The 144,179-nt window shown below is 37.1% G+C and overlaps 2 protein-coding genes across 2 annotated transcripts in view; one reads left to right on the forward strand and one right to left on the reverse strand.

Moving 5' to 3' along the window:
* The first annotated feature begins 1,002 nt into the window (after window positions 1-1,002).
* On the forward strand, window positions 1,003-90,777 carry LOC128640703 (very-long-chain enoyl-CoA reductase-like). Its single transcript, XM_053693131.1, has 15 exons — window positions 1,003-1,060; window positions 14,431-14,478; window positions 15,838-15,932; window positions 47,414-47,464; window positions 49,786-49,837; window positions 53,947-53,991; window positions 54,111-54,214; window positions 55,373-55,488; window positions 55,571-55,676; window positions 65,266-65,338; window positions 65,423-65,466; window positions 72,312-72,369; window positions 87,895-87,983; window positions 90,512-90,557; window positions 90,650-90,777. Exons 1-15 carry the CDS (start codon window positions 1,003-1,005, stop codon window positions 90,775-90,777), a joined length of 1,113 nt encoding a protein of 370 aa, XP_053549106.1.
* Window positions 90,778-111,945: 21,168 nt separating this feature from the next.
* Window positions 111,946-144,179, reverse strand: part of ABCA4 (ATP binding cassette subfamily A member 4) — a 382,609-nt gene continuing 350,375 nt past the window's right edge. The window contains exons 42-51 of the mRNA XM_053693132.1: window positions 141,880-142,009; window positions 140,799-140,919; window positions 138,023-138,085; window positions 135,783-135,889; window positions 133,220-133,361; window positions 130,817-130,951; window positions 129,938-130,041; window positions 122,098-122,190; window positions 119,380-119,629; window positions 111,946-112,068 (exon numbers count right to left, since the gene is read on the reverse strand). Coding sequence (XP_053549107.1) covers window positions 111,946-112,068; window positions 119,380-119,629; window positions 122,098-122,190; window positions 129,938-130,041; window positions 130,817-130,951; window positions 133,220-133,361; window positions 135,783-135,889; window positions 138,023-138,085; window positions 140,799-140,919; window positions 141,880-142,009 — 1,268 coding nt within the window. The remainder of the gene's footprint in view (window positions 112,069-119,379; window positions 119,630-122,097; window positions 122,191-129,937; window positions 130,042-130,816; window positions 130,952-133,219; window positions 133,362-135,782; window positions 135,890-138,022; window positions 138,086-140,798; window positions 140,920-141,879; window positions 142,010-144,179) is intronic.

The raw sequence follows: 144,179 nt of genomic DNA on the forward strand, positions 1-144,179 counted from the left end.
AGGGCGAAAAAAATTATTGTAGAAATGGCCCACCAGCCTTTGCTATATCTGCAAAGTGAGAAAATAAGACATGGGAATTTGTCTAATAGCTGCATAACAGCTTGGACTCTTTCCTTACAAGGCTAGCCTTTAGAAATTCGCTACAAACAAAATAAAAAGAACCCAGTCACACAGGGGCTTGCTGAGCTCCATGACTATACTGCTAAGGTTCATGGGGAAGAGTTATTAGAAGATGATTTCCTGGAGGAACAATTACTTTCCCCATATAAAATATATAATGTCAAACATTACCTTGGGTATATGTTGATGATTGCTCTTACCATGTCACCATTGATAATGAGCGCAGATTGGTCGCTGGTATTGGTATAACTTGGGCAAAGGGATTCCCAAATATTTCTGTAGGTTTCAACATTGGATCCAGTCAAGTTGCAGAACTAACTGCTGTTCTTAAAACCATTAAAATGGCTATTGAACAAGGTATTCATGAATTTGTGATCATTACTGACTCAAATTATGTGCATGACAGTTTTGTTGAATACATGCCAACTTGGAAAAGAAATGGCATGCAGAAAACTAACAACAAACCAGTCAAGCATGGCAAATTATTCTTCGAGATTGATTATCTAGTGGTGTCCAATGGGTTAATCATACACTGGAAAAAGACCAAGGGTCATTCCAGGGTTCTAGGTCCTGATAAGGAAGGAAATGATCTTGCAGATTCATTAGCCAAACAAGGAGCCATAACTGGAGAACTCCTTAATATCGATCACTTAATGGGTACAATTCAGGTAGAAGCCATTACCAGAAACCAGGCCAAACAACAGAATGAGCCTAACTTGGTACAATGGAGTCAGGATTATCCTAGTGAGGAACAAACGCACCTGCACAACGGAGCGCAACATGGATCCCAGTGTCAGTGTGAGTGGGTAATCTTCATAAGGCACAGATGGAGAGAGGGTATAGGGATCATATCCCAATAGGATTCTTCGATGAAAGATATAGATGGCAGCCACTTCTCCCAGTGCGTCTGCAAAACGCAGTCATGTAGAATATATCCAGGGTATGGGAAAATAAACAGCGCTCCAGGTCCATAAAAAATTAAAAAATATTTATTAATTTGTATTAAAAACATACAAAGTTAAAAGCGGTCATGCACAGAAAAAGTGCAAAAAACAGGTAGATGAACAGGTGGATCAGCAAACGTTTTGTGCGCTTGCGCACTTGGTCACTGCTTGATTATTCACCTGTTCATGATGCAATTTATAGCCCATTTTCTTAAAGAGATATATCATCAAATATTTCAAAACCTGTGATTGCCTATACTTAAAGGAACCTTTAAGGAACTTATCTACGTACTTAACTCATGTCAATGTAGTGTCAGTGACTTCTATTAGGAGATTTTAATCTAAATTAGTGTTTATGTAAATTAAAATATATTCTCTGCCTGCCAAATATATACATAGCATAGAGCCAAATAACTTTTACCTATGTGTTCTAACTACCAACTTTATATATGTTAAACAAATAGGTAAAAGTTATTTGGCTCTATGCTATGTATATATTTGGCAGGCAGAGAATATATTTTAATTTACATAAACACTAATTTAGATTAATATCTCCTAATAGAAGTCACTGACACTACATTGACATGAGTTAAGTATGTAGATAAGTTCCTTAAAGTAGGCAATCACAGGTTTTGAAATATTTGAAGATATATCTCTTTAAGAAAATGGGCTATAAATTGCATCATGAACAGGTGAATAATCAAGCAGTGACCAAGTGCGCTTTTAACTTTGTATGTTTTTTAATACAAATTAATAAATATTTTTGAATTTTTTATGGACCTGGAGCACTGTTTCTTTTCCCATACCCTGGATATTTATCCTAGTGAGGACCTGATCACTAGTCAAAAAGAAGACCCCATTGTAGCTATCTTCTATAAACACATAGAAGATCCTGAAAGCAACCCCATCTCAAAAGAGGACGGGTATTGGCAAGGAAAATCTTAATGAAATCCAAATCACAATTCAAGTTACAGGATGGTATGTTAATTAGAACCTCCAAAACTGGCATCCAGCAATGGGTGGTACCCACCAAGTTCAGAGGTCTCATGCTTCAACATGCCCATGATGCTCCCTCATCTGGTCATCGTAGCGCCAAATTAACGTATGAAATATTGTGTGACTACGCCTTCTGGCCACATATGTTGAAGGATGTTCAAACCTACTGTCAAGGTTGTTTAATCTGTCCACAATTCCAACCCACTGCGCCAACACATAGAGCGCCATTGCAGAAAAGGAGGATGGTAATGCCATGGTCAGATATCCAAATTGATTTTATTGGTCCAGTAACTAGGTCATCTAGAGGTAACAAATACATGTTAACAGTGACATACCTATTCACTAAATGGGTAGAGTGCATCAGTAAACCTAACAATAGTGCTGAAACATGCGCAGCATTGATCATCAACCATGTGTTTTCCAGATTTGGTTTACCCAAGAGAATCGAATTCGATTGGGGAACCCACTTCACTAGCGAAGTGATGACTAAAATGTGGAAAATACTAGGGGTCAAAAGAAAGCTCCATATTGCATATAGAGCTGCCTCAAGTGGTGATGTAGAGCGTTACAACCAATCCATTGTGAAAATCCTCAAAATGTTTATGAGTGAAACGGGTAAAGACTGGGATGTAAAATTACCTCTAGTCCTAATGGCATTAAGAGCAACTCCAATTAGTGCTACCAAGATGTCACCTTTTGAATTGATGACTGGTAGAAGAATGGTTCTACCTCAGCATCTACTGTACCGTACATCAGACCAGAACTTGATAAATGCTGCCAATACACATCGATATGTGGACAACTTAAGAAAGCACCTGCAATATGCCTTTGCATTTGCTCAAAGGAACATAGAAAAGTCCACAACTGCCACTAAAACCTATCATGATCTCAAAACGTCCAAAAAGGAATATGAAATAAATGATAACGTTTATCTTTATAATTTTGGAAGAGATCAGGTTATGGACAAAATATCTCCAGTAGCCTATAAAATTAGGATACCTAAAAATGCTACTTTTATGGATAAATGGGTCCATATTAATCAGTTGCGAGCGTGGCATCCTAGATCCCAACTACAAGTCATAGAGGGAGAATGAAATATCATATCCCCAAATACATTAGACATATTGTAGTTTAAATATGCCTAGCTAATGAGAATAAGGGCTCAAAAATAACGAACTCTCTTCATGGAAGGCTGACTATGATGCATACTGTCAATATACTCACCAAGTACCACTGACTATTCAACCTACCACTGACCTATTCAAATACATGTGTCCTATATCTTTTTAAAATTGGAAGGGGGAATTATGTCAGGGTACCTGTGAAGTAACCTTAAATAAACTACAGATGTATTATGGAATCTAATATTTCATTTTTTCGCTAAAATCTAATTTGACATGAATTGTGTGAGCTGTAGCCATGGCAGACCAACCCCCACTTCTTCTTTGTTACACAGGAAAGAACAAAAGGTTTAGACCTTTGTATAAGATAAGGCCAGTGGGCCACTTCAAAGTAAATATTAGCATTTTGAAACCCTCAGATGTGTATGTCCATATATGGAGTGTCCTGCCCAAAATGGATAATAGATTTACAGAACCCCCTCACTGCTCAATACAGAGAGAGCCTAAATGTCTGTAAAAAACCCTTTGGTGGAAGATATGCATCACTAAAGCCAGGAATATAGTAATTAGCACAGACCTGTTAATTACCCCTGAGCCAAGCAGAAACACATATTGTATTGTAAATTAAATTCATTTTTAAAATACAAACTTGTGTAATTTTCAATCTTGTATAAAAATGTATAATTCCATGGATCTGAGAAATGCATTTCAGGTTTGTAATAAATGTAATGGATAACATATTCTTATATTTTTCAGGCATCTAATAAGTACATATATAATTGTTGTTTTAAATAATATCATATGTTTTATACATTCAGCAAGAGATATACAGATATGAACTATTTATATGGGATAGTAATAAATATGAAACCACATCTGATTGCTGATCTCAAGGTATGTATGTGATATTAAGATGATAACTGGGATATTAATTAGATCCATGCAAAAAGTATTAAAATCCTTTTAAATACCCATATATTTTAAATGTATAAGAATTACTTTGTATTATGAGAAATATATAATATCTAGTCTTGAAAAATATACAGTATATGAATCTATATTAAACTGGAGCAGCATTGGTGGTAAAACTGCATTTCTGGGTGTCTGCTGCCACCTATAGATCAGAGATGGTATCACAGCCAAGGGATAAATGGCTACTCAGGGAGGCGTCTCCCAAATAACCAAGAGATGTTCAGCTCAAGGGGCCTATCACAAGTCAAGCTTCCGTGGGGCGTTTCCAATTTCACCAATGATTAGAATAAAAAAGGGTGGGGTATATCAGGTGATATAACCCCAGGCAAGAGAGAAAAAAAGGGGCCTCTGCTGCTGAATTTTGACTGACAAACTGTTGCCTTGGAAGCCAGTCTCTGTAAAGCAAAGCTGGGCCTAATTTTTATACATCTTGCAAAATTACCTCTTTTAATTTATGAGGTGAAATTGGACTTATTGGAGAAAACTGAAACATTAATTTGGTTATTTTGGGTAAAGTATACGCGATTGATATATATATATATATATATATATATATATATATATATATATATATATAATATTTTAATCAAAGGTATTTGGTAATTACAATTAAATTGCAGTTAGTAATTTTTAAAGGGCACAATTTGTATTTTACGCTCATGTTCATAGACCTATGTAGTTTAACTAGTCATATTTAGTGCTAAGTAATTCATATTTGCAACTATATATATATTTTAGAACTTGCCTTAATTGTAGCTAAAATAAGATTTATTTCAGCTCAGATAACTTGGCATAGAAATTGGCTGTTAAAGTATCTTGTTATATTGTTTAACTAGGCACGGTGAAAGTTAGCAATCCATACTCTGGTATTTCATTGTGGTATTTTATTGCAACTCATTGTGAATAAGGTATATTTTTATGATCTTTGTATAGAATATTGTAACAATTTAAGCTTGTATAGTTTGATTCATAATCTGGTTTCTATAAATATATTTCAATGTGTCTATAACTTTAACTTATCGTAAAGAACTTAGGAATAAATATTGATTTTAATTGTTTCATATATGCATTTTAATTGGGGGTTAATTTAAAGAATAATTATTAAATAAATTTTATTATAACCCTAGTATATACTAACATGTGAAATGAGAGTGTGGCAGTTTAGGGGTTGATAATGTAGTGGGGTGCTTTGCGATGTGGGGGATTTGGCAAATTAGGGGTTAATAGTAGTGCAACTGTTTCCTTTGGCCAAACTCTTTACACAAACTTTCTGGTCGCATAAAAAAGTTTGAACGTTAAATGCGATTTCATTTGAGAGATTGCATTTACTTTCAACTTGCAGTATGAGCAGACATTGCCGCTAAACACCACACATAGAAAATATGGGGAGCGTAAATTACCGTAAATTTACATAAATAAATTTGCGGTAGTTTAAATAGCATACCACTTGTAATATGGATTCGAGCATAAAGAACACCGCAAATGTGTGATCACGTTTTTGGACCTCAAGCTAATTATAGCACTCCACTCATAATCAAGCCCATGATGGTCAAAAGTGAAATGTGCATGAGTGCATTTGAATTTTAAAAAGAAACATTTTTGCAATATAGATGTATCACCAAAAATGTTTCAGTTATCAGTCTTTCAATTGCACTCATAAGCCATTGTAATAGGACCCTTTTTTAGATGCAATAACAATATGAAGTATCCATTCCAATGAAGTATTTTTATCTCATTTTACTTTCATATTGTTTTGAATTATATTTAAAGTAACCCCTTTTTCTACCTCATAAGCAATAGGCTACACTTTAAATTGGAAATCAATATTTAAACAGATCTACTTCATTGTGAAATATGTACGTCTAGGAAAGGTAAATACATTCAGAAAAAGAAACGCACAACCAGGAACAAATAGCCCAGTAGCTTGTTCTATACTGGGAGCATCCTCTTTTAGCCCAATTGTGCTTTTCACAGATGAGTACTTTCCTGAAGTAATCAGTCTCATCCCACCTAGCAAGGTTGGTTCAGCCCCAAAATACCTCTGAATGAGTAACGGGTCGTTTCGGGCCCTCTGTAGACCTTGTCAGCATGGTGCAACCAAGTCTAGGAAATTTAACATTTTCTCAATGGAATTTTAAGGCATAGTCATATTTTATCAATAACTTGAAGCTGGGACTAAACTTCTAAATGTGTATAAGCATTTACGGTCTAATATGCTATTTATGTAATAGAGTTTTAGACTAGGGAGCCAATTTATCACGGCCCGAATAGGGCCGTATACCCCAGGTTCTGTGCTCCTTAACTCGTACGCCTCCTCTGAGGCGACGGACAGCAATCCGCATGATCAAATACGATCTGGTTGATTGACATCCCCTGCTAGCGGCCGATTGCCGACTCTGCAGGGGGCATCATTGCACAAGCAGTTCACCAGAACTGCTTGTGCAATGATAAATGCCGACAGCTAATTAGGTTTTCACTATAGTGCTGCAGAATCTGTTGGCGCTCTACAAATAACTGGTAATCGGCAAGATTATAAGTTGTGTAATGAACCAGGTGCATAGTGCTGCCATTACAAATTGCTTAAAAACCTTCTTTTGTTGTACGATATGGTGCTATAAGCTTCATACTGCATAAAACCCAAGGCCTGGCTTGACATGCTCATTTTCCCCCATAGACATTAATGGACAGAAAGTGTTAGAAAAAAAACTAACACCTGCGATTGCGGAATGGTGATCGCGTAACGCAATCCCCATTGATGTCTATGGGGGAAAGAAAGTTACATTAAAAACTAACACCCTAACATAAACCCCTAGTTTAAATACCCCTAATCCACCGCCACCGACATCAGCAACACTTAATAAAGTAATTAACCCCTAAACCGCCACACCAATACTAAATAAAGTAATTAGCCCCTAAACCGCCACCCCCGCATCACTAACACCTAAATAGACCGATAAACCCCTAAACCACCCCCCCGACATCGCCGACACTAAATAAACCTATTAACCCCTAAACTGCTGGCCCCCACATCACTACTACTATAATAGACCTATTAACCCCTAAAATGCCAGCCCCCACATCACGAATACTAAACTAAACATATTAACCCCTAATCTAACATTACCAAAAAAACAAACACTAAAATGATGAAAAATAAAAAAACACTAAGAAATTTTTTTCCCGTAATGTTAGGTTATTTTAATCTTGTAATTTTTTTTTTCATAGTGTTAGGTTATTTTAATCTTGTAATTTAAGTTTTTTTATTTGTAGTTTATTTTATTATATTAAAATAGTTATGTTAGGTTTATTTATAGTTTATAGTCAGCTTTCTCGTGGTTCTCTTCCTACCTGTCAAACCATACCTTTGGTGTAGCCTTCTCTGGGGCCTCCTTTGCCCCGTCACCACTTTCTATTGGGGTACCACAAGGCTCTGTCCTCGGTCCCCTTCTCTTCTCAATCTACATGTCATCATTAGGTTCCCTAATAAAGTCCCACGGGTTCCAATATCATTTGTATGCCGATGACACCCAAATCTACTTCACTGCACCAGACATATCCCCTTCCTTGCTATTCTAACCTGTGTCACTAACTGTCTTTCTCACATCTCTTCCTGGATGTCCTCTCACTACCTCAAGCTAAATCTCTCCAAAACTGATCTCCTTATTTTCCCTCCTTCTTCCAAAATCTCCACCCCCAGTCTCTCTATTACTGTCGTCAACTCCATCATTACCCCTACCTTGCATGCCCGATGTCTTGGGGTCACACTTGACTCAGATCTTTCTTTCACTCCTCACATTCAGTCCTTGGCTAAATCCTGCCTCTTCCACCTAAAAAAAATCTCTAAAATTAGACATTTCCTTACACAAGACACAACTAAGATTTTAATCCACTCTCTTATCCTTTCCCGCCTCAAATACTGCAACTCTGTCCTCTCTGGTCTCCCCAGCTGCCACCTAGCTCCTTTACAATACATAATAAATGCCTCTGCCATGCTCATCTTCATTACATGTCTTTCTTCACCTGCTGCCTGCACCTCTCTGTCAATCCCTTCACTGGCTTCCTCTTGCCTCCAGGATTAAACACAAAATTCTCACTCTGACATACAAAGCCCTCAACTGCACTGCTCCCCCCTATATCTCAGACCTTGTCTCCAGATACTCTCCCTCCTGTCCCCTTTGCTCTGTTCATGACCTCCTACTCTACTCCTCTCTTACCGCCTCACACTCCCGCTTACAGGACTTCTCCAGACTGGCTCCCATCTTGTGGAACTCTCTGCCTTGCTCCACAAGACTCTCCCCTAGTTTTGTAAACTTCAAGCGCTCCCTAAAGACTCTACTGTTCAGGGATGCATACAACCTACACTAACCTTTCTTTATACCATTTCCTCTCCTCCATTGCTATCCCCTTGAACTCCCTTAGCATGTAAGCCTAAGAGCCATACTGTTTGTAGATCACCTTCTCTAGAGCTGACTACAATAGTGCGACTCTTGGCAGGGCCCTCTACTCGTCTGATCCCTATAAATGTTTCCTTGTATTCCGCCTATGTTTATAGCGCTGCGGAATCTGTTGGCGCTCTACAAATAACCGATTATAATAAATAGTTTAATCTTAGGGTTTTTTTTATTTTCACAGGTAATTTTTTATTTATTTTAAGAAAGTTATATTGTAAATTTAATTTAAAGTTAGGGGGTGTTAGGTTTAGGGGTTAATAGTTTAATTTAGTGATTTACAATGTGGGGGCCAGCGTTTAGGGGTTAATAGGTTTAGTTTAGTATTAGCGATGTGGGGATCGGCGGTTTAGGGGTTAATAGGTTTATTATAGTAGTAGCAATGTGGGGGTGGCGGTTTAGGGGTTAATAGCTTTATATAGGGTTGGCGATGTGGGTTGGAGGCGGATTAGGGGTTAATAGGTGTAATTTAGTATTTGCGATGCGGGAGGGTGATGGTTTAGGGGTTAATAGGTAGTGTGTTAGTGTCCTTTTAACCTTTTTGTTTTGCAAAATCCATAACTACTGGTCTCAGATCGCGAAATAGATCGCTGAATGGATTGCGGCAGTATAGACTATAATGCAAGTATTTTAGCTGGACCATGCAACCTGTAATACAGGCGCTATGAAAATTCTGCACTTAAAAGTCATTTGATATATATTAAATTATTGTATTACTATAAAGCAAGTACTAGGAATTGTTTGTGTTTGAGTGAGACTCTTTTTGTCTAGCATGTGCCCTTCACAGAGAAAAATGTTCTCATAGTATATTAGTCTGGTCCTGACTGAAAAGTACAGTCCAGCCTCTTGGGGAAGTCTTCCTAAGGGTGATGAAGGGCAACCAGACGTGGACCCATTGCCCAATTTGCCTAGAGAGATATAGCTGCACCTCAATAATAAAATAATAAAACCTTCATAATATTACTTGATTGTTCTCCAGCAGCAAAATTTGTCATCAGCTCAATAAAGGGCTTCACAAAATAAAATCTATAAAATGTATTAAAATAAATTTAGATAGAACTTACATCGCTGGCACCCTCTTATTAAAAATTTCAATGTGTTTCTCAGCGCCATTTATTTTATTACCTGCAACTAGTTTAAAAGCAAAAATAAAGAGTTAGTTACAGCATTTGAGAAAATATATATTCACTTGGCACCCTTCTTTGCACATTAGTGTCTTTGTTTGGAAGCTAGCATGTGTGGCTGTAGGTTAGGGACTAAGCCCCCAATGTGGCACCTGGTCTTATCACCAGGTGTCATATGCTGTAACTAACTCTTCATCTTTAGTTTTCACTTAATAATTATTCAATTGCTACCAAATCACACTTGGGCCATCCCAAAAGATGTCAACAATATATCTCATCTAAAGTAAGATAATCTTTCCAAAACCTAAATATAGATGTACATATGCAAGGGTGCAACATGCCCCCATTGCTTTTTCGAAAATTTGGCAGTAGAAAAAAATAACATTCCTATAAAGCACAAATTTGAAAATTTGATAGGGATCTCACACACTAAGGCCTAGATTTGGAGTTCGGCGGTAAAAGGGCTGTTAACGCTCCGCGGGCTTTTTTCTGGCCGCAGCATAAATTTAACTCTTACAAACATAAGAAAAATATTACAACAATTTTAAACTAATTACACCTACTCTAAGCCCCCTAATAAAATAACAAAGCCCCCCAAAATAAAAAATTCCCTACCCTATTCTAAATTAAAAAAGTTACAAGCTCTTTTACCTTACCAGCCCTGAACAGGGCCCTTTGCGGGGCATGCCCCAAGGATTTCAGCTCTTTTGCCTGTAAAAAAAACATAACATACCCCCCCCCAACATTACAACCCACCACCCACATACCCCTAATCTAACCCAAACCCCCCTTAAATAAACCTAACACTAAGCCCCTGAAGATCTTCCTACCTTGTCTTCACCATACCAGGTTCACCGATCCGTCCTGGCTCCAACATCTTCATCCAACCCAAGCGGGGGTTGGCGATCCATCATCCGGTGCTGAAGAGGTCCAGAAGAGGCTCCAAAGTCCTCCTCCTATCCGGCAAGAAGAGGACATCCGGACCGGCAAACATCTTCTCCAAGCGGCATCTTCGATCTTCTTCCATCCGGTGTGGAGCGGGTCCATCTTGAAGCAGGCGACGCGGATCCATCCTCTTCTTCCGTTGTCTCCCGACGAATGACAGTTCCTTTAAGGGACGTCATCCAAGATGGCGTCCCTCGAATTCCGATTGGCTGATAGGATTCTATCAGCCAATCGGAATTAAGGTAGGAATTTTCTGATTGGCTGATAGAATCAGCCAATCAGAATCAAGTTCAATCCGATTGGCTGATCCAATCAGCCAATCAGATTGAGCTCGCATTCTATTGGCTGTTCCGATCAGCCAATAGAATGCGAGCTCAATCTGATTGGCTGATTGGATCAGCCAATCGGATTGAACTTGATTCTGATTGGCTGATTCCATCAGCCAATCAGAAAATTCCTACCTTAATTCCGATTGGCTGATAGAATCCTATCAGCCAATCGGAATTCGAGGGACGCCATCTTGGATGACGTCCCTTAAAGGAACCGTCATTCGTCGGGAGACAACGGAAGAAGAGGATGGATCCGCGTCGCCTGCTTCAAGATGGACCCGCTCCGCACCGGATGGAAGAAGATTGAAGATGCCGCTTGGAGAAGATGTTTGCCGGTCCGGATGTCCTCTTCTTGCCGGATAGGAGGAAGACTTTGGAGCCTCTTCTGGACCTCTTCAGCACCGGATGATGGATCGCCAACCCCCGCTTGGGTTGGATGAAGATGTTGGAGCCAGGACGGATCGGTGAACCTGGTATGGTGAAGACAAGGTAGGAAGATCTTCAGGGGCTTAGTGTTAGGTTTATTTAAGGGGGGTTTGGGTTAGATTAGGGGTATGTGGGTGGTGGGTTGTAATGTTGGGGGGGGGGTATGGTATTTTTTCTTTTACAGGCAAAAGAGCTGAAATCCTTGGGGCATGCCCCGCAAAGGGCCCTGTTCAGGGCTGGTAAGGTAAAAGAGCTTGTAACTTTTTTAATTTAGAATAGGGTAGGGAATTTTTTATTTTGGGGGGCTTTGTTATTTTATTAGGGGGCTTAGAGTAGGTGTAATTAGTTTAAAATTGTTGTAATATTTTTCTTATGTTTGTAAATATTTTATTATTTTTTGTAACTTAGTTCTTTTTTATTTTTTGTACTTTAGCTAGTTTATTTAATTGTATTTATTTGTAGCAATTGTGTTTAATTAATTTATTGATAGTGTAGTGTTAGGTTAATTGTAGGTAATTGTAGGTAGTTTATTTAATTAATTTATTGATAGGGTAGTGTTAGGTTTAATTATATCTTAGGTTAGGATTTATTTTACAGGTAAATTTGTTATTATTTTAACTATTTTAGCTATTAAATAGTTCTTAACTATTTAATAGCTATTGTACCTAGTTAAAATAAATACCAAGTTGCCTGTAAAATAAATATTAATCCTAAAATAGCTATAATATAATTATAATTTATAGTGTAGCTATATTAGGATTTATTTTACAGGTAAGTATTTAGCTTTAAATAGGAATCATTTATTTAATAAGAGTTAATTTATTTAGTTAGATTAAAATTATATTTAAGTTAGGGGGGTGTTAGTGTTAGGGTTAGACTTAGCTTTAGGGGTTAATCAATTTATTAGAATAGCGGTGAGCTCCGGTCGTCAGATTAGGGGTTAATAATTGAAGTTAGGTGTCGGCGATGTTAGGGAGGGCAGATTAGGGGTTAATACTATTTATGATAGGGTTAGTGAGGCGGGTTAGGGGTTAATAACTTTATTATAGTAGCGCTCAGGTCCGCTCGGCAGATTAGGGGTTAATAAGTGTAGGCAGGTGTCGGCGACGTTGAGGGGGGCAGATTAGGGGTTAATAAATATAATATAGGGGTCGGCGGTGTTAGGGGTAGCAGATTAGGGGTACATAGGGATAACGTAGGTGGCAGCGCTTTGCGGTCGGAAGATTAGGGGTTAATTATTTTAAGTAGCTGGCGGCGACGTTGTGGGGGGCAGGTTAGGGGTTAATAAATGTAATACAGGGGTCGGCGGGGTTAGGGGCAGCAGATTAGGGGTACATAAGTATAACGTAGGTGGCGGTCGGCAGATTAGGGGTTAAAAATTTAAATCGAGTGGCGGCGATGTGGGGGGACCTCGGTTTAGGGGTACATAGGTAGTTTATGGGTGTTAGTGTACTTTAGGGTACAGTAGTTAAGAGCTTTATGAACCGGCGTTAGCCAGAAAGCTCTTAACTCCTGCTATTTTCCGGCGGCTGGAGTTTTGTCGTTAGAGCTCTAACGCTCACTTCAGAAATGACTCTAAATACCGGCGTTAGAAAGATCCCATTGAAAAGATAGGATACGCAAATGGCGTAGGGGGATCTGCGGTATGGAAAAGTCGCGGCTGAAAAGTGAGCGTTAGACCCTTTAATCACTGACTCCAAATACCGGCGGTAGCCTAAAACCAGCGTTAGGAGCCTCTAACGCTGGTTTTGACGGCTACCGCCGAACTCCAAATCTAGGCCTAAGTTTCCTTTATATATTGTATGAATTAAATACAAACTGGGTTTAAAGTGACATAAACCACCTTGAAATTACACAGCTTTTCTATAGCCTTGCAATAAATGAACATACCAACTAAGTTTAAAAATGTTCTGAATACATTAATTACATGTTTGCTGCAGTTGTTTTAAAGGCAAAATGCCCTTATTACTTGCCTTATTTTCAGGAGCCAATCCAGACTTGTTACTCTAGGATAGCCACTGCCATTTTGTAAGCAAAACTATCAGTGGTTTGCAGACTGTTTTAAAATCAACCGAGCTGAGGCCAGTTAACTATGGATATGTGGCTGCATTAGGCTTGTGAAGTCTGCAATTTCAGTTCTCAGAATTGAAACCCCCACGATTTTCAGTGTTAAATTACAGGAAAAGGATTAAAAATAAATAGTATACTTTACATTTTTTTTTTATTATGCATAATTGAACATATAATACTACAATCTGAAATAGTTATGTGTTACTTTAAAGGGACCTAATACCCACATGTTTAAACACTTGAAAGTGATGCAGCATAGCTGTAAAAAGCTGACTAGAAAATATCACCTCAACATCTCTATGTAAAAAAGAAAGCTATTTTACCTCAAAAGTTTCTCAGTAGCCACATCCCATTGTAAAGGACTTCTAAGCAGCAAATCAGTATGTCTGTCCCGGGACAGCTGAATTATTGAGCCTCGTGCACTCTCATGTTATTTCCCTATTCAGTGTAAGGAAATTTACAATGAAATCTCATGAGAGTTAAGTGAAATCTCATGAGATCACAGTAAAAGAGTTCATGACCTCAGCACTGCTGATGCTGATTGGCTGCTGTTCATTTCTTCATTTTTTATTTTTTTTTACCTGCAGCTGGGCAGTAACTGAGTATAACTTTTTACACAGAACTTACTCTGCTGAGCTGAGGAAATTGTGAGGTAAAATATCTTCCTTTTTTACATAGGGATGCTCAGGTGATATTGTCCTGTCAACATTTTACAGTTATACTGCATTAGTTTCAAGTGATTTAGCATATGAGTATTATGTCCCTTTAATGATTTCATTTATATGGAAGGTGTAAAGTGAGAAACATATCATACTGTAGCTAACTTTTGTGGAAGTCCTAACTGATCATGCAGAGTAATGTCTATGTGATGCATTTTTACAGGTAATCAGAATACTGTGCTCAGTTCTCCTAAGTGGTTATACTTTCTCTTGTAGAAACAGGCATCCTGGCACTTCCAAAAAAACACAAGTATGACGAGGAAGGTAAAACTTCACAAAATATTTATTCCTTCCAATTCAAAACATATATGAATACCACAAATGGATAAGAATAAAATATGATGATCAAGTGCTAACTCAGCATGAAACGCGTCTATTGCAGAGAGGCCATGGTCCCCTATCTTATTTTGTTCTTATCCATTTGTGGTATTCATGTTTTGGATCCATATATGTTTTTAATTGGATGAAATAAATATTTTGTGAAGTTTTTCCTTCCTCATCATACTTGTGCTTCTTTGGAAGTGCCAGGACGCCTTTTTCTACATTACATGTTTGGCCTAATCAGTGGCCTTTCCTGGAGCACCTGAAACTACACGTTCCTTCTCTTATCCTATTATGTGCACTGGAAAACACCACGGTAAGAGAGTTTCTTTAAAATCTGTCTTGAACATCCTTTACCTGTTTGTGTATAAATACTTTCTCTTGGTTTTAATCAAGCTACAGTGTTTAATTAGGCCCAGCAGAAAGGGAAAAAGTAGCTAAAATACAAGATAAGTAACAGTTGTTTAAGATTATCTGACTCTAGTATCTGTGATATTATGTAGATCAGGTAGTGCCTTTAGTATCCACGTTCTCCCTAAGTGAACGGAGACAACATACAAGGACAACCCACCCTATACAGGAGCTGTTCATTTAGCAAAACCTGTATGAAAATGTTATTGGGGTCTGCACAAAACTTAAAGGGACACTCAAGTCAAAATTAGAGTTGCATGATTCAGATAGAGCATGCCATTTAAACAACTTTCCAATTTACTTCCATTACCAAAATGTGCACAGTCTTTTTATATTTACACTTTTTGAGTCACCAGCTCCTACTGAGCATGAGCAAGAACTCACCGAATATACGTATATGCATTTGTGATTGGCTGATGGCTGTCACATGATACAGGGGGAGTGGAAAGAGACAGAACTTTGAAATTTGTCAGAAAAAAATCCTCTTCTCATTTGAAGTTCAGTGCTATTGCATTGTCTTTTTAGCTTTCATTTGTTGAATATGCAAATCTACTGTATTTACTGGTGCTTTAATTTCAGGATTTCCATGGAGGACCATATAAATATAGACACTATACACAACAGAGGTGCAGCTGTTTATTTTCTGTCCATCTATTTCATGAACATGTCCTATTCAGGCTCAGCAAAACTGGCTGTGATCCTTGCTATGATAAGCTATTTTATCCTCTTGGGATGGTGAGTACAGCAGTGCTGCTGATGCTCGTCACTTTCTGACACAGAACACAAGGTATCTATATAACCACAATTGTTTTCCTTCTCATCTGCTTTCTCAGGATTCTCTGTACAATTGACTGGCTGCTACCTGGTCGTTTTTTTTTTTTTTTGCTTTAGTGTATAGTCACAGTCTGATATGCATGGCTTGGCGAGGACTTTCCCAGAAAGATCCATGCAGAGCAGTCATGAGCAACAGAATCAGTTTCTTTGAAGTAAGTGGGGAAAGGAGTGTGTGTACGGTTCTGTGTGTAGGTGTGTTTGTGTATACACATGGGTAAATGTGTGTGTCTGTGTGTTTTTGTTTAAATGTGTGCCTGTGTTTGTCTGTATGTCTGTGCCTATGTGTTTGTGTGTATGTCTCTGCCTGTTTGTGTTTAAGTGTGTGCCTGTGTTTGTCTGTATGTCTGTGTCTGTGTGTTTGTGTGTATGTCTCTGCCTATGTGTGTTTAATTGTGTGCCTGTGTTTGTATGTTTGTGCCTGTGTGTGTGTTTGTGTTTATGTCTCTGCCTGTGTGTGTGCTTGTGTGTTTGTGTGTGCCTGTATGTCTGTGCCTATGTGTTTGTGTGTATGTCTCTGCCTATGTGTGTTTAATTGTGTGCCTGTGTTTGTATGTTTGTGCCTGTGTGTGTGTTTGTGTTTATGTCTCTGCCTGTGTGTGTGCTTGTGTGTTTGTGTGTGCCTGTATGTCTGTGCCTATGTGTTTGTGTGTATGTCTCTGCCTATGTGTGTTTAAGTGTGTGCCTGTTTGTGTTTAAGTGTGTGCCCGTGTCTGTGTGTATGTCTCTGCCTCTGTGTGTTTAAGTGTGTGCCTGTTTGTGTTTAAGTGTGTGCCTGTGTCTGTGTGTATGTTGTTCCTGTGTGTGTGTTTCTGTGTACTATTTGTGTACTTTCATGTGTGGGTGTGCCTGCGTGCTTGTGTTTATGTGTGTGCTTGTGTTTCTCTGTGTGCCTATGTGTACTTATGTATTTCTGTGCATATGTATCCAGTTTGGGTGTAAGAGTGTGTGTGTGTGCCTGTGTATTTGTGTTTATGTGTTTGCCTATGTATTTGTGTGTGCCTGCCTGTGTGCATTTCTGTGTAAGTGTTTTCTGTTTGTGTGTGTGGGTGTATGCCTGTGTGTATGTGTGTGCCTGTATGTGTGTTTATGTGTATGTGTATTTGTATTTATGTGTGTGACTGTGTATGTGTGCATATTTTTTAACACTGATTTACTTCTTATCTAGGTTTGTTTATATAATCAACCAGAGCTATTATAATTAATATATTTATTTTAATATAAAATCTATATTATTAATACAACATAGAAATATAAATTTAAGATTTGCTATGTAATCTTCCATTCTAGCACCTATAAATGTCATGATATGCTAAATCCTATAGTTACTTGATTGTCAGCAGTTTTTTCTCTGTGTAATCGAAGCATTTCTGCATTTTATATAAGCACACCAAGAAATATTTTTAATAGATAATAGTACCAAAGTACTAAAGTCAATATTTAACTACATTTGTTGAAGTATATTGAAGAATTCAACTGAAAATAATATATACTATATGTTTTATTTTCACACTATCTCAGCTGTGCAAAGCATTTGATATATACTTAAGTATTTGTTTTAGTGCAGTATGTTAGCTGCAATATACTGGGAGATATTTAGGTTGTGAGTGTGTTAAGTTTCAAAGAAGAATACATCAAATAAAAACTCAAATGCTCACAGGGAACCAGAGGTCTCAGACAATTTGCCTGCTAACACTCTGTAAGTGCTCTGCATGTTCATTGATGCAGAGTGAAAATACAGCTGTGTATTGTACCCTAGCCGAGAATATTTGCAGCTATTTGATTCCTGATGGCTGCACAGCCCTGCATTCCAAGTTTTAATTAGAAGCATTTCTGCAGAACACTTACATTTGTAAAAATAAAAGTTTATTTTAAATCTTATCACTTCTTCACTGAAATGTTATGGTGCTGGCGACCAGCTGAACCTACGGCTGTCAGTTGTGCATTTCAGTGCTTCCTAGTTTCACACACTCATAGGGGGCCGATTTATCAAGCTGCGGCAGACAGGGGTGCATAAACGCGCTCCTGTTCGCCGCAGCTCCCCTCTGACGGGCTGAATTCCCCATGTGGAATTCAGCATTGCACACGAGCGCTATTTTGTGCTCGCGTGCAATTGCGCCCCTGCCTGTGCACAGCCAATCACGTGCGGGCAGAAGCTGTCAATCTCCCCGATCGAACGTGACTAGGGAGATTGAAATTCGCCAATGTACAGGTGGCAAAAGGTTAGAAAAGCAGCGGTCTAATTACCGCTGCTTGTTAAATAAGGACTGCAGGTTCTCTTGTGAGAAGCTGCAGTCGTAGGGGGTCGAAAGGCTTGCAAAACCTTTGATAAATCGAACCCGCTAGTGCTGACGGTGATGCATATCATGAGATCATGGCACTCAGAGATTGCATGGCTGGGACATGAGCATGCGCTTAATTGAAAACTGCATGATCAGTTGGTTGTATGCACAGTAAAGCAGGGATCACTTTTACTAAAAGTATATAGCAAAAACACTTTGAAAATTAGAGGGACAATAAACAAAAGACTTGTGCAGTACTGAATAATTTTTTTCGGATGAATCATTCCGAATAAATATTCTGAAAAATTTGTTTTTCAGAATATTCGTGTGCTGCATTATTCGAATGTAAATTTTTCCTACTCTTCACCTTTGATACTTACCTGTAGCACGCCAGGGAGCCACGCTTATGCTCTTCTTCTTCATAGACTCCCAGGCCGTGCTAATGCTCCTATTAGTGCAACGCTCCAGCGCAATACAGGTACATTAGCACGGCAGATCCCTTCTCCTTTAGTGCAGGTGGGGGCGTGCGCTAATCCAACCCTTCTTGACAGAGTCCAGGGCTTAATTCTCCTATTAGCGTGGCCCTGGACTCTGTGCTGAAGGTCGGATAAGTGCCCCCCCCCCATCTGCGCTAAAGGAGAAGGGATCTGCCGTGCTAATGTACCTGTAGTTCACTGGGGAGCTACACTAATCCTATCTTCTTTAAAGACTCCGGGGCTGTGCTAATACTCCTATTAGCGCAGCTCCCAGCGCTCTACAGGTACATTAGTGCTGCGTATCCATTCTCCTTTAGTGCAGGTTGGGGTGCGCACTAATCCAACCCTTCTTGACAGAGTCCAGGGCTTAATTCTCCTATTAGCGTGGTCCTGAACTCTGTGATGAATGTCAGATTAGTGCCCCCTGCCATACTAAAGTAAAAGGAATCCACCGCACTAAACAAAATATGGAACAAAGTTTCTCACTCATACACCGACACATACACTTTCATACATACATTCGCTCATACAAACATACACACAAACATCTACATACACACACATGCACACACTTACACACATATGCACACATGCACATACACACGCACACACATACATGCACACATACACACACACATGCACAAACATGCACACACATACACACACATGCACATACACACGAACACACATACATGCACACATACACACACACACATACACACATATGCACACATGCACATACACACGCACACACATACATGCACACATACACACACATACACACACACATACACACATATACATGCACACACATGCACACACGCATACACATATATACACACACACATATGCATACACAATGCCAGTGTGTTTCATGATATGAAAATTTACTTTGGTCTTATGATTTTTTAAGCCCGCCCACCACATTTCAATTTTTTTGCCGCGGGGGGGGGGGGGGGGGGTGTCCCTCTTTTGAATTTTGAAATGTTGGGAGGTATGCTGATTCATTTGTAATACCATTAACAAATACAATGTTTGAAGAGCACAAGCCTACACCAAAATACACCACTGAAGAGAACCCATAAATTGTCAGATGTTTCTCATATCATCAAGCTTACTTTTAAACATAATCTCAACATATAAAACTTATTGGCCTAGATTACAAATTGAGCACAACTGATAATGTGAGTCATGTTGTTGGTTAAACTGTTTAACCAAAGCATTTTAATATATTTAGTGCATGTATAGCGCACTCTATACTTTCAGTGGCAAGTGTGAAATGGTAGTAGTGCACTATTAGCACTTGTATAGACAGTAATCAGTTAGGTTTTGTGTTCCCGCACTGATATACTGCTTTTAGTGCTTTATTAAGTATTAAGGAATAGGGACTCCATTAAGGACACTAGTCGTTCCAAAACATTTCCCATTAATTCACGAGGTACCTGTCAATCCACATATGTGGTATATAGCTTAACGTGCAAATGTGGGTGTGTCTATGTAGGGAGGACAAAAAGGAAAGTGAAACGTAGATGTTATGAGCACATTCACAACATAGAACAAGGCCTCAAGACACATAGTGTGTCCGATCACTTTCGAGTGTTTCATAACAAAGACCCCAATAGCCTTAAAATCAGTATCTTAGAAACAGTATCTGTGACTACTAACCCTCATCAAAGATTAACGGAATTGAGAAAAAGAGAAACAAAGTGGATCCAAGCTTTAGATTGTTTGGCCCCAAAAGGGTTAAATATAGATTTGGACCTCCAAGCATTCATGATTTAACTTCGTGAAATAAATAAGATGAAATAATTCCTATAAGGGTAAAATAGATCCATGCAAGTAACAATGATTTTAATTAGAATAAAATAATAATTATTAATTAATTTTTTAAACAATATCCTTTATTATTATTTTTAAATCTTGCCAATCAATGTTTTTAAAAAAAAGCAATTAATAATAATTTTCTTTATATAAATTTTTAGGTTAGCACATATTACCCAAGTATCAGGATTGGTGTTGGTACATCGCTATTACCAGTAATAGGAGGCAATAGAAGGGAGAAGGTATTGTTAATATTGCTTTAAGAAAATGTTAATATCCCTGTAAGAACATTTAGCAAAGTGTATTTTAGGTAGAAGCCTCACAGCCGTTATGTTTAAGCAAGAAATTATAAGTTGGTGTTTATATGTTTCGATTTATTTATGTACCATTCATGTATATGCATTAGGTTTAATAGTAAAATGTATATTAGGCAAACAGTTGTTCTGAATGAAAATAATAGTGTGGAGACCGGCGGCTCCAATCTGACTCACCGTAGCAGAGAGACATGGATTGAGAGTGGGTGTGTCAGATTGGCGCTCGCGATTGGTCCATTTTCCAACCTATGGAAATGTAGCTGGAGTTTTAAGAAGAGGATCCCCGCGAACTAGGACATTAAACCCGGAGTCTTGAGAAAGTCCCGATAAAGAGGACGAAACGCGTAGACTGTATAAAGGGACACTGTTGAAGACATTAATACTTATTGCTTTTACAAGTACTTTTTACTTTTTACTATTAACTATTTGGTTATTAACACCTACACCTAAGCCTGCAGACTTCCCGGAGACGCCATATCTGAATCCAGCGTGGAGGGCTATCAGAGAGATTGCGGTCCAGTGGATTGTTAAACCTAAAGGCTTGAATATTGCTAACTTCTTGTAAGTGCAATTTGTTTTTAGCGCTCGATAAAGTAATAAAACTTTTACCTTGAGTTGCGGTTGCGCTCTGTTCTTTTCTTGTATTAAGTATTATCACTTGCTATTCCAAAACATAGAAGGTGAATATCAAAGAACTTAATCAAACACTCTGCTACTGCAGAATTTGTTTTTACTACATTAACGCTCATCGTTATCAGACATGAATTTTACTGACGGTCCTCATAGAAATCTATTATGTAAGTGAAATTATGCCATTGCGCTATGCAACATGAATAGTGTAGCATGCATTATACTAGTGCTCGCACCCTAAATATTTATATATATCAAAAATATAATAAGAGACAGCACTATCTGGGCTTAAAATATTTGCAGCAGGTGCCATTAACTTCATACTGAATAAAAGGCAACTGCTGCACCTATTTTAGGCCCAGAGAGTGCTGTCTATTATTTGATTATACTTATCCACTATTCAGCTGCCTGGCAAGGGGCCGAAGTTTGTGAGAGTGCACCTACTCCTACTATTATATATATATATATATATATATATATATATATATATATATATATATATATATATATATACTGTATATAAACTGTATCGTAGGCTGGTTAGGTAAAAAATAAAACGGCTCTTTATTTCATCCAAATAATTGTAAAAAGACCACAGGAGGTCCGTAGCAAAAAGTGTCACAACACACACAGCAGTGAGTATTGAATTGCTGACATGTTTCGGCTGTGGGCCGTAATCGTAGCTATCCAATACACCTGCACAAGAAATATTTAAAAGCAGTACTCTCATCTTCTATTGGACAATACATAAATCCAATCAGATGCATCAAATGTGTGGGTGTGTTGTAAAATATACATATATATATATATATATATGGGAAACTCTGAGATCCACTGCACTGTACTCTCTGTTCATAAGATTTATTCGTGTAAATGTTTTAGGTGTCACGCCCGTCCTCAGACCCTGAAAACGTTTACACTAATAAACCTTTACTACTATATATATATATTAGAAAAAAGGAGGGGCACCTGCGCTAAAAACTCTAACACTTTGTGAGAAATAGCTGTTTTGCAACAATAGTAGTAGTAGTGATATATATGCGTGCTGCCACTGATACAGTGTACCCTTGTCACTGTTAAGAATGTGGATAGGAAAGAGGAAATCAAGAGGGCACACAGCTTGGCACTAGAATAGATATTAGCTATTTGTAGAGTAAGTTTGTTACTTTCTAAACAGTGATGTTATAGTAGTGGAATACAGGAAGAGGGCATAAAAAAATAATAAATAATAATAATGTCCTTGGTTTGTTAATGTAAAAAAGTTCAGTATTATACTTTAGAATATTCGACACTTCTTTGTCTGAGGTAAGTGATTTTGTGCTTACCAGAGATAACCTCAATCATATGAGGTAAGTTGTAGACTTGTTTGGGTTAGAGATGTTTCTTTGGCTCTTGTCCGGTCGATTTGGCTTTGTTCTTTACTGAAGGAATCTTTCTTTTGGTGGAACCCTTTGGATCTTTGTTTCCAGGGGACTCCTGGCAGCGGTAAGTTGTTTTGAATGAAAATCCTGGACTCTCTGGTATCGTTTGTTGAAAGGCAATGGAAAATCCTGGACTCTCTTTATCCTCTTGGTGATGAGAATCTGGGTTGTCTCAGGTGTTCATATCGGTTGAGATAGAATGAGAAAAGAAAACAAGAATATAGTGTAATAACATTTAAAAAAAGAGCTCTTTTTATTAGAACTAAGTAAATGTGCTTACATCAAATGCCCTCAATCAGAGTATGAGGTAAGTAATAGACATGGAATAAGTATTTTGATCTCCTGGTCAGTTCTCTGGTTGGCTGTAGTGCAAAGTTTGCCCAATGCAGTATGTGAATCTTTAATGCAGTTCAGCCTGCTAGTGTGAGACTGATAGCTGACCGCTTTGTGTGGTTCTTTTACACAGCTCAATCTGCTGGCTGTATTATGTGGTCAGTAAAACCAATGTATTTTAATGCTATTAGGCTAAAACGCCTGAGTAGTCAGTTGGTGGATTCAAAATGTGCGTATGTGATACCCGCCGATCTGAGGTATGATACACAGCGGGATATGCTCACAGAGGCATATGAGTAATAGTGGGTACAATAGCTCAAAAGTTCTGTTACCCGTTTGTTTAAGTATGATGCCGTGCCGCAATGTAGCAAAAGGATGTCCGCCCACCTTTAGATAATCCTTACGCGTTTCGAAGTGATCAGTCACTTCTTCATCAGTGGTTTTACAATAACAAACCAAGGACATTATTATTATTTATTATTTTTATGCCCTCTTCCTGTATTCCACTACTATAACATCACTGTTTAGAAAGTAACAAACTTACTCTACAAATAGCTAATATCTATTCTAGTGCCAAGCTGTGCGCCCTCTTGATTTCCTCTTTCCTATCCACATACTATATATATATATATATATATATATATATATATATATATATATATATATATATATATATATATACTATATATATATATATATACTATATATATATATATATATATATATATATATATATATATAGATAGATAGATAGATAGATACACATAATATATAAATTACATTATAAATTATATATATTATCCATTGACTTGTAATATGAGCGCAATGGTATTTTGCATGTACACCACCGGTATTAGTGATTCATTCTCCCTGTATTTATCCTCATCCCTTGTCATATAGGCTATCATTTATTTTAGCGTCAATCTAAATTAAAAAAAGTTCTATAAATGTTTTTTTTAATATATATTAGAATCACTCTGTATACTACTTTGCTGTCAACGAAAAACAACTTGGCAGATAATTTATTTGTTTCTTAAAAAGATGTGTTTTCTTAGGTGTGGTATACTATTTGCAATGCTGATTTAAAGGTTTAGCGAGGAGGAATGTGGCAGCAATCCAGTCAATGCATTTTTTAACAAAAATAAATCCTTGTAGAGATGTCACAGAATTGCCAAATTCGTTATACAACAGCTGGCAATCCTGATGCTATAGCTTCAGCTTCAAACAATGTGTCCCTAAGCAATGCAGCGAGCATATCTGTAACGTTCTCAGGCTAGGGCTAAATAATGGTCATAAATAATTGTATTTTGACAAGGGAAATATAAATAAAGTTTTTTTTATTGTAAAGTTTGCTGTGAATAAAATCTGCACAGATTTATGCTTTAAAATCTGCATTATAAAATAATAGTATACACAGGGATTCAGATATATGCAAATAGATTCCAAAGTTCCACATTTTTACAGATTTATGTCTAGTTAATAGCAGTCATGCCCATGTGATTCTAATAGCATTGTCTGGGCAATCCAGGGAATAGGACAGCCAATGAACAAGATTTTGGCATTTCCAGGTGGTGCGTGGGTATTCTAGGAAGGGACATGCAACTTATACACAGAAACTGGGACCTGAAAAGCAAAATAGAAGTGAACATGATGTGTCCGCACCAAAAACACGGCTAGATTACGAGTTTTGCGGTATGAGTGAAAAAGCAGCGTTAAAGGGCCACTAAACCCAAAATCTTTCTTTCATGATTCAGATAGAGAATAGAAATTTAAACAACTTTACAATTTACTTCCATTATTTATTTTGCTTATTTTTTTTAAATATCCTTAGTTGAAGAAAAAGCAATGCACATGGTGAGCCAATCACACAATGCTTCTATGTGCAGAAACCAATTAGCAGCTAGTGAGCATATCTAGATATGCTTTCCATCAAAGAATATCAAGAGAATAAAACAAATTAGATAATATAAGTAAATTAGAAAGATGTTTAAAATTGCATTCTCTTTCTAAATCATAAAAGAAAAAATGTGGCTGGCATGTCCCTTTAAGGCGATGACATTGGGGGCGGCAAATTAGGGGTTAATAAGTGTAATGTAGGTGGCAGCGATGTCGGGGGTGGCACATTAGGGGAGTTTAGACTCGGGGTTTATGTTAAGGTGTTAGGTGTAAACATAACTTTTGTTTCCCCATAGGAATCATGGGGCTGCATTACGGAGCTTTACGCTCCTTTATTGCAGGTGTTAAGCTTTTTTTCAGCCGGCTCTCCCCATTGATGTCTATGGGGAAATTGTGCACGAGCACGTAAAACCAGCTCAAAGCAGCGCTGGTATTGGAGTGCGGTATGGAGCTCAATTTTGCTCAACACTCACTTATTGCCTGCTAACGCCGGGTTTATGAAAACCTGTAATAGCAGTACTATAGGGAGGTGAGTGGTGACAATAACTTGCAAGTTAGCACCGAGCAGCTCTTACCGCAGAACTCGTAATCTAGCCTACAGTGTTTGTATGCAGTATGATCCCCCCAAGGTTGTGTAACGGTGTAAATCTAGGAGAGATATGTATAACAGAAATGGATATTGGTTCATCAAAGTGTATATATATATATATATATATATATATATATATATATATATATATACACATTATATATATATATATATATATATATAAATATATATATATATATATATATACACATACACATACAGTGGGTATTGAAAAGAATCACCCCCTTGAAAATAATCACATTTTGTTTATCCAGTTGTAATTACTTAGTGCAACTTATAACATCCAAGTGAAAGATATAACACCAACATGTCAAGCAAAAATAAAGACAATTCAAAAACAGAATCACTGAGTTGGAAAAAGGATCTCCCCCTCCTAAAATTACTTGTAAACTCAATCAGGTGTAGCTAATACCCTTCTCAACGGCACACACAAAGCCATTTGACCTTTAACTGTGATCAGCTGTGGGCATATTGATTAGCTCAGCATGAAAAGAGCTTTCCTGGAGCATCTCAGTCCCTGGTAGTGCAAATTAAGCAAACAATCAACTATGGGTGGCAAGGCACTGTCAAAAGATCTCTGGGATAAAGTTGTGGACATGCACAAGTCAGGAGATGGATACAAGAAAATATCAACCCAACCCACAGTAACTCTGAAGCAGTTGCAGGAATTTATGACAAAGAGTGGTCATTGTGTGCATGTGACAACAATATCACAAATTCTCCACAAATGTGGCTTGTATGTGAGGGTTGCAAGAAAAAAGCCAGTCGACCTCAAGACAGGCCATATGCAGTCATGACTGAGCTTTGCTATAACACACCTAAAAAATTCTAAAGCCACATGGAAAAAGGTGTTATGGTCAGATGAGACTAAAATTTAATGTTTTCGTCTCAACACCAAACGATATGTTTGGAGTAAATCCAATACAGCTCACCATCCAAATAACACTATACCTACAGTAAAGCATGGAGGTGGTAATATCCTGTTATAGGGGTGTTTCTCTGCAGCAGGCACTGGAGTACTTGTCAGGATAGAAGGAATAATGGATGGGGCAAAATGCCATCAAATTCTTGAGGAAAATCTGCTGCCCTCTGCCAGGAAGTTGTTAATGGGAAGAAGATTTACCTTCCAACATGACAATGACCCAAAGCACACAGCAAAAAGGACCACACAGTGGTTGAAGGAGAAAAAGGTGAATGTCAGAGCCCAGACTTAAACCCCATTGAATATCTGTGGCATGACTTGAAGACTGCAGTCCACAAGCGATCAATGTCAAATGTAACAGAACTGGAGCAGTTCTGCAAAGAAGAGTGGGCATATATTGCACAGTCTAGATGTGCAAAGTTAGTAGAGCCATATCCCAACAGACCAAAGGTTGTAATTAAAGCAAAAGGTGGTTCAACAAAATAATGGCACAAGGGGGTGATCCCTTTTCCAACACAGTGATTCTGTTTTTGAATTGTCTTTATTTTTGTCTGACATGTTGGTGTTATATCTTTCATTTGGATGTTATAAGTTGTGCTGAGCAAATACAACTAGATAAACAAAAACTGTGCCTGGCTTTATTTCAGACTGCAAAGCAACAACATAATTATTTTCAAGGGGGGTGATTCTTTTTAACACTCATTAGCAATATATATGTAGTAGCTTTTGCTTGTGAGGTCTGTAGTGTGCACTTCCAATTCTCAAAATAATAACAAGTATATTGCAGACTTTTTTTTAGTTTTTTTTACTGTGGATAATTAAATATTTACAATCTTATATAGTTTGCAGAAATGTTAACATTCTCTCATAAAGATAGGCTCATTACTCTCTCACTGAGAAAATATGAGCTGTAACTATCAGAAAGTTCCTCCTAATATTCTATAGAATCAAATTCAAAATATTGCCCATTACTTCCAAAGCTCTCAATAATCTCACACTCATCTTAAAAAAAAAATCTGAAAAATTGCTCTCTTTGATCAGCCAATGACCTACAACAAACCTCAATCATCACTCCCTTCCCTAAGACGTCTCTATTGTTGGACCTACCCTGTGGAAGACTCTTTCAGATGGTCTCCAATCTTTCATACCTTCAAACAGTCTTTGAAAACTCATTCAGAGAAATTTACCAACTACCCAACCATGTTCTGTATCATTTACCCCTAAACAACTCTAGTTCCTTGGAGGAGAGCCCTTATTTTTGTATCTATTTGCACTATATTATATACCCTCATGTACTCGCCTTGTAAGGGCTCACCCCGAGTCCTGCAGACTGCTAGATGTGGCTGCCCCTTTAAGAGACCTGATTGGCCTTGAACCCAGACTTTCACCTTCCCAGTCAAGTTCTCTAGCGGCACTCCACTGGGGATCTATGCCTGTCTGCCCAGTGCTGCTATTACCTTGTTTCCTGTAAATCTGGGCTCTGCTTCCCATCTGTAGCCTGCAGCAATCATGTCACACCTGCTACCAATTAGCAAGTTTCAAAGTCAGTGTCTTCAATCTCTGGTTGTGTGCTTTTCCTGCTGGATGTGCTGTGGAAAGTCTCTGACTACCTGGACTTCTCTCCCTGCCTTGTTACACTGTTTGTGAAGCCTACCTGATTCCTGGAAGCCATGCATGCTTACCTGATACCTGTGTATGCTCACTTTGTTCCAGAGACCAACTATACTTACCTGGTACCTGTGTATGCTCACCTTGTTTCAGAGACCAAGCATACTTACCTGGTACCTGTGTATGCTCACCTTGTTCCAGAGACCAAGCATACTTACCTGGTACCTGTATGCTCACCCTGTTTCAAAGACCAAGCATACTTACTTTGTACCCGCGTATGCTTACCTGGTTCCTGACAGCCAAGCATACTTACCTGATATATGTGTATGCTCACCCTGTTCCAGAGACCAAGCATACTTACCTGATATATGTGTGTGCTCACCCTGTTCAAGAGCATCACAAGATTGCCCTTGTGACTTCAGAATTTTTCCTGAAGTACTTAATTATTAAAAAGAATTATGCTAAAATAAATATGATTATAAGCCCATTGGCTAATAAGACTCTCACAGATCTATTGGTTGAAGGTGACATTCCCCAAAAGCATACAAGCAAAAAAAAAATTTTTTCTCAAAGAGGTCTTCAAGAGCATAAGTTAATAATACAAAACAAACAAAAACTGTGACTTTATTAAAAGGGACATGAAACCCCAAAATTTTCTTTCATAAATCAGATAGAGAATACCATTCGAAACAACTTTCCAATTTATGTCTATTATCTAATCTGCTTTGTTCGCTTGGTAACCTTTGTTGAAAAGTATATGTGTTCAGCTAGTTCCAGTTAGTGCATTGCTGCTCCTTCAAAAAAGGATACAGAGAGAATGAAACAAAATAAATATAGTAAATGTGGAAAAAAATAAAAATTGTATGATCTGTCTGAATCGTGAAAGGAAAGACCTTGGGTTTCATTTCCCTTAAAGGGACAATGAACCCAAATTTTTTTCCTTCATGATTCAGATAGAGCATGACATTTTAAGCAACTTTCTAATTTACTCCTATTATCAAATTTTCTTCATTCTCTTGGTATCTTTATTTGAAATGCAAGAATGTAAGTTTAGATGCTGGCCCATTTTTGGTGAACAACCTGGGTTGTTCTTGCTTATTAGTGGATAAATTCATCCACCAATAAAAAAGTGCTGTCCAGAGTTCTGAACTAATAAAAAAGCTCAGATGCCTTCTTTTTCAAATAAAGAAAGCAAGAGTACGAAGAAAAATTGATAATAGGAGAAAATTAGAAAGTTTCTTAAAATTGCATGCTCTATCTGAATCATGAAAGAAAAAAATTAGGTTCAGTGTCCCTTTAAAATTCTCACTTTTGATGAAACAAAGATCCTTTTTTATATATATATATATATATATATATATATATATATATATATATATATATATATATATATATATATATATATATATATATATATATAACTAGTACCATATATTGTGGCCGTATTTGTTCAGGTAGTTGATTTACTTTTGGACAAAATATAAAGAAACTGTTGTTAGAGATACGTTTCTGTTGGGGCTTAATTTAAACTTGCTGAACTAATCTACTTTCTGACAGTAGCATTTGTTGTGTGCTCCGAGATAAACTGGAACAGCAAAGAGTACAGCATTTTGAGTTTAATTCCTGTATAAGCCACTGAATCCTGTGTGTGGTTTTTATATCACAGTGACTCAATCATTCCAAATGCAATTTGGAAATTTTTAGGACCTGTGAAATGTACAAAAGGTTAAACTACCTTTTGGCAACAGAATAAAAAAAAATCTCAAAGGACTAATAATTCAGAGGATTTGGTGTTTGTGACTCAACAGTGGAGATTAAAATCACAGCTTTTATTTGTAGACTTTATTTTGCAACTTGTAAAATAGTACAAACCAATATTGTAGTCAAAGCCAAACAAACACATTAAGTCAATTAATAATAATGTTAATAATATTATTTAATAACTAAATCTGAGACGTATGAGACCCCATATTGGTAATATAGGACTCCCCTCTTTCCAAACTACGGTCTTATACCCCTCCATGTTTTATGGGGAAATAGAGGCTACTAGTGCCCATTCCCTGCGTGGGTGCTTAATTGGGGCAGTCGATTACCATTACCATGGTAATCACCTGATAATTAAAGGGGGAGTAATAATTCCTCATTTAAAATAGAGGAATAAAGGGGTCTTATACCCCCTAATTAAATTAGAGGGGGAGAGGTTCTCCTTTATCCCCACCATTAGAAATTACCTGGTTTTCTGTGGAAACAGCTTTAGCATGGTATTAAACCTGCTACTATAGTTGCAACCAGGCAATAAATGGGTCTTTAAATACAAAATATGATTTTTTTTTTCTCCACAAAAGGAAAATCCTTTTGTCAAAAAAAAACAAAAAAAAATAAATAAAACAAACTAAAAAGGTCTTTTTTTTATATATTTGCTTCTATCAAAAAAAGACCTTTTTAGTTTGTTTTAGTTTTTTTTTTATTTGTTGACAAATGGATTTTCCTTTTGTGGAGAATTTTTTTTAATCATATTTTGTATTTAAAGACCCACTAATTGCCTGGTTGCAACTACGGAAGCAGGTTTACTACCATGCTTAAAGGGCCACTAAACCCAAAATCTTTCTTTCATGATTCAGATAGAGAATAGAAATTTAAACAAAATTACAATTTACTTCCATTATTTATTTTGCTTCATTTTTTAAATATCCTTAGTTGAAGAAAAAGCAATGCACATGGTGAGCCAATCACACAATGCTTCTATGTGCAGCAACCAATCAGCAGCTAGTGAGCATATCTAGATATGCTTTTCATCAAAGAATATCAAGAGAATAAAACAAATTAGATAATATAAGTAAATTAGAAAGATGTTTAAAATTGCATTCTCTTTCTAAATCATAAAAGAAAAAATGTGGGTGGCATGTCCCTTTAAGCTGTTCTCTTATTTTAACTCATTACAGAATTCAGCTGGTAAAGCTCTGCATTTTATACTGGGTGCCGCCATATTGTAGCATATTGTTGCATTCTGTGGCAGAAGCAGTGCACGTTCACAGATCTGCAATGTTACTGGCTTTTTGACAGCTATATCCAGCACTTCAGTTTAGCTCACATAATAGAGTTTTAAAGTTACATAACATTTTTATAAGCTCCAAGATGGTGGCACCCAGTGTGAAGATGTAGAGATTCACTAACTGATATTGGTAAGTGGTTAAAATGGGAAAAAGAATAGCATAGTTTAATGTCCCTTTAATACATGTGAGGCATATCATTATACAACAATAGAATTCGGGAGTTGTGCTGGTTAGCCAATAAGCTTCTAGCCCACAAACCAGTTATGTACTTCCTGTTAGTTTTAAAGTAGAAATAAACAGGTTTTTGCATGAAAAACACATCTTTTAGTCATCTTTAAATTGTGATTGTTTTTTTAAATGCCCCTTTAATGGCTAAATAAGAATTTAAAATGCATTTTTGTGATGCAGATTTTGCATGATTAATATTCCAAGCTCTATACTGCTGTCAATGCACAGCAGCACTTAAAGGGACACTGAACCCAATTTTTTTTTCTATTGTGATTCAGATAGAGCATGCAATTTTAAGCAACTTTCTAATTGACTCCTATTATCAAATTGTCTTCATTCTCTTGGGTTTCTTTATTTGAAATGCAAGAATGTAAGTTTAGATTCCGGCCCATTTTTGGTGAACAAACTGTTTTGTTCTTGCTGATTGGTGGATAAATTCACCCACCAATAAAGTGCTTTCCATGGTCTTTTGCAAATAAAGAAAGCAAGAGAACGAAGAAAATTTGATAATAGGTGTAAATTTAGAAAGTTGCTTAAAATTGCATGCTCTATCTGAATCACGAAAGAAAAAATTTGGGTTCAGTGTCCCTTTAAAGGGATGGAAAAGTGCAAAAAGAGCATTAGAGCATTTTATTATTGCTTGTATGTAATGGTGTTTAACCACTGCAAAGGTTTTAAACACATAGTTAAAGTTAGCTCCAGAGCAGAGAGGTAGGAAATCTAAATATTTTTTCACAAAGGATACCAACATAACAAATTCAGTTTGAAAACAGGAGTGAATTTTAAAGGGACAGTCAAAATTTCATGATTCAGATAGGTTTTGCAATTTTAAAAACTTTCCAATTTACTTTTATCATCAAATTTGCTTTGTTCTCTTGGTATTCTTAGTTGAAACTAAACCTAGGTAGGCTCATATGCTAATTTCTAAGCCCTTGAAGGCTGCGCCTTATCTGAATGCAGCATTTGACAGTTTCTTCACAGCTAGAGGATGTTAGTTCATGTGTGCCATATAGATAACATTGTGCTCACTTCCATGGAGTTACTTATGAGAGGGCACTGATTGGCTAAAATGCAAGTCTGTCAAAAGAACTGAAATGAGTCAGTCTGCAGAAGCTTAGATACAAGGTAATCACAGAGGTAAAAAGTGTATTTCTATAACAGTGTTGGTTATGCAAAACTGGGGAATGGGTAATAAAGGGATTATCTATCTTTTAAAACAATGAAAACACTAGAGTAGACTGTCCCTTTAATATAACATGCTCTATCTGAATCCTGTTTAAATTTAACTTCCCTATTCCTATAAATCTAGAATTATATAAACAAATAATGTTATAATTGTCAGATATTCTTTAGAAAGGCCATTAACCAAATTATGTGATCTAGTTTTTCATATACGGCAAATTGTATAAGCCAGGTATTTAAAGAGATAGACGGGTGCATTTCATTTTAAATAGAAGTAGTTTTGCAATATATTTCCATTACCAAAAATCTTCTACTAAAAACTGACTGTTTTTCAAGGGCATGTGCACATATCCTGTGCGCCAGAATTAAACCTCAGAGAACTGCCTGTAGTGTGTATTGTACATGTGAAGACAATTTGTGTCACACAAACCACTACTGACTCCCTAAGAAGGTGCAGTGACTGAATAATGATGCAGGTCCCTTATAGTTTATGCTGCTGAAAAATAGTTATAACTTTTACTAGGAGCAGTTTTGCTACTGGAACAAATGTCAAAAAATGCTTCTATTTAAAATTTAAATGCACCCATGCACATTTCAATCCTGACCTTTCTATCCCTTTACTTTTCAGAATAAAAAAAATAAAAATAGTAATAATTAGTTTTTTAGCCTCTCTAGGAAGTGTGAGATGAGCATAATTTTTACACAAAAGGTGTTCAATGCTGTATAAAAGGTAATGAAACAACATAAGACAGTGTATATTTTATTAAAATGTATAGTACGCTGACAAACTACACTTAATGCAACACCTCTATTCTGGGATTAGCTGCATGATTTAGTCTTGTGTTCATCTGTTAAATATTCAGTAGTTTCTTGCACCTCCGTTGTGTGGTGGTGGGAGCGTGTCATAAACTGAGAATGAATCATATTGTGCTTCCACACAATAAGGTGTCAGCCAAAAAAAATAATAATAGGGTAAGATTCATTTCAGTCCCAATATTTCCTAAAGCAATTAAATCAGTTGGAAATAGAAGATTCTTAGCAATAATCAAGGTCTCACATTAACATGCAACATTAAAGGGACATGAGAGAGAGAGAGAGAGAGAGAGAGAGAGAGAGAGAGAACGAGAGAACGAGAGAGAGAACAAAGGGTTGTATCTCTTAAATAGGGAGCTGACCAAATCCCTCCCCTTTGGTTAATGCACGCCACCCAGCCCAGTTGTGTTCCAGATAAATATACTTAATAAGCTAGAAAGCTTCACACTGTGTAGACATGACTTGCTGCAGTGTGGAAACTGGTTAGTGTAGGACCAGTCTTTATGGGACACCTTGTAAGTGGTGACTGGCTTAGCAGAATATGATCATATTGTGTGACTAAGATCCCATTTCATTTAAAGGCATTTTTTAAAGCAAATTTTTTTTGCAGCATAAATATAAGTCAATATTATTGCGAGATGTTAATCCCAATTTTATTTGAACTATGTAAGTATATTTAGCAGATAGAAGTATATTTGTTTTTGCAGCACAGATGTAGGCTCATGTTATTGCAAGATGTTTATCCCAATTTTATTAGAAGCTATGTAAGTATATTTGGCAGACAGAAGCATATACAAATATGCCATGAAAGAGTGGACTTAAGTGGTTGGATGTGCACCAATATTTTTTGTTATTTTTTGTTTTTTTTGTGTGTGTATATATATATACAGTATATATATATATATATATATATATATATATATATATATATATATATATATATATATATTTCATTAAAATTATGGGGGGAGATAAAAAACTGAAATTAAAATCCTCCATGTCTCAAAATTATAGCTGTGTTAAAACAGTATTTTGAAGCAAAAAAACTGAGAATTTACATATCTAATTTGCATATCTTACCCAGAATTCTCTTGTTCATTGGTAACATTGTATATGAGGTATTTCTGGGGAAAAGCGAGCGGGGAATCTTGCCTAGATGTGCTAATTTCCTATGCAAATATTTACATTGAGATATATATATATATATTGATTTTGATTAGCTCACCCATGTGTTCAGTTAGAAAACATTACTGCATTGCTGCTCCTTCAACAAATGATACCAAGAGAATGAAAAAAATTAGATAATAGAAGTAAATTAGAAAGTTGTTTAAATTTGTATTCTCTATCTGAAAAATTAACCAGAGATCAGATTTCTGGTTAATTTTCTAAAAGTGCCCTAAAATGCCCTCTAAATAGAAAAGTATAATTTTTTTTGAGGTTCTGATGCCGTCTGTGATAGCATCAGAACGAGGGCACCCATAGGAGCTTATGGAAGCACGCTCTTGTGAGCGCATTGCTTCCTAGCAGTTCGCATTGTAATTAACTTGTAATACAGCGCACGATATTGTGCGCTAGTATTACAAAGTGGAGCCCTAATATCGCTTGCATGCAAGCAATATTTAGCGCTTCACTTGTAATCTGGTCCTTAGTGAATCAAATCCAGCAGCAATATATATATATATATATATATATATATACACATATAAATATATAAATAAATCTGTACACGCATATAAATGTGTATGTGTGTGTATATATGTACAGTGTGGTGTGTGTGTGTGTGTGTGTATATATATATATATATATATATATATATACACACACAGTTGTATGCAAAAGTTTAGGCACCCCTGACAATTTCCATGATTTTCATTTATAAATAATTGCGTGTTTGGATCAGCAATTTAATTTTCTCTTGTAAGGGTGTATCCAGTCCACGGATTCATCCTTTACTTGTGGGATATTCTCCTTCCCTACAGGAAGTGGCAAAGAGAGCACACAGCAGAACTGTCCATATAGCTCCCCCTCTAGCTCCATCCCCCAGTCATTCTCTTTGCCGGCTCTAAGCACTAGGGTCTCTCTCGGGAGGGTAAAGTGAATGTGGTGTTAGAATTGTAGTTTTTATTATCTCAATCAAAAGTTTGTTATTTAAATGGTACCCCCGGTTTGTACTATTTTACTCTCTAGCAAGAAAAGTGATGAAGATTTCTGCTGAGAGGAAAATGATTTTAGCATGTTGTAAACTAAAATCCACTGCTGTTCCCACACAGGACTGAGGAGTACCAGAAAACTTCAGTTGGGGGGAACAGTTTGCAGGGTGAAACTGCAATAAGGTATGTTCAGTCATTTATTTCTAGACAAGACTGAGATAATGCTAGAAGAGACTGACAATATCCCCATGAGGGGAGGGTAAGCTATGTTCAGAGACTTAGTAGAAATTGAAATGCTTACATAACAGGGCTAATTATGCTGGTTGACACTAATTAAGGGCAATTGATTTTTTTTTTAGGAAAATATTGTTTGTAAGGACACTTTGAAAGTCCTTTTGGGTTCTTTCTGGGGTTATTACCCACATGGCTTTTTTTTAGTCACTTTGGAGTGATTTCTTAGGCCTCACAGCTCCGGAGTAGAGTGGGAGAGGCCTAATTTCGCGCCTCAGATGCGCAGTTAGAATTGCATAGAAGTTCATGCTGCTTCACATGGAGGGTCCTGCTGCTGTTTGAGGGCCTAAAGGAAGCTATATTCCCCCAAATCTGGTCCCTAAGGGCAGGTAGGGCCACAGTAGTGCTGTGGCAAGGTGCTGTAGTAATTTTAACTGGGTGTTGGCTTTAGGCTGCTCCGGTTTGGGCATTAAGGGGGTATAATCCGTTTCACTACTTGTGGTGCAATCTTATTAAGGCTTTAGGTACATACTGTGAAAATTTCAAAAGGATTACTGCATTTTTCACTGTTTTGCAAAACTGTGTGCCTTTTTTATCTCTTAAAGGCACAGTAACTTTTTTTCAAATTGTGTTTTTTTATTTGATTAAAGTGATTTCCAAGCCTGCTTGTGTATACTACTAGTCTGTTAAACATGTCTGACACTAAGGAAAATCCTTGTTCAATGTGTTTAGAAGCCATGGTGGAACCCCCTCGTCAGAATGTGTCCCACTTGTACTGATATGTCTATACACTTTAAAGATCATATTGTTACACTTAAGAATGTGGCCCAAGATGATTCTCAGACTGAAGGTAACAAGGGTAGCCCGTCTGCCTCTCCCCAAGTGTCACAAACCAGTTTACGCCCTCGCAAGCGACGCCTAGTACCTCTAGTGCGTCTAATCCTTCTACATTACAAGACTTAGCGGCAGTCATGGATAATTCTCTTGCAGCTTTCTTATCTAAACTGCCCGTGTTACCTGCAAAGCGTGATAGCTCTGTTTTAAGAACAGATTATGAGCATTCTGACGCTTTGGTAGCTGTATCCGATATGCCCTCACAACGCTCTGAAGTGGGAGCGAGGGATTTGATTGTCTGAGGGAGAAGTCTCTGATTCATGAAGGGTTCCTCCTCAGACAGATTCAGATACATTGGCTTTTAAATTTAAGCTAGAACACCTCCGCGTTTGCTCAGGGAGGTATTAGCTACTCTGGAACGACTGCGACCCTTTAGTGGTCCCAGAGAAATTGTGTAAAATGGACAAGTAGCAGGGGTGTGTCCAAGCAGCGTACCTAACAGGACGCATCTACTAATAGCTCTAAAGGATCTTTCTACAATCCGCCGATTCAGGAACATCTAACAACTAAAACATATATACATTTTAATATAAAAGAGTCACGGAAGCAGTGGTGACTATAATATATCACTTGTTTGTTGTTTTAATGATATTGGAGCTGTAGTTTTGGAAGATAAGACCTAAGGCGGGCGGCCTACTAATAGGTAACGACCTCCCCCGGCTCCTCCGGGTATTCAATGCAGGCAGCAGGTTTTCTGCCCTACTGACTTTATCTGTATAATAATGCATTGAGTTACAAGAGGGATACTCATTTTTGGACTCACACAACCTTTCCCCTCGGATACAGAGTACAAAAGGCATACGGCATCTGTTACTGAATAGACAAGATGGCCACTTTGGGAGAAGCAGACGACCAAGACAGCTTTCAAATACGATGGAACAAGCTTGAACTACTGTGCCAGCGATTACTAGACAAGGCTCCGTTTGATAATCTAATGAAGCACTTTGCTCTGATACCTGCTGATACGAATGACAACCAAGAGGAGCTCTCAGTAAATATCTTACCCCGTGAATCGCAGCAGGCCATGCCGGCAGTAAAGATGGCGGAGGACTTGCACGCAGCAACCCCGGAACAGAAGAGCCAAGCTAGACAAGAGACCTTGGAACCACCCTTAGGTCCATTTGGCCCAAGTGGAAGAAGGCACATAATTCAGTAGATGGAGGAAGTTCCAGGGGGGGGGGAACCCCTGGTCGCCGGGGCAGAGCTGAAATCACTGTTCACGTGGGCAGCCATATCGGGCTTAATGGACTTATATCATATACTTCCAGAAGCAGGCCCCAATAACAACGGACATTTTGCAAACGCTAAGTGACCCAGAGATCACACTTGGTGCTTCTTCGCTCTTGTTGAACTATTATACTATTGTCCTGTTTAGAGACTTACATATCGCTACGGAAGTAATACCAAATGGGTAAATAAAACCTTGTAGCATAGTATAACATATATCTCCAGTTGGTAAAAGTTCATACCCAATCTAGTTAAAGTGTTGTATGTATTTAAGCCATTTGTTATTTATAAGGCGTATGTTCACTGCCTGCTGTAAGCAGCAATTTTGACGCATCACAAGGTTCCACGGGGATTGTTTTAAGGTATCAGTATACTAATTTACTATATATATCACAGTAGTGTTGAACTCAGTCTAATGTCCTACTTTAGGGACAACACCGCATACGCCCTCAGTTCGTTATAGAATAAACTAGCTTGGTGACCAGCAGCCGGGGCATTGGGCGAAGTAGGTTGTATCATACACTTCATGAAGGGTTGTGGGCTTCTATGTAAATCATACTGGATAAAATGTATAAGTATGAAGATTGCAAAATGTATTCATGCAATCGACCTGTGGAACACATAAGACCTAAATGTTATGCAAAATATGATGCTGTTATTAAGTTTTTATGCATTTCATCAATCTCAATCGCCAGAATTGAAATACAAGGAGCACTAATTTTCTCTACATACATATGGGACCATGTAGCCACCCTGTAAAAACATAATCCACAGAGTGTGGTCATATTATTCTTTTTCAGATTGATATTAGAGGGTTCAGTCCATGCCATCAATTCTTGAATATGTAACTCTTTGTGTATATGTTATATTTGCTTGTTATTGTCCAATTAGTTTTTTTTTTGTGTTGTTGTTATTCTTATTCTCAACCTGATCCCCTGGACTCTTATTAAGATATCTGAAAAGGCCCAAAAGTGACCTACATCTATGCTTTTAGGGGATGAAAAATGAGGACTATCATAACTTATGTACAAAAGATGATTGCTGTAATGTCTCTTTTCTTTTTCGATATGATTTGTACACATTTCTTTTTCCTCAATAAAAATTTGTAATAAAAAAAAAAAAATGGACAAGTAGCTAGAGGGTCCCTGTTTACACTGATGCGTTTCCGGTCCCTAAGAGGATTGCGGATATCGTTACTAGGGAGTGGGATAGACCAGGCGTCCCCTTTGTCCCCCCTCCTGTTTTTAAGAAAATGTTCCCCATATCTGACCCCATGCGGGACTCGTGGCAGACGGTCCTTAAGGTAGAGGGGGCTGTTTCTTCACTTGCTAAATGCACAACCATACCAATTGAAGACAGTTGTGCTTTTAAAGACCCTATGGATAAAAAATTAGAGGGTTTACATAAGAAATTTTTTGTTCAACAAGGTTTTCTTCTCCAACCTATTGCCTGCATTATTCCTGTAACTACTGCAGCTGCTTTCTGGTTTTAGGCACTGGAAGACTCGCTCCAGACGGAGACCTCATATGAGGAAATTATGGATAGAATTAAGGCTCTAAAGCTAGCTAATTCTTTTATCACTGACGCCGCTTTCCAAATAGCTAAGTTAGCTGCAAAAAATTCAGGTTTTCGCCATTTTTGGCGCGCAGGGCGCTATGGCTAATGTCCTGGTCGGGGCCGATGTGTCGTCTAAATCCAAGCTTTTGAACATCCCTTTCAAAGGAAAGACCCTCTTCTGGCCTGAATTGAAAGAGATTATTTCAGAAATCACCGGGGAAAAAAGGCCATGCTCTCCCTCAGGGACAAGTCCTTTAAGACAAAGAACAAAGCTAATTTTCGTTCCTTTCGTAATTTCAGGAGCGGGCCCGCTTCATCCTCTCCGGCTTAAAAGCAAGAGGGTAACGCTTCACAGCCCAAGGCAACCTTTAAAAACCTTACCAGGGCTGGAATAGGGGGTAGAACAGGCCAAAAAGCCTGCAGCTTGCCACCAAGACAGCATGAAGGGGTAGCCCCCAATCCGGGACCGGATCTAGTAGGGGGCAGACTCTCTCTCTTGCGCTCAGGCCTGGGCAAAAGATGTACACGATCCTTGGGCATTAGAGATTGTATCCCAGGGATATCTTCTAGAATTCAAGGACTCTCCTCCAAGAGGAAGGTTCCACATTTCTCGTCTGTCTACAGATCAGACAAAGAAGAAAGAGGCATTCTTACTCTGTGTAGAAGATCTACATACAATGGGAGTGATCCACCCAGTTCCAATTGCGGAACAAGGGTTGTGTTTTTACTCAAACCTGTTTGTGGGTTCCCAAAAAAGAGGGAACTTTCAGACCCATCCTGGATCTAAAAATTCCTCAGAGTCCCATCATTTCAAAATGGAGACCATTCGGACAATCTTACCAATGATCCAGGAAGGATCATCACCAGTTTCTCAGGTTTGCTTTTTCTGGACAAGCATTACCAGTTTGTGGCTCTTCCCTTCGGCTTAGCCACTGCTCCCAGAATTTTCACAAAGGTGCTAGGGTCCCTCCTGGTGGTTCTAAGACCGCGGGGCATAGCAGTGGCGCCTTACCTAGACGACATCTTAATTCCAGGCGCCGTCTTTTAAAAAGAGCCAAGTCTCACACGGAGATTGTATTGGCCTTTCTGAGGTCTCATGGGTGGAAGGTGAATCATCAAAAAGAGTTCTCTTTCCCCTCTCACAAGGTTTCCCTTCTTAGGGGACTCTAATAGACTAGGTAGAAATGAAAATATTTCTGACGGAGGTCAGAAAATTAAAACTCTTAACTACTTGCCGAGTTCTTCATTTCATTCCCCGGCCATCTGTAGCTCAGTGTATGGAGACAAATCGGATAATGGTAGCAGCAATAGACATAGTCCCCTTTTGCTCGGATACACCTCAAACCACTGCAACTATGCATGCTCAAACAGTGGAATGGGGATTATGCAGATTTGTCTCCTCAAATTCAGTTGGACCAGGAGACCAGAGATTCTCTTCTCTGGTGGTTGTCTCGGGATCACCTGTCTCAAGGAATATGTTTCCACAGGCCAGAGTGGATCATTGTAGTGACCCGACGCCAGGCTGTTAGGCTGGGTGTGCGGTCTGGGACTCCCTGAAAGCTCAGGGCTTATGGTCTCGGGAAGAAACTCTTCTCCCGATAAACATTTTGGAACTGAGGGCGATATTCAACGCTCTTCAGGCATGGCCTCAACTAGCTGCGGTCAAATTCATCAGATTTCAGTCGGACAACATCACGACTGTAGCTTACTTCAATCATCAGGGGGGAACAAAGAGTTTCCTAGCGATGACGGAAAGTAACCAAAATAATCAGGTGGGCGGAGGATCACTCCTGCCATCTCTCAGAAATTCACATCCCAGGAGTAGACAACTGGGAGGCGGATTTTCTAAGGTCGTCAGACTTTTCACCTGGGGGGGGTGGGAACTCCACCCGGAGGTATTTGCCCAGCTGACTCAGCTATGGGGCACTCTAGAGTTGGATCTGATGGCATCCCGTCAGAACATCAAACTTCCTCTCTACGGGTCCAGGTCCCGGGATCCCAAGTGCGGGTATTGATAGATGCTCTAGCAGCGCCTTGGTCCTTCAATCTGGCTTATGTCTTTCCACCGTTTCCTCTTCTCCTTGTCTGGTCACCAGAATCAAGCAGGAGAAGGCTTCGGTGATTCTGATAGCGCCTGCGTGGCCACGCAGGACTTGGGTATGCAGACCTAGTGGACATGTCATCTGTCCCACCATGGACACTGCCAATGAGGCAGGATCTTCTAATACAGGGTCCGTTCAAGCATCCAAATCTAATTTCTCTGCGTCTGACTGCTTGGAGATTGAACGCTTAATTCTATCAAAGTGTGGTTTCTCTGAGTCAGTTATAGATACTCTGATTCCAGGCTAGAAAGGCCTGTCACCAGGAAAATCTACCATAAGATATGGCGGGAAATATCTTTGTTGGTGTGAATCCAAGGGTTACTCATGGGAGTAAAATTAGGGTTCCCAGGATATTGTCTTGTCCTCCAAGAAGGATTGGAGAAAGGGATTGTCAGCTAGTTCCTTATAAAGGACAGATATCTGCTCTGTCTATCCTTTTACACTTGCGTCTGCAGAGGGTACCAGACGTTCAAAGCCGTTTACTCAGGCTTTAGTCAGAATCAAGCCTGTTTATAAACCCGTGGCTCCGCCATGGAGTCTAAATCTAGTAATTTCAGGTTCTTCAGGGGTTCCGTTTGAACCTTTACATTCCATAGATATAAAGTTGTGTATCTTGGAGAAGTTTTGTTTTTGGTAGCTATCTCTTCTGCTCGGAGAGTCTCAGAATTATCTGCCGTTAACAGTGTGATTCACCTTACCTGGTTTCCACCGCAGATAAGGTAGTTTTGCGTACCAAACCTGGTTTTCTTCCTAAAGTTGTTTCTAACAAGAATATTAACCAGGAAATAGTTGTTCCTTCTTTGTGTCCTAATCCTTCTTCGAAGGAAGTAACGTCTGTTACACAATCTAGATGTAGTCGTGCTTTAAAGTTCTATTTACAAGGCAACTAAGGATTTCAGACAAACATCTTCCCTGTTTGTTATCTATTCTGGTAAGAGGAGAGGTCAGAAAGCGACTGCTACCTCTCTTTCCTTTTGGCTGAAAAGCATCATCCGTTTGGCCTATGAGACTGCTGGCCAGCAGCCTCCTGAAACTATTACTGCTCATTCTACCAGAGCAGTGGGCTTCCACATGGGCTTTTAAAAATGAAGCTTCTGTGAACAGATTTGTAAGGCAGCGACTTGGTCTTCACTGCAACTTTTTCCAAATTTTCCAAATTCGATACTTTTGCTTCTTCGGGAGGCTATTTTTGGGGAAGAAAGTTAGCAAGCAGTGGTGCCTTCCGTTTAAGGTACCTGTCTTGTTCCCTCAGTTTCATCCGTGTCCTAAAGATTTGGTATTGGTATCCCACAAGTAAAGGATGAATCCGTGGACTGAATACACCTTACAAGAGAAAACAGAATTTATGCTTACCTGATAAATTACTTTCTCTTGTGGTGTATCCAGTCCACGGCCCGCCCTGGCAATTGAGTCAGGTAAAAATTTTTTTTGTTTAAACTACAGTCACCACTGCACCCTATGGTTTCTCCTTTTTCTTCCTAACCTTTGGTCGAATGACTGGGGGGTGGAGCTAGAGGGGGGAGCTAAAATGGACAGCTCTGCTGTGTGCTCTCTTTTGCCACTTCATGTAGGGAAGGAGAATATCCCCCAAGTAAAGGTTGAATCCGTGGACTGGATACACCACAAGAGAAAGTAATTTATCAGGTTAAGCATAAATTCAGTTTTTATCTATCAAATAAATGAAGTACACAGTAATATTTCAGTAGTGAAATGAGGTTAATTGGATTAACAGAAAATGTGCAATATACATCCAAACGAAATTAGACAGGTGCATAAATTTGGGCACCCCAACAGAAATATTGCATCAATATTTAATTTAGTAGAGCCTCCTTTAGCAGAAATAACAGCCTCTAGACACTTCCTATAGCCTGTAATGAGTGTCTGGATTCTGGATGAAGGTATTTTGGACTATTCCTCCTTGCAAAACATCTCCAGTTCAGTTAGGTTTGATGGTTGCCGAGCATGGGCAGCCCGCTTCAAATCACCGCACAGATTTTCAATGATATTTAGGTCTGGGGACTGAGATAGCCATTCCAGAACATTGTACTTGTTCCTCTGCATAAATGCCAGAGTAGATTTTGAGCAGTGTTTTGGTTCGTCTTGTTGAAATATCCAGCCCATTCAACTTTGTGACTGATTCCTCAACATTATTCTCAAGTATCTGCTGATATTGAGTGGAATCCATGCGACCCTCAACTTTAACAAGATTCCCAATACTGGCACTGGCCACACAGCCCCATAACATGATGGATCATCCACCAAATTTTACTGTGGGTAGCAAGTGTTTGTCTTGGAACGCTGTGTTCTTTTGCCGCCATGCATAACGCCCCTTGTTATGACCAAATAACTCTATCTATGTTTCATCAGTCCACAGCACCTTCTTCCAAAATGAAGCTGGCTTGTCCAAATGTCTGTTTGCATACCTCAAGCGACTCTGTTTGTGGCGTGTGTGCAGAAAAGGCTTCTTCTGCATCACTCTCCCATACAGATTCTTCTTGTGCAAAGTGCAGTGAATTGTTAAATGATGCACAGTGACACCATCTGCTGCAAGATGATGTTGTAGGTCTTTGTAGGTGGTCTGTGGGCTGTTTTTGATCATTCTCACCATCCTTTGCCTTTGCCTCTTCGATATTTTACTTGGCCTGACACTTCTGGGCTAAACAAGAACTGTGCATGTGATCTTCCATTTCCTCACTATGTTCCTCACAGTAGACACTGACAGCTTAAATCTCTGCAATAGCTTTTTGTAGCCTTCCCCTAAACCATAATGTTGAACAATCTTTGTTTTCAGGTAATTTGAGAGTTGTTTTGAGGCCCCCATGTTGCCACTTTTCAGAGGAGAGTCAAAGAGAACAACAACTTGCAATTGGCCACCTTAAATACCTTTTCTCATGATTGGATGTATCTGTCTATGAAGTTCAAGGCTTAATGGGCTTACCAAACCAATTGTGTGTTCCAATTAATCAGTGCTAGGTAGTTACAGGTATTCAAATCAACAAAATGACAAGGGTGCCCAAATGTATGCACCTGTCGTTTTGATGCATATTGCACATGTTCTGTTAATCCAATAAACCTCATGTCACTACTGAAATATTACTGTGTCCTTCAGTTATTTGATAGATCAAAATTAAATTGCTGATCCAAACACCCAATTATTTATAAATGAAAATCATGGAAATTGTCAGGGGTGCCTAAACTTTTGCATACAACTGTGTGTGTATATATATATATATATATATATATATATATATATATATATATATATATATATATATATATATATATACACACACACACAAAAACATCTTTAGCAATGTATATGTATGTATCTCTATGTTAAAGCCCTTTGCATACCTTTTTCTTTCTAACACGTGAGACCTCATATCTTTTAGCCATTTTAATGCAATTTTTTTAAAATAATCTTTATTAGACAGTGTTAATGTGAGTGTAACTGTATTGTACAATCTATTTTTGATATTTTTTGTGCCTCTTTTTTGTCTTGCATAATAGTTGACCATAGCTCTCAAGTAACGCTAACCCAATGCATGTTAAATTTGATTGCGGTCAAGTGAACATGTTTACTTTCAACTTGTAATATGGATACTACTTTGTATGCGCTCAAAGGGCCTCAATATACCCCATATCACTTGAACAGAACATTTAGCGCGCCACTAGTAATCTAGCACATAGAATTTAAAAAATATAATCTATTTTTACAATCACCCAGTTGTCCCATTTATTTTGTTTCTTGTAATGTGTTTTGTTTTCTTTTAATGTGGCCACTAATTTGAAAGAGGGGCATTGCTTTATGTGTGTGTTGTATGCTATCTTTAGCGGATAGGGGCTCCTTTACAGCTACCCCACTCCTCATAAAGAAAATACATGGAGTCAGATCTTGCAATTTTTATGGCAATTGGCTTGCCTACAAATGAGAGGGGTATGAGACACCTGATTGGAAAGAGGGATTTCCCCCTTTTTTTCAAAATGGGGTCTCATACCACTTTTTTATTTTTTTGTGTGGGATAGGGGCTCTTAAAGTGCCCCCGCACCATCATCAACACTGCTTGGGGATGTAATTTTGGCAAGTAACTACCATCACAATAATGAGACAAGACATCTAGATTTTTCTTCTGAGTGTGAAATTGGCTTTAAGGATCTATATTGACCTTTATGAATGGCCATTCCAAAGCAATGGAATGTGAGCAACATTACCATTTTATATCTGGTAACAATCTGTTTCAGCAGAGTAATGCCCTTGCTAAATGGTCAAAAGATACAAACAAACGCATTACGTATTTCACAATTCACTGTCAATTCTGAAACAAAATCAATGTGTCCAATTTATTTTCTTGTATTTTTAAACAGGCTGACTATATCCATTATTTTGATTTGCTAAAATATATTAACTTCTTTGCTAATTTGTTAATCCACATCCATGCTAACAGTAATGTAACATTTCCAAGGATGTTAGCACTTTTCGCCATGGTAGTATTGATTTTCTAACAAAAAGTAACGTGCAAGAAATTATAGGTTTGCAGTAAAAGGTACAGAGTAACATTAATATTGCAAGGCTTGAAGTCTGGATTGACAAGTATCTTCTACCTAAAGTGTTCAATATGCAATACCCCATAGTTAAATAAACATACATCGCAAAATAGGTTGTTTTTTTATTTTTTTCCTGCAGTTTTGTTTCTGAAAATTGTTAGCTTTTCCAGTGACCTCAGAGAGGCTGAAGTACATCCTGCAGATTTCTGATCCCTGCTAATTAGAGATTGCTTGATCGGTGCAAAAGCTCATATATATATATATATATATATATATATTTCTAATTTACTCCTATTATAAATTTTTCTTCGTTCTCTTGCTATCTTTATTTGAAAAAGAAGGCATCTAAGCTATTTTTTGGTTTAGAAAACTGGACAGCACTTGTTTATTGGTCGGTTAAATTAATACACCAATCTGCAAGAACAACCCAGGTTGTTCACCAAAAATGGGCCGGCATCTAAACTTACATACTTGCTTTTCAAATAAAGATACCAAGAGAAATGAAGAAAGTTTGATAATAGGAGTAAATTAGAAAGTTGCTTAAAATTGCATGCTCTATCTGAATCACGAAAGAAAAAAAATGGGTTCAGTGTCTCTTTTAACACAGTAGAACTGCATAATCAGCAAGTGCATAGTAACCCAAAAGTTCAAAAGAACTATAATCTGAATTTCAAACAAGCAATAGATTCTCTGACAAATTTCAAAGTTTGTTTCCATTTCCTGCTCCTGTATCATGTGACAGCCATCAGCCAATCACAGACTCATATACGTATACACTGTGAATTCTTGCACATGCTCAGTAGGAGCTGGTGCCTCAGAAGGTGTGCATATAAAAAGACAGAACATGTGTCAGTCTTATTTTTCTAATCCCAATCCAAATTCTTAACATTTAGCAACAGATTATGGGGCCATTTTTTTACTTATTGAATTCAACCGCTAAAAACACTTGATCAACCAACATTTTTTGACTTATCATTGCGTACCCCAAAAGGTTTTTAAATGTAACATTGGTTTTGTCAATGGGCAAAACACACTGAAATTACTGCCCACCATATTGAATGACGTTGATCAATTAATGTATTCAGAAAGTGTGCATACGCTACTGGTATGTTAATTTATTGCAAAATAAAAGACGAGTCTTGTAAGTGCAAGATTTTTCATTTTCTTTTAATCTATTTTGCTGCTGCTACCTGTATGATTAGATATTAGTTTATTAGTTTTTGATGTTGGAAGATAAGACAAACTGCTCCATTTATTTAACATTGTACATTGCTGACCCAGTTAAATCACAATATTGCCAAATATTTAATACATGAATAATACGAAGGGTTTATATTACAGGTGGAAATTCTAGATGGCAAAACAAAGCAACAGTTGTGTTTTCTTGACAAGGTAAGTTATAAGTAATTGCACTGAAAAAGTTTATTTGTTTAAGAAATGTATTTTTACAATGTTCCTCTTGTGACCTGGTGTACTCAGATTTTGGGCTAGATTATGAGTGGAGAGCTAAATTTAACGCTCCCGCTCAAGTGTAAATTTTGCTTGATGGAAGCTTTTTGTGCGCAGGGTAGCACTCATATTACAAGTTCAAAGTAAAAGGCTTGCGCGCGAGTGAACCCTGATGCGTGCAAACGAAAGTAAAAAAACACCTATAGCTCCCATGGTAACTCGACAGGAGTTATGTAAAGCTCACATTCTAATGTTCTTCACATACAGTATAATGCAATATTTATTATATATATACTTATTTGTATAGACAGGGGTGGAAAATATCCCTGGGGTTTACTAGTCAGGGGTTAAAAAATACTAGCCCAGAGGGAGAAGTTACTAGTCCACTCAATGTTAAAGATAGGAAAAAGTCACTTTAGTTGTTCGGATCTAGTGGACCACTGGAAATTTTAAGCCCTGGATATAGATATCTAATTTACATATATATACAATATATATACATATATACAAACACGGTAGGGGACTGAACTCTTATACCGGACCGTGTTTTGTATATGTCTGGGGTGATTACATAAGCCTGTGCACCCTTCACTTGTTCCCAGTTTGTTGGATTGAGAGCGTGCATTGTGTGGCTGTTTTGGGGTCCCAGGTTTTTGGAAGGGACCTTGTTGTTATACCTGGGCTTGTACCATTTGGCCAAGTGCGGTAACTAACCCTTCCATTTTTGCTTTTAATCTTAGCTGAGAGCTTGTAAGTGAGTGCTGGACTTTCTCTGTGTGTTGTATTAATTTGTTTTGTAATTTTCCCTATGGTTCTTGCACCCAGACCTGTCTGGGGTTAACTGCCTGTGACTCTGGGGACAGCACAGCTTCCTGTGAGTGCCAGTGAGCACCCAGGGCTGAGCATGTTGCAGGGTCATGGGATGTGTACCAGGTCCGGTATGAGAATGCAGTCCCCTTCCGTGTTTTGTATATGTCTGGGTGATTACATAAGCCTGTGCACCCTTCACTTGTTCCCAGTTTGTTGGATTGAGAGCTTGCATTTTGTGGCTGTTTTAGGGCCCCAGGTTCTTGGAAGGGACCTTGTTAGGGTACCTGGGCTTGTCCCATTTGGCCAAATGCGGTAACTAACCCTTCCATTTTTGCTTTTAATCTTATCTTAATCTTATCTTATTATTGTAATCTTATCTTAATCTTATCTTAGCGCTGCGGAATCTGTTGGCGCTCTACAAAAAAACGATAATAATAATTATCTGAGAGCTTGTAGGTGAGTGCTGGACTTTCTCTGTGTGTTATATATAATATATAATAAAAATCACATTATTTTATATGTGAAGAACATAGGAATGTAAAATATATGTAACGTTATCAGGGTTCACAATTTAGGTATAACGCGTTGTTGGGGTTAGCACACATAAATAATAGATAACTTCAATGCTATTGGAATATTAAATATAAAACATTAAAAAATATTAATTATAATTATTTAAAATTGTTATACATATGTGTGTACATAATGAGATTTCAACAGCTCAGTTTGTATGATTAACTCACCTGTATTGAAGCAAGACCTGTTCATTGTAGCTTGTATCTTTTGACTAGACGTGAAAAAAATGTACAGTTTTTTGTAAGTGCCTACAATAAATAAAATTAGACTTGTGCACGCGGGAAAAATTTGGTTCGGTTCGGATGTTTTCGAATTTCGGTTCGGATCGATTCGAATTCGGAAAAATTTGAATTCGTTTCGGATTCGTTTCGGATTCATTCGGCTGGATTCGGTTCGATTCGGAAATTTGGAATTTCGGTATGTGTTAGGTGGGATGTGCTGTGTATTAGACTAGTATTATGTACTGTATATTAGGTGTAACCCATAGCAGAGTGATATAACCTAATATACTGTACAATACTAGTGTAATCCATGGCCATCCGAATGTAACGAATAAATCCGAACTAATTCGGATTTATTCGGTACTATCGTAATTCGGAAATTCAAATCGATCCGAATCTCCGAATTTTATCAAATTCGTCCGAATTTCGATTCGGAACGAATCAAACCGCACATGTCTAAATAAAACTTTATTGCTTTTAAAAAGAAAAATATTCCACTCAAAACGTACATTTTTCACAGTCATTCTTTCTTCAATAAATCTGAGTGCCGCTAATATTTGTGCTGTCTAAAAAGTAATATTGATATAAAGAATGGGATATTTGACTACCTCATCTGTATAAATTACATTTCCATTCTGTATTTCCTTTTTTATGTAGGTGGAACCCAATCTCACAATCAGTGATGTTAAACTGATGTTTCATAAATGTTGTAAGTATTGTTTTTTTTTTTTTGTTTTTTTGTTTTTTATAGAGACAAAGGTTGACAATCCCTAAGATACAAATATAAGAGCAGGCTCAATTTGTGGGTGGAAGTCTGCTATAAGGCATTTATTAAAGGGACAGTTCAGCCAAAATTGGAATATGCATGGATGCATGGGTGCATTTCAGTTTTGAATAGAAGCATTTTTGTAATATACACGTATTAGCAAAAATGCTTCTAATAAAAGCTATAGCTGTTTCAAAAGTCTATTCAAGTATGCACCATTCACCAGCATATAAAACAAAGCACTTGCTCAAAGAACCATCTGGTAATGACTCAATTTGTTAATTGCTGACATAATACAAACCCCACTGGTGCTCTGAGGAACTGCAGTATTAAAAATGCTCGTGCACTGAGAATATCTAGCTATACTTCACATGCACGTGCAGAGAAAAATGTTAACACTAAAACAGTGATAACTTTTACTAGAAGCATTTATGTCAATATGTATATTGCAAATATGTTTCTATTTAAATATGTAATTTATATATGTGCATTTCAATTTTGACTGGAATGTTCCTTTAAAGTACCTGTGCTAACCTGATATCATTTTACTCTCACTCCTAATAAAGTTGCTAACATTTGAAAAATAAATAATCCAGGAACACTTTACAGTGGCCCAATCTAGTAAACAGATTATGGTGTTATTGACCACACCCACTCAATGTAAAATTGTTCACAATAAGCAAAATATTAAATATTCTGTTATTCAATGTAATCTCTAAACTGCATGATGCCAGTTAACCAATGAGATCTATTATTTTATCCTTCTGCTGTTTGAAAGTAAAGTGCAAGGGCAGAGTCCCAAAACAATTATACCAGGAAACTGGAGACTATGGGCCGGATTACAAGTGGTGTGCTATTTTTTTTTTTTTTTTTTTTTGCTCGTTCACTGTCTGTTCAAGTACAAGCAATTTTAATCAACTTTCCAATTTACTTTTATAATTTTTTTTGCTTTGTTTTCTTGTTATCCTTTGTTGAAATGCGTAACTAGGTTATTTATTTTCATTGAAACTTGCAGGAAATTTAAACTGGTACTTAAAGGGACAATACAGTCAAAACTAAAGTTTGTTTATTAAGATAGACATGAAATTCAAACAAAAGAAACTTTCATATGACTTCCATTTTTGAATTGTGCACAGTTTTTATACAAAATAAAATTATACAATTTTTGAGGCATTAACTTCTCATGAGCATGTGCAAAAGTTTACAGTATGTGTGTGTGTGTGTATGTGTATATATATATATATATATATAATTATATATATATATATATATATATATATATATATATTTATTTATTATATATAAGGCAAATGGTGTGTATCCACTATCCTTAGGCAGCTGCCAGGGTGCTATGTAGATAATGCAGAATTCATTAAAAAAGCACTCGCTGGTCTGGCGACGTCTGTGACAACCGGAAAATCTTTTATTGATGTGACATTTCGGGACAAAACCAGTCCCTTCAGAGGAAGCAGAGGAAGGGACTGGTTTGGTCCCGAAACGTCGCATCAATAAAAGATTTTCCTGTTGTCACAGACGTCGCAGACCAGCGAGTGCTTTTTTTCACAAATTCTATATTTAAATATAAATATATTTTTTTTAATTAATTTTTTTTAATGGGATTAGGATTAGCAAATTTACAAATGTATTGTCTGACACAGAAATGAATGAATTTACAAGGACATGGTGGGATATATGTTGAATAGTGTTAATTTGAACTTTCAAAATGTTTCTCGTTTTTAGGGCAACAGTTTTAACCCCATGAACAAAGGGCCGTTTGTTTTGTGTTTTGAAATGAATGCAAAGAAAACAGCAACATTTGTGTTTTTTTTTGGCATTTATCTGTATTCTAAAGCACATGTCTAGTGAACAATACTATAGCACAATGCATATTTGAAAAGCATGCAATAAGCACATAAAGCTAATTTAAATTTTAATGTCAATAATGCTTTCTAAATGCAAAAAAAATACCTTTTAATGAACCTCACGCAAGCTCTTGCCAAGTCCCATCCACCTCTTCTGTAAGTTTTTTTTGAAAATTAGTAGGTACAATGCATTAAAATTGTATCACGTGCCCTATGTAAATGTATAGTAGCACGCTCTTGAACTGCTGATGTGGATCATGTCCGCCCGACGTCGCTAAATGCTGACAGCGTACGCTGTCAGCATTTAATATTGCACAAGCATTCCTAGTGAAATGCTTGTGCAATGCCGCCCCCTGCAGGTTCGCGGCCAATTGGCTAGCAGTGGTGTCAATCATCTCGATCGTATCCGATTGGGATGATTGCTATTCGTCAACCTCAAGGTGGCGGATGAGTTAAGGAGCAGCGGTCTTACGGACGCTGCTTCTTAACTCTTGTTTCCAGCGATCTGGAAACTACGGGGGTAGATTGCAGCATCCACTGCTTGTTAAGTCTACCCCATAGTATAGATTTTACTGCAACTGGCGTGCAGAGCTGCAGCCTAAACCATAGTACAGATTAATAGCAGCAGTCTCTCACACTGCTATGTGATGCTCTCCATTGGATAAAGGGTCTGTCATGGCACCAAAATTGTATGGACATAAAGCGTTTTTATGGATGCAAATAAAGTTTTAAACCAGAGTGCCTGTCCTAATGTAGACTAAATGTCTAAAATGAGTCTGTGTGTATGAATGTCTATGTGTATGTATATAATGCGTGTGTGTTTATAACTAAGTGAAGATCTCCACTAAGTGAGCAAGGTTTAGCGTGCCATCGACTTAGCATTAGCTGACATGAGTTTTTCAGTGTGTACCTATAGTAGTTTATTATGTGAGGGATTTGGCACACTCACACCATGAGACCACCACACCATCAGATGTTAGCGTGCTCTATACTTTCTCTAGAGCTTTAAAAAAAAAAAAAACACTTTCCACTTGTAATATGAGCTCAAAAAGAAAAGCGCTATTGATGAAACTTGGGCCATATTAGCTGACAGTCGACCTAAGAGTTTTGCACTCTACTTGTAATTTAGCCCATTATTTACTTTGAACAAATACAATTTTTGAGTAAAATTGCTCTTTCATTATATCAGAATTTAGTTAGCAGTTATGAGGGTTTAAAGTTGGCCTTTACATTGCGGTCTATGAGAACTATGTGTTCCTGTAAATATACTGTATATGTACATGCTTATATACAGTACATATATATTTGTGTTAATATGTGTATATACACATATTAACAGAAATATATATGTATAGTGAAGTCATATGCGGTACATATATAATTACAATTTGCTGCCATCACTGCGTGACTTACCCCCTTCGCTGCGCTAGTTCTGATGCCATGTCTCACGGCATCAGAATAAGGCTCCTATTGGAACCTATGGAAGCACGCTCTTTTGAGCACAATGGTTCCAAGCAATGCAAACAAAAGCTTGCATATGCATTGGGCTCAACTTGTAATACCAGCGCACATTAGCGTGCACTGGTATTACTCAGTGGAGAGCAAATATCGCTTTCGCAAAAGCAATATTTAGTACTCCATTTTTAATCTGGCCCTATATAACCTCTAAATGTGCATGTTTCTAAGCCCCTACAGGCTACCCCTTATCTCAGTGTATTTTATTATCATTTTAAATCTTGCACAACAGCCAAACAGTGCTAGTTCATGTGCGCCATATTGATAAAACTGTGCTCATTCACATGGAGAATGAACCAGTACTGATTGGCTAAAATGCAAGTTTGTAAAAAGCACTGAAACAAGAGGGCAGTCTGCAGGGGCTTAAATACAAGGTAATCATAGAGGTAAAATGTATATTAATATAACAGTGTTTGTTATGCAAAAATGAGGAATGGGTAATTTAAGGAATCATCTATCTATCAAGAACATTTTTCAAGTAGACTTTAATTTTAGTAAAATTCTAAAGAAATAAAAAAAGATTTTTCTTTAAATATACCCCAGAAAATGTTTTTTTTTTATGGAAGTAAATTAGTTATATTTATTAAATGCCCTTTCTGAGATATTGCTTGGTGTAATAACCTTGAATTTTAACAATGACTATTTTTTTATTTTAATAATTGTCTTATCTTACAGATCCACAATGGTATCCAGCTAGACAATCAATACGTTTGGATCCAAGTATGTCCATTTTGTTTTTCTTGCGCTAATATAACTATCTGGTAAATTCTTGATAATGGCTGTGGTTTGTTATGAGATGAAGTATTATATTAATATTATTTATGTATGTTGTGTTCTAGAAGGTAGATCATTAAAGGATGATGAAATTCTTCAAGATCTTCCAGTTGGAACAACTGCTACGTTATATTTCAGAGATCTGGGTCCTCAAATTGGATGGACTATGGTAAGTGGCATTAATGTGTACCTACAAATAAACATCTAGCATCCTGTAGTGCATTGCTGCTTATGAGTCTACTTAGGTATGCTTTCAGAAAAAGCATACCAAGAGAATGAAGCTCTTTCTGAACTATCAAAGTTAAATATTGAGAATTTTTGTTACTACTTGCACAGTCCATAAATGCTATGCTTCTTAAAGTAAAATTTAAGTCATGCTATAGATTTATAATAAAAAACCAGGAATACACTCCTTTGCTGTTTGAAAGTTTTTTTTCTACATTTTATTGGAGTTTTCATTTTTATTTTGTTGTCAGCATACTATCATCTATACTTGAGCATTTCATAATTTTGTATGAAGCAGACAATTCATTTAGTGTCCCATATTTTTTTAACTCTAAAGCACTAAAGCAGGGCTACCCAAACTATGGTTTTTGTGTGGCTTTCAGCACCACTGAGCTAGTAATTTGTTATTCTACTTCTCATTAGGTAATTAGGTAATGCGTGTGTGTTTTAACAATTTTTTTACATATAAGTAATATCTACAGTTAACCCATGCAGAAAGGGTTGGGCAGCCGTGAACCCTTGTTCTAAAGTAAATATTAAGGGCTTATAATAGTAAAAAAATTATGTGTTCTAATTCCTTAAAGCATGACATTTTAGGACTAGTGACCCTGCACTAATGTGTTTAAACCCGGGTAAACAGGATAAAAACACACCATAGAAGTACTGATCACAGTGCTCTGCTTGTCCTGAACCAAAACTGCTACTGATCCAATCAGCAGCGCTAGTTATACAGCGTAGTAATGCCACTAGCACTGCTGATTGTATCTGCACCAGTTTCGGCTCATGACCAGCAGTGCTCTATGGGTCCAGGAAGGCACTTCTATTTTGTGTTTAACCCCTTTGTGAGGGTTATACGCACTGCAGTGTAGAGTCACTAATCTTAAAATTACATGTTCTAAAGAATTAGGGCATATATTTTTTTGGCTATTATGGCTCATTAATACATAATTAGTGGTATATATTTAATAGTTCTCCATATTTTTAAAGTATAGTTTTTGTATTGTTTTGCTTGTTTGTTTGTTTTTTGTTGGTTTTGTTTATTTTGAATAAAAAACAAAGATTGTGATAATCTTACAACACTTCTCTGTGTCATCTTTTCCAGGTGTTTCTAACAGAATATGCAGGTCCTCTTTTTGTATACTTTTTGTTTTATTTTCGTATGCCATTTTTCTATGGATTGGCTAAAGCTTTTACATCCAGCCCACACTCAGTAGTACAGTAAGTCAACTTTGTACAATTGGTCATGTAGAATCTTAAAGTTACTGAGTGTTAGTCTCCTCAAAATGTTTTTTGTCCCCAGTTTGGCATGCTGCTGTCATTCATTCCACTACATCAAAAGGTTGATTGAAACATTATTTGTTCATCGATTCTCCCACGGGACTATGCCACTAAGGAGTATTGTAAAGGTAATCAGTTATACAATTAATGTATTAAAAATGCATTCTATTCATCTTTCTTGTGGTGTTCTATTTTATTCATTCTGAAAACAAAAAAATAAATCCTGCCACATAATAAAGCTAATAGTAAATAAGTAAGTGAGATAGACAGATACTTGATAGATTGATGGATTGGAAAATATTAGAGAGATATTTGATAAATATATAATAGAAATTTGGTAGATATGTCATATATAATAGAAAATTTTATAGATATGTAATATATAATAGATATTTGAAAGATATTTGATAAATATATAATAGATATTTGAAAGAGATTAGAGAAATATTTGATAAATATATAATATAAATTTGATAGATATGTATTAAATATATAATAGAAATGTAAAAGATATTTAAAAAATAGATAATAGATATTTGATAAATATATAATATAAATTTGAAAGACATTTAATAAATATATAATAGAATTTTGAAAGACAATTGATAGATATTTAATATATAATAGAAATTATATAGATATTTAACAACTATATCATAGAAATTTGATAGTTATATCATTAATATCTAATAGATATTTTATAGATATGTAATAAATAGATAAAAGATATTTGAAAGATATTTAATAAATATATAATAGTAATTTGATAAATATATAATAGATATTTGAAAGATATATTAGAGAGATATCTGATGAATATATAATATAGATAGATATGTTATAAATATAAAATTGAAATTGAAAAGATATGTAAAAAAATAATAAAATAGGAATTTGAAAGATAGGTAATAAAAAATATTTAATAAATAAATAATAGATTGTTGATAGACATTTAAAAAATATATAGTAGAAATTTGATAGATATGTGATACCTATATAAAAAAATTTGATAGATATGTAATAAATATCTAATATATATTTGATAAATATATAATAGAAATTAGATATGTAATAAATATATAATAGAAATTTGAAAGATATTTAATAAATATATAATAGAAATTGTAAAGGTAATTGATAGATATTTAATATATAATAGAAAGTATATAGATATTTAATAAACATGTCATAGACATTTGATAGTTATATAATTATATAATAGATATTTTATAGATATGTAATAAATAGATAAAAGATATTTGAAAGATATTAATAAATATATAATAGAAATTTGATAAATATATAATAGATATTTGAAAGATAATTAGAGAGATATTTGATAAACATATGATAGAAATTTGATGAATATGTAATACATATAAAATTGAAATAAAAAATATATGTAAATAAATATAAAATAGAAATTTGATAGAAATGTAATAAATATATAAAAGAAATTTGAAAGATATTTAATAAATAAATAATAGATATTTGTTAGACATTTAATAAATATATAATATAAATTTGATAGATATATAATAAATATATGATAGATATTTGGAAGATATTAGATAAATACATAATATAAATTTAAAAGATATGTAATAAATATATAATATAAATTGTATAGATATTTAATAACTATATAAGAGATATTTGATAGATATTTAATTAAATATATTACAGAAATTTGATATATATTTATTAAATATATAATAGATATTTGAAAGATATTAGAAAGATATTTGATAGATATTTAATAAATATATAATACATACATATCTACCAAATTTATATTATACATTTATTAAATATCTATCAAATATCTCTCTAATATCAAATTTATTAAATATATATTATATTTTCTATTATATATTTATTACATATCTATCAAATTTATAATAGAAATATGATAAATATTTAATAAATATATAATAGATATTTAATATATATAATATATAGTAAATATAATAATTATATAATATATATATATATATATGTATATATGTAATACATGTATAATAGATATTTACTAAAGAGATATTTGATAAATATAAAAAAGAAATTTGATAGATATTTAATAAATATATAATAGATATTTGAAAGTTATTTAATAAATATATAATAGATATTTGAAAGATATTTAATAAATAAATAATAGATATATGAAAGATATTTCATAAATATATAATAGAAATTTGATATATATGTAACATATAATAAAATTTGATAGATATATATATAGAAAGAAATTAGATATTTCACAAATATATAATAGATAGATGAGAGATTATAGATATTTTAAAATATTGATTATAGATATATAGATGATAGATTATAGATATTTAAAGTATTGATTATAGATATTTACAGTAGATGATAGATTATAGATATTTAAGAGAAAGGTAAACAGATGATAGATAGGTGATAAATATTTTATAGATGAGCGATAGATAAACAATATTTGATACAAAGATGAGTGATATTTGATAGATATTTTTCAAATATTATATATTTGCTAAATAGATGATAGATATTTGATAAATAAATTATAGCTATTTGGAAGATATTAGATAGATAGATAGATAGATAGATAGATAGATAGATAGATAGATAGATAGATAGATGATAGATGATAGACCTATTAAAGTAAAATGTCATGCACAAATAAAAACAAAAAATATAGCTTAAAGTGATATTTAACTTTACCTTTGTATAGTTTGATCGAGAATAATAGCAATCTTTAGATTAAATATAATCAAGTGTAATGAAGATACACTTTAAATTACTTTGTAATGTAGCGCTAAAACTCTAATACCCTGTGCTCTGGCCTCCCACTTCAAAACTAAGCTTTTTTGTGAGCAATATTTTTAACAGTATTCCAAAACTAAAGTATTGCTATTATTCTGGATCAAACTATACAAAGGAGAATGTTAAACATAATTAACATGACATTTTATTTTAATAGGACTAAAATATTGCTATTATTTCAAACAGGCAAAATCTACCATCACTTGTCCCACATACTGTACATAGCGCCCTGTCTCTAGTTTGTTTTTGTGTCCCCTTTTACCATTTATCCATTTTCTTCTAACAGTCAGAATGAAACCACACATTTGTTCCTTATTATCTGTATGCATATTCACTATTATTGCAACTTTACTGTAACTGAAAAATAGGGATGTGCAGGTAAGAAATATTTGTTACAAATGAAAATTTCGTAACGAATATTTGAGGACATTTGTTTCCCTGAATAATAGTTCACTGCACTATTAGTTTTTCGTTTTGTTTAAAACAAAATAAAAATTGAATTTTCTTTAAACATTTACATTCTTTTTTATTAAAACAAATGTTTTATATATATATATATATATATATATATATATATATATATATATGCAGTATATATTGTGTGTGTGTGTGTGTATATACAGTGTATTTAATAGGGACCATATAGTGATAGAAAAATAGTACTCAGTCTGCCCATCATGACACCATACAATCAGATGGTTTAGCAGTGGTGTAGATGGAAATGGTTTGCAATAGGTTCCCATTGTAAAATATGTTGGGTTTTTTTTTGGAACTGACATCTTTTTTAATATTGTAGTTTTATAGCTGCAAATATACACGGTACTAAACATGTTTTATAAGTATGCAATTTTAATTCTTATTTACGTCTATTGTCTAATTTTCTTCATTCTCCTGATATAATTTGCTGAACAGCATATCTAAATAGGCTAAGTAGCTGCTGTCTGGTGGCTGCACATAGATGCCACGTGTGATTGGCTCACCCATGTGCATTGCTATTTCTTCAAAAAAGGATATCTAAAGAATGAAGCAAATTAGTTAATAGAAGTAACATAGTAACATAGTAGATAAGGTTGAAAAAAAGACTGATGTCCATTGAGTTCAACCTATACAAATCTAAAATACTTACAAAAAGCTCCAGTTAAGCTTAAATAACACCACTAAAAGGTGACCCATTTAATACTAGCAATCATATCCATGAATTTTGTTTATATACAGAAATGTATCCAGACTATTTTTAAATGTATCTAGGGTATTGGCATTCACTACCTCCTTTGGTAATGAGTTCCACAATTTTATTGCTCTTACAGTGAAAAAACGTTTCTGTTGCAGGAGATTAAATCTCCTTTCCTCCAGCCTTAAATTGTGACCTCTTGTCAGAAACAATTTTCTTGGAATAAACAGAGCTTCTGCCATCTCTGTATATGGGCCTTGAATATATTTATATAAAGTAATCATGTCACCTCTCAAGTGCCTTTTTTCTAAAGAAAACAGACCCAGCTTGGCTAGCCTCTCCTCATAGGTTAAATTCTCCAATCCCCTTATTAGCTTTGTGGCCCTTCTCTGAACTTTTTCTAGTTCTGCAATATCTTTTTTTGCGATTGGTCCACAGAACTGCACTCCATACTCAAGATGAGGTCTTACCAGGGCTTTATATAGTGACAGAATTATGCTTTCTTCCCTTGAATCAATGCCTCTTTTAATACATGCTAGTATCTTATTATCCTTTGAAGCCGCTGCCCTGCATTGTGCACCCATCTTTAGCTTGTTATCTATTACTACTCCCAAATCCCTTTCCTCCTCTGTTTGGCTAAGTCTTGTCCCGTTTAAAAATTACGTTGCCTGCTTATTTTTACTTCCAAAATGTAGAACCTTGCATTTTTCCGTATTAAATCTCATTTTCCATTTACTTGCCCATACTTCTAATTTTTGCAGATCCCTTTGTAATGAAAGTTCATCCTGCTCTGACCTAATGACCTTACTTAACTTAGTATCATCTGCAAAAAATAGAGATGTCACTATTTAATACTTGCTCCAAGTCATTTATAAAAATATTAAACAGAACAGGTCCCAGTACTGATTCCTGGGGGACTCCACTGATTACCTTTGTCCAATCTGAGTATGATCCATTTACTACTACTCGTTGCTCCCTATATTTTATCCAGTTATTTATCCATGAGCTAACATTTTCAGCTATTCCCAGTCCCTTAATTTTGTGCATTAATCTCTCATGTGGCACTGTATCAAATGCCTTTGCAAAATCTAAGTATATCACATCAACTGATTCCCCTTTATCTATATTTTTACTTACTTTCTCGTAGAATCTAATTAGATTAGTTTGACATGATCTATTTCTCCTAAAACCATGCTGATTAGAACTCATAATCTTGTTTACAAGAATATGCTCATCAATATAATCCCTTATAATTCCTTCAAATATCTTCCCCACTATTGATGTCAGACTAACTGGTCTTTAGCTTCCTGGATCATCCCTGCTTCCCTTTTTGAAGAGTGGCACCACATCAGCTTTACGCCAATCCTGGGGTACCATGCCTGAGGATAATGAGTATTGAAAAATTAAGAGTAGAGGTTTGTCTATAACAGTGCTATGTTCCCTTAATACCCTTGGGTGTATTCCATCTGGGCCTGGAGTTTTATTTACCTTAATATTATCCAGTTTTTTTCCTGATATCCTCTAAACATAACCCAGTTAAAGGACCAGTCATCACTGTAGATTTGCATAATCAACAAATGCAAGATAACAAGACAAAGCAATAGTACTTAGTCTGAACTTCAAATGAGTAGTAGATTTTTTTTCTGACAATTTTAAAAGTTATGTCTTTTTCCACTCCCCCTGTACCATGTGACAGCCATCAGCCTTTTACAAATGCATACACATACCATGTGACAGCAATCAACCATTCACAAATGCATACACACTTATTCTTGCACATGCTCAGTAGGAACTGGTGACTCAAAAAGTTTAAATATAAAAATACTGTGCATATTTTGTTAATGGAAGTAAATTAGAAAGTTGTTTAAAATTGCATGCTCTATCTGAATAATGAAAGTTTAATTTTGATTGAGTGTCCCTTTAATGGAATGGACTGGGATGTTCTATTTTGCTCCAAAGTATCATCCAATGGTTCCTCTCTTGTGTATACTGAAGAAAAAAACTGGTTTAGTACCTCAGCCTTCTCCATGTCATTATTTATCATGCTACCCTCCATGCATTTTAATGTACCTATATTGTCCTTCTTAGATTTTTTGCTATTTATGTACTTAAAGAACCTTTTAGGGTTAGACTTAGAATCCTTTGCAATTTATTTTTCATTTTCAATTTTGGCTAATTTGATTGCTTTTTTGCATGCATTGTTACATTCCTTATAAATATTGTATGTTGAGTCTGTACTATTTTCTTTGAATAATTTAAATGCCCTACGTTTTTTCCTAATTTCTCTTAACACATTTTTATTTAGCCATAACGGCTTTGTTTTTTTATTTTTATAACCATATGGTATTTGTTGATATGTATATTTATGTAACAAAGTTTTCAATATTATCCATTTATCCTCTGTATTTTTATTAGAGAATACATTTTCCCAATTTATATTATTTAATGATTTCCTTAAATCGTTGAATTTTGCTTTCTTGAAATTAAAAGTCTTAGTTAAACCTTTAAGACCCTGCTTATGAAAATAGATTTCAAATGTTACCATGTTATGATCACTGTTACCCAAATGTTCTTTGACTTTGATGTTTGATATTATATCTGTATTGTTTGATAGCACTAAATCCAATATAGCTTTACTCCTAGTTGGCTCCTCTATTAATTGTGACAAGAAGTTATCCCTGAGAACATTTAAAAATCTATCCCCCTTAGCTGAATTACTAGTTTCATTGGCCCAGTTTATATCAGGGTAGTTAAAATCTCCCATAATTACAGCACTGTTATTAGCAGCCTTACCTATTTGGATAAGTAGTTGGGTGGCTTGCAACATGTTCCTAGTAATATTTTTTTAGGCTTTTTCTCCCCATTCTTTATTTCAACCCACAGGGTCTCTACATTGTCACTTGTATCAAATATCTTCGCTTATTGTAGGTTTAAGGTTAGGTTTAATATACATGCAGATTCCTCCACCCCTTTTATTATTCCTGTCCCTCCTAAATAAAGTATAACCCTCTAAGTTAACTGCCCAGTCATGTGAATCGTCCCACCAAGTTTCAGTTATACTGATAACGTCATAGTCCTCTTCTGCAACTAAGAGCGTCAGCTCCCCCATTTTACTTGTCATGCTTCTTGCATTTGTTGTCATACATTTAATTTTCATGTGCTTTCTGCTGCTAATTGGTGTGCTTTCCTCTATACTTTCTAATGTGACATTTCTTAAGTCATCCCTTCCTTGAGATATTAAAGGGACACTAAACCCAAAATGTTTCTGTCATGATTCAGGTAGAGAATACAATTTTAAACAACATTCCAATTTACTTCTATTATCTAATGTGGTTCATTCTTTAGATATCCTTTGTTTAAGATATAGTAATCACATGGGTGAGCCAATCACACAAAGGATCTATGTGCAGCAACCAATCAGGAGCTACTAATGCTATCTAGATATGCTTTTCAGCAAAGGATATCAAGAGAATGAAGCAACTTAGATAATAGAATTAAATTAGAAAGTTGTTTAACCCCTTAATGACCACAATGTGCCCTGTATGTCACTGGTCATTAAGGGTTTTTTCAGGACATAATAGCACAAGTCTAGCAAGAACACACTATTAATGCCCTCCCTCTAGCAGGCTTTGTGGAATAGAGCAGTCTCAACGCTGGTGGCAAGACCGTGCTTTAAAACAATCAAGTCCCAAAAAAAGGCCAGTGACATACAGGGTACGTCGCTGGTCCTTAAGGGGTTAAAATCACATGCTCTTTCTGAATCATGAAAGCAAAAATGTAGGTTTCATGTCCCTTTAAGGGAGTGACATATTCACAGACTGATCTCTCTGTTCTATTGTGTTCTAACTGACCCTCCCCCCCTTTGCCTAGATTAAAAGGTTCTCTAAACGTGCTACCATCCTTTCCCCCAACACACCAGCAACCATGTCATTCAGGTGCAATACATCCTTACTGTACAAATTGTACCAAAGTGAAAAGTCAGCCCAGTGCTCTAAAAAGTCAAACCCCTCATTTGTTGTTTAAAATTGTATTCTTCACCTGAATCGTGAATTTTTGTTTTGAGTTTAGTGTTCCTTTAGAGGGACATTGCTCTGAATACATCATTAAAGCAATTATTTATTTAGTGTTTAAAGATTAGCCTGAGAATATTTTTTACATGCATTTACTAATTAGAAATTGTTTAAATAGTCATAAAGTCATAAAATAGTGGGTGTATTGTTACTTAGGCCAATTAGGAATGATTATAAATGGCTTACTATAGTGAGCAACCAATGACTATGTGGAACATAGCTGTGTCTGCACTTTCATGTTTAACATGAGTTGGAAAGCCCACAATATCCAGAATTAGATTACAGGAAAGGAGAACAAAATAAATAATGAAAGTATATTGCAAAGTTGTTTTACTACATGTAACTGAACAGTTTATATTAATATCTTGAGTTGTTTAATATCCCTTTTTAATAACATATTTGTTAAAGTGTAGCAGCAATATGCGAAGAAAGCCATTCAGTACTTTATAAACCTATGTTTAACCATTTCTAATATTGCAACCGCTCTATACCAAAAAAACACATTTGTTATAGTGCGATTATAATAGAAACATATCAAAGAAGATTTACACAGTACTGAATGGCTTTACTGCTTATATTATGGCTACACTATAACAAGCGTGTTATCAATCACAGTTTTTATAAGTTACTTAAAGGGATATGAAACTCCAACATTTTCTTTTGTTATTTAGACAGAGCATACAGTTTTAAAAAAAAAGTTTCCAATTTACTTCTATTATCAAATTTGCTTTGTTCCTATGATATTCTTTGTTGAAGAGATACCTAGGTATCTGAAGCACTACATGGCAGGAAATAGTACTGCCATCTAGTGCTCTTGCAGAACTGCTGCCATCTTGTGCTCTTGCAAATGGATAGCATTCTTGCAGAACTGCTGCCATCTTGTGCTCTTGCAAATGCAAAACTACTGTCATGTAGTGCTCCAGACATGGGAAGGCTCTTGAGCTTAAATCCCTGCTTTTTAATAAATGATACCAAGAGAACAAAGAAAAATTGATAATAGAAGTCAATTATAAAGTTGTTTAAAATTGCATGCTCTGTCTGAATCATGAATGAAATTTTTGGGTCTCCTATCCCTTTAAGAAAGTAGTTGTTACACCGTCTGGTCGATCCTAATGGCATTGCAGTGCCAAGAGTGAATGGTTTTGTTTGTTTTTTTACCAGTTTGGTTACCATTGTTTATTACATTTAATCATAAGACAATATTATTTATAATAAGGTGTTTTTGTATAAATATATTTATAATTTAAATACTTTGCTTTACTGTTGATCTAAAGCACCTCTGTCTATATATCATTAATTCAAGTTTTGTTGTCAGCATGATTTAAAAATTTGTGTCCATTTTAAAATTGTTCTTAGACACAAATGCTAATTCTTTTCTCCGCAATTTTTGTTGTTATTGATTATTAATTTACACCCATTACTAACATTTTTAAATGTATCCTGCGTTTTAGAAGACTTACTTTTGATCGAAAATAATTTTAACATATTGTTCTCAAATACCAATTTTTTTTATAATCTCAATGTAAAAAAATAATAATAAATGTTGTAAGAATTCAGTTAATTTTATACTTTAGTAATATAATACCAGAACAAAAGAAACCTGTTAAAGAAAAAATTTTAGTAATTTATATCAGAAGTTATTTTAATACTTGACTTGTTTTTCAGAATTGTTTCTATTACTGGGGATTTGCTGCTTGGTTTGCATATTATATCAATCATCCTCTCTATACTCCACCGAGTAAGTATAACTAAAGACATTTATTGCCTTTCATTTATTTTAATTTTATTTAATTTATGCTTTTTTTGTTCTTGTGTTTTACAGCTTATGGAAAAAAGCAGATAAGTCTGGCTATGATCATGTTCTTGGTAGGTTTACAGTAAATATTTATTAAATTAATTTGTTTAATGTACAGTATGAATCATCATTTGTAATATTGAAAACAAAGTGTGATTTCTCAGACAACGTCACTCACGATATTGTCACAATACAGAATTTTACATCACTCCCATTTGTCTTATATTCAGTTTGATGGAAATGTGTTCATTACAGAGAAAAGTAGGCTGTATCCTTAGATTTGCGCATTTAATATTAATTTTGACTTATTGTTTTTTTTTTATTATTGTTGAGACATATCATTACATACAGAACCAAAGATACATGTTACAATATAGTTAACAATTTACCATTGATTCTTATCCATTAAAGAATGTATTTATGATATAAATATAAATATAAATATATATATATATATATATATATATATATGGTATTAGAAGAGAAAGTGGTTATTCAGCGCTAGGTGTCCCCCCCGAGAGGAATATAGTTAGTAGTGTAATAGGATGAACTGGCTGCCCCTATACCTGAAATAAGGGCAATTGCAGGGTCCCCACCTTGCACTGTCCTATTCCAAATGTTAGAGAGAACTATTGTTAGGAAGAGTGGTGTTGGGGCGCACTGTTCATAAAATTAGTAGCCAATATATTATTAATATATTATTGATAGTGGTATCGAAGTAGTTGGTGTAGACTGAAAAATCAAATTGTTGTGTCAAACAGATTGTTCTATGCAATATATCTACTATAAATATTTTAAACAGCGGCAATTGAATCAGTTGTATCAAAACATATTAGGAAGTGTTATTTTGTATTTGAGTAGAGTGGTGTACCAATCAGATTAATTAGATTTCCTGAAAGGAAAAAAGTTTCCCTTTCTATTACGGTTAAAGGTACTAAAAATTCACTTAATATGACATCATAGAATACACTAAAGTTCACAGGTTTTTGTAGTCCCAAAAATTCAAGTAGATTTATGTAGAATAAACAACGTGGAATAGATAGTAGTTTTATATCTGATCCTTATGCTGTAAATAAATGCCCACTTACTAGATATGACCTCAATCCTATGAGGTAAGTGGGAAGCGTCTTAAATAAATACAGTTGTCCCCCAGCAATCTGGAAACGCTGCTTCTCTGCCTCTTTGGTGTTGTTAGAAACACTGCTTTCCTGCTTCCTTAGTATGGTAGAGATTTCTTTCTCCCTCCTTTTGAATTTGCTTAGTTATTCCCTCAGCTCCATTTTTGCTGTATTTTGTTTGGTGGGTTTGTTACAGTCATTTGGTAACTTTCTTCCTCTGTATCTGAGCACTAATTAAGATTGTTCAGGTGCTGCAAATACCTGTTTGACGTTGCAGGGTCACCACTATCAATAATATATTAATAATACATTGGCTACTAATTTTATGAACAGTGCGCCCCAACACCACTCTTCCTAACAATATATATATATATATATATATATATATATATATATATATATATATATATATATATATATATATATATATATATATATATATATATATATATTAAAAACACAGGAATGGACTGCACTCACAGGGCTCCATGTACTAAGCGACGGGAGGACAGCTTCTCAATAGTGATGTCGCGAACCTTAAAATTTCGGTTCGCGAACGGAGGACTCAAACTTCCGCTACTGTTCACGAACCACGTGAACTGCCATTGACTTCAATAGGCAGGCGAACTTTAAAACCCACAAGGACTCTTTCTGGCCACAATAGTGATGGAAAAGTTGTTTCAAGGGGACTAACACCTGAACTGTGGCATGCTGGATGGGGATCCATGGCAAAACTCCACGGAAAATTACATAGTTGATGCAGAGTCTGGTTTTAAGCCATAAAGTGCCTTAATCACCTAACATTCCTAAACTTTTTTTGAATAACGTGCTTTAAAACATCAGGTATGGTGTAGTATCGATCAGGTAGTGTAAGGGTTACGCCCGCTTCACAGTGACAGACCAAACTCCCCGTTTAACGCACCGCAAACAACTGCAAACAGTCCATTAGCACAACCACGAGTTAGATAGATTTGATAGCTAGATATATAGATTACATAGATCAATAGATGCAATATACATATGATAGATACGAATTACATAGATCAATAGATGCAATTTATATTTGATAGATACGATTGATAGTTAGATAGATTTGATAGATAAATAGATAGATTTGATAGATATATGATTTCCCTGACAGAGTATAACAATAAGACATGCGGTCTGGGACCCGTGGTGTGTTAAGTAGTATTATTCTTAGCAGTTTACTACCTGTTACTCCCCCTATCGGGGGAGGTCTATATGGGCTGCATTTTTGGAACAGGGAGATGGAAGAAGATGATTGGTCTGTCCTCCTACTTCAAATTTGGCCTAAACACAAGTGGCTGTCTCAAAACAGTCCGGCCACGAGATAGATAGATTTGATAGATAGATATACATAGATTGATAGTTAGATAGAATCAATAGATGATAAATAGATAGATTTGATAGATATATAATTACCCTGACAAAATATAATAATAAAGCATGCTGTCTGGGACCCATGGTAACTAGGTTGTGTTAAGTAGTACTATTCTTAGCACTTTAATCCCTGTTACTCCCCCTATCGGGGGAGGTGTATATGGCCTGCATGAAATTATATTACACTAGCAAAATGATTTTAAAGGGTTTTTTTTTAAATTTACACTAATGATTGTTAAGCAGATATCAGTGGTGGCACAGAGCAATTAACCACAGTCTATGCTGTGTGAGCCTGACACACAGGCCTGATAGAAAATGAAATTAGATTACACTAGCAAAATGATTTAAAAGTTTTTTTTTTTAAATTTACAATAATGTTAAGCAGATATGAGTGGTGGCTGGCACAGAGCAATTAACCACAGTATATGCTGTGTGAGCCTGAGACACAGGCCTGATAGAAAATGAAATTAGATTACACTAGCAAAATGATTTAAAAGTTTTTTTTTTTTTAAATTTACAATAATGTTAAGCAGATATGAGTGGTGGCTGGCACAGCAATTAACCACAGTATATGCTGTGTAAGCCTGACACACAGGCCTGATAGAAAATGAAATTAGATTACACTAGCAAAATTATTTCAAAGTTTTGTTGTTTAAATTTACACTAATGTTAAGCAGATATGAGTGGTGGCTGCCTGGCTGGCACAGAGCAATTAACCACAGTATATGCTGTGTGAGCCTGAGACACAGGCCTGATAGAAAATGAAATTAGATTACACTAGCAAAATGATTTAAAAGTTTTTTTTTAAAAATTTACAATAATGTTAAGCAGATATGAGTGGTGGCTGCTGGCACAGCAATTAACCACAGTATATGCTGTGTAAGCCTGACACACAGGCCTGATAGAAAATGAAATTAGATTACACTAGCAAAATTATTTCAAAGTTTTGTTGTTTAAATTTACACTAATGTTAAGCAGATATCAGTGGTGGCACTAATCACAGTATATGCTGTGAGCCTCACACACAGGCTGAAAGCCAGGCAAATGCAAATAAAATTACAAATAAAATAAAAAAAAAAAAAACGACTGAAGTTATAGCCCTAAAAAGGGCTTTTTGGGGTGTTGTCCTTACAGCAGAGATTAGATGAGTCCTTCAGGACTGTAGTGGACACTAAATACACTAGCCTAGCTATCTATTTCCCTATAATGTCAGCAGCAGCAACACTAAACCTCCTCTCACTAAGAAAGCAAGATCATAATGAATCTAAAAGGGCTGCTTGCAATGTGAATGCAAGCTCGTGTTTCCATTGCTAGGAAGCATTACGCTCACAAGAGCAAAGGGAGTAAGTAACACAGCATACATATATATTTACTGGGAACACACAGCTCCTATAGACCACAATGTAAAGGCACTTTTCAGTGCCGTTTTTTTTTTTAGCACCCCACTCCAACCAACTTTAAAGCCCCAAAACTGCCTAGTGCAGTTACTTTTATAAAAAAAAAATATATATAATGCCCTCTATATTGAGGGCATTTGGGGCACTATTAGAAAATTAACTAGAGATCATTGCTCCCACGAGCTTGCGGTAGCAATAATCATCCACTGGTAATGGCTGATTATTGCACACCTGTGAAGCATCTTAATTTTATTTTAAATAAACTTACTGCACTGGGCAGTACATACACATATGTATTTGATTGCTGCCCATCACTGCGCTACTTACCCCCTTCGCTGGTGCTGAAGTTCTGATGCTGTCTGTGATGGCATCAGAACGAGGCTCCCATTGGAGCCTTTTGAAGCATGCTCTGGTGAGTGCAATGCTTCCTAGCAATGCAAATGCAAGCTCATATTCGCATTGTGGATAACTTGTAATACAAGCACACAATATCGTGCACTAGTATTACAAAGTGGAGCACTAATATCGCTTGCATTAAAGTAATAAATAGTGCTCCACTTGTAATCTATCACATTGCATACAGCTCTGTGGAATTTTGTAGCGCTATACAATTAAACTATAATAATAATAATACATTTCTAAATAAATGTTGCCTTTCTAATTGTTTCAAAATTAACATCTGAATATCATTATATTCAGAATATTTATCTGCTGTGCTATTCCACAAGTGAAAATATCATCTATATACAGTATCTCACCTATAATTCTATTTGCTCAGTGTATTGTTTTAGTTCATCATTAAATATTTCTGGCTTTTCCCACCAGCCTAGATATGTCCACTTGGTTACATATAGTAATAATTGCTGTCGCTCTTATTTGTAGGTCCAAATAATGGAAAATGCAATCTAATTGTTACCCAAGTTCTTTTATTAGGTGATACAAAATTTAGTATTAAATTTATTTATATATAAAAAAAAAAATCCCACACCCACCCTTACATAAATAATGTTGGAGAGACTAATACACAATGATTCAACCTCACATAATATTGGTAAGGTATATTCATAATTATATATTCTTCAATTTAACATGCATAATATCCCATATGCTAACTACTGGCCATTTTACATAATCAAATCAATCAGTCCTATTAGAAAAGCCTTGATATTGTTATTAACCTAAAGTAACAAATATATTGTAGCTATTTTTGGATTTGTTTAACAGCATGGAATTTAGAACCTCTAATTCAAAGCTAGAATGAATATTATATTATTATGGCCAAGTTGCTGGTCTAAATTTTGAGCTACAAATCTATAAAACCATTCGGTTGAGGTTACATTTTATCGGGCTTCATTTTTTTCTCTAGGTTTATATACTTCTTGTTATGTTTTAACCAAGTGCTACGTGTAAACATTAATTGTATTTTTATTTAAAGGGACAGAAAAGTCAAAAATAAACTTTCGTGATTCAGATAGAGCATACAATTTTAAATAATGTTCCATTTTACATCTATGATCAAATTGGCTTCATTTGCTTGCATAATTTAATTTATGTCTTGCAATTCAATTTTGTTATATAGCTTGGCAGATTGCATTTCAGTTTTCCGAGATATATGGCTGAATAACAATTTAACTGCCCAGGCGGTACTGCTTTTATTGTAGTTGCATGCCATTTAAATCCTGTATACAATTTTAGCAACAGATAAAGTCAACAGATTAAAAGTAAAAGAGACACCAGTTACATTTTTAGTAACAGCTGTACCATAATAGTGATCAAATAGTCATATTGCATTTTTTCATTACATAGACACAAAGGTGCCTATTAATTAAGCTCTCTACAGACAATGTTCCCATTGAGAGAACCTGTCTGCATGCATTTGGGGCCTCTTGATCAGCATCAGATTTTAAGATTTCCCATTGGTTGCATGTGAGCAGGGCTTGTCAGTCATCCTAGACAAACAAATCTGACCTGTCTGACGTTCACAACTTCTGAGGTTGTGGCCATATAAGGAAGCAGTGGGTGTACAACCGCTGCTTCTTAAAGGTATATGAAACTGATAGAGCATGCAATTTTAAGCAACTTTCTAATTTACTCCTATTATCATTTTTTCTTCATTCTCTTTGTATATTTATTTGAAAATCAGGAATTTAAGCTTAGAAGCTGGCCCATTTTTGGTTCAGCACTTGGGTAGCGCTTGCTGATTGGTGGCTTAATGTAGCCATGAAACCCAAAAATTTCCGTTCCTGATTCAGATAGAACATACAATTTTAAACGACTTTCCAATTTAATTTTATTATCAATTTTGCTTCATTTTCTTAGAATCCTTTGTTGAAGGTGCAACAATGTACTAATGGGAGCTAGCTGAACACCTCAGTAAACCAATGACAAGAGTCATATATATATCTTCACCAATCAGCAGCTAGCTCCCAGCTCCTTTTCTTTTATGATTCTGAAAGAACAAGAAATTTTAAACTACTTTCTAATTTACTTATATTATCTAATTTGCTTCATTGTCTCTTTGTTGAAAAGAATATCTAAATATGCTCAGTAGCTGCTGATTGGTGTCTGCACACAGATGCCTTGTGTTATTGGTTTACCAATGTGCATTGCTATTTCTTCAATTCATTTTATCTGCTCTTCTGCTGTGGCCAACTTGATAAAACATAAGCTGTTCCAGTCAAGAGATTACCGTGTAGCATATTATAACATCAATTCTCTGAATTCTTCAGCAGGATTCTGTTCAGTGAGTCTGGGTGCAGTGGGGAATACAAGAATTCTTAAAATTAAATCACTGAAAAAAACGGGAAAAAAATGATGGGAATACATTGAAAAGTTTATTTATTACACATAATAGTATAATGTGTTTAATGTGTTCTATGTACTGTATGTATGTATATATGTGTGTATATACTGTGTGTGTATATATATATATATATATATATATATATATATATATAAACAATATAAAATTGGCTTATTCTACTTTTTTTTTCTGCACAGATCTGTGAAACTGGCAATTTTTCCATCCACATAGTGCTCAGCAATTTGAGAATTGATGGTAAATTGTTTTTTTGTTATATAAATGAATATGTGTTCACCATTTTAAAATACACCACAAACTGTTCTGTTGCATTAAACTAAAACACAGTTTATAATCTTTGACAAATAAATGTTTAACCAAATCATTTGTGCTTATATGGATAAACTTCATGACAAATGATACAAAGTACTGATAGCAACATTTATAAAATATTGTACCAAAAACAAAGAAAATGTAAAAAAAAAGTGTGTAAAAATGTTCGAAACCGTACATTAAAATCAAAGCTATGTAAATTTATGTACCAGCTTATTCACAATATTTATAATAAATGACGTGCGATAGCTGCATAAAAAACTGTGAAAAAAACTGTGAAAATAGCCCAGTGACCACTGCTGTTACTGTGTTCACCTAACTAAATTGTCATTAAAGTTATGGTAAAATCTGGTTGTTCATGTTCTGTAAATATCATCGTTTACACATTTATAACCTTACATCAAATTTTTCTTAACATTTGTCAATGTAAATAAACTTACTTTTTATTATTAGCTCTGATGCAATCCCCTTCGCGGTCACACACTGTCCAAGTTTATGTACTCCAATCAGTAATCCTGTCGTTCGACAGGCTTACATCAATGAGAGCATTACACGCATGCGCAATAAAGCACAAATGCTCCACCATGCTCTGTATAACGTATCCCGATTGTAAATGGGCCATAAATTGCACGTGCACATGAATGTAATAACACATGCGCTGTTTGACATCCCTTTAGGGAGCGCACATAGGCCTCTATTTATCAAGCTGTCTACTTTCTAGCATTCGCCGGCCCCAATACGCTCGACTAAGCTCACCTAACATCGCCGCCGCAGACCTGAATACGTTCGCCAAATTTATCAAGAAAGCTGTCAAAAAGCCGGTCACCAAGGACGGTGTGATGAGCAGCGGACTGTTGTTAACTAACAGTCATCAATCTCGCTGCTCATCGGCTTATTCACAGCTTTCTTGCTAGCCTGTCACTAAGCACCCACACTATACTATACTGTTTTACCCCCTAAACCGCCACTCCCGGACCCCGCCGCAACTAAATAAATATATTAACCTCTAAACCGCTGCTCCCGGACCCCGCCACAACTATAATAAATACATTAAACCCTAAACCGCTGCTCCCGGACCCCGCTGCCACCTACATTATACCTATTAACTCCTAATCTGCTGCCCCTTATACTGCCGCCACCTACATAAAGTTATAAACCCCTATCATGCCGATCCCGGACCCCGCCGCAAATAAATAAAATGTTTAACCCCTAAACCGCCGCTCCCGGAGCCCACCGCCACCTACATTACATTTATTAACCCCTAATCTACCCCCCTATACCTTCATTATATCTATTAACCCCTAAACCTAAGTCTAACCCTAACCCTAACACACCCCTAACTTAAATATTATTTAAATTAGTCTAAATAAATATTCCTATAATTAAATAAATTATTCCTATTTAAAACTAAATACTTACCTATAAAATAAACCCTGAGATAGCTACAATATAACTAATAGTTACATTGTAGCTATTTTAGGGTTTATTTTTATTTTACAGGCAACTTTGTATTTATTTTAACTAGGTACAATAGCTATTAAATAGTTATTAACTATTTAATAGCTACCTAGTTAAAATAACTACAAATTTACCTGTAAAATAAATCCTAACCTAAGTTACAATTACACCTAAAACTATACTACAATTAAATAAATCAAATTTATTAAATACAATTACCTACAATTAAATAAAATTAACTAAAGTACAAAAAAACCCCGCTAAATTACAGAAAATAAAAAAAATACAAGAAGTTTAAACTAATTACACCTAATCTAAGCCCCCTAATAAAATAAAAAATCCCCCCAAAATAATAAAATTCCCTACCCTATATTAAATTACAAATAGCCCTTAAAAAGGCTTTTTGCGGGGCATTGCCCCAAAGTAATCAGCTCTTTTACCTGTAAAAAAAGAAATACACCCCCCCAATATTAAAACCCACCACCCACCCAACCTTACTCTAAAACCCACCCAAACCCCCCTTAAAAAAACCTAACACTAACCCCCTGAAGATCACCCTACCTTGAGCTTTCTTCACCCAGCCGGGCCTAAGTCCTCAACGAATCCGGCCGAAGTGGTCCTCCAGATGGGCAGAAGTCTTAATCCAAGCGGCATCTTCTATCTTCTTCCATCCGACGAGGAGCGGCACCATCTTGAAGACATCCGACGTGGAGCATCCATCGATCCTGACGACTAAACAACGAATGACGGTTCCTTTAAATGACGTCATCCAAGATGGTGTCCCTTGAATTCCGATTGGCTGATAGGATTCTATCAGCCAATCGGAATTAAGGTAGGAAAAATCTGATTGTCTGATGAAATCAGCCAATCGGATTGAAGTTCAATCCGATTGGCTGATCCAATCAGCCAATAGGATTGACCTCGCATTATATTGGCTGTTCAGATCAGCCAATAGAATGCAAGGTCAATCCTATTGGTTGATTGTCGTCGGGATCGATGGATGCTCCGCGTCGGATGTCTTCAAGATGGTGCCGCTCCTCGGCGGATGGAAGAAGATAGAAGATGCCGCTTGGATGAAGACTTCTGCCCATCTGGAGGACCTCTTCTGACCGGATTGGATGAAGACTTCTGCCCACCTCTTCGCCCGGATTCATTGAGGACTTAAGCCCGGCTGGGTGAAGACAGCTCAAGGTAGGGTGATCTTCAGGGGGTTAGGGTTTTTTTAAGGGGGGTTTGGGTGGGTTTTAGAGTAAGGTTGGGTGTGGGTGGTGGGTTTTAATGTTGGGGGGGTGTATTTCTTTTTTTACTGGTAATGCCCCGCAAAAAGCTCTTTTAAGGGCTATTTGTAATTTAGTATAGGGTAGGGAATTTTATTATTTTGGGGGGATTTTTTATTTTATTAGGGGTCTTAGATTAGGTGTAATTAGTTTAAACTTCTTGTCATTTTTTTTTATTTTCTGTAATTTAGAGTTTTGTTTTTTTTTTACTTTAGTTAATTGTAGTTATTTTTATTTAATTGTAAGTAATTGTATTTAATTTAATTTATTTAATTGTAGTATAGTGTAGATGTAATTGTAACTTAGGTTAGGATTTATTTTACAGGTAAATTTGTATTTATTTTAACTAGGTAGCTATTAAATAGTTAATAACTATTTAATAGCTATTGTACCTAGTTAAAATATATACAAAGTTGCCTGTAAAATAAAAATAAACTCTAAGATAGATACAATGTAAATATTAGTTATATTGTAGCTATCTTAGGGTTTATTTTATAGGTAAGTATTTAGTTTTAAATAGGAATAATTTATTTAATTATAGGAATATTTATTTAGATTAATTTAAATAATATTTGTTAGGGGGGTGTTAGGGTTAGACTTAGGTTTAGGGGTTAATAGATATAATGTAGGTGGCGGCGGTGTAGGGGGGGCAAATTAGGGGTTAATAAATGTAATTTAGGTGGCGGTGGGCTCCGGGTGTGGCGGTTTAGGGGTTAAACAATCAATTTATTTGCGGCGGGGTACGGGATCGGCAGGATAGGGGTTAATAACTTTATGTAGGTGGCGGCGGTATAGGGGGCGGCAGATTAGGGGTTAATAGGTATAATGTAGGTGGCGGCGGGGTCCGGGAGCAGAGGTTTAGGGGTTAAACATTTTATTTAGTTGCGGCGGGTTCCGGGAGCGGCGGTTTAGGGGTTAATATGTATAATGTAGGTGGCAGCGGTGTCGGGTCGGCGGTTTAGGGGTTAATAAGTATAAAGTAAGTGGCGGCGGTGTAGGGGGGGCAGATTAGGGGTGTTTAGACTCGGGGTACATGTTAGGGTGTTAGGTGCAGACACTTCCCATAGGAATCAATGGGATATTGGGCAGCAGCGAACATGAGCTCTCGCTGCTGTCAGACTCCCATTGATTCCTATGGGATCCGCCGCCTCCAGGGCCGCGGATTGAAAAGCAGGTACGCTGGGCCGGAATAGTGGTGAGCGTACCTGGTTGTTCTTTGATAACTAGCAAAAGTAGTCAGATTGTGCCGAACTTGCGTTCGGGACATCTGGGGTGACGTAACCATTGATCTGTGTCGGACTGAGTCCGGCGGATCGTATGTTATGTCACTAGATTCTACTTTTGCCGGGCTGTAGGGCTTGATAACTATGGCGAATCAGCCTTGCCACAAAAACGCTGCAGAATTCCAGCGTATTTGCGGTTGACAGCTTGATAAATAGAGGCCATAGGCTCTGACATGTAGAGCGGGTGGGACCACAATACACGTCAGTTCAGTAGTAATAATGAAAACCATGGGGGGTGGAGTTAAACAGTGTGCTGTGAGGAATAAAATATTTGATTAAAAAATATAAAGTAAGTTGTAAAAATAAACTATAATGTTACCACAGTAATCTCCTGACTATACAGACAAAATTCATATATTTTTCTAAAAAGAGGAACTTGTCTACAAGATAATAAACTTTATTATAGGTCAAGGGACATGAAACCAATTTTCTCTTGTTAAGTGTATCCAGTCCACGGATCATCCATTACTTGTGGGATATTCTCCTTCCCAACAGGAAGTTGCAAGAGGATCACCCACAGCAGAGCTGCTATATAGCTCCTCCCCTCACTGCCATATCCAGTCATTCTCTTGCAACTCTCAACAAAGATGGACGTAGTAAGAGGAAAGTGGTGTATTATAGTTAGTTTTTAACTTCAATCAAAAGTTTGTTATTTTCAAATGGTACCGGAGTGTACTGTTTTCTCACAGGCAGCATTAGAAGAAGAATCTGCCTGTGATTTCTATGATCTTAGCAGAAGTAACTAAGATCCATTGCTGTTCTCACATATTCTGAGGGGTGAGGTGACTTCAGAGGGGGAATGGCGTGCAGGTTTTCCTGCAATAAGGTATGTGCAGTAAACATATTTCTAGGGATGGAATTTGCTAGAAAAATGCTGCTGATACCGGATTAATGTAAGTTAAGCCTTAAATGCAGTGATAGCAACTGGTATCAGGCTTATTAACAGAGATACATACTCTTATAAAGGTGTATTATAAAACGTTTGCTGGCATGTTAATCATTTTTATATATGTTTGGTGACAAAACTTGTTGGGGCCTAGTTTTTTTCCACATGGCTGGCTTGATTTTTGCCTAGAAACAGTTTCCTGAGGCTTTCCACTGTTGTAATATGAGTGGGAGGGACCTATTTTAGCGCATTTCTGCGCAGCTAGAATTGCAGACTGAGACACTCTGCTTCCTTCTGCATGATACAGGACATCTCTGAAGGGCTCAAAAGACTTCAAAGTCGTGTTTGAGGAGGGTAACAACCACAGTAGACTGTAGCAGTTGTTGTGACTGTGTTTAAAAAACGTTTTTGTAATTTCTTATTCCGTTTTTGGTATTAAGGGGTTAATCATCCATTTGCAAGTGGGTGCAATGCTCTGCTGACTTGTTACATACACTGTAAAAATGTTGTTAGTGTAACTGCCTTTTTTCACTGTTATTTCAAATTTTGTCAAAATTTGTTTCTCTTAAAGGCACAGTAACGTTTTTTATATTGATTGTTAACTTGCTTTAAAGTGTTTTCCAAGCTTGCTAGTCTCATTGCTAGTCTGTACAAACATGTCTGAAACAGAGGATACTTGTTCATTATGTTTAAAAGCCATGGTGGAGCCCCATAGGAGAATGTGTACTAAATGTATTGATTTCACCTTAAACAGTAAAGATCAGTCTTTATCTATAAAAGAATTGTCACCAGAGGGGTCTGTCAAGGGGGAAGTTATGCCGACTAACTCTCCCCACGTGTCGGACCCTTCGCCTCCCGCTCAAGGGACGCACGCTAATATGGCGCCAAGTACATCAGGGACGCCCATAGCGATTACTTTGCAGGACATGGCTGCAATCATGAATAATACCCTGTCAGAGGTATTATCCAGATTGCCTGAATTGAGAGGCAAGCGCGATAGCTCTGGGGTTAGACGAGATAAAGAGCGCGTAGATGCTGTTAGAGCCATGTCTGATACTGCGTCACAATATGCAGAACCTGAGGACGGAGAGCTTCAGTCTGTGGGTGACGTCTCTGAATCGGGGAGACCTGATTCAGAGATTTCTAATTTTAAATTTAAGCTTGAGAACCTCCTTGTATTGCTTGGGGAGGTATTAGCTGCTCTGAATGACTGTGACACAATTGCAGTCCCAGAGAAATTGTGTAGGCTGGATAAATATTATGCAGTGCCAGTGAGTACTGATGTTTTTCCAATACCTAAAAGGCTTACAGAAATTATTAGTAAGAAGTGGGATAGGCCCGGTGTGCCCTTTTCCCCACCTCCTATATTTAGAAAAATATGGCAGACAGTCCCTAAGGTGGAGGGAGCAGTTTCTACTTTAGCAAAGAGTACTACTATCCCGGTTGAGGACAGTTGTGCTTTTTCAGATCCAATGGATAAAAAATTAGAGGGTTACCTTAAAAAAATGTTTATTCAACAAGGTTTTATTTTACAGCCCCTTGCATGCATTGCGCCTGTCACTGCTGCTGCGGCATTCTGGTTTGAGGCCCTGGAAGAGGCCATCCATACAGCTCCATTGACTGAAATTGTTGACAAGCTTAGAACTCTTAAGCTAGCTAACTCATTTGTTTCTGATGCCATTGTTCATTTGACTAAACTAACGGCTAAGAATTCCGGATTCGCCATCCAGGCGCGTAGGGCGCTATGGCTCAAATCCTGGTCAGCTGATGTGACTTCAAAATCTAAATTACTCAACATTCCTTTCAAGGGGCAGACCTTATTCGGGTCTGGTTTGAAAGAAATTATTGCTGACATTACTGGAGGTAAGGGTCATACCCTTCCTCAGGACAGGGCCAAATCAAAGGCCAAACAGTCTAATTTTCGTGCCTTTCGAAATTTCAAGGCAGGTGCAGCATCAACTTCCTCTGCTTCAAAACAAGAGGGAACTTTTGCTCAATCCAAGCAGGCCTGGAAACCTAACCAGTCCTGGAACAAGGGCAAGCAGGCCAGAAAGCCTGCTGCTGTCTCTAAGACAGCATGAAGGAGCGGCCCCCTACCCGACAACGGATCTAGTAGGGGGCAGACTCTCTCTCTTCGCCCAGGCATGGGCAAGAGATGTTCAGGATCCCTGGGCGTTGGAGATCATATCTCAGGGATATCTTCTGGATTTCAAAGCTTCTCCTCCACAAGGGAGATTTCACCTTTCAAGATTATCTGCAAACCAGATAAAGAAATAGGCATTCCTAAGCTGCGTACAAGATCTCCTTGTAATGGGAGTGATCCATCCAGTTCCGCGGTCGGAACAAGGACAGGGGTTTTATTCAAATCTGTTTGTGGTTCCCAAAAAAGAGGGAACCTTCAGACCAATTTTGGATTTAAAGATCTTAAACAAATTCTTCAGAGTTCCGTCATTCAAGATGGAAACTATTCGAACCATTTTACCCATGATCCAAGAGGGTCAGTACATGACCACAGTGGACTTAAAGGATGCCTACCTTCACATTCCGATTCACAAGAATCATCATCAGTTCCTGAGGTTTGCCTTTCTAGACAGGCATTACCAATTTGTAGCTCTTCCATTCGGGTTGGCTACAGCCCCAAGAATTTTTACAAAGGTTCTGGGCTCTCTTCTGGCGGTCCTAAGACCACGAGGCATAGCGGTGGCTCCTTACCTGGACGACATCCTGATACAGGCGTCAAGCTTTCAAATTGCCAAATCTCATACAGAGATAGTTCTGGCATTCCTGAGGTCGCATGGGTGGAAAGTGAACGAAGAAAAGAGTTCTCTATCTCCTCTCACAAGGGTTTCCTTCCTAGGGACTCTTATAGATTCTGTAGAAATGAAAATTTACCTGACGGAGTCCAGGTTATCAAAACTTCTAAATACTTGCCGTGTTCTTCACTCCATTCCGCACCCCACGGTGGCTCAGTGCATGGAAGTAATCGGCTTAATGGTAGCGGCGATGGACATAGTGTCATTCGCGTGCCTGCATCTCAGACCGCTGCAATTATGCATGCTCAGTCAGTGGAATGGGGATTACACAGATTTGTCCCCTCTACTAAATCTGGATCAGGAAACCAGAGATTGTCTTCTCTGGTGGTTATCTCGGACCCATCTGTCCAAGGGTATGACCTTTCGCAGACCAGATTGGACAATTGTAACAACAGATGCCAGTCTTCTAGGTTGGGGTGCAGTCTGGAACTCCCTGAAGGCTCAGGGTTCATGGACTCAGGAGAAGAAACTCCTCCCAATAAATATTCTGGAGTTAAGAGCAATATTCAATGCTCTTCTAGCTTGGCCTCAGTTAGCAACACTGAGGTTCATCAGATTTCAGTCGGACAACATCACGACTGTGGCTTACATCAACCATCAAGGGGGAACCAGGAGTTCCCTAGCGATGTCAGAAGTCTCCAAGATAATTCGCTGGGCAGAGACTCACTCTTGCCACCTGTCAGCGATCCATATCCCAGGTGTAGAGAACTGGGAGGCGGATTTTCTAAGTCGTCAGACTTTTCATCCGGGGGTGTGGGAACTCCATCCGGAGGTGTTTGCTCAATTGGTTCTCCGTTGGGGCAAACCAGAATTGGATCTCATGGCATCTCGCCAGAATGACAAGCTTCCTTGTTACGGATCCAGGTCCAGGGACCCAGAAGCGGCACTGATAGATGCTCTAGCAGCGCCTTGGTTCTTCAACCTGGCTTATGTGTTTCCACCGTTTCCTCTGATCCCTCGTCTGATTGCCAAGATCAAACAGGAGAGAGCATCGGTGATATTGATAGCGCCTGCGTGGCCACACAGGACCTGGTATGCAGACCTAGTGGACATGTCATCCTTTCCACCATGGACTCTGCCTCTGAGACAAGACCTTCTAATACAAGGTCCTTTCAATCATCCGAATCTGCTTTCTCTGAGACTGACTGCATGGAGATTGAACGCTTGATCCTATCAAAGCGTGGCTTCTCCGAGTCAGTAATTGATACCTTAATACAGGCACGAAAGCCTGTCACCAGGAAAATTTACCACAAGATATGGCGTAAATATCTTCATTGGTGTGAATCCAAGAATTACTCATGGAGTAGGGTTAGGATTCCTAGGATATTGTCCTTCCTCCAAGAGGGTTTGGACAAAGGACTATCAGCTAGTTCTTTAAAGGGACAGATTTCTGCTCTGTCTATTCTTTTACACAAGCGTCTGGCAGAAGTTCCAGACGTTCAGGCATTTTGTCAGGCTTTAGTTAGAATCAAGCCTGTGTTTAAACCTGTTGCTCCTCCATGGAGCTTAAACTTGGTTCTTAAAGTTCTTCAAGGGGTTTCGTTTGAACCACTTCATTCTATTGATATCAAACTTCTATCATGGAAAGTTCTTTTTCTGATGGCTATTTCCTCGGCTTGAAGAGTCTCGGAGTTATCTGCCTTACATTGTGATTCTCCTTATCTGATCTTTCATTCAGATAAAGTTGTTCTGCGTACAAAACCTGGGTTTTTACCTAAGGTGGTTTCTAAAAAGAATATCAATCAAGAGATTGTTGTTCCATCATTATGTCCTAATCCTTCTTCAAAGAAGGAACGTCTTTTGCATAATCTAGACGTAGTCCGTGCCTTGAAGTTTTACTTACAGGCTACTAAAGATTTTCGCCAAACATCTAACCTGTTTGTTGTTTACTCTGGACAAAGGAGAGGTCAGAAGGCCTCGGCAACCTCTCTTTCTTTTTGGCTTCGGAGTATAATCCGTTTAGCCTATGAGACTGCTGGACAGCAGCCTCCTGAAAGGATTACAGCTCATTCTACTAGAGCTGTGGCTTCCACCTGGGCCTTTAAAAATGAGGCCTCTGCTGAACAGATTTGCAAGGCTGCAACTTGGTCTTCACTTCATACTTTTTCCAAATTTTACAAATTTTATACTTTTGCTTCTTCGGAGGCTGTTTTTGGGAGAAAGGTTCTACAGGCAGTGGTTCCTTCCGTTCCCATCATCCGTGTACTTTAGCTTTGGTATTGGTATCCCACAAGTAATGGATGATCCGTGGACTGGATACACTTAACAAGAGAAAACATAATTTATGCTTACCTGATAAATTTATTTCTCTTGTAGTGTATCCAGTCCACGGCCCGCCCTGTCCTTTTAAGGCAGGTCTAAATTTTTAATTAAACTACAGTCACCACTGCACCCTATGGTTTCTCCTTTCTCGGCTTGTTTCGGTCGAATGACTGGATATGGCAGTGAGGGGAGGAGCTATATAGCAGCTCTGCTGTGGGTGATCCTCTTGCAACTTCCTGTTGGGAAGGAGAATATCCCACAAGTAATGGATGATCCGTGGACTGGATACACTACAAGAGAAATAAATTTATCAGGTAAGCATAAATTATGTTTTTTCTTTCTTTCATGATTCAGTAGCCAATAGGCTTTGAGCAGCTCTCATTCTATTGGCCGATTGAACAGCCAATAGGATTTTAGCAGCTCTAATTCCTATTGGCTGATTGAAATCTTTCAGCCAATAGGAATGCAAGGGATGCCATCTTTGATGGTGTCACATGCATTGAAGTTCCAGTGTACGGCGGCAACCGTATGAAGAGGATGCTCCGTGCCGGATGTCTTCAGGATGGACCCGCTCCGCATCGGATGGACAAAGATAGAAGATGTTGTCTGGATGAAGACTTCTTGCCACATGGATTAAGACTTTGCTGGCTGGATGAAGACTTCTTGCTGTCCGAGGACTTCCCCGGCTGGATGGATCCTTCAAGCGGGACTTCAATAACTGTAAGTGGATCGTTGGGGGTTAGTGTTAGGTTATTTTAAGGGTTTTTGGGCGGGTTTTATTTTTAGATTAGGGTCTGGGCAGTAAAAGAGCTGAATGCCCTTTTAAGGGCAATACCCATACAAATGCCCTTTTCAGGGCAATGGGTTGCTTAGGTTATTTTAGATAGTTATTTTATTTGGGAGGTTGGTTGGGTGGGTGGTGGGTTTTACTGTTGGGGGTTGTTTGTATTTTTTTTACAGGTAAAAGAGCTGATATCTTTGGGGCAATTCCCCACAAAAGGCCCTTTTAAGGGCCATTGGTAGTTTATTGTAGGCTAGGGGTTTTTATTTTGGGGGGGCTTTTTTATTTTGATAGGGCTATTAGATTAGGTGTAAATATTTTTTTTTTTATAATTTGGTTTGTTATTTTTCGTAATTAAGTGTTGTTTTTTTTTGGTAGCTTAGTGGGGGTTTTTTGTACTTAAGGACTTTTTAATGTTTAATTGTAGATTTAAATAATTTTAGTAGAGTTAGGTTTTTTAATATGTAATTTATTTTATTTAATTGGTAGTTTAATTTAATTGTACTATAATAGTTAGGGTAGGCTAATTAATAGTTTAGTTTCTTTTAATTCTACAGGTAAGTTTTAATTTATATTAAAGGGCCACTGTAGTCAAATATACACTCGTGTTGTAACAATAGTATACTGTTAAATAAATCTTTTTTCAATGTACATCCTATTTGAAATCTTATTCATTTTCAATATATCACTTTTTTAATTTTTATCTTTTTCCAAACCCACTGATTTATACTCCGTATCTGTATTCCAATCCTGGAGGACAACTCCAGTTGGAAGATGGCGACTACCGGACGCAATGCGCATGAGCGATTTCACGCAACGTCATCAGATAGATTGAAATTTAATGTGCGCATGCGTTATTTTCTGTCTGTTGTTGGTAATGTCGGCTTCTGTGCCAATATGCGCATGCGAGACTAATAGAGAACGATTGTGCATGCGTTGAATGACGAAAATGTATTTAAATTGCATGCTAATACTGGCCATACGATTGGCAAGTATGTTATTGCTTAGACGGCCCACATTTGAGGGCTGGATAATGTGACGTCATTGACAGAAAATAAAATGTTATTCTTATGCTAAAAGGAGCTTCGTTTTTCAAAATAAAAGGTACCTTACATTTATATTATAATTGCAATGTTTAATGTTGAGTGCGCTTTGCCTAAGAACAGCAAAAGTTAGTAATCCTTTAAGATAGGGATGTTGTAATTTTAATTTAAAGTTAAGGGGTTGTTAGATTTAGCGGTTATTAGCTTAATTTAGTTTTTTGCGATGTGGGGGGCTGACCATTAAGGGGTTAATAGGTTTAGCTAGTGGTGGTGATGTGGGAGGTCAGAGGTTTAGGGGTTAATAAGTTTATTTAGGTTGCGGCGGGGTCAGGGAGCGGCGGAATAGGGGTTAATAACATTTTGTAGGTGGTGGCGATGTGGGGGGCAGCAGATTAGAAGTGTTTAGACTCAGGGTTTAGGTTAGGGTGTTAGGTGTAAACGTAACTTGTTTTCTACCATAGAAATCAATAGGGTATGCTTAATTTTCTTGCAGCATCGAACATAAGCTTTCGGTGCTTTCATACTCCCATTGATTTCTATGGCATCCGCGGCCTCAAGGGTGGCGGATTAAAAACCAGGAATAGCCGCGTACCTGTTAAAAGTTTGATAAATGGGAAAGTGTCAAATAGAACCAAAGGTGTATTCAGAACACCTTTAATGACGTAAGCATCGATCTGCGTTGGATTGAGACCAGCGGAACGTCACAAATTTCAACCTTTTGCCGGTCTTGAGGCTTTGATAACTAGGTTGGATCAATCTCACAACAATTACCATGCAGGATTCCGGCATATTTGCGGTTGACACTTTGATAGATAGGTCTCATTAACTCATAAATATATGTATATAAGCATATACATATACAGTATATTTATAGCGAACACACATTCCCCATAGACCACAATGTAAATGCCATTTTATTGCTTACACCCCACACCCGCTACTTTTAACCCCTAAAAACTGCTTAGTGCATTTTTTTTTTATAAATGCTCATATGTTTTATTTGCCAGAAGGCACTACAAAATTTTTTGGGGGGCTGCAGTTGGGGCACATTTTAAAAACTTATCAGATATCTGACCCCTGATTCATTTTCTGAGTGCTAATTGCTACTGTGAGCTTGCGGTAGCAATAATCAGCCACTTGTAATGGCTGGTTATTTCTTGTGAGCCCATAAATGGGCGAATTTGCCTATTTACGGGTGCACACTGAACAAGCGCTCCACTTGTAATCTAGTCCTTAAAGGGATACTAAACCCAATTTTTTTTTATTTCATGATTCAGATAGAGCATGCAATTTTAAGCAACTTTCTAATTTACTCTCAGGAACGGAAAGCTTAGGAGCTGCCCAATCTTGGTTCAGAACCTGGGTTATGCTTGCTTATTGGGGCTCAATTTATCAATCATTTGGGGGATTCTCCTTTTTGTTCTCCTATCAGTTCTCCACAGCTCTCCTTTGGAGAAGCGCACCTGTGCGCCGTATTTGTCATCAAAAAATAGTTTTTTTCTCCATAGGAGAGCTGAGGAGGGTTGAGAACTAATGATACATTTCTCTAGTCGGATTAGTATCTGCGCCTTATTTATCACTGAAAATAAGCAACTATTCTCCATGTCAGTCATTCATAAGCCAATAGAATTTTTTATACAGCCTTCCGAGTAGCTGTGTTAACACCCCTCTTCAACAAACTGTCATGTAAGAAAAGAGATCTAAATTTTTATTGTTTTTGTGCTTCAATTACTGCGCTTCTTTTATATCTTATTTTTATGCCCCAATAGATATCATTTTTGTGCTCTGTTATATATTATTTTGGCGCTCTATTATATATATTTTTTATCACGCTAATATATATTGTTATTGCGCTCCAATAACCATTATTATTAAGCTTTGCTATGGATCATTTTTGCACCTTGTAGAGTCCTTTTTTTTAACTGCTTCTACAACTGGTAGAGAATAGATTTCTAATGCTGTTCTCCACAATAGTTATGGAGAACTTTAATGCAGAAACTTGCAGGAGAACTTTCAATCCTCCACAGGAGAACATAAATGATACATTTGTAACTAGGAGAATTAATGAGTTATAATTAACTATATGAAATACGACTAAAAGGATCTAATTTAACCCATTTTTGGAGAACATGTTCTCCAAGGAGAGTGAGAACAGAGTAGGAGAATTTTACAGTTGAACTTGACCAATTTTAGGTGCATTTGTGAATCATAACTAGGGGCATTATTTTTCATGAGAACTTTTCGAAGAAAATATAGGAGAATTGGAATGATAAATCGAGCCCATGGTGACTAAATGAAGCCACCAAAAAGCAACTGCTATCCAGGGTACTGAACCTAGAATTGGCCGGCTCCTAACCTTTACATTCCTGCTTTTTAATTAAAGATAGCAGGAGAACGAAGAAAAATTCATAATATTAAATTAGTAAAGTTGCTTAAAATTTCATGCTCTATCTGAATCATAAAAGAAAAAAAAAATGGGTTTAGTATCCTTTAAACTATTATTTTCTATTGAAATATAAGTTTACAACACTGCACACATACTATCTTTTTAGCAGCCATATTGACAGTAAAAAGGTGAAATGTAGTCAACTATTTTCTTTGTTTAATCTTTAAGACATTTTTTTAAATATATTTAATTTTTTTAAACCAGAGGCAGTTGTCTTAATCAGCCAGTGAGGATTAAAAGGAAGCACAATACAGGTACTGCAGTATTAGTTTCAACTTAAAGGGACAGTCAAGTCCAAAAAAACTTTCATGATTTAAATAGGGCATGTAATTTTAAACAACTTCCCAATTTACTTTTATCACCAATTTTGCTTTGTTCTCTTGGTATTCTTAGTTGAAAGCTAAAAACTTATGCTAATTTCTTAGACCTTGAAGACTGCCTCTAATCTGAATGCATTTTGACCACTAGAGGGCATTAGTTCATGTCTTTCATATAGATAACATTGAGCTCATGCACGTGAAGTGATCTAGGAGTGAGCACTGATGCAAGTCTGTCAAAAGAACTGAAATAAGGGGGCAGTCAGCAGAAGCTTAGATACAAGGTAATAAGAGAGGTAAAACGTGTATTAATATAACAGTGTTGGTTATGCAAAACTGGGGAATGGGTAATAAAGGGATTATCTTTCTTTTTAAACAACAAAAAATCTGGTGTTCACTGTCCCTTTAAATCTAAACAGTTTTTACATTTCTTTTTTTTTAGGCAAAATAAATACGTTTATATTTTTTAATGCTGCTCTTTTCATGTATATGGTTAATGCTTTTGTACAATGCCCCAATAATGTAACAAAAACATTCTAAGGAAGAATCATTACCAACTATTACTGATTTAAGGATGCTTGGGGGTGGAGCTTCAATTGTTCAGAGTTTGGAGTCAGTGTGTTTAGAGACAGAGACAAATCTGTTCTATGGGCTGTGCTGGTATAATATGGACATCTTGTGGTGTTGCTAAGCATGAAGAAACAGAAGTAGGGAGCAGCTATTTTCTCCCCATGAGGGTGCAACCTAAAACATTGGGTAGTTTTATAACCCTTGTAGAGCCACTAGGTGTATAATGGCTTTTTAAGAATACAACAATTCCACTCTCATTGTACCTTACTTTCTTTTCGTACATTTATTGTAATTCATCTTTTGTTACATTTCAGGTTCGAGGTCACGGAAAATTCCATTCCCAACAAGGAATCCTTTCACCTGGCTTTTTCTCTTTGTCTCCTGTCCTAATTACACATATGAGGTATATATAAATGTCTTTAAGGGGTAAAATAATGTCTTAATTATGTGTTGTAGTTATAAATATATACAGTCATGGCCAAAAATATTGGCACCTCTGCATTTCTGTCAGATAAAGCACCACTTTGCCCACAACATTTTTGCAACTACAAATGTTTAGGAATTTTGTTTGTATTGGTATGACACAAAAAAAGTGGAATAAAAAAAGGCAAATTTGACACGCAAAACTCCAAAAATGAATTGGACAAAATTATTGCCACCTTCTCAAAATTGTAAGAAATAATTTCATTCCAAGTTTGTAATGCTCCTGTAATTTGTAATTAAACTCACCTGTATCAATTAGCAGTTGCTGACAATATAGAAATCACACTGGCAACCAGTTAAAATTGTGAAAAATTTACTCAACCTTTCTGTTGTGTGTCTTTGTGTGCCACACTGAGCATGGAGAAGAGAAAGAGTAGCAAAGAATTGTCTGAGGATTTGAGAACAAAAATTGTGGAAAAGTATGGACAATCTCAAGGTTACAAGTCCATCTCCAGAGATCTTAATGTTCCTGTGTCCACTGTGTGCAACATTGTCAAGAAGTTTACAGCCCATGGCATTGTAGCTAATCTCCCTGGACGTGGACGAAAGAGAAAAATTGATCAAAGATTGTAGCGGATTGTTCGATATGTGGATAAAGAACCTCGATCAACTTCCAGACAAATTCAAGCTGACCTTCAGGCACAGGGTACAAATGTGTCAGCTCGCACTATATGTCACCATCTGAATGAAAAGTTACGCTTTAGGACAATGACCCAAAGCACACGTAAAAAAGCACCCATAAATGGTTTAAGACAAAGCACTGGAGAGTACTGAACTGGCCAGCAATAAGTCCAGATCTCAATCACATAGAGCACCTGTGGAAAGATCTCAAAACAGCAGTTGGGAAAAGGAACCCTTCCAATCTGAGAGACATGGAGCTGTTGGCGAAAGAAGAGTGGTCCAAAAATCCAGTAGAGAGGTGTAAGATTACAGGAAGCAATTAATATTAGTTATTTTTTTCCAAGGGGTGTGCTACCAAATATTAAATTGAGGGTGCCAATAATTTTATCCAGTCCATTTTTGGATTTTTGCGTGGAATGTGTCAGATTTGGCTTTTTCCCCCCACTTTTTTGTGTCATACCAATACAAACAAAAGACATAAACATGAGAATGCCTAAACATTTGTAATTGCAACAATTTTGTGGGCGAAGTGCATTATCTGACAAAAATGCAGCTGTGCCAATCCCAAAGTGAAGTGCATGACATACCATTGTGCATTTTCTTTAATTAAAAGTAATTACGATACCTTAGAAAATTCTATACTAATTCACTTATTACAAGCATTTGGAATCTTTTCATGGAGCCATAACACACCTTATGCATTTGATGAATATAATATAAAAGTGGTATTGCAATCAATGCTTCTCCAGCAGTTTTACACAGGGTTTTGAACTTTTCAGATTTAACAGCCTTGACCTTATGAAAACTCCTTTTGAATTAATTGCCTGTGATTCTTTATTTCTGTATTGGCCCCAGTGGAGATTCAGGGGGGAGAGCAAGGGGTGCAAAGCGCACCCGATCTTTTGTTGGGCTAAGGTGTCGGGTAAAAAATACTACTCCCTGCCCCAGTCCTTTTAAGGAGGCCATGTCCACAACTGCCAAACCACCTGGCTCCACCTCCCCCTGCTCTGACCCTGTAACTATGCCTCTACCAGCCTTTAACCCAGGGCTAATTGCCCCATAAATAAGGTTATTGGAATTGCCTCCAGATGGCCCACACATTTTAAATCTAGTATGTTAAATCCCCCTTGACCACAGCTTTTTTTTTCCTTTTAATCTGGATTTGGCGATTCAGCTAACCAGAAGGCAACTGTCCCCCCACTCCATTCATTTTCTATAGCTCTTTCTTCCTGAGTTGGAGAGAGTGAGCAATAGATTCTAACAACCTGATAGAGCAGTGTTAAGTGTGTTATATTTTGCTTGATTGTGTTGATGGATTCTTTTGCATATACACAGCAGCATGGGGAACATTTGCTATGGAAAAAGGAAGCCAGCCCCTCCATCGCTGCTAATTATTTTAATGAGATCAAGTGATTTATTATAATTAATTAGGCTTAGGAATAATTAAGAGTGTCTTGTTTTAGCTGTTGCTTTGCATACCTTACATCTGCTGGATATTTTCCAGGAAGTAGAAGGTTAAAAGCTGGGCAATGGCTTACCAGTATTTTAAGAGAGAGGCTACATGTGGGAGGAGCAGAGTAAGGTCTGGTGGGTGTGGCCATGGCTCAATTAGTCCCTTAAAAATGGAACCCTGAGTGGCTGTGGGCAGGAAGTGGGCCATAACTCCCAATCCATAACAATCTTACAGGATGCAGAATGGTTGGGAGGTATGCTTTTATGGGAATTACATTTTAAATTTCCTTTAATTTGAGCAACATTAATGCTTGCATCTTGCAAACTGTTTATTTGTGTGAGTACAAAAGTTACTGTAAATATTGTGTCTTCTAGGTAGGAAGCTGGATCAGTTTCACAATAATGACTCAATGTGCCCCAGGTACGTCAGTGGCTCTTGCAAAGACATTTCTTCTGCTTTCTATGAAATTATGTATTTACATTTTGTTTATTTTTTATTTTTTTGTCTTTCAGTTGGTTTATTTACGTTGATTGGTTTCATTCAGATGACTATATGGGCAAAGGAAAAACATCGCAGATATATCCGAGAAATCAAGGATTACCCAAGACTTCGTATGTCTATAATTCCATTCCTGCTGTGAAAAGGCAATTACTACATAACATAAAATAAATCACCTGAAATATCTCTGATTGCTTTTGAAACTCAGTTTCATACAGACTTTTTCACGTTTGTATTGTTTGTAACTAGAATTAATAAATTTACTTCACCAGTCATGAGCTTCTAGGATTTCAATGCAATTTAGAAAAGTTCAACATGTTTTAACCTCTCTGGTTTTATAAATCATATTCACCTAGATTACGAGTTTTGCACTATAGAGGGTGTGAAATGAAAGCAACAAAAGTTGCGTTATTTCCCCCTCCATAGTGCTGCCAATACAAGTTTCTGAAAAGCCGCCTTATGCATACGATATGGTGGCGATAAGCTCCATACCGCACAAAATCCTGAGAATACATGATCGTGCTTTCCCCATAGACAATTGAATAGCCAATAGAATTTCATTATCTCTCATCCTATTGGCTGATTTGAACAGCCAATAGGATTTCAATAGCTCTCATCCTATTAGCTGATTTGAATTTCAAAAATCAAATCAGCCAATAGGAATGCAAGGGACACCATTTTGAAAAGGCTCCCTTGCATTGAAGATTCAGTGTTCGGCAGTGAAGAGGATGCTCCGCACAGGATGTCTTCAAGGATGGACGCGCTCTGCGCTGCCGGGATGAAGATAGAAGACGCTGCCCGGATGAAGATAGAAGAAGCCATCTGGATGGATGAAGACCTCGCAGCTTGGATGAAGACTTCTCGCCGCCTGGATGTCCAGACTTCAGAAACTGTGAGTGGATCTTCAGGGGTGTTAGTTTTTTAAAAAAATCTTTTTTTTTTGTTTGTTTTAGATTAGGGTTTGGGCTTCATGTAAAATAGCTGAATGCCCTTTTCAGGGCAATGTAAAAGAGCTGAATGCCCTTTTAAGGGCAAGGCCCATACAAAGATCTTTGTGACCTATCTTTGAGATTGGAACTTGTGGAATCATTATCTGTCCACCTTGGAATAATTACTTTTGGTTTTGTTAACCCAGGTTACTTTCACATCACCACTCATTGACTTATCCTTTTATTATTCCATCGTTCAACAAAGTTACATCTCCCCTGTGTGCAGAGCACTAAGTGCAGGATGTTTTGATGTACCCTCTTGGAAAAATAACTTTTAACACAGATGAGAAACCTTGTTCCCTGAATCGGCAATAGGAGTAAGCATTCAGAAACCCGCTGGTGACGTCAGACGCCAAGATACATGTGGCGTTTCTGAATCACCGACTGTAACAAGAAAGTACTGAATGCTACAGCCACATCAAAGAAGTTAAGGTAACTTGTATCATTGGTGTCCCAAAGCATACTTCAGAGCATAACTGGCCTGAGCAAGCAGTGAACTTTCCTTTAGCCACGACGAACTAAATTTATGGTACCAACCTCACATATGTGGCGATAATCAATAATGACTTTGCCTTTTTGTAGCAGCACAAATACTCCGCCACACTTAGATTGCTGCATCTTGCCACATACTCGATACTGTGTTTAAATTGCAATATCTGTACAGAGTTCAAATTTAGAGGTTAATCAAATTGATTTTTTTAGGATATGTACCTATTTTAGATACATTTTTGGGGAGACGTCCCCGATAGTAGCATAGCTTGTAACTATTTTTACCTATTTCATATCATATTTTTAGTTGGTTATTAGGATACAATAAATTCAATTTATTAACTTATAAAACTGGATTTATTTATTTATAAGGTTGATCACGGTTATTTAACCCACATATATTTTAAGATATTTATCCTTAGCATTTATTAATTTTTAACAAACACTATTTGTGGAATTAATGTTTATACTTTATGCACTTTATGAGAATTAACTCTTTGAACAGTAGTTATATACCCCTTTATTTTTTATGAATATAAATAGCACATTTATTATTGGCATTTTGCACTTGACTCACTTATGATAGCCAAGATATCCAAATACAACATATAACCATTAGCAGAAGATTCCTTAAGCTTTCAGCGCCCTCACTGCCACCCCCCATTTTTTTTTTTGCTTGATAAATCTACCCCAATGTGGTATATTAAGTATTATATCCGGCAACAAAGACAAATAAAGGAATGGCATACTTTTGTATAAAAAGAAAAGAAAAAACACAAAAGAAACAAACTTCTTTCTAGTCTATTTAACCCCTCATTTCCTCTTAGTTCCGATCTCACCCCAAATTCAACATATTTATGAGAATAGGAATTCTCCTCTTAAAGTAGCCTTTTGAATATATATAGAATTTTGAGAGAGGGATATGTATTGTTGCTGTAGATTAGCCGGCAGGCTTTGGATGAAGTTGCCCCATTTCTTAAAAAATCTATGTATCTCCCGTTCTGAATCTATCATTATGTCATACTGTTCTAACACTAATTTTGCATGTATAGTATTAACAAATTTAGAGAAACTTGGTGACTTTTTGGATTTCCAAGAGGAAAAGATAGTATTCCTTGCACATAGTATTTATAAAGTTATAAAGTTACTATTCAAAGGGGGTTGTGAGTTTCCCTTTAAAAATAATATATCCTCTTTTTTTAATGACACAGATTGTCTAATAATCTTTGAAAGCCAAAAAGAGATTTTGTCCCAAAAGATAATTACTCTTGGACAGCTCCATACACAATGAATCAATGCTCTAGGGAAGTTACATCTATGGCAATGAAAGCTATGATTTCTATTCGCCATTCCAAGTAAGTGTAAGTACTGTGTTATATATGTGCAATAAATTAGCTTAAATTGTGATTCTCTCCAAGAGAGATGCCCATGTTTTCTTTCATTGGCAAGAGTCCATGAGCTAGTGAAGTATGGGATAGAAATACCCAAGATGTGGAAGACCACAGAAGAGTCACTAGAAAGGGAGGGATAAAATAACAGCTGAGAAATTAAATCCACACAATAAATAAGTTTTCCTTGAAAACATTTAAATCAAAAGCAGTAGAATCAAACTGAAACAGCTGCCTGAAGATCATTTTCTACCAAAGACTGCTTCAGAAGAAGCAAATACATAAAAATGGTAAAAACAATAAAAGTATGCAAAGAAGACTAAAATACTGATTCATTTGGTTGAATTTGATCAACCTAAGCTTCATTCTGAAAAACCCCAAGAAATGGCAACTGAACTTAGTAGAATGAGCTGTAAAACGCTGAGGCGGAGCCTGCCCTGCCTCGAAATAAGCCTTGAAAAACAAAAGCTTTAAACAGGATGCCAAAGAAATTGCAGAGGCTTCCTAAACTTTTCTGGAACAAGAGAAACAGCAGATAGACTAGAAGTCTTCTGAAATCCTAATAACCTCGATATAGAATTATAAAGCTCTTACCACATCCAAAGGATGTAAAGAACTGTCAAAGAATTCTTTAGGATTAGGACACAAAGAAGGAACAACAATTTTTCTACTAATGTTGTTCAAATTCACAACCTTAGGAAAAAAAGAAGTCCACAAAACAACTTATCTAGATGAAAAAAACAGATAAGGAGACACACAAGAAACTCTTGTAGCAGAAGAGATAGTCAAAAGAAACAACACTTTCCAAGAAAGTAGATAATCTTCAAACCAAATAAGACTCCAAAAAGGAGAAATCAATAAATGAACAGGCTTGATACCAACCAAAGTCTGAACAAAAGAGTGAATATCAGGAAGTTTAAGCAAGCTTTCTAGAAAATAAAACAGAAAAAACAGAGATTTGTCCCTTCAAAAAATTTGCAGACAAACATCCAAACCATCCTGAAAAACTGTAAAATTCTAGGAATTCTAAAAGAATGCCAAGAGAATATATGAGAAGAACACTATAAAATATAATTTTTCCAAACCTGATAATACATGTTCCTTGAAACAGACTTATAAGCCTGCAACATAGCGATAAAAACTAAGTCAGAGAAACCTCTATGACTAAACACTAATCGATTTCCATACCCCCAAATTAGTAATTTGAGATCCTGATGGAAAAATAGCCCCTAGAACAAAAGGGCTGGCCAAAAAGAAAGCGGCCAAGGATGGCAACTTGGACATATGAACAAGATCCACATACCAAACCTGTGAGGCCATGCTAATGCTATCAGAAACACATGACACTGTTCCAAAATGATCTTGGAAATCAAGAGGCGGAAGGATGTAGTCAGGTTGCAAAACCAAGACACTGCTAATGCATCCACCATCTCCACCTGAGGATCCCTGGACCTGAAAAGGTACCTGGGAAATTGAGAAAACACATCTGTATAGAGACACCACCCTCCCGGATTAAAAGATTGACAACTAAGATAATCCACCTCCCAAATGTCTAAAATCGTAGAAAATAGACAGGCGATGAATTCCATCTAAGAACGTATTCAAGATACTTCTTAATTGCTAAGGAACTACAAGTCCCTATTGTTGATTGATATATGCCACAGTTGTGATATTGTCTGTCAGAAAAAAATAAAAAAAGTTCTCTCCTAAAAGAGGCCAAACCTGAAATAGCTCTGGAATAAAATAGCATGAAGTTCTAAAATATTGATTGGAAACCTCGCCTCTTGAAGTTTCCAAACCCCTTGTGCTATCAAACGACCCTCAGACAGCTGCCCAACCTGTAAGACTTGCATCCATTAAGAATACAGCCCAGGAAGGACGAACAAAAGAAGACGAACAAAAGAAGTATCTTGAACGTATTCAAGATGCTTCTTAATTGATAAGGAACTACAAGTCCCTATTGTTGATTGACATATGCCACAGTTGTGATATTGTCTGTCAGAAAAAAATGAAAAAAGTTCTCTCCTAAAAGAGGCCAAATCTGAAAGAGCTCTGAAAAAAATAGCACTAAGTTCTAAAATATTGATTGGAAACCTCGCCTCTTGAAGTTTCCAAACCCCTTGTGCTATCAAAAGACCCTCAGACAGCTGCCCAACCTGTAAGATTTGCATCCATTAAGAATACAGCCCAGGAAGGATGAACAAAAGGAGGCCCCCTGAATAAAATGATGATAGACTAATCACCAAAACAGAGAGATAAGAGTGTAAGGATTTTAAAAATATCAACTGTGATATCTAAAAACAATCCCTGTATCATTGATTCAGTATGCAAAGCAAAAAGAGATCTTAGATGAAAAACAAGCAAAGGGAACCACGCCTGATGCTGCAGTTATGAGACCTAAAACTTCCATGCACATAGCCACCGAAAGAAATGTTCTACACTGTAAGTTAGACAGGCTAACGCCACTTGCAATTGACTTTTGTCCAAGAAAGACAGACATGAACACAGAATCCATCTAGAAACCCCAAAAGAAGTGACCCTTGTCTGAGGAATCACAAAACTCTTAGGTAAATTAAATCCTCTAACCATGTCTTGAAGAAACAAAACTTAGTTGATTCATGAGGTATACCACAAAAAGAAAAGTCCATATATTTGAATACTTTTCTTTCATATGTATGTATTGGGTACTTGTAAAGCACGTCTAATCACCCGTAAGGGACTGAAGACGCTGCTTATATAATCGACCTCGGAAGGATGAAAGGCTGAATGGACCTCGCCGAAAATCGAACCTGCAACCCTCAGGTTGCTACAGAGCTCAGCCACTGTGTATTAGCATGCTGAGCTATCTGTCCGGCTTTAATAAAAGTAAAGTTTAAGCTAATACCAAAAAAACATCCAAATAGGGAAGACAATACCCTACTGTCTGAAGACCGAAAAAGGGCACCAAGAACCTTTGAAAAGATTCATAAAGCTGTCACTAAACCAAATGGAAAAGCAACAAAGTGGTAAAGCTTAAAAAGAAAATATCAGAAACCACAAGTGGTCTGAATGAAATAAAATATGAGGATAAACATCCTGAAAAATGGAGTGGACGGGAAATGACCTTAACAAAAAGGCATAATAGTCCTTATAATCGTCAACTTAAAAGTTGAGACTCTAACAAAACAATATAAAAGTCTTCAGATCCAAGAATGGACTGAATAAACCTTTCTTCTTAGGGACAAAGAATAGAATTGAATAGAAACCCAAAACCTGTTCCTGCAAAAAGAACTGGCATAATCACTCCTGAAAAAAATTCACAGAGTGTACTGAGAAAGAAAGATTCTTCCCATAGAAGGTCTCATTCTAAAAATCTATTCAAACCCTAAGAATAATATAGAATTTGGACTGAGTTCAACCAAAAACAATTTAATCTGCAACCCCACCATATGGACTGGTTAGAGAACCGCACCTTCATGCAGTCTAATAACTAGTAATTATATCGTGTTTTTCTCCCAGAAGGATAAAAAAAAACGCTTTTTCAGTGCTTACACTTGGAGTTAACCAAATTAGCAGCTGATAAAAACAGTAGTTATTATTACCCAAATAAATGATACACAATAAATTGACCTCAAAGGCCAAAGGGCTGTATTTACCCCTGCCAGGTAATTAATCTATGACCCTTAGATCTAGAACAAGCATTTGTAGAAAGGACATTCACCAACTGATCTACAACACCGGACTAAAAGTAGGGCAGAAAAAACTCTAAACCTCCAGAAGTAGTGGAGATTATAGAAATCAAGCAAATTATGATCCTAACAAGATAGAGATAATAAAATATATTTAAAATAATAATAATAAATATAGTAAATATAAGTAAATGAATACATCTAAAGTAAATAAACAAAGTTAAATACTTAAGAATTTGAAACTAGACATGTGCATGGCGAAAAAAGTTCGGTTCGGTTCGGATCGATTCGTAATTTTTCGAAGTTCGGTTCGGATCGATTCGAATTCGGAAAATTCTGAATCGATTAGTTTCGGATTTGTTTCGGATTCATTCGAATTCGAAGAAATTCGGCTGGATTCGGTTCAGAAATTCGACATTTAAGGTAAGTGTTAGGTGGGATTAGACTAGTATTATACTGTATATTAGGTGTTAACCTAACATACTGTACAATACTAGTGTAATCCAATGGCCATCCTGAATTTACGAATCGATTCAAACTAATTCGGTTCAATTCGGAAAATTCGGCAGAATTTTAATTCGGAAATTCGGTTGGATCCGAATCGCCGAATTTGCCAAATTTTCCGAATCGAACCGAACCAAATCGCACATATCTATTTGAAACTGCTTATGCTAACTGTTCAACAAAGGCTGAGAGAACAGTAATGTCAGCCACAGATAAAGCTGGGCTAAAAAATATACACAGTACATGAATATGCTAAAAAGTACACTAACACACATAAACTACCTATTTTCCCCTAAACCGAGGCCCTCCCGCATCGCAAACACTAAAATAAAATTATTAACCCCTAATCTGCCGCTCCCAACATTGCTGCCACTATAATAAACATATTAACCCCTAAACTGCCACACCTCCAGCATCGCAAACACTAGTTAAATATTATTAACCCCTAATCTGCTGTCCCCAAAATCGCTGCCACTATACTAAAGTTATTAACCCCTAAACTTAACCCTAAGTCTAACCCGAACACCCACTAACTTTAATATAATTAAAATAAATCTAAATAAAAATTACTATCATTAACTAAATAATTCCTATTTAAAACTAAATACTTACCTATAAAATAAAATCTAAGCTAGCTACAATATAACTAATAGTTGCATTGTAGCTATCTTAGGTTTTATTTTTATTTCACAGCTAAGTTTGTATTTATTTTAACTAGGTAGAATAGTTAGTAAATAGTTATTAACTATTTACTAACTACCTAGTTAAAATAAATACAAATTTACCTGTAAAATAACACCTAACCTGCCTTACACTAACACCTAACCTTACACTACCAATAAATAAATTACATTAATTAAATACAATTAACTAAATTACAAAAAAAACAACACTAAATTACACAATATAAAAAAGAAATGATCAAATATTTAAACTAATTACACCTAATCTAATAGCCCTATCAAAATAAAAAAGCCCCCCCCCAAATAAAAAACCCGCTCTTTTAAATCAGCTCTTTTACCTGTAAAAAAAAATACAAACAACCCCCCCCAACAGTAAAACCCACCAACCACACAACCAAATCCCCCAAATAAAATCCTATCTAAAAATCCTAAGCACCCCATTGCCCTTAAAAGGGCATTTAGCTCTTTTTCAGCCCAAACCCTAAGCTAAAAATAAAACCCACCCAATAAACCCTTAAAAAAAAACTAACACTAACCCCCGAAGATCCACTTACAGTTTTTGAAGACCGGACATCCATCCTCAACGAAGCCGGGAGAAGTCTTCATTCAAGCGGCAAGAAGGTCCTTCAATGACGCCGGGAGAACTCTTCATCCAAGCGGCAAGAAGTCGTCCCCCAGACGTGCAGAAGTCTTCATCCAGACGGCATCTTCTATCTTCATCCTTCGACGCGGAGCGGCTCCATCTTCAAGACATCCAGCGCGGAGCATCCTCTTCTTTCGATGGATCTTCAAGAATGAATTTTCCTTTAACCCCTTAATGACCGAGGACGTGCAGGGTACGTCCTCAAAAAAAAGGGCAGTTAACGCTTGAGGACGTACCCTGCACGTCCTCGGTGTGGAAAGCAGCTGGAAGCGATCCTGCTCGCTTCCAGCTGCTTTCCGGTTATTGCAGTGATGCCTCGATATCGAGGCATCCTACAATAACCATTGTAGCCATGCGGTGCAGAGAGAGCCACTCTGTGGCCCTCTCTGCACCGGACATTAACGGCTACGTTCGTTGGTGGGTGGGAGCTGGTGTGGGAGGTGGGTGGCGGCCATCGATGGCCTTTGTGATGCGGAGGGGGGCGGGATCGGGGGCGGGGACGACCGGGGGGACGCGCACGGATGCGCGCACGTGCACGGGGAGGCCGGGCGGGCGCGTGCACGGGGAGGGAGCGGGTGGGAACCACTACGCTACAGAAAGTTTTTTTGTTAGAAGTGGGGATCAAAGGGGTTAATATGTTTATTTTGGTGATCGGTTTGGCTGGTGGGGTATTGGACTGTGGGGGGGAAGCTACACTACAGAAACAAATAATAAAAAATAAAAAATAAACATTTTTATTTGCAAACTGGGTACTGACAGACAGCTGCCAGTACCCAAGATGGCCCCAATAAGGCAGAGGGGGAGGGTTAGGGAGCTATTTTGGGGGGATCAGGGAGGTTGGGGGCTAAGGGGGGACCCTACATAGCAGCATATGTAAATATGCTTAAAAAATTATTATTATTTTTTTTTTTTATACCTTTTATTTTAGTACTGGCAGACTTTCTGCCAGTACTTAAGATGGCGGGGACAATTGTGGGGTGGGGAAGGGAAGAGTGCTGTTTGGGAGGGATCAGGGGGTGGGATGTGTCAGGTGGGAGTCTGATCTCTACACTAAAGCTAAAATTAACCCTGCAAGCTCCCTACAAACTACCTAATTAACCCCTTCACTGCTGGCCATAATACACATGTGATGCGCAGCAGCATTTAGCGGCCTTATAATTACAAAAAAGCAACGCCAAAGCCATATATGTCTGCTATTTCTGAACAAAGGGGATCCCAGAGAAGCATTTAAAACCATTTGTGCCATAATTGCACAAGCTGTTTGTAAATAATTTTAGTGAAAAACCTAAAGTTTGAAAAAGTGAACAATTTTTTTTATTTGATTGCTTTTGGCGGTGAAATGGTGGCATGAAATATAAAAAAATGGGCCTAGATCAATACTTGGGGTTGTCTACTACACTACACTAGAGCTAAAATTAACCCTAGAAGCTCCCTACATGCTCCCTAATTAACCCATTCACTGCTGGGCATAATACACGTGTGGTGCGCAGTGGCATTTAGAAGCCTTCTAATTACCAAAAAGCAAAGCCAAAGCCATATATGTCTGCTATTTATGAACAAAGGGGATCCCAGAGAAGCATTTACAACCATTTATTCCATAATTTCATGAGTTGTTTGTAAATAATTTCAGTGAGAAACCTAAAGTTTGTGAAAAAATTTGTGAAAAAGTAAAAAAAATTTTTTATTTGATCGCATTCGGCGGTGAAATGGTGGCATGAAATATACCAAAATGGGCCTAGATCAATACTTTGGGATGTCTTCTAAAAAAAAAATATATACATGTCAATGGATATTCAGAGATTCCTGAAAGATATTAGTGTCCCAATGTAACTAGCGCTAATTTTTGAAAAAAAGTGGTTTGGAAATGGCAAAGTGCTACTTGTATTTATGGCCCTATAACTTGCAAAAAAAGCAAAGAACATGTAAACATTGGGTATTTCTAAACTCAGGACAAAATTTAGAAACTATTTAGCATGGGTGTTTTTTGGTGGTTGTAGATGTGTAACAGATTTTGGGGGGTCAAAGTTAGAAAAAGTGTGTTTTTTTTCCATTTTTTTCCTCATATTTTATAATATTTTTTATAGTAAATTATAAGATATGATGAAAATAATGGTATATTTTGAAAGGTCCATTTAATGGCGAGGAAAACGGTTATATAATATGTGTGGGTACAGTAAATGAGTAAGAGGAAAATTACAGCTAAACACAAACACCGCAAAAATGTAAAAATAGCCTTGGTCCCAAACGGACAGAAAATGGAAAAGTGCTGTGGTCATTAAGGGGTTTAAATGACGTCATCCAAGATGGCATCCCTTGAATTCCGATTGGCTGATAGAATTCTATCAGCCAATTGGAATTTAAGGTGAAAAAGTCCTATTGGCTGATGCAATTGGAACAGCCAATAGATTGCGAGCTCAATCCTATTGGCTGATTGGAGCAGCTAATAGGATTGAAGCTCAATCCTATTGGCTGATTGCATCAGCCAATAGGATTTTTTCACCTTTAATTCCGATTGGCTGATAGAATTCTATCAGCCAATTGGAATTCAAGGGACGCCATCTTGGATGACGTCATTTAAAGGAGAATTCATTCTTGAAGATCATGGCAAATATAAGTAAAATACATATATTTAAAACTTTATATTAATACATAAAGCGCCAAACCATAGCTGAGAGTGTCTTAAATAATTGTACATACTTACCGAAAGACACCCATCCACATATAGCAGATAGCCAAACCAGTACTGAAAACTATCAGCAGAGGTAATGGTATATAAGAGTATATCGTCGATCCGAAAAGGAAGGTAGGAGATGAATCCCTATGACCGATAATAGAGAACCCTTGAAAAGATTTCCCGCAAGGAAAACCATAAAATCAGTAGGCGATACTCTCTTCACATCCCTCTGACAAACACTGTACTCTGAGAGGAATTGGGCTTCAGAATGCTTAAAAGCGCTTATCATAGGAGAAATCAAAAAAATGAAGCACAAACTTACTTCACCACCTCCATAGGAGGTAAAGTTTGTAAAAACTGAATTGTGGGTGTGGTGAGGGGTGTATTTATAGGCATTTTGAGGTTTAAGAAACTTTGCCCCTCCTGGTAGGAATGTATATCCCATACATCACTAGCTCATGGACTCTTGCCAATTACATGAAAGAAAGAGGTTTTGTCCCAAAAGATAATTACTCTTGGACAGCTCCTTACACAATGAAACAAATTTGCTCTAGGGAAGTTACATCTATGGCAATGAAAGCTATGATTTCTATTTCCCACTCCATGTAAGTACTGTGTTATATATGAGCGATAATTAGCTTAAATTGTGATTCTCTCCAAGAGAGATGCCAAGCTTTTACCTTCAAGTCCGATGCATGTCCCCTGCAGCACCCTATATGCACAGCTTTAATTCCAAATGTTTGGGGCATGTTCCCTGCTGACCTCTGTATGTGCACCTGCCAGCTCAAGGTTCTGGTGCATGTTCCCCGCAGCCCCTGTATGTTCAGCTTTTACCTTCAAGTCCAGTTCATGTCCCCTGCAGCTCCTTGTTTGCACAGATATCAGCCTTAGGTTCTGGTGCATGTCTCCTGCAGCTCCTTGTATGCACAGCTGTCAGACTTAAGTTCTAATGCATATCCCCTGCAGTGCCTTGTATGCACAGCTGTCAGCCTTAGGTTTTAGTGCATATCTCCTGCAGCTACTTGTATGCACATTTGTCAGCCTTGAAAAGTTCTAGTGCATGTCCCCTGCAGCAAATTGTATACACAGCTGTCAGCCTTAGGTTCTAGTGCATATCTCCTACAGCTCCTTGTATGCACAGCTGTCAGACTTAAGTTCTAATGCATATCCCCTGCAGCTACTTGTATGCATAGCTGTCAGCCTTAGGTTTTAGTGCATATCTCCTGCAGCAAATTGTATGCACAGCTGTCAGCCTTAGGTTTTAGTGCATATCTCCTGCAGCTCCTTGTATACACAGCTGTCAGCCTTAGGTTCTAGTGCATATCTCCTGCAGCTACTTATATGCACAGCTGCCAGACTTAAGTTCTAATGCATATCCCCTGCAGCTACCTGTATGCACAGCTGTCAGCCTTTAGTTCTAGTGCATGTCCTCTGCAGCTCCTTTTATGCACAGCTGTCAGCTTTAAAGGGGCAGTAAACTTACATACCAATATTATATAATTCTGCACATAGTGCAGAATGACATAACAGCTTACTGTCACATTTATACTTACAATTATTTCAGATAAATTATATGTAAAACCCTCCTTTTACCAGAACGCTGCTCTTTGCTCTACTGAGCGGGTCTGGTTTTTCCACAGCGCATCCGGCAACACTGTCTAGTCACAGTGTGCCCGGTCGGGCCATTAAAATGAATGTAGTCCGCTCCCATAGCACAATTGTTGTCTGCCGGCGGCGGACAAGTTAAGGAGCAGCGGCCTTAAGACCACTGCTTCTTAACTCCTGAAGGCTCGAGCGGAAACAGGTGCATCAGGCACAATACGGCACTTTTTTAAAGCTATACAAAATATGTTTAGTAAATTAATTTAGTTTTATGTCATTTCTCTATAAAATGCATTATTCAAATTAAAATATCTGCATTCCAGAATCGTACATATTATGGAGTAGATCATAATTCTTTAGAAATAAATTAAAAATCTTTTTTTATTTATTTTTAAATTCACTATTAAAGCCTATGGGGATTTTTATAGCTAAATCGTTTAAAAAAAGCTTTTCTAACGGATTGGGATCAACCCCTCTGTCACAAACCATTTGAATTATATATGCATTTTAAATGACTAGAGATTTACTCTTTTTTTAAAGAATTAGCAGATTCTTTTTTTTTTGGGTACAAAATAGAGCTTTATTGGAAATGCTTATTAATTTATTATTTTCACTAAATTCCAAGACACATAAATATTCTTTGTTAAAATGGGGAACTTTTCTTAAAAGGACAAGGAAGTAAAAATTACACTTTCTTGATGCAGACAGTGTACAATTTACTGCAATTATCAAATCTACCTCCTTGTTTTGACATATATTTTTGAAATATAGCGCCTTTCCATGAGAGCATACTGAGGTAGGCACAGAAGTGTGCATGTCTTGTAAATTATAGAAAGGCAGTGTTTGCAACAATGCTTGTAACAACCTTACGGCCAGATTATGAGATTTGTGGTAAGAGGGGTGCAGTGCTTACTTAGTTATTGTCACCGCTCACTTACCTACAGCGCTGGTATTACGAGTTTTCATAAACCCGGCGTTAAAAGGCAAGAAGTGAGCGTAGAGCAAAATTGTGCTCCATACCGCACTCCAATACCAGCGCTGCTTAAGTCTGCAGTGAGCTGGTTGTACGTGCTCGTGCACGATTTCCCCATAGATATCAATGGGGAGATATCAAAGGCTGAAAAAAAGCCTAACACCTGCAATAAAGCAGCTTAAAGCTCCGTAACGCAGCCCCATGGATTCCTATGGGGAAACAAAATTTATGTTTACACCTAACACCCTAACATGAACCCTGAGTCTAAACAACCCTAATCTTACACTTATTAACCCCTAATCTGCCGCCCCCGACATTGCCAACACCTACATTATATTTATTAACCCCTAATCTGCCGCTCCAGACACCGCCGACACCTATATTATACTTATTAACCCCTAATCTGGTGTCCCCAACATCGCCGACACCTACATTATATTTATTAACCCCTAATCTCCCGCCCCCAATGTCGCCACAACCTACCTACACTTATTAACCCCTAATTTGCCGCCCCCAATGTCCCCGCCACTATAATAAACATATTAACCCCTAAACGGCCGTACTCCCGCCTCGCAAACACTAGTTAAATATTATTAGCCCCTAATCTGCTGTCCCTAACATCGCTGCCACCTACCTACACTTATTAACCCCTAATCTGCCGCCCCCAACGTCGCCGCCACTATATTAAATTTATTAACCCCTAAATCTAACCCTAACCCTAACACCCCCTAACTTTAATATAATTAAAATATAAATATAATTCCTATTTAAAACTAAATACCTGTAAAATAAACCCTAAGCTAGCTACAATATAACTAATAGTTACATTGTAGCTATCTTAGGGTTTATTTTTATTTTACAGGCAAGTTTGTATTTATTTTAACTAGGTAGAATAGTTACTAAATAGTTATTAACTATTTAATAACTACCTAGCTAAAATAAATACAAATTGACCTGTAAAATAAAACCTAACCTGTCTTACACTAACACCTAACCTAACCCTACAATTAAATAAATTCCCTAAATTAAATACAATTAAATAAATTCAATACAATTAGCTAAATTACCACAAAAAAAAACCCACTAAATTACACAAAATAAAAAATAGCCCTATCAAAATAAAAAGTCCCCCCAAGATAAAAAAAACCATAGCCTAAACTAAACTACCAATAGCCCTTAAAATGGCCTTTTGCGGGGCATTGCCCCAAATAAATCAGCTCTTTTACCTGAAAAAAAATACAAACAACCCCCAAACAGTAAAACCCACCACCTACACAACCAACCCCCCAAATAAAACCCTAACTAAAAAAACCTAAGATCCCCATTGCCCTGAAAAGGGCATTTGGATGGGCATTGCTCTTAAAAGAGCATTTAGCTCTATTGCAGCCCAAACCCCTAATCTAAAAATAAAACCCACCCAATACACCCTTAAAAAATCCTAACACTAACCCCCGAAGATCCACTTACAGTTTTGAAGAGTCGACATCCATCCTCAACGAAGCCTGGAGAAGTCCTCAACGAAGCCAGGAGAAGTCTTCATCCAAGCAGCAAAATGTCCTCAACGAAGCTGGCAGAAGTGGTCCTCCAGACGGGCAGAAGTCTTCACCCAGACGGCATCTTCTATATTCATCCTTCCGATGCGGAGCGGCTCCATCTTCAAGACATCCGGCGCGGAGCATCCTCTTCAATGACTGCTTCTTGCTGGATGAAGGTTCCTTTAAATGACGTCATCCAAGATGGCGTCCCTTAGATTCTGATTGGCTGATAGAATTCTATCAGCCAATCGGAATTAAGGTTGTAGGATTGAACTTCAATCTTATTGGCTGATCCAATCAGCCAATAGGATTGAGTTTGCATTCTATCGGCTGTTCCAAACAGATTTATTTTAATTATATTTAAGTTAGGGGGTGTCAGGGTTAGACTTAGGTTTAGGGGTTAATAAATTTAATATAGTGGCGGCAACGTTAGGGACGGCAGCTTATTAATATTTAACTAGTGTTTGCGAGGCGGGAGTACGGGGGTTAATAAATTTAGTATAGTGGCGGCGACGTTGGGGGCGGCAGATTAGGGGTTAATAAATGTAGATAGGTGGCGGCGATGTTAGGGACAGCAGATTAGGGGTTAATAATATTTAACTAATGTTTGCAAGGCGGGAGTACGGCGGTTTAGGGGTTAATATGTTTATTCTAGTGGCGGCGATGTCCGGAGCGGCAGATTAGGGGTTAATAATTTTATTATAGTGTTTGCGATGCGGTAGGTCCTCGGTTTAGGGGTTAATAGGGAGTTTATGGGTGTTAGTGTACTTTTAGCACTTTAGTTATGAGTTTTATGCTACGGTTTTGTAGTGTAAAACTCATAACTACTGACTTTAAAATGCGGTACGAATCTTGACGGGATAGGGTGTACCGCTCACTTTTTGGCCTCCCAGGACAAGCTCGTAATACCGGCGCTATGGAAGTCCCATAGAAAAAAGACTATACGCAATTTGCGTAAGTTGATTTGCGGTAAGGCCAAAAAAGTGTGCGGTGCCCCTAAATCTGCAAGACTCGTAATACCAGCGGTAGTAAAAAAGCAGCGTTATGAGCCTTAACGCTGCTTTTTTACTCATAACGCAAGACTCGTAATCTAGCCGTATTTCTTATAGTGCTGAAGACACATGCACACTTCTGGATCTACCTCAGTATGCTTCCATAGAAAAAAATTAAAAGAACAGCAAAGTCAAAATTGAACTTTTATGATTCAGATAGAACATGTCATTGTTAACCATTTTCCAGTTTATTTCTAATTCTCTTCATTCTCTTGGTATCCTTTGTTAAAAAACAATCATCGGTAGGGTCAGCTGCAGAAATGCACTACTGGAAACTAGTGACAGTACATGTATCCCTTTTGTCATTGGCTTACCCAATGTGTTCAGCTATCTCCAAGTAATGCTGCTCCTTTAACAAAGGATATGAAGCAAATTTGATAATAGTATGACATTTTTAAAAAAAAACTGGATACTCTATCTGAATCCTGAAAGAATTGTTTTGGGTTTCATGTCCCTTTAAGTTGTAACAAAGGACACCAATAGAAATGGTTAAACTTTATAATAGAAGTATAACTAAATCATAAAATCTTAATTTTGACTTCCAAATCCCTCTAAATTGGCAAAATAAATACATTAATAAATGACAAGTTACAATAATAAAAACATAACCAATGCTTAAAGGGATGTGAAAGAGGAATTTGGATCATACAGCAGCCTTTTAAATACAAATCCCATTAGAAGCCTTATTGTATTGTAGTTATGCTTGCAAAAAATGATTTTTGATAATATCTTTACACTATAAGGTAATAGCAACAGTTTGGTAAAGAGCATGCATGTGTACCCGGGGTGCAAATAGAGTTTGCTGGGACCTAGGTAGGTTTGCCACCTCGGCTATGTTTTCCTGGACACTTATGAGTTACACATGCTGCAAGGTGTGCAGAGGAAAGCATACCGTGGCCCCTATTTATCAAAGTCTGGCGGACCTGATCCAGGTCCGCCAGACTTCGCTGAATACGGAGAGCAATACGCTCTCCGTATTCAGCATTGCACCAGCATTTCACCAACGCCTCCCCCTGCAGACTCACGGCCAATCAGCCGCTAGCAGGGTGTGTCAATCAACCCGATCGTACTCGATCGAGTTGATTTCTGGCAATATCTGTCCGCCTGCTCAGAGCAGGCGGACAGGTTATGCAGCAGCGGTCTTTGTGACCGCTGCTTCATAACTGCTGTTTCTGGCGAGTCTGAAGACTCGCCAGAAACACGGGCTGTCAAGCTCCATTCAGAGCTTGATAGATAGGCCCCATTGTGTTGCTGGACAGCACAAAAATAGTGACCCTGGACAGCACTATTCATGTTCCTCCCTGCACACCCTGCAGCATGCGTAACTCATAAGTGTTCAGGAAAACATGAGTGAGGTGTAGGCTGACCATATTGCCGCTTTAAAAAGGGACACACATGAAAAATACATATGTCAGGGCTGTTTAAAAAAAATGGTTTGGAATAATGTTCCACTATGAGAACCCTGACTTATGTAGTTTTCATATGTGTCCCTTTTTAATGGTCAGCTTAGTGAGGTGGCAACCCTAGAACCAGGACAACGGCTTTGCAACCAGCAGAAGCTGGGCCAGTAGCCACATAGGAGAAAGAAGAGCTGTTTTTCTATGAACGTAAATCATCCTCTCTCCTTGGTTAGTTTTAGGATATGCTCCGCATTTCTTCACAATATGGTAACCAGATTTTTCTCTACAGCAACACTGTGGCGGCCATCTTGAAACCCTATCACCATATTGAAAAGGCAAACGCTTTAGTGTTTTGCAGGGATGAAATACAGAGGGGCCAGACATGATGCAGGTAGAGTGATGCTAGAACTGATTGCATTGGTGGCTTGGTCTCGATTGAAACCTCTTTGACTCCTGTAGTTACGCTTCTGATGTGCAAATTGCTTTTACCGGAATATGAAATGTACAGCTGTACATTATAAATAAAGATTTCATGTTGCTTCAAAAAGAATAATCACTCTTTGTCAACTCTGGATAACATTTTTAACCGAAGTAAGAAAGTTGCTAAAACACAGACAGTAAATAGATTTGGAGAATCAAAATCATGTTTTTATTTGTACATTACCAGATTGTTTTCACAAACAGACCTCAAGAAAAAAAAAAAGCGATAAGAATAAATAAAAAGTTGTCAACTAATTTCTTCTAAACGTGTTACTATTTTGATGTTTGCTTTATATACCGTAATTAGCCCTTTAAAACTTGCAAAATTGTCTTGAGTTTGATAGATATTGGAAACATATTTAAATGTAAGATGTTAATTACACGTATAGGTACATTTTGATTGTTGTTTTAGTTTAGATTTATAATAGAATGTAAAGATGTGCACAAAATTTCATAGCCACACATGTATTACACAGCGCAAATTATATTATTCTTCATTTTCTTTTTCTGCCAGCAAAACAACTTTTGTTTGGGAATCTGTCTATATATATATATATATATATATATATATATATATATATATATATATATATATATATATATATATATATATATATAAATATATGTATCTTTATCGTAATATAATGTACAGCTCTGTAACATAATAGAATACAATGCTTTAAGAGTTAAACATTTCTCTACACAATGGGCTAGTTAACGAGTTGGCTTGCTAATTGTTGCGCACGAGCGAAAAGGTATATATTGCGGCTCTTTGCGTGCATCGGAAGTAGCACTCCTATTGTGAGTTGAAAATAAACGCGTTCGCTGGAGCGCAATTCAATTTTGGGTTAGCCCAAATTCAGAGCTCTGGTTAACTGTTACGCTTGACTAAAAAGTAGCACAAAACACAAAAAAATTACACTTAAAAGTACAATTACACTGATAATAACACTGTCTTATAAAGATTACTTAAAAAAAATATTGCATAAAAAAAGTTATAAGGACTTTAACATCTTTAGGTCTCGTGTGTTTAAAAAAAAAAGTCCTGCAAAGGACTTTGACATAGCGATACATACATATACATGTCTAAATATGTATATGTGTGTGTATATATATATATATATATATATATATATATATATATATATGTTTATATGTGTGTACATATGCATGTATGTATTTTTATGTGTATAAATGTATTTACAGACATATATACACACATAAATACATATGTATACATATATAGACAAATACATAAGTGCATTGGAGCCCTTTGCAGTCAAGTAGTTGAAAACATGAAAAATCATATTTATGCAATATATTTAATAGTGTTTAATTTTGTATTTACTGTAAATATCTCCTTTTCCAATGTTCTTCACATAGGGAAATATGTTCTTACTATTTTTAGATAGTCATATATATATACAGGGCCGGATTTACATCTCAGGTGCCTGTAGACACAAAAAGCTGAAGCGCCCCCTGGCCCCCTCACAAAAAAAACTGACGCTATAGCTGTCAGACAGTAGATATTTTACAATGAGCTACTACTTATATGTAAACCGTGCATTTTGCTGTGTTGACTCTATTGGGGAGCCTTAGTGTTAAGACCCTCTCTGGCACATTCTATCAAAAAGCCCCTTCCCGTTCCCGGCTAAATTAAACAATAAAGTGTCAGGAGGGCAGATAATATATCACTTTTTAAAGCAGTTTCTGTACTCTGTGTATATCTAAAAGCAACACTGGTTCCCTGATCTAGCTATAACCAAGCAGGAGAACTAAATCTCCTTTTTATCATCTCCCGTCAAACAGAGGCAGCTGAGACAGCCGAGAGCGCGGCATTTAAATGCTCAGTGAGTCTAACAAGGAGGAGGCAAATGCGTGCAGCAGTTGTAAAAATCTAAAATCCTCTGAGTTAGCCACTGCTGCCTGTGTAGCACAAGTACCCGGATCTGTCAGAAATTAGCACCCACCTGAGATCAGCAGTGTAGAGAGTCTCTCAGACAGCTGTTCCTGCCTGGCTGCATGCGCACACACCATAGAACCCGCCACTGAGTGAGGAGCCAAACCCTTATGCTTGTGTGTGATCACGTGTGACTCAAGCCACGTGCAGATTGGATTGTTGTTATTGGGCAAAACCATCACATGACATATGAACCGTATCATGGGCAGGACCCAATAGGAAGTTTTTTTTATTTTTTTTAAATCTACACTGTAGCGGCTCGGGGGCCAGGGGCAATTGCGCCCCTCACTGCAGTGTGCCTGTAGGCACATGCCTACTGTGCCTAATGGGAAATCCTGCCCTGTATATATATATATATATATATATATATACACACACTTAGATATAATATATATATATATAGGTATACATATACATCTTACCTAAAAAAACAGAATATATCAGAAATATTTATTTATTAATACATAGAACATATTCTATATGAAGAGCATTGGAATGTTAAATATTAATATTTTACATAGGGTTAGTGCACTTTGGTTAAACGCAATCGAGTTGGCGTGCAAGTAGGGTGTTACATGTTTTCCACTTTTCACGCTCAATTGAAGTCTATCGGGGAATAAATTAACGCGGTTGTGATATTCAAAGTTTGGCATTTTGCGAATGTCGTTTTACTTTCAAATTGTAATACACACGCTACCTGAAGCGCACGAAAAGCTTACTTCTAGTGCAGTTAACGCACGAGTAAGAGCGATAAATAGTGCTCCACTCGTAATCTAGCCAAGTGTGTGAAAAACAAGAACAAAGTTTAATGTCCTTAAGTTTGACGCTGATATGCTCAGGAGTAATTTGCAGAACCACTTCTTTACAACAAAATCTGTGGTTGATCTGTTGACTAAACTTCCAACACTAGTGGAAAGGACACATTTTGAAAGGGAATATAAGAATGACTTAGATATACATAAGGCTATCCTATGAATGACTCACACTTACAGAAGGAAAAATGCAAAGAGTCAATGGCCCTTTTGGTTCTGCTATCAAAATCTATGTTCCAATGTCTCTCCGTGTATGAAAAATAAGATCCGTATTTGCAATGGAATGCATAAATAATACAAGTTGTCTGACGTTAATTATGGTTAATGTCTCTTCCTCAATGTTCTTTGTTAATATGAGCACAAAACGTTCTTCATCCGTGGCATTCTCAGCAGTATGGTGACTGACATCTCATGATGGTAACACATTTTCTGTCATTTAGTGAGTACAAACTGCTTTCCTAAGTAGGTGCCTTTGATGTTGGAGCTGGGGCTACCTTCACGTCACGGGTGGCTCCTGCAGCTCGTGGGTGTAAATGGATGTCTTCATCTTCTGTTTGCTGTTTAGCAAAGTTTACAAATACCTGTAGAAGAGTAATGTTCATTTTGTACTTTATTAAACATGCAACAACAATCCCTCAACAAGTCATATATGAAAACTGAGACCATTTGCTTGTGTTAAGGTTGCTCACTAAGGTCTCCACCAATCACAAAGTGCCTGTAGTACTGTCATATCTTTGTTTATTTGTAGTAATAGGGTGAACTGTGCTTTTTGTTGTGCTGTATCTGAGTCAGGTGTACAGGGCCTTTCTTTTTATTTATATATATATATATATATATATATATATATATATATATATATATATAATCATCCAAAAGAGACATGCACTCACTCCCCTTTCATCAATGAATTGCCCAGTTGACTCCTTAAACCAGGATATGCAGTGGAAGAAGTGAAAGGGCGCTCACAGGTCTTATCCAAAAATATTTCTTTTTATTTATGTATTTCACAACATAGCAAAGTCGATGTTTCTGAAGACACTTGTATCCTGAATGATGGCGTGTTCAGCCATTATGTTTTAAACAGTAAGATTGTCTTGAAAAAGGCTATCTAGAACAGCCGAAACGTCGACTTTGCTATGTTGTGAAATACATAAATAAAAATAAATATTTTTGGATAAGACCTGTGAGTGCCCTCCCACTTCTTCCACTATATATATATATATATATATATATATATATATATATATATAATAGTTCAGGAGAACCCAGCACACTCATAACGTACCAACTCCCAGGGTGCCACCCTTATAAGTGCAACCATATCAATCCCCAGGTGAACCGCTCTGCCACATCCGGGACCCTGCAGAGCACAAACGGCGCAACAGCGCATGCGCCAACTGGACTACAAAGCGCCATCTGGGCCAACGTAAAAGCAAAATATTAAAAATAAATTTGAGAATACTGCACAGTTCATAAACATTAGGTACAATAATGGCATAAACTTGACAGGCATATTGTGTTATCCGGACTCAAGCTAATATATATAACACCCTAAATAGATTTATACTACTGTCTCAGGGAATAGAACATATCGATGGTCAATATTAAAATCGCTCTGAGAAATCTATTATAATAATGGTCCGGAATTACAAGTCTAACTATAAATCCATTATCCAACCTGGGGGGGGGGTACCTGAGTCATAATATCACATTATTGCATCATAAGAAATAATACTTGTTATCAGTATCATTACGAAATTACAACAATAGTTGCGGATGAGGTCAGATGGGCACACTTACTAGCAGGGAGAATGACTACCCTAAGGAATCATGGTGTTGTAATAGGATCCACTCCTTCATTAACAGGGAGAGGGGTACACTAACTTACTACTATTTGTGACTATCTGTAAAATTTATTACAAAAAACAATGTAAGTCGAAGTTAGTATTAAGGCCCCTAGGGATAAATGTTTCCAAGGTAAAAATCCATTTGGATTCCCTTTGGAGGAGCATTTTAGCTCTGTTACCACCTTTAATAGGGGCTGGAATGTGATCTATAATTATGTATCTGAGATCTGATACATTATGGTTGTGCATTAAAAAATGCCTCGCTGCAGGTTGTTCAGAACTGCCAACATGTAGTGCAGTACGTATGGCTGACTGATGGTTGGCCATACGTATCCGCAGGACATCCTGGGTTTTCCCTATGTAGAACTTCCCACAGGGACAATGCAGCATGTACACCACATGTGTAGTGGTGCATGTGACTCTATAATTAATAGTGTAATGTTTATTCCTCCATGGGTGTACAAAGTATATACTTTGAGATAAACCGTTACAGGTCACACAACCACTGCACCTGTAGCATTCATTCCTTTCTGAGCCTAACCATTTCTTGTTTGTATAGCTTGCTCTGTTGTCAGTATGTAGTAACTGATCACAAAGGGATCTCCCCTTCCTGTATCCTACCATGGGGCCTTCAAAATTACAAAATGGTAGTGATATGTCAGATTTAATGATATCCCAATTGGTCTTAAGGATATTTGGTATGTCCATTTTATCAGGGGTAAATTCTGTAAGAGAATATTAATTTATTATTGGTAGAGTCCTTTACTTTCTTCATCAATACTTGTTCTTGGGTCATCAATAAAGACTCATCCAATGACACTTGCAGATAATTTTTGTCATATCCTCTGTTCTGGAATTTGAGATGCATTTCCTTGAATTGTATCTCCTTCATATCAGGATCACTATTGTTCCTCACGACCCTCTTGAATTGCGTTTTGGGCAGTGCCTTCTTCAGGCTTGGATGGTGACAACCCGTAGCCTCTAAAAGAGAATTGCGGTCCATAGGCTTGTGGAACAAACTGGTGGTCAGTCTGTGGTCACTTTTGATTATCCTTAGATCCAGGAAGTCTATCGTGGTTTTATCACAATTCATCTTGAATATCAGGTTCTGATTTTGTTGGTTTAATGATTGAAGCCATTCCTCAAGGTCCTGTTTTGACCCTCTCCATAACAGGATAAGGTCATCAATATATCTTTTGAATAATATCACCCTGGGATCTTTAAATGCCATCGTATCCTCCTCTTCAAAACCATTGGTAGGAATAATCCTGTATTTTGCACAAAGTGGTGTGGAATACTTAACAAGTGTTCCCTGGACCTTATCTTACTTGTGATTACTGAGGCAAGTGATATACTTAAACAACTTGATGATGAAATCAAACATTTTGAAATTGAACACCTATCTATACTTGAACAAGGAGATTGGCTTAATACCATGAAGAAGGATTTGGATGATTATGAGGCTGAATTTATAGCCTTCAATGAGAGAAAATGGGACTCAGTCACATCTGATTATAAAGAGAAACAAGTTTACAGATGGTTAATGGGGGTGGAAGAGAGACGTCAGGTACATAGACACAGACGCACCAGATTGAATAAACCCAGAAATTTGGATACTGTGGATAGCTCCGGAAACTGCAGTGAGGGTGAACCTATAGCAGCAGTATCCCATGTGGATAATCCTACCCCCTATGGCATGGCCACTCATTCAAAAAACAGGTATGGAAGAGGCCACACACAAGAAGAGGGGGGCAGGGGCACAAGAGGAAGACCCAAATACTGGAGGAGACGATAAATGATATCATCATCAATCTGAGTAGTCACCACATCACAGACCTGGAGAGGAGTGTACTAACCAAAGGCCTCAAATTTATACCTACCAATCAGGCCGATTAATTCTCTCTAAAGGTGGATTTATACAAATTCAAAAGACAACTAGCTCTGAAAGAAGATTTTGGCACAAGTGATAATACTACTGAGGGATTAAGGAAGAAAGGACAATTTGATCCCAAGAGTACAAACCCAAGTATACATACTTTTTCATGTATGGTGGAACAATAAATAACAAGCAGTATACATTCCAAGTATAAAACCCAAAGGGATAATCTAAGTAAGGAAGAACGTAAGGCATTAAAAGGGCCTTGGGGAGAACCACCAGGTGGTTATCCGTGAAGCGGACAAAGGGGGAGCATTGGTGCTCCAGGACTATGAGGACTATCGAAGGGAGATCTTGTCACAGCTATCTGATGTCCAGACATACCGCAAGTTGGAGGGTGACCCCACAAAGGAGTTTAAGCATATAATGGACAGATATATTGTATCAGCCATGGAGTCTAACTGTCTTTCCAAGAGTTTGGGTGAATACATGATAGTGGATTTCCCTATCCCTCCGGTGATATATACGCTTCCCAAGGTGCATAAAGATTTAAATCACCCACCAGGATGCCCGATAGTATCTTCCAGAGGTTCTATACTGCAGCCGATTGCTACTTATTTCGATGCATTGTTCCAACCGCTGGTGCATAACATGCCTTCATTTATATTAGACTATATAGAGGTCATACAATTGATCAAGAATTTGCCTTAGGTGGAGAATGACGACATCCTAGTGACACTAGATGTCATAAGTTTATACACAGTGATCCCACACGATGAAGGTCTGAAAGCAATCGGGAGGAAACCACTCAAATATCCATACATTGAGCCACCCATGGAGGTCATCTTAGAGCTCATGGAATATTGCTTGAAATACAACTATTTCAAGTTCGAAAACAGCTACTATCTTCAGACTGCCGGTATATCGATGGGATCAAACGTGGCCCCATCATATGCCAACCTGTACATGGCATGTTTTGAAGAGGAGGATACAATGGCATTTAAAGATCCCAGGGTGATATTATTCAAAATATATATTAATGACCTTATCCTGTTATGGAGAGGGTCAAAACAGGACCTTGAGGAATGGCTTCAATCATTAAACCAACAAAATCAGAACCTAATATTCAAGATGAATTGTGATAAAACCACAATAGACTTTCTGGATCTAAGTATAATCAGAAGTGACCACAGACTGACCACCACTTTGTTTCATAAGCCTATGGACCGCAATTCTCTTTTAGAGGCTACGAGTTGTCACCATCCAAGCCTGAAGAAGGCACTGCCCAAATCGCAATTCAAGAGGGTCGTGAGGAACAATAGTGATCCTGATATGAAGGAGATACAATTGAAGGAAATGCATCTCAAATTCCAGAACAGAGGATATGACAAAAAGTATCTGCAGGTGTCATTTATTGATGACCCAAGAACAAGCATTAATGAAGAAAGTAAAGGACTCTACCAATAATAAATTAATATTCTCTACAGAGTTTACCCCTGATAAAATGGACATACCAAATATCCTTAAGACCAATTGGGATATCATTAAATCTGACATATCACTACCATTTAGTAATTTTGAAGGCCCAATGGTAGGATACAGGAAGGGGAGATCCCTTCATGATCAGTTACTACGTACTGACAACAGAGCAAGCTATATGAACAAGACATGGTTAGGCTCAGAAAGGAATGGATGCTACAGGTGCAGTGGTTGTGTGACCTGTAACGGTTTATCTCAAAGTAAATACTTTGTACACCCATGGAGGAATAAACGTTACACTATTAATTATAGAGTCACATGCATCACTACACATGTGGTGTACATGCTGCATTGTCCCTGTGGGAAGTTCTACATAGGGAAAAACCCAGGATGACCTGCGGATACATATGGCCAACCATCGGTCAGCCATACTTACTGCACTACGTGTTGGGAGTTCTGAACAACCTGTAGCGAGGCATTTTTTAATGTATAACCATAATGTATCTGATCTCAGATAAATAATTAGAGATCACATTCCAGCCCCTATTAGAGGTGGTAATAGAGCTAAAATGCTCCTCCAAAGGAAATCCAAATGGATTTTTACCTTGGAAACATTGGTCCCTAGGGTTCTTAATACTAACTTCGACTTCAGGTACCCCCCAGGTTGGATAATGAATTTATAGTTAGACTTGTAATTCCGGACCATTATTATAATAGATACATTATACAAAGAGAGAAGCGCTCTACCAGGAACGAACAACAGCTCAGTAGCTTGTTCTATGGCGATTTACCACCCGGAAGCAGCCTCTTTTAGACCAGTGTGCTTTTCACAGAAGAAAACTTTCCTGAAGTATATCAGTCTGATCCCGCCAAGTAAGGTCAGTCCAGCCCCGAAATACCAGGCAATTCTCCTCTGAACAAGGAACATGACAACCCCAGACGATCGTTTCGGCCTCCTATGGGCCTCGTCAGTGAGGTGCAGCCACATTCCTCTAAGCACACTGGGCAAGGAGTCCACGTCTGGTTTCCCCCATCACCCATAGGGAGACTTCCCCAGGGTCATAATAATTTGCATACAAAGAGAGAAGTGCTCTACCAGGAACGAACAACAGCTCAGTGGCTTGTTCTATGGCGATTTACCACCCGGAAGCAGCCTCTTTTAGACCAGTGTGCTTTTCACAGAAGAAAACTTTCCTGAAGTATATCAGTCTGATCCCGCCAAGTAAGGTCAGTCCAGCCCCGAAATACCAGGCAATTCTCCTCTGAACAAGGAACATGACAACCCCAGACGATCGTTTCGGCCTCCTATGGGCCTCGTCAGTGAGGTGCAGCCACATTCCTCTAAGCACACTGGGCAAGGAGTCCACGTCTGGTTTCCCCCATCACCTATAGGGAGACTTCCCCAGGGTCATAATAATTTGCATACAAAGAGAGAAGCGCTCTACCAGGAACGAACAACAGCTCAGTGGCTTGTTCTATGGCAATTTACCACCCGGAAGCAGCCTCTTTTAGACCAGTGTGCTTTTCACAGAAGAAAACTTTCCTGAAGTATATCAGTCTGATCCCGCCAAGTAAGGTCAGTCCAGCCCCGAAATACCAGGCAATTCTTCTCTGAACAAGGAACATGACAACCCCAGACGATCGTTTCGGCCTCCTATGGGCCTCGTCAGTGAGGTGCAGAACAAGCTATTGATGCTGCTGTTCGTTCCTGGCAGACTGAACACTTCTCATTCTGTTTTGCATATGTTATGTATATTAGCTTGAGTCTGGATACCACAATAAGCCTGTCAGGTTTATGCCATTATTGTACCTAATGTTTATGAACTGTGCAGTATTCCCGGATCCGGGGTCCCGGATGTGGCAGAGCGGTTCACCTGGGGATCATATGGTTGCACTTATAAGGGTGGTAAGTAATATGTACACTACATGTCTAAGGACGGGCGGATTCCCGAAAACGTTTACTGATTTTACAGTAAATACTGTTGTTTTAAAAAATACCAGCGAGTGCTTGCCTTTTGTGAAACTTCTCTCTCTCTCCTCTCTCTCTCTCTCTCTCTCTCTATATATATATATATATATATATATATACCCCTTTATATATATATATTAGCTGTTGCCCCGCGGCTTCACTTGCGCGGATTTTGTTATTTGTAAAAAATAGCGAAAAACGTGATCACTCGCAATAACGTATGCCCATTCGAGTTGAACACTCGCTGACATGAACTTTGTGAGTTTTCATTAATTCTCTGTGTTTCTCGTACATGGGCACTAATCAGCTAAGTTTTGGGTGGGCCGTACGTCCAGCACATCAAAAATATGTTATTATTATTCTGTTTACAATTACTTTAATATTAAATTGTAATTATATATTATGACTCAACTGTCAGATGTGAAAAGAAAAAAAGAGTATTTATTTTTTTAGTGATATCCATATCTGAGAACTACTGACGTTAGGAGCAAGAGATTTGTCATGTAAACTTACTTTATAAGTTTTACTTTTCTAACATATTTGGTTTTAGAGATATAGGTATCCTCATAAATCACTCTCCCTTTTCATCCCCCTTAAGTGGATTTTCGGGAAATGATAAAACATGTGTTACTTTATCATAAAAGGAGAATATAAATACGAATTTTCATGTCTGTAACATCTTTGGTTTTTAAAATATAGCTATCCTCATAAATCTACTTACTTGATCTAAAGTAGTCTGTGAGACTGAATATTCTTCTATATTCAGTGCATCTTTGTTGGAAATAAGTAGCTGAAAAATCCTTGCCAGAGAGGAAGATGAAATCTGATATTGTAGCATGTTGTAGTGCTTCTCTCTCTGTAAACTGCCAGGGAAGTTTGTCTGTATAAATTTTTCTGCTGGACCTGAATCTGGGGCTGAGCCGAGTTTGAGAGGTTTTATTTTCATGGTGACAATATAACCATCACCAAATCTGTAACAAAGAACATAACATGGGTTATCTACTGCGGATATGTATTTAAGTGTCACAGAACTCATACAGGGAGTGCAGAATTATTAGGCAAGTTGTATTTTTGAGGATTAATTTTATTATTGAACAACAACCATGTTCTCAATGAACCCAAAAAACTCATTAATATCAAAGCTGATAGTTTTGGAAGTAGTTTTTAGTTTGTTTTTAGTTATAGCTATTTTAGGGGGATATCTGTGTGTGCAGTTGACTATTACTGTGCATAATTATTAGGCAACTTAACAAAAAACAAATATATACCCATTTCAATTATTTATTTTTACCAGTGAAACCAATATAACATCTCAACATTCACAAATATACATTTCTGACATTCAAAACCAAAACAAAAACAAATCAGTGACCAATATAGCCACCTTTCTTTGCAAGGACACTCAAAAGCCTGCCATCCATGTATTCTGTCAGTGTTTTGATCTGTTCACCATCAACATTGCGTGCAGCAGCAACCACAGCCTCCCAGACACTGTTCAGAGAGGTGTACTGTTTTCCCTCCTTGTAAATCTCACATTTGATGATGGACCACAGGTTCTCAATGGGGTTCAGATCAGGTGAACAACGAGGCCATGTCATTAGATTTTCTTCTTTTATACCCTTTCTTGCCAGCCACGCTGTGGAGTACTTTGGACGCGTGTGATGGAGCATTGTCCTGCATGAAAATCATGTTTTTCTTGAAGGATGCAGACTTCTTCCTGTACCACTGCTTGAAGAAGGTGTCTTCCAGAAACTGGCAGTAGGACTGGGAGTGGAGCTTGACTCCATCCTCAACCCGAAAAGGCCCCACAAGCTCATCTTTGATGATACCAGCCCAAACCAGTACTCCACCTCCACCTTGCTGGCGTCTGAGTCGGACTGGAGCTCTCTGCCCTTTACCAATCCAGCCACGGGCCCATCCATCTGGCCCATCAAGACTCACTCTCATTTCATCAGTCCATAAAACCTTAGAAAAATCAGTCTTGAGATATTTCTTGGCCCAGTCTTGACGTTTCAGCTTGTGTGTCTTGTTCAGTGGTGGTCGTCTTTCAGCCTTTCTTACCTTGGCCATGTCTCTGAGTATTGCACACCTTGTGCTTTTGGGCACTCCAGTGATGTTGCAGCTCTGAAATATGGCCAAACTGGTGGCAAGTGGCATCTTGGCAGCTGCAACGCTTGACTTTTCTCAGTTCATGGGCAGTTATTTTGCGCCTTGGTTTTTCCACACGCTTCTTGCGACCCTGTTGACTATTTTTGAATGAAATGCTTGATTGTTCGATGATCACGCTTCAAAAGCTTTGCAATTTTAAGAGTGCTGCATCCTCTGCAAGATATCTCACTATTTTTGACTTTTCTGAGCCTGTCAAGTCCTTCTTTTGACCCATTTTGCCAAAGGAAAGGAAGTTGCCTAATAATTATGCACACCTGATATAGGGTGTTGATGTCATTAGACCACACCCCTTCTCATTACAGAGATGCACATCACCTAATCTGCTTAATTGGTAGTAGGCTTTCGAGCCTATACAGCTTGGAGTAAGACAACATGCATAAAGAGGATGATGTGGTCAAAATACTCATTTGCCTAATAATTCTGCACTCCCTGTATTGTTTTAGATTTTGGTTGAGTTTCCATTTCTGGTGCCAACTTTGAGACACTAAAGGCTCAATTTATCAAGATTTTCGACTGCCTATGACTGCAAGTCTCACAAGAGAACCTGCAGTCTGTATTTATCAAGCAGTGGTCATCAGACTCTTCTAGAATTTCAATCTCCCCGGTCTCGTCCGACCAAGGAGATTGACAACTCCTGCCCGTGTGTGAATGGCTGTTCTGAGGCAGGGGGGCGGGATTACACGCAAGTGTAAAATAGCGCTTGAGTGCAATCTTAAATTCCAGCAGCGGATTGCTGCATGCGCATATGTACGCCCCTGTCCGCCCCAGCTTGATATATTGAGCCCTAGTTGTTCAATCGTTTGACTGGTTTAAAGTGATCAAGTGTTCTGTTTATAACCAAGTTTACATACTTCCTCATTCTGTTTTACAACTATACATAAATGTCCTGAGGTGGTTACATTTATCCCTACACCAAATGTCATTAAAACGTCCCAGCGACTTGGTCATTTTTAGAGAAAAAAAAGTGTATCAGATTAAGTTGTTTTGCAACTCTTTCAAGGTGGTGTAAATGATTTTCAGCTTGCAAGTCTCACCTGTGATTGACTCAATCGCAGTAGATATGCACATATATATATAGCTTATTACATTTGTATGCCTCAGTCTATACAAAAACCAGTATTTGTCATATGTTTTCTTATAATTAGAGATTTTTTCTTCACTCTTTAGCAGTTTCTTGAACTTATTTAAACAGTGCATATGCCAATATTTTACACTGCAATTAATACCTATGGTCCTCTATTATATAAACATAAAATGCAACTCTGCTTACTGATATTTCAAGTGCTGAATTGTTCCCAGACATTTGAAGGTGCCTTTTACCATTATAGCAAGACGTGTGCAGAGAGCTTCACATTCCTCCATACTAGAAGAAGAAAAAACCATGCACAAATTATTTTTTGTATAGAAATCATGTTGCTACAAGCAATTACTTTAACCTATAGTGCACTAAAGTGCAGGAAATCATAAAAGAGGAAAATGATTTGGAAAAAATTGAACTTGTCAATGAGTTAAAAAGTGATTAAAAAAAAAAAACATAATTTACGTAAGAATTTACCTGATAAATTCATTTCTTTCATATTGGCAAGAGTCCATGAGCTAGTGACGTATGGGATATACATTCCTACCAGGAGGGGCAAAGTTTCCCAAACCTCAAAATGCCTATAAATACACCCCCCACTACACCCACAATTCAGTTTAACGAATAGCCAAGAAGTGATAAGAAAGGAGCGAAAGCATCAACAAGGAATTGGAATAATTGTGCTTTATACAAAAAAATCATAACCACCATAAAAAGGGTGGGTCTCATGGACTCTTGCCAATATGAAAGAAATTAATTTATCAGGCAAATTCTTACATAAATTATATTTTCTTTCATGTAATTGGCAAGAGTCATGAGCTAGTGACGTATGGGATAGCAAATACCCATGATGTGGCACTCCACGCAAGAGTCACTAGAGAGGGAGGGATAAAAATAAAGACAGCCAATTCCGCTGAAAAAATTAATCCACAACCCAAAGCAGAAGAATCAAACTGAAACAGCTGCCTGAAGTACATTTCCTACCAAAAACTGCTTCTGAAGAAGAAAAAACATAAAATTGGTAGAATTTAGTAAAAGTATGCAAAGAAGACCAAGTTGCTGCTTTGCAAATCTGATCAACAGAAGCTTCATTCCTAAAAGCCCAGGAAGTAGAAAACTGACCTAGTAGAATGAGCCGTAATCCTCTGAGGCGGAGATTTACCCGACTCCAAATAAGCATGATGAATCAAAAGCTTTAACCAAGATGCCAAAGAAATGGCAGAAGCCTACTGACCTTTCCTAGAACCAGAAAAGATAACAAATAGACTAGAAGTCTTTCTGAAATCTTTAGTAGCTTCAACATAATATTTCAAAGCTCTTACCACATCCAAAGAATGTAAAAGATCTCTCCAGAGAATTCTTAGGATTAGGACACAATGAAGGGACAACCAATTTCTCTACTAATGTTGTTGGAATTCACAACCTTAGGTAAAAATTTAAATGAAGTCCGCAAGACCCGCCTTATCCTGATGAAAAAATCATAAAAGGAGACTCACAAGAAAGAGAAGATAATTCAGAAACTCTTCTAGCAGAAGAGATGGCCAAAAGGAACAATACTTTCCAAGAAAGTAATTTAATGCCCAGAGAATGCATAGGCTCAAACGGATGAGCCCTGTAAAGCTTCAAAACTAAATTAAGACTCCAAGGAGGAGAGATTGATTTAATGACAGGCTTAATATGAACCAAAGCCTGTACAAAACAATGAATATCAGGAAGATTAGCAATTTTTCTGGGAAACAGAACAGAAAGAGCAGAGATTTGTCCTTTCAAGGAACTTGCAGACAAACCCTTATCTAAACCATCCTGAAGAAATTGTAAAATTCTAGGAATTCTAAAAGAATGCCAAGAGAATTTATGAGAAGAACACCATGAAATGTAAGTCTTCCAAACTCGATAATAAATGTTTCTAGACACAGATTTACGAGCCCTACAACATAGTATTAATCACTGAGTCAGAGAAACCTCTATGACTAAGCACTAAGCGTTCAATCTCCATACCTTCAAATTTAATGATTTGAGATCCTGATGGAAAAATGTGCCTTGAGATAGAAAGGTCTGGCCTTAATGGAAGTGGCCAAGGTTGGCAACTGGACATCCGAACAAGATCCGCATACCAAAACCTGTGTGGCCATGCTGGAGCCACCAGCAGTACAAAACGAACGCTCCATTATGATTTTGGAAATCACTCTTGGAAGAAGAACTAGAGGCGGAAAGATATAAGCAGGTTGATAACTCCAAGGAAGTGTCAATGCATCCACTGCTTCCGCCTGAGGATTCCTGGACCTGGACAGATACCTGGGAAGTTTCCTGTTTAGATGAGAAGCCATCAGATCTATTTCTGGAAGCCTCCACATCTGAACAATCTGAAAAAACACATCTGGGTGAAGAGGACCACTCTCCCGGATGTAAATTCTGGCGACTGAGATAATCCGCTTCCCAATTGTCTATACCTGGGATTTGGACCCCAGAAATTACACAGGAGCTGGATTCCACCCAAGCAAGTATTCGAGATACTTCTTTCATAGCTTGAGGACTGTGAGTCCCACCTTGATGATTGACATACGCCACGGTGTGACATTGTCTGTCTGAAAACAAATAAACGGTTCTCTCTCAGAAGAGGCCAAAACTGAAGAGCTCTGAGAATCGCACTGAGTTCCAAAAATATTGATTGGTAATCTCACCTCTTGAGATTTCCAAACCCCCTGCGCTGTCAGAGATCCCCAGACAGCTCCCCGAACCTGAAAGACTCACATCTGTTGTGATCACAGGTCCAGGTTGGACGAACAAAAGAGGCCCCTTGAACTAAACGATGGTAATCTAACCACCAAGTCAGAGATAGGCGAACATTGGGATTTAAGTATATTAATTGTGATATCCTTGTATAATCCTGCACCATTGATTCATCATACAAAGCTGAAGAGGTCTCATGTGGAAAACGACAAGCTGCAACCAATTCAGATGACTCTTGTCTGTTAGAGACAAAGTCTGGATACTGAATCTATTTGGAAACCTAAAAAAGGTTACCCTTGTCTGAGGAGTCAAATAACTTTTGGTAAATTGATCCTCCAACCATATTTTTGAAGAAACAACACTAGTTTGATTTGTGTGAGATTCTGCAGAATGTAAAGACTGAGCAAGTACCAAGATATCGTCCAAATAAGGAACACCGCAATACCCCGCTGATTATAGAGAGTAGGGGTACCGAGAACCTTTGAAAAGATCCTTGGAGCTGTCGCTAGGCAAAAGGAAGAGCAACAAATTGGTATGCTTGTCTAGAAAAGAGAATCTCAGGAACTGATGGTGATCTGGATGAATCGGGAATATGAAGATATGCATCTGTAAGTCTATTGTGGACATATAATGCCCTTGCTGAACAAAAGGCAGAATAGTCCTTATAGTCACTATTTGAATGTTGTATTCTCACATAACGGTTCAAAATTTTTAGATCCAGAACTGGTCTGAAAAAAATTCTCCTTCTTTGGGACAATGAACAAATTTGAATAAAACCCCAGACCCCGTTCCTGAACAGGAACTGGCAAAAATTACCGGCAGATACTCCAGGTCTTAAAACACCACTTCAGGAAAGCCTGAGCCTTTTCTGGGTTCACTGGAATGCGTGAGAGAAAGAAACTTCTCACAGGTGGTCTTACTTTGAACCTATTCTGTACCCTTGAGAACAAGAGTTCTGAATCCAATGATTTTGGATTGAATTGATCCAAACATCCTTGAAGAATTTTAGTCTGCCCCCTACCAGCTGAGCTGAATGAGGGCCCCCCCCCCCGCACCTTCATGCGGACTTGGGGGCTGATTTAGATCTTTTTAAATGGCTTGGATTTATTCCAGACTGAAGAAGGCTTCCAATTGGAAACCGTTCCCTTAGGGGAAGGATCAGGTTTCTGTTCCTTATTTTGTCGAAAAGAACGTAAACGGTTTACCAGCCTTAAATTTACCCTTAGATTTTTTTATCCTGAGGCAAAAAAGCTCCCTTCCCCCCATTGACAGTTGAAATAATTGTATCCAACTGAGAACCAAATCATTTATTACCTTGGAAAGAGAGAGATAGCAACGTTGATTTAAGAAGTCATATCAGCATTCCAAGATTTAAGCCATAAAGCTCTTCTAGCTAATATAGCTAAAGACATATATCTGACATCAAGTCTGATGATATAAAAAATGGCATCATAAATGAAATTATTAGCATGTTGAATTAACTTAACAATGCTATACACATTATAGATCTGATACTTGTTGCGCTAGGTTTTCCATCCAAAAAGTTGAAGCAGCTGCAACATCTGCCAAAGAAATAGCAGGCCTAAGAAGATGACCTGAACATAAATAAGCTCTTCCTTAGATAAGATTCAAGTTTCCTATCTAAAGGATCTTAAAAAAAAGTACTATCTGCCGTAGGAATAGTAGTACGTTTAGCAAGAGTAGAGATGGCCCCATCAACTTTGGGATCTTTTCCCAAAACTCCAATCTATCAGACGGCAAAGGGTACAGCTTCTTAAACCTTGAAGAAGGAGTAAAAGAGGTACCCAGTCTATTCCCATTCCCTAGAAATTACATCTGAAATAGCATCAGGAACTGGAAAAACCTCTGGAATAACTACATGAGGTTTAAAACGTTAATTTAAACGTTTACTAGTTTTAATATCAAGAGGACTAGTCTCCTCCATATCTAATGCAATCAACACCTCTTTCAATAAGGAACGAATTTACTCCATTTTAAATAAGTATGAAGATTTGTCAGTGTCAATATCTGAGGCAGAATCTTCTGAACCAGATAGATCCTCATCAGAGATAGATAATCAGAATGTTGTCGGTCATTTAAAAATTCATCAATTTATGAGAAGTTTTAAAAAGACCTTTTACGTTTATTAGAAGGTGGTATGACAGACAAAGCCTTCTGAATAGAATTAGAAACAAATTCTCTCACATTAACAGGAATATCTTGAGCATTAGATGTTGAATGAATAACAACAGGTAATGGGATTACTACTAATGGAAATATTTTCTGCATGTAAAAGTTTGTCATGACAACTATCACAAATTACAGCCGGAGGTACAGTTACCACAAGTTTACAACAAATGCACTTAGCTTTGGTAGAACCGACATCAGGGAGCAGGATTCCAATAGTGGATTCTGAAACAGGATCAGATTGAGACATCTTGCAATATGTAAGAGAAAAAATAACATATAAAGCAAAATTATCAATTACCTTATATGACAGTTTCAGGAATGGGGAAAAAATGCAACAGAATAAGCCTCTGTAAACCAGAAGGAAAATAACATGAAGACTTAAATAATGTCAAAAGTCTGGCGCAAGTATGACGCCCCACAACTGACAAACATATTTTTGGGCGCCAAAAATCGTCTGCAACAAACACGAGCGTCATAGATGACGCAACTACGTGAAAAATCTCGGCGCCAACTAAGAAGCCGAAATGCCGAAAATATGTCAACAAACGTAATTCTCGCGCCAAAAGTATGTCTTGTGCCAAGAATGACGCAATAAATTATAGCATTTTGTGCACCGCGAGCCTAACAGCCCGCAATTTGGAAGAAAGTCAATTTGAAAATTTCCGGTAAGAATTTTTTTTTTTATATGTGCATTTCCCAAAATGAAACTGACAGTCTGCAAAAAGGAAATTACTGATAAACCTGAATCATGGCAAATATAAGTACAAACATTATATTTATAACTTTACATTTAAAGTGCCAAACCATAGCTGAGAGTGTCATAAATAAAATAAAACATACTTACCAAAAGACACTCATCTACATAAAGTAGATAGCCAAACCAGTACTGAAATGAGAATCAGCAGAGGTAATGGTTATATAAGAGTATATCGTCGATCTGAAAAGGGAGGTAGGAGATGAATCTCTACGACCGATAACAGAGAACCTATGAAATAGATCACGTTAAGATGACCATTGTATTCAATAGGTGATACTCCCTTCACATCCCTCTGTCATTCACTGCACTCTGAGAAGAACTGGGCTTCAGCATGCTGAGAAGCGCATATCAACGTAGAAATCTTGCACAAACTTACTCTCACCACCTCCATAGGAGGCAAAGTTTGTAAAAACTGAATTGTGGGTGTGGTGGGGGGTGTATTTATAGGCATTTTGAGGTTTGGGAAACTTTGCCCCTCCTGGTAGGAATGTATATCCCATACGTCACTAGCCCATGGACTCTTGCCAATTACATGAAAGAAATTGCAAACATTCCATTAACAATTATTATCAACATAAATAAGGAAAAGGTGCTCATCTGAGAACAAAGTATAATGTGCCCATTCAAAAAACACCATCTTTTATCTCATGTTATTTTGTCAGTTTAAGCCCATCCCATAAAATAACCCAGTCTAGAAATAGTATGTTTCTCTCACTCTGAAGATAATTGCATAGTATTCAGGCCCTAGTTTGTGATTTTTGGATGGAATTAAATTAAAGGGACACTCAAGTCAAAATTAAACTTTCATGATTCAGAAAGAGCACACAATTTTAAAAATCTTTCCAATTTATTTCCTACTGAGCATGTGCACAAGCTCACAGGGTACACGTATACTAGTGTGTGATTGGCTGATGTCTGTCACATGATACAAGGGGCTTTGCTTTGGCGAAACTCAATGTAAATGTTATTGCATTGTGTTTTTATTATGCACTTGTTAATTATGTAATTATACTGTATTAGTTTTTTAAGAAACAGAGATTGGGATCTATCAGTTTTTTTGTAGATAATATTAGATTTTTTGGTAGATAATATTAGATAATTTTAATTAGATTTTCTATAGATAGTATCCGATTTTGTTGATTGTAAACCGCTAAGAGATAGTATTATATGCTACACATAATGATATGGTTTAAGTTGTTGATCTTGCTAAGTCCTGTTCTATATTGTTGACTACCTTAAACATATATGTACTTAAGGGGTTAAAAGAAAATAATCAAAATGTTTGTTAGCGCCACCTAGAGGTTTTAAAGTATATAAGTGTGTAATTAATGTTTGAAAGACATGGCATGAGTAAGGGATATTGTCCCGAACCGTCGCCTGTTTGTTTACTTTGATGAATAAATAAGAAAATAGATTTGCTGTCACCTGAGTCTGTTTCATTAGTTTTTTAAGTGACAGTAACTTTCATGATTCAGGTGGAGCATGCAACTTTCCAATGTATTTCTTTTATCAAATTGCCTCGTTCTCTTGGTATTTTTTATTGAAGAGTAAAACTAGGTTGTGTCTTTTGTATTCTAAGGCAGCAGTGTTTTACAACATTGTATAACAAAGCTACAAATGTTGCAAAACACTGCTGCCATAGAGTACTAAAACAAAGTGCACACTCCTGAGCTCTTATGAGCCTGCCTAGTTTTGCTCTTCAATAAAAGATACCACGAGAACAAAGAAAATTTGATAATAGAAGTAAATTGGAAAGTTGTTTAAAATGGCATGCTCTATCTGAATCATGAAAGTTTAATTTTGACTTTACTGTGCCTTTAATACACAGGATCATTTTCTTCACTGTATACATCACTTTAGTTAAAGGGACAGTCTACACCTTAGTCATCTTAGTTGTACCATAGATTAAGCTGCAAATAGCCTCCTGCACCCCTTTCTATATCATGCAGCAGAACGGTAAAAGTTATTTTAAAATAAATATTGTTTCTTGCCCCTTAGAAATGGCTGCCAAACTCCACCCACTGATGACATCACAATCTGGGCTGCACCTAGGTGCTCTGCTGAATAGCATTGACAGTCTGTTGAATCCAACTAGTGAGCCTTTTGTAATTGGATGCCATATGCAGCCCAGATCATGTTGTCATCAGTGGGCGGACTTGGCAGACATTTCAAAGTGGCCAGAAATAATATTCATATTAAAATAACTTTCATTTTTAACCTTCCTGCTGCATGATATAGAAAGGGGAGCAGCTTAATCTATGTTAAGACTTTAAGATGACTAAGGTGCAGACTGTATCTTTAAATATAATGCTAGATGCAAGTGTTTGGAGTGGCCTAGAGATCTGCCTTCTATACCTGTGAGACGTTAAAACCACAGCTCTGCCTTCCTTGATAATGGAGACTATTGAATTCCAAAGGAAGCGACGTGACTGAGGATCCATCCCTGTAGTGGGTTCATCCTAAGTATGCACAGTAATATCATGTTAGCAGTTTCACATAACTTGATTCAAACAGATTATTGTCAGCCTATCTGCTAATAGCAGAATTTGCAATTCTGTTTCCTTAAAAAAAAACATTTAAAGGGACATGAAACACAACATTTGTATATCATGATTTAAATAGAGTACACAATTTTAAACAACTTTCCAATTTACTTATATTATGTCATTTGCTTTGTTCACTTGATATCCTGTGTTGAAAATAAGCCTAAGTAGGCAGGGCATCGATGCACTACTGGGAGCTAGTTGGCTGCTGATTGGTGGCTGCACATATATGCATCTTGTGATTGGCTCATTAGATGTGCTCAGCTAGCTCTCAGTAGTGCATGGATGCTCCTTCAACAAAGGATACCAACAGAATGAGGCAAATTTGATAAAAGAAGTAAATTGGAAAGTTGTTTAAAATTGTATGTTGCATCTGAATCACAAAAGAAAGCATTTGGGTTTCATATCCCTTGAAATAACAAAACACATTACAACCTTTGCCAGTATTTTATCATACTTCAGGGAGGTAAGGCTCTAATCCTGTTTGAGCTAATTAAGCCTCTCATCTTTTTTATGTTGAAAAATTCCAGTAAGGTAGGTAAAAAATAAAGTTATTTAACAGCAAAATCTGAGGCCTGAGCTATGCACGTTGATCTCTTGAAGAAAAAAAACTCTCTATAAATAATACCATTTCTAATTATAGAAGACAATAGTATGGATGGACTTGAAGATATAGGTTCATGTAACTTACCAATAGTACCACAGGAGGACAACCTATCAAAGCTATTGCAGTAGACAACTTGCGTTTGTTTCCACCGCTATAAGTTCCTGCTGATTGGTCAGCATATCTGTTAAGACCCAACTTCTCAATTGCCCAATCTGCCACCTAAAAAAAAGAAAATGAAAACAGTATAGATGGTAGACAGCAGATCTCTAGGACCATCTTACTGAATTGTACAATCAGAGGGGACTGAGAGCAGTGTTCCCTCTAAGAGCAGTGTTCCCTCTAAGAGCAGTGTTCCCTCTAAGGCCAGATTTTGTAAGCGGCCCAGCAGTTTAACAGTTAATTAGTGAACCACACCCTGCAGTTAGCAAAGACTACACAATGCACACAGTAAGGTGTGGATTCTTTATTAACTGTTAAACTGCTGGGCCGCTTACAAAATCTGGCCTTAGAGGGAACACTGGCTGAGAGATTAATTCATTTGACTTTAAAAAAATAAATAAATATATATATATATATATATATATATATATATATATATATATAGATATATATATATATATATATATATATATATATATATATATATATATACTACAGATTTCCATGAAAAATATCTCATTAAAAATATTCTTGTACAGTAAATTGTTTTAAGAACAAATTAGTCGCCATAGATTTTATTTTTTCATATTCTTGGTGTTAAACATCTAAAATGTTCACCTATAACAAATGCAAATTAATTAAAGAAAAGGCCGAAACAGAATACAAAAGTAAAACAAGATTACAATCACACAGTTCCATTTACTAGCTAATTCACAAAAAATAGACATACCAGCCAGTAACATTATCTGCTCATCTGTACCACACCTGGGTGGTTCAAGACCTTAAAGGGATAGAAAGGTCAAAATTTTAATATGAAAGTGTTCATTTCAGTTTTAAATAAAAGCACTTTTGCAAAATACTTCTATTAGCAATAACGCTTGTTGTACAAGTTATTACATATTCTGTGAGTGCTCATGCACCAGAATTCAAACTAAGATAGCTGGCAGTGGTGTATATTGTGTTTGTGAAGATGTAATTAGTGTCATACAAGCCTCTGCTGACCCAGGCCCTCAGAGCATATGCCGCTGAAAAAGAGTAATAACTTTTACTAGAAGCATTTTTGCTAATGGATGTACATTGCAAAATTGCTACTATTTAAATTTGATATGCACCAGAGCACATTCCAATTTTGACCTTTCTATCCCTTTAAAGGTGGTTGTGTTAACAAAAGTTACTCAAAAGCTACAACATACTGACAGGAGAGGTCATCATTTTGGATTGCTAGACACAGAATCTGACACTCAGAAAGTGACACTGTTCCAGTTTGTGAGCTCTGTCCTGTCCACTGCTCTCCCTTTATGTTGCTAAGCAAAACCAGTGCATAGTTTAAGCGCCACTCACAAATAGTTGTACATGCTCCCTAACTACCCAGTCAAAATCTGAGACAGCCTCGGTTCCCTTAGTGACCAACCAGCCACATACCCAGCTTGACCATCTCTACCCAAACATTACACAGCCATGTATCCAGATCATGTCTGCTCCATTTACAGGCCAGCCACACAGCACCCCCCTGTGACAGGGTAAAAAAATCTACAAGTTAGATGGTATGCAGGCACAAAAGAGGAAACACAGAAAATATAGAAACATTTATAGGCCTTTAAGAACCCCATGAACTGATAATCTAATATTAGGGATGGTTGAATGTTTTGCAACATTTGAAAAATTAAACAAATTTGAACACATTCGTTAGTTTCGAATTTTCGAATATTTGTACAACATTCTAACATTTGTTTAATGTAATAGTATTTGTAATGCTTTCTTTAAATATAATATTCTATTTTAATTTTTCTAATAATTTGATTCAAATTATGCAGTATTCAAATTTGAAAAATCTAAATTTATATATTTCTAATAGTATTTCTAATGCTTTCTTTAAATGAAATATTCAAATTATGCAATATTTAAAATAGAAACATTCAAATTGATATATTTGTATTTATTATGTATCAGTTTACTAAATTCCCTACCAAATGAACTATTGAACTTCTGAATATGAATTGTTAAATTGAATGTTACATTCAATCTAATTATGAACATTCAAATTCGAAAGTGACATTCGAAAACTGTAAATCGCATTCGATTATAGAATGTTTAAGAATATTTGTTCTTATCAACATTCGATTATGTAAATTGAATTTCTACAATAACATTCGTTCTAACATTTTATTCGCCCATCCCTATCTAATATCTAGTAGATCTTAAGTACCATATGTACAATATATAAACACGTTTTACACAAATCTTAACACCTCAGCATAAGAAATAAAATGGATAAATGCAAAACCTCTTCATAACTGAAATAATGAGTGAGCCACTAGATAATCCTACCACGTCTACTTCATCTTCGGGAACTCCTCTCAAACGACCATAGAGTTGCAGGTGTTCACGACCTGTCAGAAGCTCATCAATAGCATCAAACTGAGGACAGTATCCTGTGTTCTGGTGAACATCAGCGATGTCAGTCAGTATGCTGGAAAATAGCAAAAAGATCACAATGATTATGGAAGTAGAGGTATAATATGAATAGTCTATGATTATATCTACTAACTGCTGGGTTTGTTTTGTTTCAAGGATTTCCCAATAAGGTCCTGCAAAGAATTTTAGAAAGGCAAATTTTAGCTTGAGAGCTCTTTATCTCTCGATAAAGTTCTGAATGGTAATGAGAAACACCTACATTACAATATAATGCTTAAAAACACCCCAAAATATTCAGAGTGATTTCTGTTCATGCTGACGAGTTTTTGTTAATCAGTCCTAATGAAAGAGGAGATCTACTTCTCCAAATAAGAATTATTAAAAAAACAGATTTAAAGGAACACTGAACCCAAAATTTTTCTTTTGTGATTCAGATAGAGCATAACATTTTAAGCAACTTTCTAATTTACTCCTATTATCAAATTTTCTTTATTCTCTTGGCATCTTTATTTGAAATGCAGGAATGTAAGTTTAGATGCCGGCCCATTTTTGGTGAACAACTTGGGTTGTGCTTGCTGATTGGTGGCTAAATGCACCCACCAATAAACAAGTGCTGTCCAGGAAACTGAACCAAAAATTGGCTGGCTCCTTAGCTTAGATGCCTTCTTTTTCAAATAAAGATAGCAAGAGAACGAAGAAAAATTGATAATAGGAGTAAATTAGAAAGTTGCTTAAAATGGCCTGCTCTATCTGAATCACAAAAGAAACAAATTTGGGTTCAGTGTCCCTTTAAGCGACAGTGTTTCATTGGTATGTTTATTTAGCTGAAGACAATTCAAGTTTAAAGGACATTCCAGACAAAATTGGAATGCACACGGGTACAGTTTCAAAAGAAGCATTTTTGCAATATAAGAGTGTACTTAAAGGGACATTCTGGTCAAAATTTAAATGCACATAGATGAATTACATCTTTGAATAGAAACATATTTGCAATATACATGTATTATCAAAAAATGTTATAGTAAAAGTTATCACTGTTTTAGTGTTAACATTTTTCTCTGCACGTGCATGTGAAGCATAGCTAGATATTCTCAGTGCACCAGTATTTTAAATACTGCAGCAGCTCAGAGCACCAGTGGGGCTTGTATCATGTTAGCAATTAACAAATTGAGTCATTATCAGATGGTACTTAGGCTTTCTGAGCAAGTGCTGTGTTTAAAATATTTTTTTATCAGATAGTTTTTATATGAGTGTAGCTGTACTTTTAAAGGGACACTGAATCCAATTTTTTTCTTTCGTGATTCACATAGAGCATGCAATTTTAAGAAACTTTCTAGTTTACTCCTATTATCAATTTTTCTTTGTTCTCTTGCTATCTTTGTTTGAAAAAGAAGGCATCTAAGCTAAGAAGCCAAACAATTTTGGTTCAGACCTCTGGACAGCACTTGTTTATTGGTGGATGAATTTATCCACCGATCAGCAAAAACAACCCAGGTTGTTCACTAAAAATGGGCGGACATCTAAATTTACATTCTTGCTTTTCAGATAAAGATACCAAGAGAATGAAGAACATTTGCTAATAGGAGTAAATTAGAAAGTTGCTTAAAATTGCATGATCTATATGAATCACAAAAAAATTTGGGTTCAGTGTCCCTTTAAGTGTATTTATACTGTGTTTAATTCCCCTACCCTTTACGCGAGCTCTCAAGCTGCGCTAACCCAATGAGCATAAATCTTGATTGCGCTTGACAAATGCATTTACTTTTAACTCATAATTTGAGCATTATTTCCATTGCGTGAAAAATCCATTAAAACCCCAATTTCGCATGCACACAACAGTTAGCTCGCCACTTGTAATCTATCTTATAATTTGTAGTTTCAAAAATTTCAAAAACCCATAACATAATGTACAAATTAACATTCATATTAAAACTGTTATTCTTCATGTATAAAAAACATTTTAAGTGCAATTTTTTGCTAATATTAAAATAAAAAATGTAATTTAAATTTTATAGTTTATAAGATAAATTTGAGATACACTCTTGTCCTCACAAAATAATGTTGGATAAGAAAATCTGATCAGGATAAGATCAATCTGAATTAAGGAAAACCTCAACATATTTTGACTATTAATCTTGTTTCTTCTACAGATAAATAAATGGATGGATGGATAGACAGACAGACAGACAGGAGATAATAGGTAGATAACTAGATGGACACAGACAGAGAGACAGTTACATTTAAGTAAAAATAATACAATAAAAAAAATAAACAGTACAATGAGCAATTTCCAGTGAAGCTTAAACATAGTTATTGTTGATGAAATTTTGTATATCTCTGAATACAATTGCCTAAATCCTGTGGTCTCTATGCAGTAATAGAAAGTTTCCCAAATATCATTTAAATGTAGTACAACTATTTGTGAATATTGCCATTAGAAATCCAATCGAGCATTAAATTACTAAAAATAGTTTACCTATATCCAGCCACAGTAGCCTCTCCTGACGATACATCAATATCTCCAGTCAACATTTTGAATGTGGTTGTCTTGCCAGCTCCATTCACACCAAGGAGACCAAAGCACTAATAAAACAGCAATTAACATGTTCAACCTATTTTCTAACACTAATTAATATCTAAATGACAAACTGTTGTTATCTTTATGTTCTGGAAAGCTTTTATCAGAGAACAATTTTTATATCACTCAAATGATGTTAACTCTATACTATGCAGACCTGTACCAGATGTATTCTGTAGTTACAATACAAAAATGAGAATCCACACAATTAATCTTATTCAATAATGATATTAACAAAAAGTAGCGGAGAGGCTCAGCTTTTATAGTTAACAACCTCCCAATTATACAACCATGTGAAACGGAGGCTGAGGAAAGTAAAGGAAGACTTTACCACCACTTAAAAGTATTAGAAAAAACATTTACACCTGTGATGGATAAATCATCCACATTTAAAAAAAAAAACAACTCAAACTAACTGGAGAAATAGGATCTTTAACCAGGCTAAGACCATTCTCCAAAACAAAGGGCAGAAAAGAAAAACAAAATTTATGCTTACCTGATAAATTTATTTATTTCTTGACACAATGAGTCCACGGATCATCTAATTACTATTGGGAATATCACTCCTGCCCAGCAGGAGGAGGTAAAGAGCACCACAGCAAAGCTGTTAAATATCACCTCCCTTCCCTCCCACCCTAGTCATTCTCTTTGCCTACGTTAGAGCAAGGAAGTGGTAAAGTTAGGTGTTAGAAAAAGATTCTTCAAGCAAGATTTTATTGCCAGAGCCTTTTGCCCGCTTACAGGAGCCTTAGCGCATTCGGGTCCCAGAACCTGCTCTAAACTTACTGCAGGTCCTGGGTGCCGAGCACACTAAGCCTCCTGTTAGCGCGGCTGGGACCTGTCAAGAAGAGGATCAGGTAAGCGCGCTCTCCAGAGCGCGTTAAGATAAGTATTAAACCCTTTAAAGGTAATTTAAAGGAAACAAATAAACACTGAAGAATTTCATCAGTATTTTTTCATTTTCTTTCAATTCTGTTGGTCCAAAAACAAATGCACATCCCTAGAATGAAACATATTTAATAACAAAAGTAAATTTGAACGTTGTTTACAATTGTATGTTCTATCCAAATTGTGAATGAAATTTTTGGAGTTTTCTGTCCCTTTAATAAAATATTTTCTATAGAAAACCACTATACACATAACAACAACAAAAGTTGCCCCAAACACAACAGCATAGCAATTAACCAACCTGGAATAAAAAATACAACAATAAATAACAAAGGTGTGGTTAACCTTGTCCACTAAGGAGAATAATAAATAACAAATAATTTGTGCAACATCATCTGGACTAGAACTAGACCATGGGGTTTATTTATCAAATGCTGCAGCGAATCAAGTCCGCCCGGCATCACTAAATGAGACATTGCACAAGCATTTCTGGTGAAATGCTTGTGAAATGCTGCCCCCTGCACATTCATGGCCAATCGGACCCTAGGAGGGGGTGTCAATCATCCTGATCGTATCTGATCAGGATGATTGTAGTCCGCCACCTAAAAGGCCAGAAGGCTTGCGTGGAATAAGCACCATCCCTGCTTGAAAAATATACCCCCAAGTGACAAATGATAAGTGCACCAAGAGCACGCAGAGTTGAATATCTAAAGAAGATGCTTACACCCACCTAGTATATTACTGCAAGACATATATTGTTTAATGAGATTCACCTAAAAATAGACTAATAGATAATACAACTAAATTGGAAAGTTGATAACACTGTATGCTCTATCAGAATCATAAAATATATTTTTTTTCATGTTCCTTTAATTAATAATTCTAAATGGATATTCCTAGTATATATTTGAAGGTTTTGTAAACACAGCTGTGTTTAACCTTTTAACGCCATTACGGCGTTGTATTCCGTCCAAATTTTTCTGGGCTTTAATGCAGATGGACGGAATACAACGTCCTAACCGGGTGGCTATCCTGAAGCCACTGGCGCTTCCCTGATGGGATCGCGGTCTGGAGGGAGTGCCTAGCATCATAGAGATGCCCCCTGACGCAATCCCATCATTGAAATCTCGTGATCACTTGCACGATCGCCAGATTTCAAATTGTTGTTCCTATGTAGACACTTTAATCCCGGCAGAAGAGGGTTAATTAACATTTGTAGAAAAACAGAAAACATTTGTCTTAAAATTTACCTCACCGGGTCGAATACCAATGCAGAGTCTGTCAACAGCAGGAGTATGTCTTCCTGGGTATATCTATAATATAAAGTTAGAAATATGATTATGATGAAAAAAGAGGCATCAAACTATTTTTAACATAAATGGAATCCAACACCTGTAAAATAAAATACCTTTTGTCTCTAATCCCAGACCATGTACCCCTCATGCTGACTGGGCTCTGTCAACCAATCAACGGTAAGATGCAATATCATTTAGCAGATGCAATGCCCATTAAGGTGCTATCATGTATAAAAAGGGTATCAATTCATTTGATGAAAACATAAGATCTCCTCTTTACAAATAACCGGTAAAACCTGCCTTGAATATGCAGTGACATTTTGGGCACCAGTTTTCAAGAAGATATAACAGAACTGGAAAAACTTGATAAGGGGAAGGTTTGTATTTTTACTCTGGGAAAGAGGTGTCCCAGAAGGGATATGATTACTCAAATATATACAGGGCCTATATATACAATTATCAGCTGATCTGTCCATTAATATGAAAAAGGACATGAAGTAACCCACTGAGACTTGAGGAACAGGGATTTTAATTACAGTAGCGTAAGGGGTTATAACAATAAGAATAAGCATGTCTTTTTTTGTGGCCCTTGCTTATTGTGTGTGTATGAGAACTTCTGAGTGTGTGTCTGTGAGTGTGTGTGTTTGTGTGTGAGAGCTTCTGGTTGTGTTTCTGTGAGTGTGTGTGTGTGTGTGTGTATGAGAGCTTCTGATTGTGTGTCTGAGTGTGGGTGAGTGTTTGTATGTGAGAGCTTCTGAGTGTGTGTCTGTGAGTGTATGTGAATGTATTTTGTGTGAGAGCTTCTGAGTGTGTGTGTCAGTGAGTGTGTGTTTGTGTGTGAGAGCTCCTGAGTGTGTGTCTGTGAGTGTGTGCTTGTGTGAGATCTCCTGAGTGTGTGTTTGTTTTGAGTGTGTGTGTGTGTTTATGTGAGAGCTCCTGAGTGTGTGTGTTTCTGTCTAATGGGTTGGGCATAGAGTATGGTTGGGGTTGGGTTTTGGAAGGGAGAAATCTAACTACTACTTTGGAAACAAGAAGGATTTTTCCCTATGAAGCACAATTAGAAATTGCTTCTATTTTTTTTTTCAAATTTATTTTATTTTGTATATAAAGCATGACAGAGTGTGGTATCATACACATAAACATAATTCCAACTGAAAAATGGACTCACAGGTCCCTTACAAATATATTTTAATAAAGTGGTATTATCCATCATCATGAGGTTTGGGGATCCTAAGAGGTGGGGTTTGGGTTAAGAAGAAAAGGAGGGGGTATGGGGGGTGAGGTAGGCTAGGGTGTTGGAGGCTGGCTTGTGAAGAGTGCTCCGATCCCAAAGTATGCCACAGCACCAAGAATATAATAACAGTCTTTATTGGAAAATACGGGTCAAAAGGTATCACAAGCGACATTTTGAGTTAAATCCCCTTAATCATGATGGCATGATTAAGGGGAATTAACCAGAAGCATCCCTTGTGATACCTTTTGACCCTAATGTTCCAATAAAGGCTGTTATTATACTCTTGGTGCTGTGGAATACTTTGGGATTGGAATACTATGGGATGTCTGCAGTAACCCCTTTCCAGTGTGCACAAAATAAAGGTGTTGAGGTGCTGTGTCTATGGGTGAAATATATGATTGTGAAGAGTGTTACCATACGTGGGGAAGGGGATCTGCTTGGAGGCTACTAGTTAACGATGGTGTTCCCAATTGAATCTATAAGTCAGTATTAGGGAACCATTGAGTATTATAGGTAGATTTCCAATCGGCCCAGATCATTTCCAAAAGGTCAGAATTTTCAAGGGAATAGAAAATGCTTTTTCCATGGAGTAGATATAGGCTATGGTATTAACTATTGTAGACCATTTGGGAGGGGTCTCTTTTCTCCAGGATCTGGCTATGGAGAGTTTTACAGCTGATAGGAGATAAACAAAGAAATAGCTGTGATGCTTGAGCAACGTGTGTGTGCCTATGTGTAGTAATATCATAGCTGGTGACTTAGGAAGGGATATCCCTAATTTGGATAGTGTAGTACAGTATGTATTACACAGAGGTTTAAGTTTTGGGCATTCCCACCAGAAGTGTTTTTTATATCTCCTGAGTGGCCAGAGTTTCTTCAGCATTTGTGTGAAGTGTTGGGAAACATTTGGGCCAAGCGAGAGGGGACATAGTACCAGTGTGTAAGGAGTTTGAAGTAGGTCTCGTATAGAGTGATGCAATTAATGTTTTTTTTAGTGAGTGTGATGGTGCGTTGCCAAGTTTGAGTAGGGATGGAGACCAAGTTTGTTTTTATTGAGATCTTGATTGACAGTCAGACTTTTCATATGAGGGGTGTGGATTGGAGCATCATCCTATTTAGCTTTTAACTATAATCTTTTATCACCTTCTGCTTCAATTAACCCTCACAATAAACCAATAGAAACCAATAGAAAGCATTAGGTAAAGTAAAAACTTTGTTTTAACCCCTTAATGACCACAATGTACCCTGTATGTCCCTGGTCGTTAAGGGTTTTTTCAGGACATAATAGCACAAGTCTAGCAAGAACACGCTATTAATGCACTCCCTCCAGCAGGCTTTGTGCAATAGAGCAGTCTCAACGCTGGTGGCAAGACCGCACTATAAAACAATCAAGTCCCAAAAAAAGGCCAGCGACATACAGGGTACGTCGCTGGTCCTTAAGGGGTTAAGACAGTAAAATCAAGCAAACCATTAGCAGAACTATTTCTAGATTTTTACCTTTGATAATTCCTTTAGTTTTAAAATATCAGTTTTGCCCCCTCCTTTCATAATTCGCTGTCTCTCTTGAGCGACATCTTCATCTTCACCTTCTATAGCGCCTTTAGGAGGTTCTGAAAACCTACAATATAAAACAGATAACGTGAAATGCTATGGCAGACAAATCTGCAAGTAATTTACAGGCTACAAGCAGGTGGGTTGACATATTAATAAATTCCAATTTGATACAAGGCTAGAGCAATCAAATTGTGGAGCTCATTGCCTAAGGAGGGAGCGAATGCCAATACCTTAGATACATTTAAAATGGCTTAGATACATTTCTGGCTAGAAACAGAATCCAGGGATATGATTGCTTGTGTTAAATGGGTCACTTTTTAATGGGATTAGGTTAAGCACAATCAGAGCTTCTTTATTGTAAATCAAGAAGGAACTGTATAGGTTAAACTTTATTGACTTCAGTCTTCTTTTAACCTCATCTACTATATTACTATGTTACAATATTACAATGTAAGTGCTTTTGGAACCGCTTGCTTTTTACAGTGTGATAATTGCTCCCTAAATTAAAGGGCCATGAAACCCACATCTTTCATGATTCAGATGGAGCATACCATTTTAAACAACTTTCCAAATTACTTTTATTATCAATTAGCAAAATTCTCTTTATTTATCCTTTATTGAAGGAGCAGTAATGCCCTACTGGGAGCTAGCTGAACACATTGATAAGCCAATGGAAAGATGCATATATGTGTAGCCTCCAATCAGAAGCTAGCACCCAGCTCCTGAGCCTACCTAGGTATGCTTTTTCAACAAAGGATGCAAAGAGAACAGAGCAAATGAGGTAATAGATGTAAATTGGAAAGTTGTTTAAAATTGTATGCTCTATCTTAATCATGAAAGAACATGTTTGGGTTTCATGTCCCTTTAAGTTTACTTGTGCCGGGTAATATCAAACCTAATGTGCATTTACTATGTCCTGCCCATGATCAGTTAGTGCCACATTGATGGCTGTCTTTAGAAGATTGACAGGTAAGTAGCCTTTGGTGAGTTGTATTAGCCTCCCCTGTAGTATATTATGTCTTACCATGTATTAAGGAAGAAGTTGTTCTGAATAAGAATATTTAAAGCAAAGTATAAGACTCCTTCAATAGCCATTGCAAAGATGTTCCTTCCTAGGAACTCCCACTGGAAAGGATTTGTGATATGCTCTTCACCTAAAAAACAAGGTCATTCTATGGACCACTTAAATATACACTATAGATAGATAGATAGAAAGATAGATAGATAGATAGATAGATTGATAAATAGATAGATAATAAATAGATAGATGATAGATAGATGATAGATAGATAGATAAATAGATAGCTAGATAGATAAATAGATAGATAGATAATAAATAGATATATAGACAGACAGATAGATAGATGATAGATATATAGATAGATGATAGATGATTGGTTGATAGATAGATATAGATATAGATAGATAGATAGATAGATAGATAGATAGATAGATAGATAGATTAAAGATAGATAAATAGATGATTTAGATAGATTATAGATAGATGACTGATTGATAGATAGATAGATAGATAGATAGATAGATAGATGATTGGTTGATAGAGAGAGAGAGAGAGAGAGAGAGAGAGAGAGAGAGAGAGAGATTGAGATTGAGAGATAGAGATTGATAGAAAGATGGTAGATAGATAGATAAATAGATGATAGATAGATAGATAGATAGATAGATAGATAGATAGATAGATAGATAGATTATAGATAGGTAGACAGACAGACGGATAGATAGACATACAGACAGACAGATAGATAGATATAATTATAGATAGATAAATCAGCAATATTAAACACACAGTAAACAGAAGATGACAAAAAGCTGTGTTTGTATGCTAATAATGTAAACAATAACTGTAAAAAATAATTCTAATGAGATGCATAAATAGAACCACTGAATAATGCTTACTCATAGTAAAAATTTATATTTATGAAATCCTTTAGAACAACTTTTTATCTTTCCTATACCCATATTTCTAAGCTTATGTCATGTTTAGAAGTTGTTGTAATCTAGAATGTTGTTCAGTGACAATGGTCCAGTCCCAATGCTGTAATGTGACAAACAGTAATGCAATCTGTGCAGTGACATTGCCACTGGGGGTGACAAACTCTTGTTAACCCCTTTGACTGTAAGGCTGCAAAATAGTAAAAACAAAATTTATGCTTACCTGATAAATTTATTTCTCTTGTGGTGTATCCAGTCCACGGGTTCATCCATTACTTGTGGGATATTCTCCTTCCCAACAGGAAGCTGCAAGAGGACACCCACAGCAGAGCTGTCTATAGAGCTCCTCCCCTAACTGCCACCCCCAGTCATTCCACCGAAGACAAGCAAGAAAAAAAGGAGAAACTATAGGGTGCAGTGGTGACTGTAGTTTAAAAAAAAACACAAAAAAAAACACCTGCCTTAAAATGACAGGGCGGGCCGTGAACTGGATACACCACAAGAGAAATAAATTTATCAGGTAAGCATAAATTTTGTTTTCTCTTGTAAAGGTGTATCCAGTCCACGGATTCATCCATTACTTGTGGGATACCAATACCAAAGCTTTAGGAAACGGATGAAGGGAGGGACAAGGCAGGGACTTAAACGGAAGGCACCACTGCCTGTAAGACCTTTCTCCTAAAAATAGCCTCCGAAGAAGCAAAAGTATCAAATTTATAGAATTTAGAAAAGATATGAAGCGAAGACCAAGTCGCCGCCTTACAAATCTGTTCAACAGAGGCCTCATGTTTAAAAGCCCATGTGGAAGCATCTGCTCTAGTAGAATGAGCTGTAATTCTTTCAGGAGGCTGCTGGCCAGCAGTCTCATAAGCTAAGCGTATTATACTTCTTAGCCAAAAAGAAAGAGAAGTTGCCTAAGCCTTTTGGCCTCTACTCTGTCCAGAGTAGACAACAAACAAAGCAGATGTTTGACGAAAATCCTTCGTAGCTTGTAAATAAAACTTTAAAGCACGAACCACATCAAGATTGTGTAATAGACGTTCCTTCTTTGAAGAAGGATTAGGACATAGTGAAGGAACAACAATCTCCTGATTGATATTCTTATTAGATACCACCTTAGGAAGAAACCCAGGTTTGGTACGTAACACTACCTTATCTGCATGGAAAATCAGATAAGGGGAATCACATTGTAAAGCAGATAACTCTGAAACTCTTCGAGCCGAGGAGATAGCTACTAAAAACAGAACTTTCCAAGATAAAAGCTTAATATCTATGGAATGCTTAAGAACTAAATTTAAACTCCATGGCGGAGCAACAGGTTTAAACACAGGCTTGATTCTAACTAAAGCCTGACAAAACGCCTGAACGTCT

This window comes from Bombina bombina, chromosome 10 (genome assembly GCF_027579735.1).
Source record: "Bombina bombina isolate aBomBom1 chromosome 10, aBomBom1.pri, whole genome shotgun sequence".
Taxonomy (NCBI): domain Eukaryota; kingdom Metazoa; phylum Chordata; class Amphibia; order Anura; family Bombinatoridae; genus Bombina; species Bombina bombina.

What these genes read in the sequence shown, in the direction of transcription:
- LOC128640703 (XM_053693131.1), top strand. Translation starts at nt 1,003, where the DNA reads ATGGCAGCCACTTCTCCCAGTGCGTCTGCAAAACGCAGTCATGTAGAA. An exon ending in GTCCTAATTACACATATGAG is followed by an intron (nt 87,984 to 90,511) that starts GTATATATAAAT and finishes TGTGTCTTCTAG; the next exon opens with GTAGGAAGCTGGATCAGTTT. An exon ending in AATGACTCAATGTGCCCCAG is followed by an intron (nt 90,558 to 90,649) that starts GTACGTCAGTGG and finishes TTTGTCTTTCAG; the next exon opens with TTGGTTTATTTACGTTGATT.